The sequence below is a fragment of the Hemibagrus wyckioides genome, linkage group LG10, assembly GCF_019097595.1.
Source record: "Hemibagrus wyckioides isolate EC202008001 linkage group LG10, SWU_Hwy_1.0, whole genome shotgun sequence".
In the NCBI taxonomy this organism is placed as follows: domain Eukaryota; kingdom Metazoa; phylum Chordata; class Actinopteri; order Siluriformes; family Bagridae; genus Hemibagrus; species Hemibagrus wyckioides.
The window spans coordinates 9827578-9949440 of NC_080719.1; the positions used below are offsets into that span (position 1 = coordinate 9827578).

The window sequence follows — 121863 nt, forward strand, 5'->3', positions numbered from 1 at the left end:
CATTAACTGCTATGACATTAAATACTATACTATACTAATAATATACTATACTATACTGTACTATTCTATACTATACTATTCTATACTGTACTATACTGTACTGTACTATTCTATACTATACTATTCTATACTATACTATACTTTACTGTACTATTCTATACTATACTATTCTATACTATACTTTACTGTACTGTACTATTCTATACTGTACTATACTTTACTGTACTGTACTATTCTATACTATACTTTACTATTCTATACTTTACTGTACTGTACTATTCTATACTGTACTATACTTTACTGTACTGTACTATTCTATACTGTACTATACTTTACTGTACTGTACTATTCTATACTATACTGTACTATTCTATACTGTACTATACTGTACTATTCTATACTATACTTTACTATTCTATACTTTACTGTACTGTACTATTCTATACTATACTATTCTATACTGTACTATACTTTACTGTACTGTACTATTCTATACTGTACTATACTATTCTATACTGTACTATACTTTACTGTACTGTACTATTCTATACTGTACTATACTTTACTGTACTGTACTATTCTATACTATACTGTACTATTCTATACTGTACTATACTATACTGTACTATTCTATACTGTACTGCACTGTACTATTCTATACTATACTTTACTATACTGTATTATTCTATACTGTACTGTACTTTACTATTCTATACTATTCTATACTGTACTGTACTATTCTATACTATACTGTACTATTCTATACTGTACTGTACTATTCTATACTATACTTTACTATTCTATTCTATTCTATACTTTACTTTACTGTACTATTCTATACTATACTGTACTATTCTATACTATACTATACTATATTGTACTATTCTATACTATACTTTACTATACTATACTGTACTATTCTATACTATACTATACTGTACTATACTTTACTGTACTGTACTATTCTATACTATACTATTCTATACTGTACTATACTTTACTGTACTATTCTATACTATACTGTACTATTCTATACTGTACTGCACTGTACTATTCTATACTATACTTTACTATACTGTATTATTCTATACTGTACTGTACTTTACTATTCTATACTATTCTATACTGTACTGTACTATTCTATACTATACTGTACTATTCTATACTGTACTGTACTATTCTATACTATACTTTACTATTCTATTCTATTCTATACTTTACTTTACTGTACTATTCTATACTATACTGTACTATTCTATACTATACTATACTATATTGTACTATTCTATACTATACTTTACTATACTATACTGTACTATTCTATACTATACTATACTGTACTATTCTATACTATACTTTACTATACTGTACTATACTTTACTGTACTGTACTATTCTATACTATACTATTCTATACTGTACTATACTTTACTGTACTATTCTATACTATACTGTACTATTCTATACTGTACTGCACTGTACTATTCTATACTATACTATTCTATACTATACTTTACTGTACTGTACTATTCTATACTGTACTATACTTTACTGTACTGTACTATTCTATACTATACTGTACTATTCTATACTGTACTGCACTGTACTATTCTATACTATACTTTACTATTCTATACTATTCTATACTGTACTGTACTATTCTATACTATACTGTACTGTACTATTCTATACTATACTATTCTATTCTATACTTTACTGTACTGTACTATTCTATACTATACTGTACTATTCTATACTATACTATACTGTACTATTCTATACTGTACTGCACTGTACTATTCTATACTATACTTTACTATACTATACTGTATTATTCTATACTGTACTGTACTTTACTATACTATACTGTACTGTACTATTCTATACTATACTTTACTGTACTGTATGAAAAATCAAAAACCTTAGAAAAGAATGACTAAACCTTAAATTGGTCTATTTGCTGCATTGTACTCTTTAGGTAATAAAAATCTCTAGGTAGCAAGGTCTATTTCCTTCTGGTGCTAAAATCACTGGCAGCTGAACGGCATTTTGGCTAATATAGGAAACCATTCCCCAAAGCAAAAAAAAAAAAGCAATATGTTTATGAAAAAAAGATTAAGCTCACTTCCATCAGAATTGCTGACTATAACTGTACCACTATATGTATAACTGTTGCTGTACGATGCAAAATATCTCTCTGTCTGAGTTTTTAAGTAGAGCTTGATTAGAGGCTCTGTATAGGATATTTATTAATCTAATTTATAACTGAATTTGTCATTTTCATTTTCCAGTGCAAGCTGAGCCAGTTATAGCTCATCCATTTGGCAAGCATGGCTCCGACATATTACTTTTAAACATCATTTATGTTATATGAATGAAGAAATGAAGACATTTTAATGCTGTCACAGCAGATTAATATTTTTTTTTTACATTTTTAGAAATATATATTCATTGTCCTATGTTATTTACAGAAAACCCACGGGTAAAGACTTGTGTTAAAACTGTCCAAATATTTAAACCTCCTACTAATCACATCAGAGAAAGGAAACACCTAATAAGCCACAATTCTGGTTTGTATATAGGACACTCAGGTGGTGCTGCTTTCCTGAAACTATTGAAGAAGAAGAAAAAAAAAAAACTGGGGCAGAATAAATCTGCAGAACAGCAATAGTTCAAAACTGGACCATACAACTCCAGAGTTGAAAGTTTTTCTCTAGAGGACTGATTAATATCTGAATTTAATGAAAGTCTGACTGCGCTGTAAGAACCGTGACAAAGGGAATGGATGTGCTAATGAAAAACTTCTGAATACAAATGCTAATGCGGTTAAGAGTGAGTGAAGATTACTGTGTAGCAAAGAGCATGAGCTTTATTTCCATTGTGCTGACTTGCCACTAAAGAATATGACAGCAAGGGATTCAAAAAAATCCGAAATTGTGAATAACAAAAGGCTGTTATAATAAAAATAATAATAATAATAATAACAGAATAACAATAATAAGAAGAGGAAATTGTTATTTATATAGCAGCATTCATACATTAGGTCATGGTGTTTGAAAATGAAAATAGCAAATAAAAGCCAGCATAAAAAATTAATTAATAAATTAATTAATTTCTAAAGAAATAATAATAACCTAACAACTAAATACATTTTAATTAAATACACTTTACAGTTTTAATAGGTAAATAAGTTTGATCTTGAAATTAAGATAAAATTCTACTAATAAATTGGGTACAGCAGATTTAAAAATAAAATATTTTAAATGATATAACTATATAAATCTAGAAGAAAAATAGAGACGAAAACAAAAAGAGAAGGACATACACAGTATGGGAGCAAATAAAATTAAAAGCACTTCTTTTGTGCTTTGTTCTTGGATCAAAAAGTAATCCTGTTTATCATGATCATAGACATTGTACTGAAGTGTATTCAGTTAGAAAATCTGGCAAGAACGAGAAGATGCTAGTCCATTTATACCTTTAAAAACAAATAAAATGGCTTTAAATGTATTCTGTATTCAGCAGGAAGGCAGCAATGTTCTGCCAGCACTGCAGTAATGCACTCATTCCCCCATGTTCAAGCAGGGACATAGTATTTTGTGCAAACTCTAATTTTCCTATAGACTGTAATTTGTCTATAGCCTGTAAACAATGAACTACAATTTTCCAAACAAGACAAAACAAACATTCACTTTTTAGCATTATTGTGAGATGAGGCCTGACTGTCAGCAAAAATGCTGTCAGATCCTTAAACCAAGGATAACACCCAGATTTCACACTTGACCTATACACTGTGTGTGAATGTCAGTAGTATCTATTACCCCGATGTGAGCCTATTGCAGCAGCAGAGTGTGTTTCAGTCTAATGGGGTGTGTGTAATCCAATGAGCGATGCACTGAGCTGTGCCCCCTAAAACACCAACTGCAAAAAGCCAATAAAGGCTCCTACCTCATTCTGTGCACAATCAACCCTATAAAACCTCCCAAATAACATCACTAATATGTAACAGTTTTAATTTCGTTTGCACAGTTAATTCAGATTTGTTCAATTTGTTCAAAATTAATGAACACAGTAGTTTACCTGTAAACAATTCAAATTCTTTTAGAACGTTCTACTTATTGAGCACTGAAATTAGTCCAAGAGAAGTGGTAGAGAATGTTTTTGTGTCTGTACACAGTATTTCACTACATTTGCTTGATTATTTAAAGGTTAATTTAAGAGTATCATTTAGAGTTTCCAAGACTATTAATATTACTAGTCAAACAGGAATTAAAAAAAGTAGTAATCAAATAGTCATCTTTTCTATTCCACAGTTAAATAAACACTGAAAAAAAGGCTGTTTGGATTTACTTTGCAATTGCATACATCACCTCCACATGATTGAACTGAATAAGATTAAGACTATTCGTTTTCAGACATCCAACTTGATCTGAGCATGTATTTTCAAAACCCTGAATATAATCAAACACAGAGCTGAGACTCAAACCCACATCAGTGCTGTTTTGCAAGTTTTAAGTGCCTAAATGGAACACAGTGGTTATTGTTCCAATCAGTGCCAACATCCTCGGGAGATTTCACAATGCATTTGGTTTACTTTACTGCATGAATTGATCGCGCTTAATCTTTTGATTAAAACTTAAAAATCACTTTTTGTTGAAAAAGAATAACATTTTCACAAATGCCAGACATCCTTATCCAGTGCAACTTTATACAACTGAGCATTAAGGCCCATGCTAAGGGGCCTGGCAGTAGCAGCTTGGCGATCCTGGGATTCTAACTCAAAACCTTCCAAACTGTAGGCCCACACCTTAACCACTAAGCTTTTTATTTTTATGTAAACTATACATAATACTTTTCTTAAATCTGACTTGGCTTTTTTCGTTTAAGTGAAGTTTGAAGTTGAACTGCCATGTTCAACACTGGCCTTAGTAGAATCTATGATCAGGATTTAATTATTAGCGCATTACAGTGAACAGGTTTCATATTAGCTGAGTCTGGATCAAGACCTTGCTTTTGTAGGTTATTTTATTAATGCAAATAAACGCTAATCATATTGCAGTATTTAAGGACACACTAACTCAATACACTTATATGGGCTGAAATCTGAGAGCAAGCAGCATGAAGCTCATCTCTGTCAACAAAGTCCTGTTTATTGCTTAATGACCAGTCTTTCTTTGATAGAGGACTTGCAATTATGGCATTTGGTAGACACCCATATCCAGAAGGTCTTGCATAAGTTAAAAAAGCATTGTAGGACATCACAATTCTGGGAACTGAACTCACAACCTTTCCAGTGCGAGGCCAATGCCTTAACCACTAATCTACCACTGCCCTAAGATATACCCTCTAGAGCAGTATCTGAGAGGTTTTTCTAGGTTGCTAATGACACAGGAGTTGCACCACCATGTTCAAGTCTTAAATCCCTCTTTAAAGACACTCAGTGTTAAATAGGCCAAGTTGGCTGTTCTAGAGCTTATGGGCAGCTACAGAAAAAGCACAATCTCCCTTAGATTTACAGTGTAAATGAGGAATTGACAAAGAAGATGAAGATATAGTCTGGATACACTGTAGTCACATCTAAAAGCTAGTCTGGATCAGTCTTTAAATAGTGGTTCATGCCAGGTTTTACATTAGCTGAGTGAGATTGGATATAGAAAAACAACAGAAATAACAACCTGGAGGAATTTCTTTGGGATCAGACAGAAGTGGGATTAAATGGTCCCAGTTTAATCATTACACATCAACATGTAAACATTTCTTTAAAGCAAAAGAAAGTGGAGGGAAAACACTTTTTTCAGCATAGTATTAAATAAAATACAGTTGAGAATAGAATTGGTTCCATCTAATCTAAAATATTTTCTGAATAATTTACTTTTGCCTGCTTTCTTGACCAGTTATTTACCCTCATTTGCCTCATCATTTTTTTTGGTGATTAGTGAAACAACTATGCTCTATGCATGAATAGCTATACAGTTTTACTCAGATCTTAACTGAAGTTTGTTTCTTTTCTTTTGCACTAAAGTGACAACCCTACTATAGCTCACAAATACAGTTAACAACAATTCGATTCAATTCAATTTTATTTGTATAGAGCTTTTAAAGAACATAAGAACAGTACAAAAGTCCTAGATGTTAGAAAAAATCATCCTGTGGCAGGGAAAAACTCCCTTAGATGGTATGATGGTGAATGAAGCTTAAGAAGAAAACAGACTCAAAAGGGAACCCATCCTCATTTGGGTGACACCAGAGAGTGTGATTATAAATTATTATAAACAGCAGAGATTGTGATTATGAAAATGTCCTTCCTACAGTCATGTACAGTCAGTTGGAGTTGTGTGATGCAGATACAGCATATGTAGAATGTTATTGTGTGTATTAATTAGGAGGTTGTTGTCGTCTTCAAAGTGCACATAGGGTTACACTCTTCATTTAGAGTTTTATAGCAAAATAGCTAACAGTATAAGTATAACATTTAAGCATATTCCAAATTTTTTTGTCTGAATGCTCAGTGACTACATGGCTGCATTAGCAATAAAAGCATGTCCTGTTTCTTTCGTGCCATACTGCAGGACCGACTTACCAACAATAAGATAATTATAACTTTTATTTGGTGTGAAAAATGCAAAAGCCTAGGCTATCCTGCTATAAAACTCTAAATGAAGAGTGTCACCCAAAGGTCAGAATGAGAAATCTGATGTTTTTAGTTATTCCAGTTTAATGATCTTTCCGCAGCCCTGAAACAAACAGCTTTGTGTGTAATAAGCACACATTATTTGCTCTTTTGAGACCTGTTGCGGTAGATGGGTTGGTCAGAGAAACATTTCAACTATATGCATTCAGGGTTAGTTTGCCCGCAGAAACTTCTTTTTTTATTGATGTGGCCAACAAAAGATGTAGACGCTCTGTTAAACTTAACTAAAAACAGAGAGCCAGTAAGCCAGTGGATTCTAGATAATGACCTCAATAAGAGTCTATTTGTGGAATGCATTTGATTGGTTCATTCCAGCAGGTTAATGAGAATGGCTCAGTGGAAATACTTTTTAAATTAGCTTTGATTTTTTGTCCTTGGCCTTCTAACACCAGATCCTTTCCAGAATTTATTTAGGCCGTACAAACACCATGAATGCCATGAATGTTGTTATATTCTAGGATTATATTCTATGATTTGCACATGATGTTTAAGGACAGGCTCAGGGTTTTTCTTCCATCAGGTATTTCTAAAATGTAGTCATAACTGTAAATAATTTATGCAAGTATATCAGCTGATACCGATTTGGCCTTGAAATGATAATATTAGCCCTGGAGATTTTCTGATTGGTCGGTAAGCCCTGATTGTAGTTTCTGCTGCAAAGTTTATATTAATTAACTCATTGTAGGATACGATTGTGTTTATAATAAAAAATGATACAGAGATCTGTATAATGGACATACCATAGAAAATTATTTTCAAAAAATGTTGTCTTCTTTGAGTAGAAGCTTATTCATCATTTACAGGCATAGTCTCTAGTGTCTGCTTTGGGCAGCATCACAGCACCTTGTCCTTAGTTAGTTTTCTATAACGCATTCCCCATAGTGCTCCTAGTGTAAATGAACATATTTGACATGAACTTTTGGAGTGTTAAATTAGGTTAGGCTGTGATGTAAATAAAAGGAAAAGCCAAATATATAATTAATCAAAGGTTAATAAGTGCTGATAGGGTAATGCAATTTTAATAGGCTTATTAGAAAGTACTATATAGTGGACAACTACACAGAACACAGCCCCCGTTTCCCCCTCAGCTTTGTGCGTCACTCTGCACCTCTGCCCCTTTTTTAGGATTCACTTCACTGTGAGTCGATTCCTTTGGACCAGCCTACAAGATTCATTTGAATTGAACTATGTGGTGTTTCACTATTTTGATGTACCAGAATAATATTGCATAGGGTACAGCTGTAACCCATTCATGACTTTCATTCTACACTGATGGTTCTGTCACATCAAATTTTCAAAAATGTAAATGTGAAAACAAAGAAACAAATAAATAAATGTTTTGTTATAAACCATTAATGAATAACGGTAGTCATTGCTTAATTCATTTTAAATATATATATATGCCTGCTATTCCTTTTAGTTGTGGTCCTGTCACAGTGTTCTGCTTTCATGGATGGATTTGTCAAATACATTATTCAGACTGAGCAGATAACGTGCTCTAAAACAAATAAACAGACGGATACTAACAGGAAGTTGGTGTGCTTTGGGACTGGGACCCTGCAGGCCATAACAAAAACTCATGTGAGCAGGAAGCTTTTACTTTCATGCTGGTCATATATGAAGCTTGTGGACAAAGAACAACCGCTTTCACTAATATAGATAGACAGACTAGATAGATAGATAGATAGATAGATAGATAGATAGATAGATAGATAGATAGATAGATAGATAGATAGATAGATAGATAGATAGATAGATAGATAGATAGATAGATAGATAGATAGATAGATAGATAGATAGATGCAATTTAGTGTTGTGATGTATTTAGTGTTCATTCACTCATCTTTATTAACAGCCTGGTCAGAATCTTGGTGGTTTAAATTGGACTGCTATTTTGTTTATGTTTTAGGAAATAGAACCAACCAAATCTGACAGAAAATATTGTGAACAGGTACAAAAAGTTATCTGTTGAGGGATATAGCTGAGGTTGAGTAACTTTCAGATAATGCTGACAGGGCTTGTGGTTCTGCCTCTGGTTTTTTTTTTTTTTACCAGTGTTCTTCTAGTGGTAGAGTTAATATTTAATGTCATTTTATTTTAATTTCTTAGGGCTCAGGCGCTACACAGACTTTGGGTTAAAATCAAAATTCTGACATAAATAATTCTAGCACAAAACAGACACATATACAGATACAGATTAGAGGCATTGAATATACAACCCTAATCCAGAGAGAGAGAGATAAGAGTTACCTTGATCAGTTTTCTTACACCAGTCTAGATCATTTCATCCAGGAACATAATACAACACTTACTTACTTGTTGCTGGATTAGGATGAGTCTGTTAAGCATGGCCATGGGGGCTGTGATAATATAATTGTTATAATATCATTATACACATTTGAATAGTGAGTAAATAGTTGGAAACTGTTTGCAAAATAAATCTGTACTAAGGGGCCCCTTAGATTTTATTTCACAGGAAAGGGGGTTAAAGAAGGGCTTTGAGCACCTGTATTGTAAACATATGGACCAGCACATTTTAGATGGACAGATAGATAGATAGATAGATAGATAGATAGATAGATAGATAGATAGATAGATAGATAGATAGATAGATAGATTTAAAAAAATTAAAAAAAAAATTGTAACATTGATCATTTTAACTTAATATAACTGCATGACTAAACTGTATCTGATAAGCCAAAAATAGTGTCATGATGGGGGGGTGTATATTTATAATAGACAAGAGGCAACAAAGCTTTTGGTTCATTCGTGAGTGAGAATCGATTCCCTTGAATCGACTCGCATATGTGAGTCGTTCATAAGGAAAACGGTTCGTTCGCAATTCGCCCATCACTGGTGTCGTTTTTGTTTTTCCCATAGAGGCGATATGGCAACACCCGCCGCTGTTAATCCGTCCGGTAAGTCACAATTTCGGTGCGTTCTTGTGTCGAAAAAGGTTCGCGATTGAGGGGAACAGAGTTCGGTTCGCCATTTAAACGTGTTTAGAAACAAAAGGGAGCAAAGCTGCGGCGTTATTACGGCTCTGAGCGCCAGCATCCCCCTTCCCCCACGGAGCCTTTACAGCACTGTGCTGTATTTCAGCCTTCAAATGGATGTTATTTCTATCTTGTTTACTAATATGCCGTGGCAAAAACGTGATCCCTCTATTCTGGGTGTATGTAACACGCAGCAGGCTTCATTCATGCTTTGCTTTATTTTGGTAATGCAAATTAGATGCTGAATTGATTTGCACGCGAGGCGGTACGTGCTGTGATTTGATTCCGTCCTCTTTGTATCAATGCAGCCAAACTTACTGTTACATTCATGTGTTTTTCGCTCGTGTTGTTCTTAAAACTCAGTCTTGGACTTTTGCACGGGGGAGATTTAAAGGTTTGCCTCTTGTTTTGCCTGTTGATTGCATCTTGAACACAGAGAAGCTGCATGTAACGCACACCATGGCTGAACCGGAGGAACCCAGGGGTTGCCAGGTTGGAGAGGAGTGTTTTAAAATCCTACTTGACCAATTACACTTAAACCTAATCAGATTATGAATGAATATATATTTCAAACTAAATCTGTCTACCATTACAATGCTACTGACCTTCACATTGACCACGGTAACTCGCTGAAAGTCTGTAACTATCACCCCAACACTCCCAATCTGGCAACCCAACCAGAGAGAATGTCTTATGGCATCAGTTAACCTCTATATGAATTGTTTTATAATTATAAGATAGAAAGCTGATAAGTAAGTTTGCATATGTAATAAAGTATCGTTTAATCTAGGAACAAGTGTCAGTAAATTAGTAAAAAGTATTAGATAAATTATCACCACCAACAAAAAAGTTTTCCCTCATACCACAGCAATTTTCCAGTGATTACAGTTAAATAACAAGCTATTAAAGATCGCCACATCATTAACTAACCATTTACAGTTAAGTTTAATGTTGCATAATGTCCAAGAAAAAGGTTAGTTTCTGTTGTCACTTATTTAATAGAGACATAAACAGTCAATCCTTTCCATCAGCCATTGTGGAAAACTTCAGCATTACAATGCATTGACCTTGGACCGTTCTTCTAAAGAAGTAAATAAACACCCTCTTCACCATATTAATGTTTAAAAGTTTTCACGTTTTTAATCTGCTTATCATTAGACTTAGCTCATGTGAAATGATAATGAGAGCAAGTTCATATACGCTTGTTATTAAGATTATAGCCAGCAACTATTGTCTGACCTGCTGTTGTAAGAAATTAATCAACACCTTCTAACCTAACAGTTTGATTATTAAAACGATGCTGTGGCGTAACAGTTTATAAATATTGTGTTGAGTTCAAATCCCATTACATCAAGAGAACCACTGCTGGGCCTTTGAGCAAATCCTGCTCCAAAAAAAAGAAAAAGCCCTGCTCAGCTTCTGCTCTTGGCTTTGATTCTTCCTGAGTTGTACTTCTGCCAAATGAACAAATGTAAATATGTTCACAAAGAAGTTCTACGTTTGGATTGTAAAGCACCATATGTTGAGGAAAAGTTTCATTTGCTCAGAAGTACAGATTGGGTAAAACCTACATGTCACGCACATGCCTTTTTGTGAGTAGATCCTTGGATTTTTTTAGATAATTATCCAGCAGTAACAACTGTATATGTGACAACTTTCTGGGTTGATATGTGGTGGTGTGGCAAAGTGCCACGCGTCTGGATTTATAAAGAAAGGAGGCTCTGTTGGCTGCAGTTCAGCTAACACATTAACGCACCTGATTCAACTCACGGTGAATGAAACGAAGAGAACGTGTGAAAGCAGTGAAGAATCTGAAATAAGGTTTGCCTGCTAGACCGTAGTGTTGTCGGGTAAAATCCCAGGACTGCCAGAGAACCACTTTTGAATGGAAAGGAACAGAGAGATGAATGTGGTCTAATTAGATGAAAATTCCTCTTCTTTTATACACTGACTGTGCCTCTGATTATTCAGCTCTGACTTATTATCATTCTGTATGCCAGGATAGTCACGATGACGGAGGCGTCTGTGTAGGCCAGTCCTATTTTTGTCTAATACAGAGATCTGGCAGTGATATAACAACTGTAGAATCCAAAACAGATCAATACAGCCTTTTTTTTGTGTGATTTTGTGTGTTAGCTTTTATATATTACAAAAACTGGTTCCCATTTCCTTCCTGCACTTTCACATATCTAAAATCTATGGATAATAGCAAACATTACACAGATCAGTTACCAATTAAGGATAATATCCGCATACAGGGCAGATAAACGAGGTCTGATGGACTGAGGTGATAAACCACTAACTGAGGACATTTTAACTGTTCCATGTCTGTTGTCTAGACGGTGCACGACGGTAAATATTTACTAGTCAAACCGTAATTGAGAAATCTGTAGTCAGAAAGTCATCTTTTCCATATGCTAGAAATGGACAAAGTATTTAGAAAGTGTACTTTAGGGGGTAAAAGTCCAAATTTGAAGTATCCAGGGAAAATGTATTCAGGTGAAAGAATAAAAGTTACTAATAAAAGTAACTCTTAGAAGATATTTGTTCAACATCAGTTGTCATTTTGCCTGAAATACATTATTCAGTCTCTGTAATTCCACCATATTTACCATGAACTTCAATCTAATTCACTGCTTAGCCGGTTATGCTAGCTACTGGAATCAGTGCTAGTCTAACCTGAAATTAGCAGGCTATGTCAGTTATTGTTAGCAAAAGATGATTTAGATTAAATTCATGCCTTCAACAGAGGCAAAGCAGACACCACATATTTGCCCACTTTAGCATATTTTAACGAAGGAATGAATAGCCTCAAGTTCCACAATGGGGGATTAGCTATCTTCAAACACACACAGATAGCGATAGTGCTAACTACGTTGTGTAGCATGAGAAGGTCACAGCGAGTGATGAAATGATGTTGGAGCACTTTTTATTTTTATATTGTTCTACTTGATTGGATGCTAAGCTGAAATAAAGAAGCCCTATTCTATTGTTGTATAGCATACAGTTATTTACACCTTTGGCATTTGTAATGAGTACTTTTGAAATTCAAAATAAAAATGTAAACCATTAAAGTAAGGGTTTTATTATTATTTTATTTTAATTATAGCAACAAAGTACAGACCACAGACCAAAGTACAGACCACAGACCAAAGTCTATAGACCACAACATACCATCCTACACCACCATAAAACCTGGTACTCCTGCCCAATCCTTAAAACAAACCCCAAACCACCATTTTTATGAGCTTAGAGATTGGTTTCCAGGACTGCACTCGGATTTCAAACAGCTTTCACCCTTGATCAAGCTCTGGATGCTAATGAATTTTGAGTCTATAAAAAAGTGCAAAAGTGTTAGAACTTTCTAACTCGGGTTGTGGATTGTTTCAAGCATGAGTGCAATCCAACACAAATGCAGAAGTGCTGAGCATTCTGGAGCTGTCTGTTCAGCTTGTGGCAGCCAGGTTGATTGCAGTGCGTTCAGGCTAATCAGCATGAGCCGTGTGTTGACCCGGGACACTGACGAGGTTCACCGCCTGCTGCCTATTTTTGCTGAGGAGCATTTACTCCAGTTTTCTAAAATCAACACTGACACTGTTGCCCAATTCTGAATTCTAAGTAATTTATTTATTCTTTCTTTGGCATCTTGCTGTATGCATGTGAGGTCTTCTTTGCTGGTGCTCTTTAATCCAAATCCAAAAAAAAGACTTAAAAATGATGCAAGACTTCTTTCCATTTTAGTAATATGAAGCACATTCTAACATTGACAACAGTTTGGAAATATAACAGGTGGATGGATGAACAGAATCAAACTGCAGACGAGAGGATGAAAGGGTCCTTTATTTAGACTGGATTCATTTAAACTTAAAAAAGATTCTATGCCCAGTTTGCCCGAAACACTACTGATTCCTACTGATCGAAGAGCATATAAATATAAAAGACAGTTCAAAAAGTTTTTCATAAGACATATGTCGATAATTCTTCATACAATATGTATAGAATAAAACCAGACAGGACGTGCAGTTATAGGAAAATAATGACGCGGTGGTGTGTTGCATGTATTTGACCAGTTGTAGCTTACATCTGAACTTTTTAGCATTAAATATGCCTCATGCCACATTCATGCATACAGCGACTAGCAGCAACAAAGTGACCAGTGAATTTTCAATGAGAGCTGACGACTTCCTGTGACATGAGCGACAGCAGCCATTGCCGATGTAGTTGAGAAAAGTTTAACTCCTTGCATACATAGACGGACTTGGTTCAGCGACTCCCAGTGGGAATAAAGACTAGAGCGCATATGATCCATGACAAAAAGCACTTCTCCTTCATCTCGTATGACAAGGCAAGAAAACTGATTTGGAAAGCTAGCTGCATCACCCATTAATAAATGTTATTACTATGGTAACCATGGCATACTGACGCATAGCTATGGGCAACTTGCAGCGATACAATCTCTGTATGTGTGAACCTAGCATTATGTTATAAAACACACTGACACTGGAGACTCAAAAATGCCAAATACACACGTTTCTAAAATCGGTCTTCTATACTATCATAAAATATTAGAACGAGTGTTTTAATATAAAGCTTGCAGCCTGAGAAAAAAGAAATCGGGCCGATCATGATCGACTTCGCAGTGTCAGAAATTCACAGTTTTTTTTAATCACACTTTATCAAAACTGTAAATTGTCATGACTAAACTGCAAAAAATGCAAGTTAAAATTTCTTGAGTCTAGTCACATGTATCTACGAATACTTATTATCAGAATAAAGTAAAACAAATCTGAGATTATTAAACCTGTTTCTAAGCATATTTGACTATTCTTAAATTTTCTTTTTATATAGGCAGATTATTATAGAATGAAAAAATTGAAAGCTTAAAAATAGTGAAGGATGTCTAGATGTAGGATCAATAATCGTATATTTGATTTGGATTATTGTAATCTTGTAATAGAAAATAGTAGATAAATTGGACTAGATTGAAGATATTTTAAGTTGCTAAATATATGATCATATTTTTTGCAGTGTAAGCCTGCACTCTCTTCTCTTCCTGTTATATGATTCTCCTTACTGTATTAAAAAGTGAAAGCATGAAAAAGGTAATGAACCAGTGTAAGTAGTCACTTTTATTATTAACTTAACAGATATAGCTATTGGGCTGTTGTCATGTAGCAAACATCGCATTTCGCATTTTCTTTATTCTTGCCATCTGCCATTTGTGCTGCAGACCTTTATAGTACATGAGTCTTCAGAAGATCTAATCATTTATTAGAAGTGTTTTAGAGCACGAGAAGGCTGCATGTATCCTGGGGCTATGTCGATAAGTGTAGGCTGACTAGTAGGCATAAGGAACACATGAAGCAGAAAATGAAACACCCGCACATGGATTAAAGTTCTCCATCACCACGGGACATTTCTGTTATATCGATCTTTCGGAGGTCGTTTTCTTTTAGAGCGACACAGCCATATTTCCCAAAAAGAGTTTTACAGGGCGTGGAGAAGAAGTTGCTGAACACAAGTCCAGCCAGATATGAGATATTTCATGGTAAAGTAGCTTTCGTGTTAGATTTTTTTCTTTCTTTTTTTGTAAGGCAATCTTCCAACATCCCCTTCCAACAGAACATTTCTTTCGTTTTATATTTATACTTCGACATGGTTAGAGTGCAGTCGAATTCGTGAGCTCAAATTCTAATGATGCAATCTATAGCAATGTGTAGCCAGGGTACTTTAACATCTGTGGGTCTGGGTGCTAATCAAGTCCAAATCAGAGGAATAGCTGATACTTTCGGTTTGTTTTCTTACTACACGTGATTATGATTGAACCGAAAGAGATAAAGAAAAAGAAAAGAAGAAAAAAATTCTTTCGTTATTCGGCTGAAATGGGGACGTTTAAAAACTAAAAAAGTGTACCAAGGAATATCATAAAATCACTCAGGCACAAAGAACACAGTCACTCTGAATACATTATCAGTAACTAGTTGAAACCATTTTGTAGGTTTCATCCTCCTCTTTATTTTTGTCCAAATCTTTCGAACACAAGGCTTCTTTGCAGCATTTAGCCATGTCCTTGGCTCAGTTTGCAGGTGGTTAGTCGTAGTCAAGGGGTAGAAATTGGCCGTGTCCAAAACTGTGAGACAGATGAGGGTGAGAAAACATTAATTTTACCGTTCAGAGTAAAAGGAAAATCAGTAACAGAAGAAGAATCGTGTCTTTTTTTTCCCCCTACATTTTCTTATTACATAACATGTGTGATATTAAAACTTGGCAGATAATTGAAGGTCAGTGATGTGGATATAAATTTCACTTTTATATATGCAATAAACTATATGAAGTAAATTAGAAACACATACTCTTGGGTCAGGGAGAAAAAATATTTGCCTATTATTACAAAAACAGTTTAATAATCATAAAAATCATTATCGAAGGAGAAATGAATCTTGATTGATCGTAATGTGAGCTGTTATCCTGGATGACAGATTTGCATTTAATTTGTAATTTTCTCCTTTATGAGCAGCAAAGAAACGAGCATGGTTATCATAAACTATTTATATAATATATGCAAATGATCTTTGGACTAGAAAAATGGATTTGTGTCATACAGATGTGTATAGTATGAGACAGGAGAATATTTGCACTTTAACTCTGTCACCAGATGATATCAATGGGGGAAAAAGCAGAAAAAAACAAGGTTGGGGGAAGAAAAAAAAACGTGATTAGAAAGCATCCTCTGTTTTACCCATTTTGTTGAAACCATTAACGGGGTGGGTTTTTTTTCCCGCACCAGCTCATTGGAAATGCAAATGATGCAGGATGAATAAAGAATGCGAGTGTTATTAGCACCTGGCCGAGGCCCCCAGCCGGCGAGCACGATTAGGAATGCGCAGGAGCATTCTGGGAAGAGTCAGCCGTCGACAGGGGGACTGAAGGACACTGTGTTTAAAAGTCAGCCAGCTCGCGTCTGCCAGCTCGGCCCGAGCAACCCGGAGACCTCGGCACACACCATCTCAAACATTAAGCGCGTGCGGTCCTGTTGTGAACATTGCTCCAAGGCTGTGGCTTGAGATTCTAGATATTATTGATTAGCTACTGTTTGCTGACCGTCTGAAGCTTTCTTTCTGAAAGGCCCGGCAGCTTGTGTAACGTTATAAACAAAAGAGTTGGGATTTGCACTCTTTACCCAAAGGCCTGAGAGTGTTTGAAAAGAGCTCTTATCAGAATTCATTTGAACAAGTAACGTTAAGAAAATGTTAAGAAAAAATATTTAAAAAAAAAAGAAAAAGTATGGGACAGTATGGTAACATGTTCATTAATTCGCAATATGTCCGTTTGCTGTTTATGATGTATTTTACAGCAGCCTCATAAGTAAAGCATAAGTGCTAAAGGATGATTCTATGGTTCACGCCACGTGCCGGTAATTTTTAGCATGTGAGAGTTAAACGTAAATAACTGAGCTGAATTATTATTCGTATCTAAAAACAAAAATCATTAGAAAATGACTTAAAATGTCAACCATTTTGTAAAAGAAAATGTCAAGAGGAGAAGTATCCAAGTGCAAATAAGACAAAAAAGCTCATGATTTAAGCGCATGTCCAGCTACAAGGCCAAGTCCTGTCTCAAATGTGAGGTGTGTTTGAAGCAGCTTTCTAATGAACGTCTAGTGAGGCTAGCTTTTCTTAAATAAACTTTTAACATGAAAACCTGGTGAGCAAACAAGGTGAGCTTGTGTAGCTTTACAGAAGAACAGGCTTTACAGAAACTGTATAGGAGTAAAAGAAACCTGTTCAACATGTAAAGATTCACTTGACGTTTGGTATCTCCGGGGGTAGTTGAGGCAAAATAATTAGATAGAAGGGGGTCAGATGGTTAGAAACGTTGGAAAACTTTGCATTAAAGGAAAGGTTAATGAGAATAAAAAGATGCTGGTGTCTTTTTAGCAAACAAGCTACTTTAACAAACGGCTAGCAGACAAGCTACATGCAATGTTTTGAATATGTACATTTGGAGGCTGGTATATTAGCAAATATAGGCTTCTCCGAAACATTGATCAATGTTGCGCAAACGTAGTAAAGCAAGTATAATTAAGTAAATAATATACAAGTGCTAATAGATGACACTCTCCACCAGACAAGCTTGTAATTGATTCTGGACACTGTAATTGTGGCTAATGTGAAAACGCCTCGACACGGCATTGATCTGGATCACATATCCATCTCTTGCTCCGTCGCTAGACTGGTGCTTTTTTCCTGGAGAAAAATACTGTCAGTCAGCTCTGACACTCTATTCCCGAAGCAGTTTTTTTTATAATGAAGCTGTGATCATTAGCGATTCACAGAGGAGACAGAGAGAGAACCATGCATTTTGATTTCGTTGGGAATATCATCATGCGCTCCCACCGGAGTTCACGTTTCTCTCCGCATGAACAATGACCCTGATCTATGGGAGAAGACCTGAGGGAGCGCATGTGAGAGAGCGCTCCGTTCCGGCTCTGCTGAGGACAGGACAAGGCCTCGCGTTATTATAATTGCCAGAGGAATGGAAAGTGGAGGCGGGGAGCGGGGTTGGGGGGTCAGGGCAGAGGTGAATGAAAAGGAGACAGGAAGCCGTCCACACCTTTCAATCTCACAAGACGTATTAATGAGTTTGACCTGAGGATCTCGGGGAGGTCAGGAAGATGTGGAGCGCACTGAGAAATCAGAAAGCACAGGCAATGTGTTTGGTGTTTTGGTGTGTCTGTTTCAGATGATTACGATTATACAGCTAGTTTCACCTAATCAGTCTCTCCAGGAGTTTTTTTCTGGTTGTTGCTGCCAAAAGTCCTTGAATTTAATGAAGCTCTTTTTTCTGGAAAACTACTTAAATTGGCAAAATTGCAAGCACAGGCTTCTTCTTTTAAACTACTACCAGTGAAGACTTGTATACAATTACTTTCTATGATAACTGGACTCATGTTTGACGCACTTGAATTGAAGGCTTTGCTGAATGCGTGTTGTAATGACATCACATTGTCTTGTCATTGTCACAGCGTCTTGGCCAAAATCTGGTGAAAATTCTGTGGTAAGCTCCACTGTATACTGTGGGGCTTGATTTTGTGTTAATATATGCAATCGTGAAATCCTGAAATCCTGGAAGGACTGAATAAAAAAAACCATAGATGGTGGACAGTACAGTGAGATATGATGTTGGAGGGAATATTAGCAGTTTAGCAAATGGCTAGTGTTAGCTAATATTTGCTAGCTAGGCATCTAGCTCATAAGTTTAGTGTAGTGTTGCCAGGCAGATTCTACCTGTTGCTAGTAACACTGGGCAATATGATGGTTAAAATATTGATTTTACTAATGTAATATTATTATTATTATTATTATTATTATTATTATTATTATTATTTTATATAAAAAGGCATTTTAATATCTTAATTTTTAAGCTAAAATTGATTGATTAAAATTAGCTAGTCAGATATATTTTTTGTATCTCAGATCCTTTTTTTAAAAAAAAAAACTTGGACACAACTTGTTCTCCTTTTCCTTATTTGACTCATTCATTTTTAATAATGTTTTTAATTTATTATAATTTGAAAGTACTAAATGTTTGTAGACTCACAGGTTCTTTTAAATGCAAGGCTACTGTTTTGTCTGCAGCTTGGTAGCTAACGTTTACGTGCAGTGTATATCGCAATCTATAGCATGTTTATAACAGAAATCTTCACATTATGTCATATATTTCAGTCTTATTGTGTCATATATTGCCCAGCCATAAGTATTACAGTGTTTGATGCTTTCTGTCAATCCTTAGTGAAGGCTTATAACGAATCCTGGAAACTGAATTTGTTTAACATCCAGTGAATGCTTCTTCACGGCTCTGTGAATATTCTCAGCTCGGGTCTGTCTCTCTGTTACACACTGCAGAATGTTGAAGTCTGATAGTTGGCAGTCTGCACTGCTGTGCACCAGTTTCAGGCGGGTAAGACAATGAGCTTCTTAGAGCCTACTCTGTCTGGCATACTCTGTCTGAAAGTCTGAAACGGTTATTTAATGGTTGGAAACGGTTAGCAGCGGCTACATGAAATTCTTAGATGTTTGTCGTCATGCTCTGGAGAAGGTCTGTGGTTGCTTAATTTCTGTGTGCCTTCAATGACCTCTTTCTGTGAATGTAGGCGCATCTTGCCCACGTTTAGTGAAGAAACATACCAGACTAATACCAGATCAATAATTGCAAGTAGGCTGTAGTTGTTTATCACAACTTTAAGCAAATAAATTGTTTCCTTATGCCATGTAAAGGTGCACAATGTTTATTTAATTATTAGTCTAAACTGCTGTATAGTTTTGGCTGATTTTCCTTTTTCAGCCAAGGTGAGCAGATATGCATGGAAATTTGTCATTTTGAATCGAACCCTGGTGTGCTTTCCACTTCTGCAGTTGGAACTCGGCACTCACACTCGGGTGCGGACTGAAACAACGGGTCTGTGAGTGTCTGATTTATCGACATTCTGTCATTCTCTCTGTCTCTCTCTCTCTGTGTCTCTCTCTCTCTCTGTCTCTCTCTCTCTGTCTCTCTCTCTCTCTCTCAATCTGTCTCTCTCTCTCTGTCTCTCACACTCTCTCTCACTCTCTTTCCTTCTCTCTGAACTCCACTGCTGTTTGTTGCAATGAGAAAGTCATTCCTCAATGAGGATATTCTTTGGTTGGTTCTTTTAATTATGTGCCATGTGCAGCCAAGCCAAATGAACCGAGTGTATCAATTTCCCTCTAATTTAGACTTAAACTTGCAAACACACTGGCATGCAAGAGACCCAACACTGAACAACTGAAGTATCTGTGTGTTTGTAAGGGATTTTTTGTATTATTTGAGCTGATGAGGTGCAACGCGAACAAGTGCTCACATGAAACCTGAAATTTAAACCTGGAGAGTGAATATCGGTCTGCTCGTGCCTGTGTATATATTATGAGTCTGGAAAATTCAAATACACACCACATAAAATATTAATGGGGATTTTGTGCATTCGGAGGCAAGGGGTAGACTTGGATGGCCTCATTAGTTGCTTTTGACCTGAGGCAGTGCAGCAGTGTGAGCTGTTCTGTGACTCCTGCATGTGTATGTTACGTTAGAGCTGTCAATATTTTTCCCAGAACAGTAGTTTAGTCTGTGATCAGTGTGTCTGAGCATGCACTACATACATGCGAACAGTGGTGTTAACGCTGTTTCTTAGTGGGGGTATGGTGGGGGGTGTTTGGGGGGGGGGTCATGGAGAGGGGGTACAGTGCCTCCAGCTAGCATATGTAATTAGAGCACATGCTTGTTGCAGATATGTTTTAACTGTTGAATACTCTACCGCATGCTCTGTCGAGTATTCGTGCATCCTAATATTGTATTCCTGCTGCCTAATATTGTATTGGTCCCACTTTTGCTGCTAAAACAGCCCTTACTTGTCAAGGCATGGACTCCACTAGATCCCTGAAGGTGTGCAGTGGTATCTGGCACCAAGATTTTGGCAGCAGATCCCTAAAGTCCTTTAAGTTGTGAGGTGGTGCTTCCGGACTTGTTGGTCCAGCACATCCCACAGATGCTCGATTGGATTGAGATCTGGGGAATTTGGAAGCTAAGTCAAACTCGTTGTTGTGCTCATCAAACCATTCCTGAAACATTTTTGCCTTGTGCTATCCCACCCACTAACAGGTGCTATGATGGAGATAATCAGTGTTCTTCACTTCACCTGTCAGTGGTCATAATGTTATGGCTGATCAGTGTATGTTCTGTTTAAAGAATAACTGTTTCTCGGTCATTTATACGCACTTAGCTGTTTGTGCATTGAAACGATATTCATTTTAGCAGCATACCTGAAATTGTTTCTGTAGTGCTGCCATGTCCACCAGTCTCTATGGCATTAATGCAAGCCTGCAGGATTTCAGCCAGAAATCTGTCAAAGAGCTAAACACCAGGAGCAATAAGACTTTACCTACCTCTCATCACTAGCTAACATATTTTTATTTCCAGAGTAATGGAAATATGTTGTGAATATACTGTATGACTGTTTAATGCTGTGTCTTCATTATGTCTGCTTCAGAGATGGGCACAGATCTTCCTGGACCGGTGACCATGGCAGGTGCTGTTGTGGGTGCAGGGCAGGTGAGAATGGGGGGCAACATGCCAGGACGAGGGGGCAAGAGGAGATCGACAGGGTGAGTAACTTGTCTCTTAGTTTTTGAGCTCAGTGACAATGACTATGCCGCGATGTGTGTTGATCAGACAGCCATGATTTGGAACCAGTGTGCTGTAATTATATTAGACAGTCCCTCCAGAACTTTGTGTTTGTGCAGTTGCAGAAATTACCGTAATGCTGTATTTGTAGGAGTTTGCATTAAAGCAGATTTTTTGCAGATTTGGGACAAGTTGTGTCGTGTGAGGTCATCACAACACACATTCAGCCAAAGCCCTCTTCTGTTCATGTGCGTTTGACATAATAAAGTAAAATATGTGTCTTCCAAAAACCCTGTTCCTTCAATATTGCCAATTTAAGTGTGTTTTTACAAAAAAATATGCTTTTCCAATTTTGACAAACCACAACAAATTCAAGCACTTTTGGCAGTAATAACAAAAAAACTGAAAATACGAGAAGGACTGTATTATCTTGATTATTTATTTTCAAGCCAAATGATTGGCTCTTAGGTTTCGAACAGGGAGGCCATTTCAGTCAGCTGTCATATTGTATTGATCATGCCATCATTTAATATTTCATATATGTATAAAGAAAAGCTCCTGAGACTGCGTACAGGTCCACTGTCAAGCCAGCTATCGACCCCATGTGTGGTCTGTGTGTCCTCTGAGCTAAATCTGAGATGAAATTCTCCTGGCACTAATTTTATTTGAAGCTGTCTGTCCAGTGAATTTGCAGTAAATCTACATTGTTACAGCATGCAGCCATTCTCTCTAATTCTTCCAGCTCTGGACACCATAAAGCAACCGTCCACTTCATTTAACAACCTTAATTGAATCAGAGGGAGCTGCTTGCCGTTTGTTGGATCTCAGTGGCGGTAAATCTCATCAGCACCAGCTAGGGCTAAACGCCTGATACCTTTAACCTGATGAGCAGTTTGTCCTAAGCCTCAGCTATTTAGTCAAAGCCGATTTCTACCTGCTGTCCAAGCTTCCAAGCCAAGAGGTTGATGACATGCATGTGCTCGCTTTGACACACACACACACACACAGAGCATTACTTGAATTTTGTCCTCCTTGTTATATAAGCGAAGTAGTGCCTCTATAGTCATTGGATAGCATTCACTAGAGGTTGTTGGGCAATAAAACAAATTTGATTTGTATTTGCAGTAAAACTCAACTTAAGTAAAACTTTCTGTTTTAACACTTGACTTGCACTGAAATAGCCAACGGATGCAGCTTAATCATGCGTCACGTAAGCTTAACATGAATTCAGCCAATCACATGTCACACTGCTGAATTGCTGGCCCACTTGGAGGAATGGCAACAATGACAGTGACAGCTTGAGGGTGATATTTTTTGCGTGACCAAGCGAGTTTAGTTTGTAGGACATTAAAGCTTCCCCAATCTTTTTGTTGCTTTTAAAGTTTTACCAATAGCAGTGGTGACGTGTTGTGTACTTGTGAGGGAATTATTTAAACCAGGGGGCTTCCTCTAGCAGACCAAGGTCTAGATGCGGAAGTATTGGAATGAGCCGAAACCTGTAGCAGTCTGGATGAACATGTGAAAATGGCTTGTAGTTCAGTTGCTCTGTAGTTCTGCTTTCAAAACATGAATGAGCTCTGCTTCTGTGACAGATCCTCTGTTTGTGGCTTATCCAGTGACGTGTGTTTCTGTACATGATCATACCAGAGAGATGATACACAGTTAAGACAGAACATCTTGTGATGAACAGACAGAGAAGATCTTGTTTACATCCTACGTTAAATTTAAAACAGATTTGCGACATTCTTAAAAAATGGTGACCTTCTGACCAGTGAAAAGTTCCACTTTCGAATGACATTTTTAGATCCTATATGACAATTATATAACAGTAGACTGTAGTGAAATAATTCTTTGAATGAATATACAGTAAACTCACTGTGGCTGCATGGGTTATAAACAACAACATAAAAAGTGTGTGGATTCACAGGGCGTTGTGTTCTCCATGCATTTTTCTAATGAAGTAAGATCACCTAAGAATGTAGATGCACTAGAATAAAGTGAGACTGAAAGCAGACTAACGCTGTGAGGGACACCGGGAACAATCATATTCAGACTGCAGCAATCGTAGCAGGTCTAAAACCAGCTAAGTCACCGGAGTGTTGGGTGTCATAAGCACAGGTCATTACACCTGTTAGAAAATTTTTATTAAGGATGCATTTTCAGAAAGGAAATGAACAACATCCCAAGCACACGAAGGACGAAGATGTAACTCCAAGGACACCTCCATAATCCAGAAAAAAAAAAAGTTGCAAAAAATTTGTAAGTAAATGAATAATGTCTATAGTGTGAAGAGAAACTCTCGTGGTGCTGGTTGAAATGGCCACTCATTCTTCTGAGCCTTGACCCTTGAAATACATTTGTACTTAGGGGTCATAGAATTTATTTTATAGCTCCTCTAGTTGCAGAAAATCTTACAGCCCATCACTGGTGCAATGAAAATGTGTGATGTTGACTGATACAACACATAAACAGAGAAAACGTCGTCTTCAAGCAGATCATCAAAACACCCCTGATGTGATGGACAGCATGCACTGCTGTGTTACTGTATGGATGTCGGTATTGGTGTCAGATGATACATGGACCTGCAATTTGCCAATCCTTATCATATGTTTCATAATTATAATTATGATTTGATTCAATTATTTTCAAATAAAAAAAATCTAAGAATGAATCACATTGCATCCAGATGGTTGATTCAGTGGATTAATCAGTGTGTAGAGAATTACTCATACATAGTTTAATAGTTCAATAAGAAGCAAGCCGCACTAGGCCTGGGTTTTGAAGCCAACACACATTGAGACGCCACACACTGCAAGAGGTTGAGACTGTTGTTTTGCCACGCCATATGGCGTTCAGAACATCCTGTTCAATCTGAACAGTTGCTTTTATTCCTATTAATCGCATTAACTGTGAAAACACACTGGTATGCATGTTTCTGTTACTGTTTCCATGGATAAACCACTTCAGCCACCCACATGCTGGCGGCAGTGACACTATTAGTCATTGACGATGCTGCTGAACTTTCACTACAGCAACACGGCTATGGATCATATGTGTGTGTACATAAACAGAGCATGATCTAGAGGTTTAATTGTTTTATACACAAGCAAGTATAATGTTAATGCTGATGTACTACGCCCTGTTATAGTAATGTAGCTGTTATGTCCAGGTTGTTGTTGTTGTTGTCAATATTAGTTGCCTGGTAGACAAAGAATTTCAGCATTCAGAAGAAGATACTACTACTTTCTGAGTTTTGTTCTCTTTTTGGGCAAGTGTACTGAAATGTAGTGGAGGAGCAGCTAGTACAGCAGGCTAGGATAGCAAAAAAAAAAAAAGAAGCACACAGTGGTTTATTTGATGTACAGCCCTCTGTAATATTTCAAAACAGCAGCACAATGAATCAATCTGTGCAATCACGTCCTCATGGGACATTCATATTTTCAAGTTTGGAAGTTGTGATTACAGCAAAGAGTTGTTCTGATGAGCCAGATGAAAATACTTCATGTGCCGGATCCAAAGTTTGCACATGTCTGTAATAGAGGCATGACTTGTGTTTCAGCCAGTTCCAGTGATTCAAGCCTGGCTTAAAAAAACAAGTCTAAATCTAAAATGTGATTTTTTTTATTTTTATTTTAATGAGAAGTAGTAACACATCACAATAGTACACAGATTTTTTTGGTCCCGCATCTATTTACATTTGCAGCATTTGGCAGATGCCCTTATCCAGAGGAACTTACATTTATCTCATTTATACAACTACTCATTTATACAATTACTACTGCCCATTCATTCAGATTGTGTCGAATACACTTTTCTGAGATAATGAGGCAAAGTACACCAATCAGGCATAACATTCTGAGCACTGACAGGTGAAGTGAATAACACTGATTCTCTCCTCATCATGGCACCTGTTAGTGGGTGGGATATATTAGGCATCAAGTAAAAGTTTTGTCCTCAAAGTTGATGTGTTAGAAGCAGGAAAAATGGGCAAGCGTAAGGATTTGAGTGAGTTTGACAAGGGCCAAATTGTGATGGCTAGACCACTGGATCAGAGCATCTCCAAAACTGCAGCTCTTGTGGGATGTTCCCGGTCTGCAGTGGTCAGTATCTATCAAAAGTGGTCCAAGGAAGGAACAGTGGTGAACCGGTGACAGGGTCATGGACGGCCAAGGCTCATTGAGGCACGTGGGGAGTGAAGGCTGGCCCTTGTGATCCGATCCAACAGACGAGCTACTGTTGCTCAAATTGCTGAAGAAGTTAATGCTGGTTCTGATAGAATGGGGTCAGAATACACAGTGCGTGATGGGTCAGGGCTGTTTTGGTGGCAAAAGTGGGACCAACACAATATTAAGCAGGTGGTCATAATGTTATGCCTGGTCGGTGTATAATGTTTTTAATTACTTGTATAGATGAACCATTAAAACTGATAAATGTTCACAGTAAATTACAGAATTACCCCCTCTATGTTAGTGATCTTTGTTAACATTTAATAAAAAGTAGAAATGCAGACCAGATTTGTTTTGTACTTATAAAACATGTTCACACAGTTTCATTTCTTTCCTTGCAGGATGGACTTCGATGATGAAGATGGAGAAGGGCCGAGCAAATTTTCAAGGTTTGATTTACGACAGATTAATATGTTGTTTTAAACTTTACATTCGACTGACATTATTACAGTACATTTCGATTTTTCTCATCATAAATGCAACATTATGAAAACATATTTAAAGAAATCCTCAGCACTAGCATCACATACCATGAATCATGTCTTGTCTTTTATTATTTTGCATCCCTTCTGTTAAATCATATTTTATTTGAGTTTTTCCCCCAAGTCTCTCTCTCTCTCTCTCTCTCTCTCTCTCTCTGTCTCTCTCTCAGCTGTTCTGCAGATTGATTTTGTGTCATTTAAAACCATTTAATCATGTATTTTTTTTTCTGCCTCATCATGTTGTTTCTTTTCAGTCCCATGTTCTCTTTAAAGGATGTGTGTCTGTAATTCCCTGGAGTGGAGACACTGCCCTCTGCTGGACAGGCTACAGCTAATCTCAGCACTGTTCCTCTCTTCCAGTATCACTGCTATAACCCCAACCCAGTCATGCAGCCTCCAGCAGAACTATAGCAGACAAAATTAGCCAGGATTAAATACGCAAATTTTAATATTGCAATAATTGCCTTGTCACGGTAATCATGCTACTGCTCATGAAAGAAGAAAAGAACATTAAACAACTTCTTCAGGTTTCTTTTGACTGTTAACCAAATGCAATTGCTAATCAAAAAAACATAAACATTGCATTGTCCAATCCAAGAAAAGTGTATGGTGCTTCTTTAAATGTGTTAAGAGACAGCAAAAGACCACTGTTCTTATGCTACCTTCTTTAGCCCTTATGTAGTGTGACTAACATCACATTTGCCCAGTTTAATGCCTTCATCTTAGGGCTGCATCGTCTCGGATGGAATGCAGAGCTAGGGATGGAACATACCAAAATCATGTGGAATAGGAATACAGCCATTTTAAATCGATTTGTGTTTTTAGTTTTGTGTCATTGATTCTTTTGTGACCTCTTCAGTCCATTTTTTTCATACACACATACAGTACATACTATATATACACCGATACATACAAACTATTTTGTGTATGTATATATACCTACATACCAACATGCCTACATATATACAGAACGTATTTACATGCCTAAATACATACGTGCCTACATATAGTGCATATATACACACTCACACGTATACATACAGTGCATATTTTTACTACTTTAAGCATCTGCTATATCTAACTATGTCTTATTCCCTTTCTTTTCTTTCTGTTTGCAGGTATGATGATGATCAAATGCCTGCAGATAAGGAACGTTATGCCAGGTAGGGCAACGTGGCACTGCTAGAATTCTGTCACTGTGACAGAGGCTCTTCTGCTGAGCCCAGCCAACGCCTCTGTCCTGACAAGAAGTCATGAAAATGAGCGAGTGATGGAGAGCTTGGTTATTTATTTGGGCTTATACTTTCATGCAGTGAGGCAGAATTCCAGCTAAGATCCGGTACCACTAAGTTACCAGTTCACTGACAGGAGAAATGTTGGTGAACGAACTGAAGAGTAAATGATAGATCAACATATTAGTTGAGGAAATTGATAAAAGTACATTATTCATTGGCATTTGTGGGTAAAGATAAAGATGAATTGTTCTAAGCAGATGTAACTAAATATGCGATTGGGAGGCACACTAAAGTTTCCAAGAAAGCTTGCTTGAATAGTTCACAGGACTGGATCTCATTTAGACTGGAGGTGTGCATCAGGACTGGGATCCCACGGGATCCGATATACACCAGCAGGAGCTCTTTACTTACTTTGTTTACTGTTTTAGTATTCCTTTCTTTACTTTTCATGTGGCCGTGAGAGAGAGAAGCCAGATGTGATGCTTGTGGGACATCACATTTATTAGCAGGAACCTGAGCGATAAAGCTGAAAAACAGTGATGCCATTTCTATCATTTCTGTTTGTGGGCTCATAGTGGTTAGGATCCTGTTAAAAAATACTAATAAAGAAAGAAAGGATAGAACACTTACTTGTTGGCCATGCTTAGATGCATGAAATCCGAATCTAGATACAGATATTCTACACAAGATGTGGATATAAATACAGATAGTGGCATTGCTTCTCCACTCTTTCTAGTTTTCTTTGAAATTCTGCTGTGGACTGTTGTCTTGCCTAGTGAACTATAAGGTATCCTGAAGCAACTCTGAGTGCTAGAGATCAAATCCACTTCACTTGGATGTGGTACACAAAACAAAAGTAATTTCCATTTTTTTTGCTCCATGCCAAATGTTTTGTGTCATTATATTTTTTTGAAGCTTTTTGTCTTTATGCATTCGACTGTGTCCATCTAACTACAGTCTTTAAGACAGTCTTTAATTATCCCCCAGTGATGACTACATTTTTTTTCCCCGTGGAGCCATCACACTCAGATGATGAGTACAACAGATTTATAATACTGCTTGCTCTTCTTTATTTGAGTTCACTTTATGATTAGACTTTGAGGGATTTAAAAACGACTATGGGCTCGTTAATGAAAGACTGAGTTGAACAGTGAAGAGGGATAACGAGCATTGAGGGTAGGTACATGGTGATTGATCGTCTGACTTAATGAGGGGATTTTGTCTTCACATTTCTCAAAAAAATGGGATGAACCACAGTCTAGTGCCAAGGTCTAAGACGTGCACAGCATTTTCAGGACCCTAACACTAATCAGAGTGATGAGTGGGACTAATCAGCGGGTCAGCACTTACTTCCATAATCTAAGTAATGGGTATTATTCTTATTTATATTCTTGCTTTTAACAGTATGCAAATTTAGCTCTCTAATGAGCAAGAAAAAAAAATCTCAGATGACCGGAGGAAGAAACATTGAGAAGAACCAGACTCTAAAAGATACCTGTCCTGTGAATGACACCAGATAGTGATACATTACAGTATACAGTCGAACCGAAAATGCTTTGTTACATACATGTTAAATTTCTTTGTGATTAACTTAACTTAAGTAAGCCTGCCTGCTAATACAAGGTAATGCTAGTTAGCGACTGATTACGATAACTTTGTCTATTTTCTATCGCTTCAAACATTGTCGTTATTAGCTTGTACTGTAACCTGTATAGTCGTCCAGCACATTGCAAGCAATTGATATGATTGGTAAAACAAGTCAAAAAAATGGAGAGCTTATATCGCTTATACAAGTTGTGAGGTAACTAAAGCTCCAACTGGCAGAATAGCGCAGGTATCAAAACACATGAATGACATTAAAAATTCCAGAAGTGTGTTTGCAAGCTATTAGGATCTATAAATGGGTCTCTGACTCTAAAGCTCTTATTGGTGTTTGGTGTACTTTTATCCTGTAAGTTTTGATGTCCAGTGCATAATTATCTGATGCTCCTGGAGCAGAGAGAGCTACAGGTCCTGCTCAAGAACCTAACCAGGGCAGATTGGCAGTGCCAAAGGCTTGAACTCACTAGCTCAGAGCCGTAACCAATGAGCTGTATAGTTCTGTCAGGTAGCAACACTGCAAATGTGTTAGTCCTCATTTCTACCAGAGTGGCTATGGGATTTTTGTTATGTTAAGTTCAAGGCAGTGCTATTGTTTACTGTATCTGCTGTACGCATTACAAATCAGCTAAAGAAAAAAATATATAAAATGTCATGCTTTCCCTTTTTGCCGAACAGTTCCCATGGCAACAAGCGACATGTTGGTTTTTGTTTTGTTGTCTGTCTTGGTCCTGTCTCTGTCCCCTGTTCTGTCATTGCTTTGTTACCTGATAGAGGTACTCTATTGTTACTCTGCTCTTTCTTTGTTTCTTGCATCTTGCGTTCCTGATCTTCCTGACTTCTGTGCCTGATGGTAGATCCTTGTTTTGATCTTTGCCTGTTTTGAGTTATTTAACCCTGTCTGTCATGTGTCACAATACTGACAGTGACAGCTCCGATAGCTCTGAGTCTTTTTCGCTTTCTTAGGCGTAGAATAGCATTCAACACACAGTGTTTTTAGACTGAGCCATGACAGGAGAATGATTTTAAATGCAAACAGAATTAAGTCAAGGGACTAAGTGTAATCAACATGCACACAGTCATAGTTTTTCTTGTATTTCAGTTTGTTTTAAATAAATATGACATGATTTTGCCCTTTATTTAACAAGCTCAGGATAATCAGACTTTTCCCAGAACTTGTTTTCTGATAATATTTATTATTAGCATTATTAATTAATTTATTACATACGTATAAAGCACTAGCTTTTCCTCTTTCTTTATGCAGAGAAAACCACAGCGAGATCGAGCGACGCCGGCGTAATAAAATGACGCAGTACATCACCGAGCTGTCGGACATGGTGCCCACTTGCAGTGCGCTGGCCCGGAAACCTGACAAGCTCACCATCCTACGTATGGCTGTGTCGCACATGAAGTCCATGAGAGGAACTGGCAACACGTCTACTGATGGAGCTTACAAACCCTCCTTCCTCACCGAGCAGGTGGGCAGCAAGGCTTCACCACCACCACCACACAAATTAGACTTCATTTGTTTTACCTTTTTTTGTGGCAAAGAGAACTTTTAAAAGTATGCAAGTTTTCAAAATTCATGTTGAATATTTTAAAGCTTATCATATTCTCTGATGATATGATTTAAACAGCAGACAGAAAATATTAAACTTAAAGAGAGGTAAAAATGCTGTGGGCTGCTGTTAGGAGTTTCAGAAGAAGCAATAATAGAATTTTATATAGGGCTCTTTATGTCCCAATCATCACACGCAATGGCTTATATCAGCAGGGGTGGTAAATGTATTTAGAAATAGCTTCAAATTTATAATTCCAGTCTTCGTTAAGGTTGAAAACTGTAAATTTACAAAAGAAAAAGTTTCATGCCTCAAAGCACACACTGATTTTAGTTACTGATAGTAAATTAGTTTCTCTTTAGGGCCCTCTCTAGATTTCACCAAAAATATTAGCTAAAGCTGAATAATAGCAGCCTTGTCCCTAATCTCCAAAAAATAGTAGAAAATGGTAGAAGAGTAGAAAATCCAGAATATTCTAAAAGTCAGAAGTATTGGGTGGAAGATAAACTGAATTATAGATGCCTAAGGAGCAGTTTAGAAAATAACTAAATATTAAAAAAATATTCATATATAATATTCATTTTCATTTAGATTTGTTTTCACTCTATGGTTTCTCAGCCTAAATTACCCAAATTGGCTTAAATTGAGCTCTAAACTGACAATAAAGGCACATCTCTGGGACATTAATCATACTGACATTTGGAGTGAAATCAAAATTGGGCGAATGTAATTTTTTTGGTTGAACAGCTTTAGACATCGAAGACTCATAATGGATTCTGACAAACAGAAAAAGATGGCGTTCTTCAGCACCATTGTAGTCATCATCCTGAAATTTATTCCTTCTGAAAATGCTCTCCTCCAAAACAACTTGCAGTTGAGATTGAACAGTGGCAGCTTGAGTGCGCCAGAATGTGAATGAACAGCCTTCTAATCAGGAACAGTAACCAGTGAACTATCACTGCCAATGGAGCAATTCAGACAGAGCATTAGGCAATCATAGCATGCGTTTAATTCCTGCTCTGAATCCTAATGCGTGGTGGTGTGTGTTGTCCTGCAGGAGCTGAAGCACTTGATCCTGGAGGCGGCTGATGGCTTCCTGTTTGTGGTGGCAGCTGAGACGGGCCGCGTGATCTATGTGTCGGACTCGGTGACCCCCGTGCTGAACCAGCCACAGTCCGAGTGGTTTGGCAGCACCCTGTACGAGCAGGTCCATCCTGACGACGTGGACAAACTCCGCGAGCAGCTCAGCACCTCTGAGAACTCCATGACCGGTGAGGCACTTCAAAAGTACCTCAAAAAGACACACGCACTTCTTAAACATAGAATCCTTCGGAGGAACCAAGTTAGGACTAGCAAACATATCAGTGCCACAAACAAGTGCTTTACATTTGCTGCCAAGGTGCCAAGTACAGGATAGAAAAAACGTTATTACTGTTAGCACTCATTTATCCATGCTAGAGATTGTATTTTTCAGTAACTGAACTGATGGATTGTTATCTTCAGTAACTACTATGAGTTATTATAGAACTATGTGGTTATAAGATTGAGGAATGCAAGAATGGACCTGCTGATGGAGTTCAAGGGCCTTACATTTTGGTCTGTATTCCATTTATTTGAGCATGTTTTGAACTGGTTTATTCCCCATATTCCAGAGAAAAATTATAATATTTTGATCAAGATATGTATCAGGTTATCATTTACACATCCACAAATAATTTCCTGTTATCGCTTAATTATAGAATCTAAAAACAGCTCCCTCATTAGCCTGTTTTGTTACAGATATTAGATATTCCCTAACAGATATTATTATTGAACATTTTAACCAATGAGCTTCACGTTAATAACACCAACAATAATATTAAATATGTTACTAGTAATGGTTAGTTTTGTTATTTTTCCCCTAACAATGGATCTATTCCAAATACTCAACAGCTGCATTATTTGCCATTCCTCCAGTCATTAAGTAAAATAAAACTCGCAATGACCAGCATGAATATTATACCTTTGCAATGATTGTGGGTGTTAACTGACTAAATTTGGAGCTTAGGGTGAATAGCAGTTTTCATTATTTAACAGTAGAGATACCTTAAATCCTTTTACTTCTCAACATTTAGTAACTTAATAGTTATTTGCTTCCTTTATTACTTCTGGTACTCCAGCTCCTCCACTTTCCACCTCCAGGCCAGAGACGTGCATTGTAGGCTGATTGGCATCTCTAAAATTGTGTGAATGGGTGTGTCTATGTGTAATAGTGCTCTTAATGGCTTGGCACCCTGTTCATGATGTCCACTGCCTTATTCCCTGAGTTTCCTGGGATAGAATCCAGGCGACCAGCAGTATAGAAAAAGGATGAATGGAAAGTTTCTCTAACAATTTAACTTGTTTGAACAAAACTGCCACGAATACAAATGAAGGATGTGTTTTGGTTTCAGCATGCATCAAGATAAATTGACTAGACTGTCTGAGGAAGTGTCTTTCTTGGCACTTGTGGTCACCGTACAGTCCAGTCTAAATTGTTAATAATGATTTTTAGAGCTAGGCCTAATTTGACTAATAGCAGTCATTTAAGGCAAATAATACCTTGCACGGTAAGCTTTTCTCAATTAGCTGTATTTATGCTTTATGAAGTTGCTGCTTGTTCATGTTCTTTCCGAACTGCTTGGAACCTTAGCCTGCTGTTAGAGACTGTAGCCTGTAGCGTATTAGCAGGCAAGAATCATTCTGACACACTTCAGTGCCTGGAAACATAAATCCTGCTGACTGCTTCAAGCTTCAAATGTCTCTGACAGGAAAGCTCATATATTTCACACTTCTTCACCAGAGGGCACTCTAAACTCACACATCTCTCATCTCTCTCTCGCACTCACTCGCTCGCTCTCGATCCTGCTTGCGTCCTGCCTGCAGCATTCTCTCTCATTTTACCATTATAAAGAATAGATCAGCCTACTAACAAGCAAGATAAATTCCACTAGGGCTAACTTGCATTATGCAAATGTGATTGTTCTTATCGAGTCTGAAAAAGTTCATTCACTACTTTTAATGTAGAATATTTTTTCTAACCCTTTCTGTCCACAGCTGACACTTAGCCACACCCTCACCGCCACATAGTGATAATACCAGAAATCATGATGATACTTCCTTGAGTCCTTAAAAGCAAAGCTGGCTATGATCTGTGGGAGAAATGGGGCGAGATCGTCTCTTCCGTCACTATCAGAACAGCACTAACCAATCACGGACATCGCTGAGGTCCTGTATGCGTAAGAGGGCTGATCCCTCTCCCTTTTCCACTATCATGTGCCTCAGCATTAGCAGCAGTTTGAGAAGACGTGCTTGGCTGGCTTTATTTGTCTCGGAAGAAACGTGTTAGTCTTCACTCTCACAGGTTGCTACATGTGTGATAGGAGAGGGCTGGCTTGTGGGTGGGAGCTTGAAGACGGCTAATAGATTTGTAAGATCCACAACAACAGCAACAACAACAACATATTGCGATGTTCTTCACAATTCATCACAATGTTTATTTCATTAGATCGTCCAGCCTGAGTACTCTTATAATAAAAGGAGCTGTGTGTCTAGTGGCAGGCTTTACCGAGGGAGACGCCTGGATTCGTTCAGTCACTGTCATCTCTTAACTCTTGCACATTACACATGGTTTTGAATCACTGCAGCCTATCATAAATATTGAGATGAATTTCCGGCTATAAACCCATCTCTAAAACTATCCATCATGACTTACAGACAGAGCGGTAAATTTCACAAACATCCCAGCTGAAGTGGGTTACATTAGATGATGGACGTTAAAGAATTTCCTTTCATGTCTGAGGGGAGAAGAAATTAATTCTGCTCACCTCCATCTTCCTAATGTTCTTGTAGCCGGTCCAGCTAAAATATTGAAAAGTTCCTGATGAGGTTTTGATAAGCTCATATTTTTCAGTGATAAAGCAAGCAGCGAAAAGATTTTTCTCTCTTTCCTCTCCCTGGCTAATGTGCCTTTCAAAGCTGAACTGTTATATATTGGTCTTGCATGCATAATTGAATTGCGCAATCTGCTGGTTAACGCTTGATTTTGTCTGGAGTGAGAAATGATGGTGGAGCGTTCGGTGGAGGCTCAGCCATAATCAATCAGGATAAAACACCAGCACCTGATGATGTAACACACCTCACGTTCATTCCTGGTACGTCTGCTCCAGGCTGAGAATGGTACGAGAAGCCTGGTTGCAACACTGCATCGTTTTCAACACTTAAAATATAATTATCTAAAAAAAAAAAACAACCCACCAACCCCCTTAACTGATGTACACATTTCCATGACGTGTCAGTTTTAATCCAATTTGATTGTGCGATTGTTTGTTGAATTATGATATAATTAAATCACCCAGTAATTGCACTTGTGTTGCACAAGTATTAGATCCAAGTATCTATTAAGTTCATGTCTGGTTTAAATGCAATCAGGTTTATGCTCTTATTTATATGTAAGTAAGGGGGGGGGTGTAAGAGAGAGGGAGTGTGTGAGAGTGTGAGAGAGAGAGAGAGACGGGGAGAATGTGTGTTAGAGAGAGTGTGTGTATGTGTAGGAGTGAGAGAGAGAAAGACAGACAGAGAGAGACAGAATGTGTGTAAGAGAGAGTGTGTGTGTGTTTGTGAGAGAGTGTGAGAGAGACAGACAGACAGACAGACAGAGAGAGACAGAATGTGTGTAAGAGAGAGTGTGTGTGTGTATGTGAGAGAGTGTGAGAGAGACAGACAGAGAGAGACAGAATGTGTGTAAGAGAGAGTGTGTGTGTGTTTGTGAGAGAGAGAGACAGACAGACAGAGAGAGACAGAATGTGTGTAAGAGAGAGTGTGTGTGTGTTTGTGAGAGAGAGAGACAGACAGACAGAGAGAGACAGAATGTGTGTAAGAGAGAGTGTGTGTGTGTTTGTGTGTGAGAGAGAGATAGTGTGTGTGTGTGTATGTGTAAGAGTGAGAGAGAGAAAGACAGACAGAGAGAGAGTGACAGAGACAGACAGAGAGAGACAGAATGTGTGTAAGAGAGAGTGTGTGTGTGTTTGTGTGTGAGAGAGAGATAGTGTGTGTGTGTGTGTAAGAGTGAGAGAGAGAAAGACAGACAGAGAGAGAGTGACAGAGACAGACAGAGAGAGACAGAATGTGTGTAAGAGAGAGTGTGTGTGTGTATGTGAGAGAGTGTGAGAGAGACAGACAGACAGAGAGAGACAGAATGTGTGTAAGAGAGAGTGTGTGTGTGTTTGTGAGAGAGAGAGACAGACAGACAGAGAGAGACAGAATGTGTGTAAGAGAGAGTGTGTGTGTGTTTGTGAGAGAGAGAGACAGACAGACAGAGAGAGACAGAATGTGTGTAAGAGAGAGTGTGTGTGTGTTTGTGTGTGAGAGAGAGATAGTGTGTGTGTGTGTATGTGTAAGAGTGAGAGAGAGAAAGACAGACAGAGAGAGAGTGACAGAGACAGACAGAGAGAGACAGAATGTGTGTAAGAGAGAGTGTGTGTGTGTTTGTGTGTGAGAGAGAGATAGTGTGTGTGTGTGTGTAAGAGTGAGAGAGAGAAAGACAGACAGAGAGAGAGTGACAGAGACAGACAGAGAGAGACAGAATGTGTGTAAGAGAGAGTGTGTGTGTGTATGTGAGAGAGTGTGAGAGAGACAGACAGACAGAGAGAGACAGAATGTGTGTAAGAGAGAGTGTGTGTGTTTGTGAGAGAGAGAGACAGACAGACAGAGAGACAGAATGTGTGTGAGAGAGTGTGTGTGTGTTTGTGTGTGAGAGAGAGATAGTGTGTGTGTGTGTGTATGTGTAAGAGTGAGAGAGAGAAAGACAGACAGAGAGAGAGTGACAGAGACAGACAGAGAGAGACAGAATGTGTGTAAGAGAGAGTGTGTGTGTGTTTGTGTGTGAGAGAGAGATAGTGTGTGTGTGTGTGTAAGAGTGAGAGAGAGAAAGACAGACAGAGAGAGAGTGACAGAGACAGACAGAGAGAGACAGAATGTGTGTAAGAGAGAGTGTGTGTGTGTTTGTGAGAGAGTATGAGAGAGACAGACAGACAGAGAGAGACAGAATGTGTATGAGAGAGTGTGTGTGTTTGTGTGTGAGAGAGAGATAGTGTGTGTGTGTGTGTGTGAGAGAGAGAGGGGAAATGTTTGCGTGTGTGTGTGAGAGAGAGAGAGAGAGAGAGAGAGAGTGTGTGTGTGTGTGTGAGAGAGAGAGAGAGAGAGAGAGAGTGTGTGTGTGTGTGTGAGAGAGAGAGAGAGAGTGTGTGTGTGTGTGTGAGAGAGAGAGAGAGAGTGTGTGTGTGTGTGTGAGAGAGAGAGAGAGAGTGTGTGTGTGTGTGTGTGTGTGAGAGAGAGAGAGAGAGAGTGTGTGTGTGTGTGTGTGTGTGAGAGAGAGAGAGAGAGAGAGAGAGTGTGTGTGTGTGTGTGTGTGAGAGAGAGAGAGAGAGAGAGAGAGAGAGTGTGTGTGTGTGTGTGTGTGAGAGAGAGAGAGAGAGAGAGCGAGAGTGTGTGTGTGAGTGAGAGAGAGAGAGAGAGAGAGGGAGAGAGAGTGTGTGTGTGTGTGTGTGTGTGTGAGAGAGAGAGAGAGAGAGAGTGTGTGTGTGTGTGTGAGAGAGAGAGAGAGAGAGAGAGAGAGTGTGTGTGTGTGTGTGTGAGAGAGAGAGAGAGAGAGAGAGAGAGAGAGAGAGAATGTGTGTGTGGTGTGTGGTGTCTTGCCCTGTTCACAGGACCCCACAGACACCAGATACACAGTGATGCTGATCATAATGAAGCACTTACTGGAAGATGAATAGTTGAAAAAATAAAGCAAAAAACCTCCCAATATGATCAACAATGGATACTTTTTTCAGCAAAGTAGACATAATATGCATTCGGCCAAAGTCAGAAGGCTAACAGACATGGGTCAGCAACAAGGCTGAGAAATGCTTAATAACACAATCTTGCAAGGACAAGATAATCACCGGCCAAAACAAAACAGGTGAATACAAACAATTAATACGCCAATGACAGGTTGTGGGGCGGAGACAGGACCAAAACAAACATGAGTGTATTTTCCTCATCGCCATGGGAACCAAAACATTGTGCTGTGAATGAGCTTCCATTCAACTAATATCTCCTCACCACTGGTGCTGTGGTGGTGAACGGGGTACAATGCGGTGACGTGCCATTCACAAACGAGTCGCCTCTTCGAGTCAGCACTTTTTTTTAGGTGAAAGTTGAGAGCTTTTTTTTTTTTTTTTTTGTAAATGTAGGCAATTAGGATATTCCATTTATCAGGATAAGTGGAAATGAATCTTTTTAATGACGCTAAAACACAGCAGGGAAAACAACGTTAATGCAGAAATGCTTCCTCTATTTGTAATGCTTTGCTGATTTTGCAATTACTGAAATAGATTTTTTTTACAATGCGATGCAAAGTAGTGTTGTTTTGTTCATTTGAAGGTAGGAGAAGATCTTCAAGTATCTTGAAACAATTCCAACCATAATTAGGCGAAGAAGAACAATCAAAGATACGGTGGATATTGTGTTAGGTAGAAGAAAGAGCCATGCTTTATAGGTGAGCTGAGCCAAATATCTGTTGGTGTTTTCAATGTGTTAAATCCGGTCTACTACAGATGAAAATTTGAGTTTTTTACTCAATTTTTCTATTTATCTATGACTGAAATTGTTTCATGAAGCTGTACTCAACCTTCTAATCTAACAACTCAATACCATTAATGAACTGCACGTTACAAAAACTCAATAATTGCAATTGAAAAGAGCCCGAATCTCTTTAAATATGTGCAATTTTATTCTCATAATTATCTCCCATAATTAAACATGTGTAACGTTTCCCTACAGTCGTTTCCCAAACTAATTTAATTTAAGAATGTTATTCTATCTCAAAAGTCAATCTGGTGTTGCTTTCACCAAATATTAGTTTGGTGATGAAAAGAAACATTTTGTCCCATCGCTCGTTTTGCCCTCGAAGGACCCCATTACGCTATGCTGTACTTCTCACCCCTTTTTATCTGCTCCACACATGTAGAAGATGAGTGCTGCCTAAATATTTACCCTGGCTGTCTTTAATGCCATGGGATGTTTGCTGTTTGTTGCTTCGTACCTTTCTCTGGAAATAGAGATCAGCTCATCCGCGGAAGTGCACGGCAAAGCCGAGATGAGATCACGTAGGATGAGCGTCAGCTATTTACGCCGAACCTAAATGTCCCATGAAGCTAAACAAGTTGGCATGGTTATTAGAGGGAAATGCTTCCTCGAGTGGAAGGGATTTGACTCTTTTACTCCAAACGATTGCTGCTTTGCTTGGTCTTTTTCCCCGATGCCATCATCCGGGCCAATCTGGCACCCGTGGCCTTTCCCTTTGAGATTAAATCAAAGCCATTTAAATGATCTGAGCCTGTGACTAGAGGAGCTGAACCGGTCATGGGTTGCAGGAGGTCACACATTTCAGCCTGTGGTTTTTGCACTCTCTTTTTCCCCTCTGTTTTTTTCCTCTTCCTTTCCTGCCAGGATCTTCACTCCAAAGTAAACTTCACCTGCAGAGCCTCTTTGCTGGGAACAGTGGAAGCTTTTTGGACCCACACTGCACCATAAAACAACAACCGAGCATGTTAAACAAGAGTGCTGCTTACTCATCCCTCTCCAAACAGACACGGGTCACAAGTGACGTCCAGACAAACTTACCGTAACCACCATCGTCATGTTTTTATTGTGTGAAAGAGGAACAACTTGTAAATGATTAAAAGCTTTTATTTAAGTTAGTCAAGTTAACACAATAACAGTTTGTTTATGCTTGTCGTCTCATTCATTCGGAGAATTGATCTCAAACCTCAGATTTATATAAACCTCCTGGTTTCTTTTACAGTGAACCACACAACCTCTGTTCTGCCACAGCTCCTTTTCCAATATTTATCTCTTGTTTCTGTTGTCCAAAAATAACACATTTGTGTGTGATCTGGATGGAGGCTCTCTCTAGAGCGTCCCACAATGAGCTTACTTTATGATAAGCTCATATTTTTATGCCATTTGAACGCCGTAGCAAGTTCCCATCTGACTGCTGTAAGTCATTAAAGTCAAGTGCGTTTCCACGTAACCAGAGTTAGGAGGTCAGAGTTATTGGACAGGTTACACGTGGTATGTCTGAAATTCTGGGCAACAGATTTTGTGGAAAATTCCCTTTATGCCGTGAGCAGCAACCGCCTCCATGTGTATCTGTTGTATATCATTTAATGCCTGCACACACACACACACACACACACTTGGAGTCGAAATATGTATTCAGTGAAGATTGGGACATAGTAGCTGATATATTAGTTTTCAGAAATCTTTCCTTGTCATGGTGAACAAAATGGTCAGAATATTAACAGCAGAAAAAACCCCAAGATGATATCAGTACAAAAGATTGTGTTTTTCATTCTAAATATTATCTAATAAGGTGCACTGCTTCCCTGAGGGCATGGGCAGTCTCTGCTCATTATTGCTTGTTGGAATATTGTGTATTTATGTACATTTATTCATTCTTTCAGTATCACTTTATCCTGGTCAAAGTCGCAGTGGATCTGAAGCCTGTACTGGGAACTCTGGGTGCCAGACAGAAATAAGATATTAATAGAAAAAAAAAGGAAATTAGAACGTCTGCAGTTCCCTCTCTGATTGTGATATAAGTATTCTCTAATAATGCATCTTCATTAAATTTATCGCAACTTTTCGTCTCTGTATTTTAAGGAGCCGGGCTGATCTGTAAAACCCTTATCCTGTGATGTCTAACTGTAGAGAGCTGTATCTTTTAGCAAAGATATCAGTGGCTTACTTTATGCTTGTTGTAAAGGTAGACCTGGTGTTCTCTATTCTGATGAAATTGAAGAAAAATCTCCTAATTTTTACTAATTTTTTCTTCCTCATTACCACAATATGAAATAATTGTAAATTATTATTACATAAAGCGTTAGAAGCCGTTGATGATTTCTCTACAAAGATGTATATTTAGCTTTTTTGGAAGAAGTCTCCACTCCAGTGTCCGAGCTTCTAAACTCATTAAAAGGTTGACTTCTAAAGAGCCGTAGGTCTTTAGGACTGAGGGCTTTGTGCTTTCTCAGTAACATGACGAGCTCCTTTATATATCATTAACCTCAAGAGAGGAAACAAAGACCGGTAAGGGAATGACTACATGACTGTATCTCTTCTAATGTAACTACTGTGATGTAAGGAACATAAATGCAAGTATAAATGGATAAAATGCATGATGCAGCATGTTTAGTTCCTTACTTATTAAGCTATGAGTAATATTCATCTACAGAAATACTGATGAAATAACAGGAAATTTTACAGGATCATGTGCACATTGCTATTTATTGTTACTAAGGAATACATGGAAGCAATTAGCTGGAACTTTCTGCTATATATATATATCTTTATTTACCTCCGTTATTTATGGAGGAATGCTAATAGCTTTGGCACTTTCAGAGGATTTGGCGTCATCTCTTTAGTGTAGAAAGCTTGTCGGGGGTGTGGGATCTGCTTCGGAGGAGTTCTAACAGCTGACAGCTGCTTGTTTTTTAGTAACTTCTCTTTCTCTCTCTTTTTTTTTTTACTAGGTTTTCTTTAATTTGTTTATGGAAATGGCTTTAGGCTTAGATCATAGACGCTCTTCTATCCTGCAGCTATGACTTTGTTACTCAATAATAATAGCACATGATTCACCGACTGCTGTGTTTCACCAGGAGACATGTTTGTATGCTTTGGTTCTCAGTGGTGACGCTCTATTAGCTGTTCCAAAAAGAAAATGCGTTCACTGAGTTATTTGAGTGCAAAGCCTCCAGTAAAGAACTAAAATAGTAGATGCGTCAGACAATACTGTGATTTTAACATTATACAGATATAGTACTTCCTGTTTTTCGTTCAATGTGTGTATATGTGTGTGTTGCAGGCCGGATCCTGGACCTGAAGACAGGGACAGTGAAGAAGGAGGGACAGCAATCCTCAATGAGGATGTGTATGGGCTCCAGACGCTCCTTTATCTGCAGAATGAGGTATTAAAGTCAAAGCTGGGAGCTTTCAGATCCTCTTTTATAGGACCTTTCAGAACCACATCCGTAAGAGCCTTCAGAGTCATTTTATTAGGAACCGTATTAGGAGCACTACCATCAAAAGAACTTTAAAACCACTGTCACTGGAACTTTCTGACCCACTTCCTTGGGAACTTTGAGGGCCACTTTCATAGGAACTTTCAGAACCATTTTCCAAAACCATCAACTTTTAGAACCACATAGGAACTTTAAGAACTACTTAGGAACTTTGAGAATCATCAAAAGTACTTTGAAAACCACTGTCTTAAAACGTTCAGAGCCAATTTTTTAGGACCTTCAGGATCACTTTCTCAAGAACTTCCAGAACCACTTTTTGAGCAACTTGAGAGCTAGGAACTTTTAGAAACTTTCACAGCCACTTTCATAGGAACATTAAGAATCACCATCAAAAGAATTTTCAGAAACCCTTTCAGGGGAACTTTCAGAATCATTTAATTAGGATCTTGAGGTACAAGATATGTAGGTCAGTGTTCACTTTTAGGAAAACTATCACAGGTGACTGAATCTCGGTCATCTCTTTTTTTTTTTAGGACAATAAAATTAAGGCTACTGTGAGACCAGTTTGATGTTTCCCTCCTCCTTTTGCACACAGTCTAGTCCAGGCGTTCTTAAACCTTTTTAAAGGAAATCCTTTAATTGTAAAATAGATGACCTACTACTATTTCATGTATATATAAAAAATATTTTGTAACTTATTAGAGCTTATTAGAGTTTTTTGTAGTTTTTGTCAGTTCTGCTGGTAGAACACAATAGGTCCAAACGTACATCATTTAACAAGAGACTCCTTGTTTCTAAGCTACTGACGTTTGGATAAAACTCTTTCAATTCAAAGGACAAGCTAAAGTATTTTATAATTAGCCAAACGATGTTAATATAAGAACTTTTATAATGGTGGGTTGTAAAACCACTTGGAGAATATCACGCTGTTTTTGAACTGCCTTTGCCTCTGTCAGCTTTCTATAGGAAGGAATTAGTGCTAAGTTAATAATGAACTCAGGCACAATTTTTCATGACTGTAAACTGCTGAAAAAAGGACATTATCAACATTTACATTATTTACTCACCCAAATGAGGATGAGGATACCTTCTGAGCCTGGTTCTTCTTAAGGTTTCTTCCTCATAACATCTCAGGGAGTTTTTCCTTGCCACTGTCGCCTCATGCTTGCTTATTAGGGATAAATGTTAAGGATAAGTAGTAACTTTTAGTAAATAGTCATTTTTTTCTATACTTCTGTAAGGCAGACAGATGTTGAGACAATGTCCATTGTTAAAAGCACTAATTAATTGCCTAAATTTAAAACAAACTCTGGTATCTGAGAGAGAAATCACAGCCTTCTGCACAGTGCACTACTTGGCGATTCTGCCAACTGTACAGTTTAGTAGTTAGTACCTAAGAGCCATAACGCAGTGTGAGTGTGTCTGTTTAATGAACAGGGTGTGAGTTCTGACACGCTCATGAGGATTCTGATTCATAACACAGAGTAATCACATACTCTAAAGCCTTTTTCACAGGGGTGATTAATACATTCTGATAAGAAATGCTAGTAGCTGAAAAGGATTATGTCACCGTGTAATTTACAGATATCACAGTGTTTTAAATAGACATCATGCTTTTATTCGTGTATCTTCACACAGCACTGGCTATTCAAAAACTGTAGAGTTCTGAGGGGTAACATATAAATATGAGCCACAATTTGATTCTTTTTGCTAAAGCTTTGATGCTGACTGATGTTGTTCTTGATGTATGCCTGCATCTTCAGAGCTTAATATCAAGCTTATTAATTCCTGAGTGCTCGGAAAGTCAAAATGCTTTCTTAGAGGAGACAAAAAAAAGGTATAGTACGGTCATTAGCCACAGAATTTTTTGTTCTACACAAAATTTGGTGTCTGGCCTTATCATGCTTGTGACTTTATACCTTCTTGAGGTGTAAAGAAAAAATAATTTGTATTAGAATTAAATGTGCACACAACAGTTGTAAAGAGTGGTTATTTAAGACATCCTGTCAGTTTGATCCACACTAGCCACTCACCTCTGATTTTACTAATCAGGCTTTTGCCAAACTGTGAACCTTAGAGATTTTTGTCTGTCAGTGTTTCAACAGTTTGCACAATGGTGGGCACCAACGTACACTGATCAGGCATAACATTATGAGCAGTGACAGGTGAAGTGAATAACACTGATGATCTCCTCATCATGGCACCTGTTAGTGGGTGGGATATATTAGGCTGCAAGTGAACATTTTGTCCTCAAAGTTGATGTGTTAGAAGCAGGAAAAATGGGCAAGCGAGTTTGACAAGGGCCAAATTGTGATGGCTAGATGACTGGATCAGAGCATCTCCAAAACTGCAGCTATTGTGGGGTGTTCCCGGTCTGCAGTGGTCGCTATCTATCAAAAGTGGTCCAAGGAAGGAGCAGTGGTGAAAGGCTGGGTGAAGGGTGAAGTGAAGGCTGGCCCATGTGATCTGATCAGACAGACGAGCTACTGTTGGACAAATTGCTAAAGAAGGGCTTCAGGGCTGTTTTGGCAGCAAAAGGGGGACCAAAACAATATTAGGCAGGTGGTCATAATGTTATGCATGGTCAGTGTATAGCTGCTGTGTGCTCTGTAAGCAGTATGAAAACATATAAAAGGCTAGATTCATATGTCATGGTGGAAGCACATGTTCATCCTCATCCTCCTTCATCCTCCTAGGATGACCCCTTTTAGCCCTTTTAACAGGTGACCCCTTTTAGCCCCTTTTGTACCACAAGCTATAAAAAAACAAACAAACAAAGTACAGTTTAATTTTTATGTTGTATTCAGGGTTAAGAACCTGAAATAAAGGCAAATTAAATGCTAGCATAAATGAGTTAATTGAAATCAGACTTTCTGAACGTAGAAGCCTGGACTGTTTTCCTGTTTGCTTCCTTTAAACCTTGTTTGAACCTTCACGTTGTCCAAAAATGTGTTCTACTATACCAGTTTTGCACATATCTTAGGCATGACCTAGCAGTGCCTCAGTGTTTTTCCCCCCAAAACAACGCTTTGTTTTTCACTAGATGATACAGATCCTCAGGAAAATTCCTGTACTTCCCACAGAATAATTAAAAAGGTATTTTCTGATTACAGGACCTCTTTGTAGACAAAAACAGAGAGCTAGCCATTACTCAAAGACACGTTGTTTGAAATCAGCCATTGTCTCTGTTTACGCTGCCTGTGTGTTTTTACATACTTCAGCATGAACTAATAGCTGTCAGGAACGTCATCCAGGAATGTGCATGCGTTTCAGTTTTTCTATTTGGGTCTATGTTTGGAAATTGGAACAGTATGTCAGGGTTGCGACAGCACTGATGAGAAACATACGTCCATAACAGCATTCCTCCTCATGCCGGTAGACTGCAGAGCTGTAAAGAACAGAAGTGATTATGTAATGTTTAGCCTTACACCGTTTACTCATCCTGACTAGACGTGAGGGAAAGAATGATATGATCTGTTTGTTCTAGATTTGTGCATGAGGACTGCTGAATAACTTGTTTGGATCTGATGATGAAGGGAAACTCTTGTGTTATCTTGATGAGAGTGACCTTTTGGATGGGAAATTCCATGTGTGTGGTTTGAATTATTCCTGAAGGAAATGCATTCGTGGCTTAAGAAATATTCCCAACACTTCAGAGACCTCATGCTGATTCGGATTGTGAGACATTAGCAAAGATGTGTGACATAAGCGTGACTTGGTTATAACAGGATGTTGTTCGAGAAGATGTCCTTTCTCACATTGTGGTGCGTCGTAATAAACATTCCTGAGTGGGTGTCAGGAGTTGTTTGCTAGAGTGTGTATTACCTCAGATGTATTCAATCAACCAAGGCATGATGTTTGTGATTTATAGCACTATAGTTATTGTTATTCTGTCACAATTTCATTATTAGTCACGGTGTTAGTGTTTGATCAGACTTACCTCAACAGTGACTTTTAAAAATTACAATTTTTTCTAAATACAGATAAAAATCATTTCCTCTCTGTCCCTATTTATTCAGCCTATAATGACATGACAAATACAGGCACTGAATGAGATTTTATGGAAAAGTCATTCACAAGAATATACCATATAAGTTCTACCTTAATTTTTCTACAAGGGGATGTTAGGATAATGTAATTTTACATTTGTCTCTTTTTTCTGTTGAAGGTTAAGGGCCTTGTTCAGTGACAGCTTGGTGGTCCTGGGATTTGAACTGAATCCGTGATAGTCATTATTTATCTTACTTGCTTTGGTTAAAAGCATCTGTCACTGTCAGGTCAGGTGTCAATGTATATATTTACCCTCTCAGGGTTTCCTGAAGGAGTTTAAGGGCCATCACTCAAGAAAGCATACACGGAGTGTATACAGTATATTAGAAGTTCATTTGCATACACACTCCGGCCAAGATTTTGTGGACTCCTGACATCAGCCATGTCTGGGTGTTCTTCAAACTGTTGCCACAAAGTTGGAAGCTCAACAACAAGAACTATCTAGACCGAATGCTATAGCAATAAAATTTCCCTAAGTGGCTCAAACAGAGCACAGAGCCCTGGCCTCAACTCCAGTGAATACCTTTGGGATAAACTGGTACACTGACTGCTCACCTTTTCACTCCCAGACCTCACTAATGTTGTCATGGCTGAATTAGCACAGATCCACAGAATTGTTTCAAACTTTTGTGAAAAGCCTTCGTAGAAGACATTTGGAAGCTGTCCAAGCAGCAAAGGTGGGACCAAGTCTGTGTTAATGCCCATGGTATTGAAATGTGTGAAATATAGGTGTAATGGCTTGTGTCTACACACTTTTGACTATAGTGGATATATAGTGGCGGACACTGTCATCTAAAGTGGACAGTATGGTCCTGCTTGTTAAGGTGTCGATGTGTCGATCTTGGGTTTCTTGAGTGTTCTTTGGTTCCTCCGAAAACATATCTGTAAGTGGATATAGGTTTTCCAGCGGTCCTGGGGTATGCTCCAGATCCAATTGGACTCAGATAAAGATGTTACTAAAAATGAGTGAATGAATGCAGTTTATCAGCGGAGGGATAAAAAGGTCTTGCTCATAAACCCAGTGTGGATTTGATAGGATTTGAAATGGCAACCATTGGCACTGGTTATTCTCTTAAATTCCCTCAGGGGTCCACAGAGAGCCATCCATCCATCCATCATTCCATCTATAAGCTATAATAATATGGCAGTTATTCCAGTTGGTGTGTTTGTGGTGTGTGATTAGTAGCATTTTTATGCTTTCATGTTGTAATAGATTAAATAACAGTTCAGTTTATTTTAAGTTTTAAAAATATTTCGTGTCTCTGAGTTAGATATATTGAATTAATTTCCACATTCCTCAAAATGTCTTTGCTTGCTATTCCTCATGAGCAGGTAGATTCTTTCTCATGGGTTTTGTTCTGCTCTTTTCCCTGTGTTTTATAGTGTCTTTATCTTCCATATTCTCTGTGTTTTATATTGTTAAATAAAAAATAAGTACAATTTTTCTTTTCTATTATTTCCTGTGATTTCAGGTGTGGCAGCGCTCCTCTGGATCACATCTCTCTCAACCGTCTGTCGAGCATGAGGAAGAGATACAGGCAAGAATGCAAACATCCACCTCGCTCACTCCAACTTTGTATAGCTATAACAAGTTACTACAGTAATCGCTCTAATAATAGTTATTTTATGCTATGAATATACACTCTGACTGCAGACTAGGTAACAGCATAGGACACGGTAATGACATGTCTTGTCTAAAAATCTGTAATAAATGAGGTACTGATACTTTTCTCAGAGAGCGGATGACCCAGTTGCCTGGTGTTTTAAGTCAGAGCAGAGATTCCTAATGACTGACAAGGCTGGTGACTGTAGGGTTTATAATATATCATCATCATTTAACTCCATGTATAAAAGTTGGGTTTTTTTTAAGCAGTATGAGTAAAAATAGCTCCAAACAGTTTATATACAGAACATATGTAGTCTTTGTGCACTGTGCAGAATTTCTCTATAACAGATAGCACACAAGGAAGCAAGCCTCGCTCCTACTGCCTAGTTTTCTCTTTGCTTTGTTGATGCAAAGTTTAATCCAATGCCTGTGTTGTGTCCTTTGTAAATTTGCCCTTTTGACTCATCATGCTTAACTCTCATCTGTCACACACATTCCTGACAGAACCCTGACTCAAGGACATGCACATTTACAGCCCGCAAAGGCTTTGGAATGCGCTTCAATCTGAGCCAAAGATCTCAGCCTGCATTCCCTGAAACAAATGAACACCAGCACCGAAGCGGAGCTATAATCAGGAAACTTTTAAAGTGAACGTAAACTGAATTTCATGTATATACACATAATGTCAGATTAACATCCATCCAATCTAGGAATAATCCATCAATTATTCAGCCTGATCAAAATGTCCGGATGAATTATTGATGAACGGCGAACCGCGAAATCATTTCAGAGGAAATCAGATGATGTGTTTAAATAGCCATAGCATGAACTCTTTGAACGGGAATGTAGGTGATTACAAGCGGCTTCCAAAACTAACCTATATATAGTATAGGTTAATATAATATATGTAATATTTTAATATTAAAAACAGCAGAATATTCTTTGTGGTCTTGACTTTAGATTTTTCTCTGCTTTCGAAAAAAAAAATGCAGGCAGAGAACTGGAAAATGCAAGTTGATGGATTTTATTGTAGCTTCATGCAAACAGCGCAGAAACATTAACCACATGTAACCTTCTAGATTCTGTAAAACTCTCCCATCAGCCACCTATGTGTGGGTGCACAAGGTCAGATACAGTCTATGAGATTTAACGCATAGCAACCCATAGCAACAGGATTTTTCTGCACCCGCATTTACCTTTAAGGATGCTTTTTAATTTATAAAAATTGAGGGATGTAAATGAAAATGGAAATAAAAACCCAGAATATCTAGGTTTTAAAAAAAAAAAAAAAAAAAAAAATATTTTCAAGAACCCTTTTCAACACCCTTAGCTCTTCATAATTATTTGAATAATGTATTTATCTTTGTGCACTGCATTGGATTGTGTGCTCTATGTTCTGTGAGGTTTTATATATTTTATTCTAGCCAAATTACACTTGGGATGCTGCTACAGTTAAAATATTAGCAAAAACACAGAGGTTGATGAACACAGTACAATGCTACGGAAAACTACGTAACAGGATAATAAATAATAGTTTTATACCGGAATACTCCAAGTGTATTGTTGATCAGTTTAATAATTATCATGCGTATTGTCTCTGAAGAGCCACTGTGTTTAGTAGTTGTCACTGTTTTCAGTCAGATTAAAGCAAGAAGGACAGGACGTTTTGCAAGTGATCACCTCAGTGACTGCCTAACACACACACACACACACACACACACACACATGCACGCTTGCGTTTCAGCCGCATTATGAGAAAGAGTAATCCTTTTATTCCATGTATGGTGTCTCACGGTGCAGAAAATATGTGTCTCCGTGTCTCTCCTGTAGGAATGGACTCGGGCCGTCAAAGGAAGGCGAGGCTCAGTATTCAGTGGTGCATTGCACTGGCTACATCAAGGCTTGGCCCCCTGCAGGTATTTACTGTAGATACACACAGCAGTATCTACTCACAATTGGCAAATGAGGCAAACTAGTGTGTGTGAGAGAGTGTGTGTGTGTGTGTGTGTGAATGAGAGAGCGAGAAAGATAGGAAGTAGAGTTGTCAGATTCTATTTATTGTTTTCAATGCAGTCATGGGTTAAAACATCACAAACTGTGCCATATATAATATGTTTATATTTATATTATATTTATTTTATATATTTATATTTATCCGTACAAGGTTATTTGTTTCCAGAACATTCAGATTAAGAATATCCCAGTTTCTGAGATGGATAGTCTGGTAATGAATGTAGTGTTTAACAATATTTTAAACAAAGACTTTAAACTTCAGTTTTATTTTTATAGAGCTTTTAACAAAAGACATAAGCCAAGCAGCTTCATAGAAATTTATACATTTAGGACACTTGAGTGTATTCCTGTATAAAAGATCTATCTAATAGCAGATGTTCAGAGTAAGCTTAAATATTTGTTTTGATCCATCATCTGCCTCGAAATATATTCTAAACTGATTTATCGGTCATTTTATAAGCACGTCTGTAATATTACATTGTTGTAGATTTCCTTCTCTGCCCATTTAACTCGCATCAGGTTTTCACACAGACTGCCCACCCCACTGTTCATTAATATTTATAAGCAACAGACACACACACACACACACACACACCAGTTCATTAATATTCATTAATCCACACTGCCGTTGAATTCTAAACTCTGTCTGGTCAGATGGTGTAGATTAATTTTCTATAACAGCGGCTCTGACAATAGTGTCGAGTTAAAGAAAAATCACATCTTTATATTAATGCACTGGTTGTTATACGCTATTGTTTCTATAGTAACTGCAAATTCACAATGGTTTGTATGCCTGAAGTGCCATAAAAACCTGATTATAAATGCACAAGCCTTATAATAAAAATACATACGCCTGATAATAAGTACATAACACCTATATGAAGCACATATTCGTAATACTGTAATACTGATGTATACTCGTATGATATATAATACTAATCTTAAACACAGTCTTAATCTAAAACACATACACTGGATGGTAAACACACAAACCCAATTCTAAACACACAATAATATTACACTAATAGTAACATTATAACTAACTAATATAACTAATATTAGACATATGAACCTAATAATAAAAACACAGTCTAATAATAAAGTCTAATAATAAGCACATGAGCAGCAATACTCTTACTACTACTACTACTACTAATAATAATAATAATAATTATTATTATTATTATTATTATTATTATTATTATTATTATAGCTGTGTGTCACATATTAGGTTTGTGTTTTTATTACTGTCATTATTTGAACTCAGGACTGGTGTACCATTGCACATAACACTTTAATAATAATAATAGTAATAATAATGATAATAATAAAAACACAAACCTAATATTTGACATACAAGCTTAATAATATACAAACAAATCATAAATGGTTAAATAATAATTTATATAACAAAGAATAAAGTGATATTTTTTTAGGAGACATTTATTTAACATTTAGCAATATTTAACGATAGAATAGATCTATAATTTTTTAAAAACAGTGAAAGATGTTTAGCAGCTCACAAGAATTGGCAACATAAATAGAAAGAGCCATAAATATGAAACAAATCAAATACAAGAGAAACATAGTGAGAATAGAGTGCAAACAAGTAATCTAGTGCAAATAAGCAGTATAGTCTATTTGTTTAGGGTGGTGGGGGGTGGTGGGTTTAATTCTAGTTTAAAGGTAGTGTTGGGTAGGGAGGGTAGGAGGAGGGTTTATGCCTTTGACTGCCTGCAGGAAGAAGCTGTTTTATAATCTGTTTGGCTTTTGTTATTATTAATCTGTATCTCTTCCCAGAGGGCAGTGGGGGAGAACAGGTGATGTCCAGGGTTAGTGGGGTCTTTTATAAAACAGCTGGCTGTCTTTTGGAGTCGGCTTGTGTAGATGTCTGTAAGGGGGGGTAGTGTTGTACTGATGAAATACTCTGCTGCCCTCACCACCCGCTGCAGGTCCTTCCTGTTTTCCTCTATGCTATTGGGAAGGAGTCTCCAGTGTCAGGAAGTTTCCATGAGAAAGTCTTCAAGCTAAAAGCCCAGTTCCTCCATAGCACGAAAAGCAACCTTTTATAGTAATTACTTCAATAGAAAGGGGAAAAAAACAAGAGACCAGTAACAAAATGTATATATCTTCTGGCTGTAATATAAGTGACTAACTTCTTTTAAACTAATACAACAGTATACTGTAATATTCTTGTTCTTGCATTAGTAAAAGATAATGACAATTACTGTGGTATAAGGGGAATAGAACACTTTGGCTGACGTCAGGTTCAGGGTGTAAAAGTAACTGCACTTACCACTGGGTATGGAAAGTTTTGTCATTTAGGGACAAAGGGATTTATTTGGCACAATTTCCTTCTCTTGTAGATTAGGCTGAGGCTTATTTGTTATGGCTGTCTGTTAGTTAATGCAAACATGAAGCTCATACAGCTTCTTGTGAGTCTTATTAGCGCTCAGATGAGAAGTTATACCGTGATGTACAATTAGTGGCTAGGATTGACATATTGCCAAATTAAAGACTGCAAGAAATATCCAAGTACAGAGGATATATGAGATCCATCCACAGATCACATTTTGTCTTCCTCTTAGAGTCTAAACCATAAGGGGATAGACAGGAAAGAAAGACACCGTCCACAAACACTCCTTTTCAACCAGAGCACACGGAAAAGGCACTTTCCGTTGTAAAGCAGAGTTAATAGACACTCAAGCGATCTCGCATGTCTGAGATATCGCAAAGGAATTTGGTGTTAAATGACTGAAGCCTTTGGATGACTCCCGTATCCCAGAGTTCATTGAGACCTCCGAGGTCCCCTCTGGCCTGTGATTGTCATCAGCATTGTAGCAGCAGGTGTGGAGCGAGAACTGAGCAACATCTTAAAATCGAGTTCATTGCTTTGCATCTCGTTCCGGGTGTCACGTAAAACCGCTCATACGCATGTGCGCCTGCCTTTCATTACGTTAATCCCACATGTTTTTCCTGTTTATGATCAAATCTTAAAATAGCACATTCCTCCAACGCGCTGTCATGTCTGCAGGGAATCATTTTTGTTGCTCAGATGGTTTCCAATTTTTTTTCCAAGAAAAAAAAGACCTGTTTCTTTATGGCAGGAGACAGCTGTGTTGTGCAGCTTAATTGAGTGCAAATATTTACCTCCAGAGCAATTCGGACATCAGGATTTTGTAATCTGCACTTCCTGTGTAGCGTAATTTGGAAAGTAACTAATGATCGGAATGATTACTACAGCGCTAATGAGAGAGTTCCTGCACAATGCAATGCTTAGCACAGGTTATTGAGCACTTGAGACGCTCAGTGCACAACAGACAGCAGTGTCTCATTGCTATTCAGCCCTGCATCTGATGCAGAGTAGGAATAAAATACCAGTTTGATGTCGCCCTTCCAATTATAGTAGGATTGGTTTCCAGTCTGTTGGTGAACATCATTTTGTTGTTTATTTATAAAGAAAGAAAAAAGATTTGGGGGAAAAAAAGAGAATCTTTTTTTTTGTTAAAAAAATTTTTTTCTTTTTTTTTTTTGAGAGTCTCTTTTTCCGTCTCCTCCATTATGCTGAATGTGTTCCAAGTGAAGCATGTCCAAGTGCAATTTGTTTGCATTTTTCTAACATATTGTTCTGATCATTTTTTATTTCCTAGCTCCAGGCGTTTCGTCTTGAACGACTCTCCCAATTCAATACTTAATCTCTTCACCGTCAATTTCAGTAGATAGGGTTAAAGTCTCCCTCATGAGTAGTGCACATGATGTTCATTCAGATGTGCTCAAAATCAGACATTTTACAAGCTTTGGAAACTCCAACCCTGCCAGAAACTCACAATCACAATGGATGTTGAAGTGTTCACGGTAATAACATAGCGCATGACAGATTTTTTTCTTATCTGTACAAGAGCATTATTGACTGGTTTGACAGGCTGTAAGACAATTATGGTTGATGCTCCACTTAAATGGATTGAGATAAACATGCATTGTTGTTAATATGGTGATATTTTCTAGGAGGAGACATTTAGATTTTTACGTGGAAGCCTCCAGTGTCAGTGTCTTGTTTCAGTTTATTGACATCTAGTATTCGCGGCTCTGCGTTTTTTTTTTCAGTAAATTGATTAGCTGCGGTTTTTGTCTTGTCTTTTTAATTTCAGGAGAGAGAAAAAGGAGGCTAGTGATGGAATGATTTATTATTATTAATTTATTAATGTATTAATGCCTGCTAAGCTATAATGTTTAAAGTTTTATAGTTATAGAAATGTAACTGAAAGTAACTATCAGCAGGTCAAATGCCAATACCAAGGGTGGGTTGGGGGCCTTGCTCAAGGGCCTAACAGGGGCAGCTTGGCGGTGCTGGGGCTTGAACCCCGATTTTCCAGTCAATGACCCAGAGCCTCCCCTCTACTACTACTACTATTAATAATAATAATAGTAATAATAATAATAATAATGATGATGATGATGATGATAGTGTGGTCAGAGATTACAGCACCAGTGTTGCTTTTTCATTTTGTTTACTGTAAGTAAAGAACTTGCTTTACTTTTAGTAAGTAAACCTTTAAGTTTCACAAAAATTATGAAACGTAAGCTCTAGGCTCTACTCTGTTCTATGCTATGATCTCCTGGCTCCAGTTTAAAAGATCTTGTCCATGGAAATTTTTTTTTGTCTTTTGCCAGTGATTGTAAACAACAGTTTTAGTTGTGCTTAATGTTGCTGTGACTGTGAGTACTAGGCAAGAACTTCAAACTAGCTTTTACTAGCTTGAACATAAGCCAGATTCTAACTCAGTGGTTCAAGCCTGGTTTATGAAGAAATGTACACAACCTGTCATCCTGTTTGGTGGTTTTATCCCCAGTGTATTTCATCACTCTCTCATTTCTGCTCCATGTCGAATGGTTCAATCAAACTAAACCAAGATTTAAATAGAGATGTGTCCAGGTTTACACGGCCACAAGCTGTTGCAAACATTTTCTTCGGTATGTCGTCGGTGTTACATCCCCGCAAGTCGTTTGCCAGGAAGCTTATTTTCCGAATGGGGTTTGTTGTGTTTGTGTCCTGAAAACAGGCAGAATACAAAGCAGATGATTTTCGACAAAAACAAGAAGCACTGGTCCTCGTTTAATGAAAGTGAAAAGCAGGTCTGCAAGTGAAAGTTATTCAGAATCCATTTGGTTGTTTTTCATTAAGCATCTCCAGTATTATTTCTTGGCCAAGCAAAACACGAGCAATCATTCGATCGACAGTTTTCATAAAGCGGCATTAGAGCTCATTTTTTCGCCATATGCTTGTCAGCAACGGACCATTTACCTGAGACGTACGTGCGTGTGTGTGGGGGTGTGTGTTTTTGAAGGGCATAAATGAAGCATGCCCAATTTGTCTGAATTTCATTCTGTCTGACTTGCGTCTTTTTCAGGAATGACAATCCCGGAAGACGATTCAGAAGCAGGCCAGACAAGTAAATACTGCCTGGTGGCAATTGGAAGACTTCAGGTAAGTGAAGAGATCGTAGCGGCTGCTTTAATAGCCACATCTTTCAACGATCCCAGGATGATTGGGCATCGTTGAGACAGGAAAATGATCTTCGGCATCGGGACACTATTCAGTATCGTACATTGTTATTGTTAGTACGCTGCGCATAGATTTATTTATTCCCTTTCCCTTGTTAGTTTAGAATCTTACCCCAAGGATGAAGAGCAAATTAGTGCCAGATGTTGTTGTGGAGCTGAACTAACTAACTAGAACCTTATCTGTATAAGCTGTCCAGTATTTGCCAAATATTTAATGGAACATGACTCTAGTGAATAGAATCATAATCGGGATCTTTCCTGTTGAAATATATTTCTATTATTAATCTGGACAGATTATCCAGACCGCATGTGCAAATGTAGGTTAAATATGACTTTATGTAGTTCGTTTAGTTCATAATGAATGAGGAAGGGTTTTAAAACCAAAAACCAGTGATTTACATTTACCTTTATGGCATTTGGAAGACGCCGTTATCCAGAGCGACTTAGAGAATTGCTTTGAAGTCTATGTCAATAAATACATCCTGATACTGGTTCACTGGGTCATGGCTAGAGTACCATTAATCTGCTGGGAGGAAAGATATTGAGAGAAAAGTATACAGTCTTCAGACGTCGTTTGAAGACAGCCAGTGACTCAGCTGTTCAAACACCATGGGGAAGTTTATTTCACCACCTAGATGCCAGAACAGAGAAGAGTCTTGACGCTTGCCTTTCTTGATCTGTAAGAGACGGTGGGATCAATCGCGCAGTACCGGAGAAGTGGAGGAAGCCTGGTGCAGTGCATAGTCCAGGACATGAATCATATATGGCCAGAAGACGGTGGTACTGTTTGGGGAGATTTTGTGTGACTTGGAAGTGTGATGCAGAGTTACTGTCACCAGCCCAGATTTGAATACTTTCCTACATCACCATGTCCCAAAGTGTTTTATTCCTTTTACAATAAGCCAGTTTGTAGACAACGACCATTTTTTTGTTTATTAAAGATAACTTTTTATCTATTAATCTTGTGAAACGTCTGAAACGAGTTCTAACAGCTATAAATAGTCGCTACCTCAGCAGCCTAATTTTAATTTACTCTCTGTCAACGTCAGGAGAACTAAATAACCCAACTTGTCACGTAATCTAGAAACCAAGAAGCGTGAAGGAAAACTTGAAAGAACAACATTGCTTCTGGCTTTTACAAAACACCGGCGCTGGAAGCTCCTTCTAAAAATGTTAAATAAATGTCTCTTCATTGAAAACTTTATCATGTCAACAATTAGACATGTTTTAAATACATTCATGTGAGCACCCACTATTGTGAAGGAGATGTTGCTATAGAAACCTTTTAGGTGGAACTGCTGTTATGGAAAAATCATCAACAACATCTGACCAAGCAGAATTGAGAATTCAAAAACACTGCGGTCTTATAAAATAAAACAAAACAAAACACAAGGATTAGTAAGGAAGCAGAAATATGACATACTTGAAGTCACATGGTCCAGCGAGCGTGTGCATGTGTGCATGTATATAGGATTAGACTAATGGATGAACGTGAAGGATCTTCATCTGGTCCTTTCATCTCGTTTCATCTGTACATCTTTTATCTTCTGCTCCTTGCTCTGAATCAGCCAGGGATGATTAAAGCCAGAAATGCGCATGGCAAAACTATTTCCCAGACACGCATTCATATGGATTCAGTCGTGCAGAATAGTGTTTGTGATGGCCTTTGATAAATATCAGCAAACTAAGCAAAAAGGGAACATGTTCAAATCATTTCATTCTTTTCGTCAAAGGAAAGGAATTAAGTAGTTCATGAAACGTACGTGATTTGAGTGTGACATGACAAAATGGCCGTACAAAGGGCAAGGGATGTTAAACATTATCCAGTAAATAATAAAATTCGGCTATTGGGCTTAAAAACGATTCTAATATACAACATTCCTACATTTGAGGGACTGGTAGTATGTGTATCCTTACAGTCTAAAGAAGGATTAAAAGTGTGTAGCAAAATACAGTGTGTTGTGGTGGTGTTGTCAAAAAAGATTTCATTTAATATGGCTTGTGATAACATGATGGTCAGTTACTGTTAACCTCAGTTTGCTCAGCTATGTTAACTAGCTAACATACTACAGGGCTGCTGTTGGATTGTGGATTCTGATTGTAAGGAAGGATGATGATTAATTGATAATTGAATTTAATTAGTTGATTAAACAGCAGAAAAATGGTTTCTATAGCAACAGCTTATTCCTCAGGAACTACTGTATATGGCAGACCCACATAAATTACATCTGATAAAAATGGATTTTATAAAAAGTAATATAACAGCAAAAGTCATGTAAAGTCCTCTGTAGAGAGGGTGTCACACTTATTAATTTCAAAAGAGTGAGGCAGAGGAGATCCGCTGTGTTTTATTGCTGTTATAACAGGATCTAACTTGCTTTGTGAAATTTCCACAACACTGGATTTAAAAAAATATGTATACCTCTGAATGGATAAAATGTATGATGTGCTATACTTTTATAAAGATACATTAATCTTTGGCAAATTGCTCTGGATCAAGGGGAAGAAAAGATTTTGGAGCATGCTGTTATAATCCAAACCTATCAAGAGGTGAAAATCAGGATCATTAAACGTAACAAAAAGGTTCGGTAATGTCAGAAAACCAAGGAAAATGGATGTATACTTTGTGACACACAAAATACACACAGGATTTGATTGACGAACAGACTAATGAAAGGGTAAACTACCAATGACGAGACATGGGTGGAGATAAAGAAAAAGAAAACACATGGTGATGGTGATTAGCATAACTTAAATTGGCATTTAGCCTTGAAATGGAAGAAATTTAATTGTGCAATTGCGTGCATTTTATTTGGTACGTTAGCTAATTACTTTATCCATGACAAACCATAACCGTATTTTGTCCATGACAAACCATAACTGTAATGCTGATCATTTTGATCAGGCTAAGTTGTGAGGATATGCACTAAAAGTTACATCTGTTGCATTAATGTTGCCTTGTTGTGTAAAATGTATTACTTAAACGTTCAGTTAAAAGTTAATCACCAAATAATGGCTGTTAATAATCTGAACAACAAAAAAAGTCTTGTATGTTTTTCCCTCTTTTGTAGCTAAGCTAATTAATGGGAAATGGATTCCTCTACATTAGATGCAAAAGTCCTAAGACCTTGATGATGTTGCATTTTTAACCGGCTCAAGGCTTGTTGGTTAATGTTAATAGCCAAATAATAGCTGTTGTTTTGTTGTGCTGAAACCAAATTTATTCAGTAATAATGATAATGATGCTAATTAAAACTAAATGCCCCGAACATTCAGTTTATTGAGTGCGTCAGAGATTTTATGAAATGAAAATGGATTTTCTTTCTCCCCCTCAGGTGACGAGTTCTCCAGTCTCCATGGACATGAACGGGCTGTCTGTACCCACAGAGTTTCTGTCTCGTCACAACTCGGACGGCATCATCACCTTCGTGGATCCCCGCTGCATTAACGTGATTGGCTACCAGCCGCAGGTGAGTACTCTCCATTGGTCAGCAAGGTGAGGCTTAACGTGCAGTGCAGTCAAAGTTGAAATTGAGGATGCGGTTTTCATTTAATCTACAATCAGAAGCTAATCATTTATTGAACTGCAGATGAATTGACTCAGATCATATAGCTGTTTCATATCACTTCCTGTCAAAGCCTTTTTCTTAAATTAATATACCATGCTGATCCCTTGGGTAGCAGATCCGCCAGAGTCTTTAAATTATTACACTATTCACGTACTAATATTGCTATTACTAATGAAATTCAATATTAGATGATCACATATGAAAAAACAGAGCTAAAATCAAATGTTATTCAGTTTACACCAGCATGTTTATGAACCTCTTTTAATTATTTTAACTCCTCTTTCAGAGTATTTTTTAGGTAGGGAAAATCTGAGGGGAAAAAGACATTATGGCTATCGCAGACCATTTTTTCAGTCCTGAAAAATGAATTAATATTCTTCAAAACAATCATTAGATAACAGAGCAAAGGCAATGAAGCCATTCAACTTTAACCCTCAAAGTTCATCCAAATTCTATAATTATTCAAATTGGAAACAATCCACTTGAACCCTGTCCAGAGTGTTCACTTGTCTTGTGCTCCAGGCTAAAGGCTCCCTACGCTCATGAGAAACACTCCCAGTCTTATATGCCTCATCCCTTCATTTGCTAAACCAGTGTAATAAGGTCATAAATTCCATCTACTTGATTCATCCATGCATCCTTCAATTATTCTTCATAGCCTACAAGCCTTATTTCCTGTTCCATGTTTATTTTGCGTCATTGGTTTTGGATTATCGGAATTAGCCATAGCAGGTATTAATACAAATGTGGCCTTCACCTTCAATTTGTGAATTTGCCCAAATAAAGACTATGCTTTGCATACACAGTAGCATCCTGTTCGTGTGGTATTTAGAAGACAAAATAGTATAATATAAATAATATAAAATCATTTTGAAGGCATTTGGTCAAACTTCAGCAGTTTGACCAAATGCCTTCAAAATGATTTTATATGATTCACGTTTAAATTCAGGGGGATGTTAATACATTATGGCTCTGAAGGTTTGCATGTGGTAAAACGTGTGTAAACTTGATAGCACCCACAGAAGCATGCAATCTGATTTACTAACAGATTGCACTGACAATCTACTGACCTTTTGTGTCTTTCAGTCAAGTGCAAAACACAGTGTGGCAGCAGCTCGTATAGATTAATTAAAACCCGCAGTGGATTTTACTAAGCTTGAAAAGTAATTCAGGAATAGTGGTTGCACAAATCAATGCAACCGAAGGGCAGGTATTAAATAAAAACTGAATTAAAATAGCAAAATTGATTCTTAATAAGGAAAAGATTTATCAGAATTTTGCCTTATTATATCAATATATTTTGGTTTTTATTTTACTAACTACACACCCTATAAAATGTATCTACTTTATTGTGGTTCTTGTCAAATCAGGGCCTCTGTATCTTTTTGTCTTCTAGAAAATAACTCTTTAAAACTTGAGATATATATTCATATATTGCTTATATAAATTGTTGGATGACTCTGACTCTGCTGTTTACTGCTGTGTTTCAGGACTTGCTTGGTAAAGATATTCTAGAGTTTTGTCATCCTGAGGATCAGAGCCACCTAAGGGAGAGCTTCCAACAGGTACAGCAGCTTTTTTTTTCTGTAAAATGACAACTTTTATTCAAAGGATGTGAAGAACTGTGGCTCATACTCATGTTATGGCTGGTCCATTTGTCTGTCATTTATTGTTTGGTGTCCATGGGAAGGGGGATGAGTTTGCTTTTGATTCCTCTGAAAAATAGATTCATGCTCCTGACTTCACAGGAAGTTTCTTCTTGCTGTTTTTGTGACGGTTGTCAGCTTAGGTTAGTGTTGTAGTTAGTGTAATTTAGCTAACTTACACAGAATTCAATTTGCTTTTATTTATATAGCACTTTTAACAAGATGCATCTTTACGCCCTGGAGTGCCTCCCTAGTAAAGTCTTTGGCTCTAACCTGGCCACCCCTCTGTAAAAGGTCTGGCTGTGTAACTGATTTTACCGCCCTACTGAAAACCGTAATTCATAGCACACGACCTCTATTGTGACTCGGCAGAGCTCACACATTTCTGCTATCATGACCCACTTTGATTTGACTTATGTTCAGAAACCTTCAAAGTGACATTCACTGTATGATCTGATATCTCTCTCCTCTGGAGTGCATCAGCTCTTGGTGGATTTGGATTTGTCGCATTCGCCTATTTGATGTTTTAAAGCGCAGACTGAGAGGGGGGCGAACAGTAGCCGTTTGTGCTTTTGAGAGGCTGATCATTATGCAGCTCAGAGACGTTCCAGCTCAGGAAGAGAAGCCCGACATGGCTTGAGTGGGGGAAAAAGAATAATCGTGATTAAATATGCTGGCTCTTTTTTTTTTAATATATATATTTCCTTCATTATCTCTATTCAATTCATTCTTTCTCACTCTCCAGTTGCTAATTATACCATTGAGATTTTTCGCATACTCTGCTTGACCCTTCTGTCTTCTGTCTCTTTTCACTGACTACACCTTTTTGGCTTTTCTCTCTGTGTAACCTTGTGGGGTTTTCTCAGTGATCCCAGCTCCTTAGCTGCATGTTCTGTTAGATCTCTGTTCCCTGCTGTGTTGCTTTTCTCTGGAACTTCGCAAGAAATCCTGACAGCTTGTAGCTTGATGAAAAATAGAGTTTATTTGCAGACACACTGGGCCAACAAAGGAACAAGTAAAGTGGCTTACGGTGCTGCAGAGTTTCTGCTGACGTCTAATAGGCAGGTGTGAAATAGTACTCAAAAAACAGTTTATATCTAGTCTCACACTTAAGGGCTTTTCAAACTTCAGAAAGCTAAAACTGAGACATTGTAAACCCCAGCCAAAGGAATCTTGGGTGTTATTGTTTCACAATGCCCATACTTTATTCTGGGTTAACTGTTAATCCTAGATATTCATAATCTGACATTTCACACTGTACGGCACAAGACATCTTTAAATAATGGCTTGTCTTGTGCTTTCACATCAGTGAGGGAAAAAGGACGGGTCTAAGTTCTGTGTCAGAGCAGGTATTGTTATCTTCCTCATCTTTTTTGACCTTTTTAATTTTGTTGTATAGTTCATTAGGCATTTGTTGATAACTTCTGCAACTTTTTCAGTGTCCCACTGACTACGGCACACACTCCCATTATGTCCAGTGTTTTGCTGCCTGATGCTACCGAGCCGTTTTTGTAAAGTGTTTCCATGTCCTGGTTTTCACATGATATGAGAGGCTCATGCTAACCCTAACCCAGTTTCTCATTGGATTTCTATGCTTCCTCTTTAGGTTCTTCCTCAGGTTTTCATTCCAATCTAGCAGAAGCCACACCTGATTCCACCTGTTTAATCAGTTGATCTTGGCTTTCAGTAGACAGGCGGAGTGAAAACCTGCACCCACGTGGCCACTTTCCAGATAAGATTGGACACCCCTTGAATAGAGGAATCAACATGGTGCATGTGAAACCTTCTGAATCGAATAACATGATCCTAACTATACAGTTCACAGTAGCAAGAGATAAGGCAAGACTACAGTGTACAACTCAGAGCTGCAAGATGATAATGAGTTGTAATTTTCTCAATTTTATGTAGATTAGTTAACGTTCAGTGAAGCAACAAATTATACTGATTGACTTCCTCAGACTGATCAAATGATGCAAGCTTTTTCATGTCGCCAGTTCTCTGCTCTCTACTATTAGTCTGATTCCAACTATCCTTAGCAGGATTGGCTTAGATTGTGAATGTTATGTTATAATGGCCATTTGGACTCCATGGAAATCTCAGATAAAGCCACCAGTCTAATAAACTTCGGTTTCAGTAATCACTACATTAAAGCCATGTGAACCTGCTAGCTGTGTGGGACTGCATTTGGCTACCGACTTGCAACATTAGCAGGATTACCAGCAGTGGGCCTTATTTTTCAATCTGGTTAGGAATGGATTTATTCATAAATCATTCAGTCGAAAATTTACACAGGAAATTTGGTATTCCTGAAAATCCTCTAAACTCATAAAAACCTTCATATTCTGCTGCTGAGTGTGTGCAAATTTGTTCTTGTCGAATCAAGTTCAATTCATATCATTTGCATGGATGCTGCACTTTTATATGAATTCTATAGAGTTTAAGTTGTACCTTTTAATTAAAACTAAAACACATTTAAATATTTGAGGAGCCTTAATATTTGAACGATCAAATATTTTATGTCATTCATTTTAGCTCTTTTTATTAAAGGGACATACTTTGTTTCAGGCAGTTTAATCTTTTATTCACTGCAGACGGTTTCCGTCTTTAAGCATCGGCTATAACTTTTTATTCATTTTTGGAGAAGAATGTTGACGGATCTATAAAGGTTGACCCTCAAATATAGTTAAACACCAGAAATCTGCTTCTTGATTGATGAGCAATACACTGCTGCCGCTCGTAATTACATTTAGAAAAACAGCAGATGTTTTTTTTTTTCCCAGGCCATTAATCAGTTTCTCTGCACTTGCTCTTCCACTGCATATTTATGCGTTTATTTAATACTATTCCTTTAAAATAAACAGACGCAACATGTTTCATTCAGAGTGTGTATACATTTATTGAGGCTACAGATGCTGAGAGTTGTGGAAAAATGCTTTTTTTCTATTTCTCAGTTTTTTTTCCACTCACTGTTTGCATTTTAAAGACCTCAACATCCAAAAGTTCCCAATTTTCCAAGTTTTCAAACATGCGAGTTTTCAAACTGCTATCCACACGATGACAGAATGAAAACTTTAGACCGCACACTTGTACACAAACCACATTCTTACATTTGCTATCCTTCACAATCACGTACATCAAGTCCAGAGTTTTAGTACAAGCTTCCACCTACAGCATGAAAGTAACTTCCACATGAGCTGGCAATTAAAGACTTTATCAGAAGCGATTATGTGTTTTTCTTGGCATCGAGTCCCAAAATCTCTCATAATCGTTGGCAGAGATTTTCCATGTACTTGGACGGAACTGAAGTTGGAGACTCCTCAAAGTTGTGTGCTTCTCACAGCGCATTTCAGATACAGAAAGAGAATCAAGGGGCCATTATTTTCATTTCCCAAAAGTGTCATGCTTGCTGTTAACATCCTGTTTTCCACTTCCTGGATTTCTTTAGTTGGTAAAGCCAGGTTTACACTATTTTGTTGTGGTTTGTTGTCATTTCACGCAAGAAATATTTGGCCGCTAGTTGAGATCAGTGGCCTTGAACACAGTTCCATTGCGACCAAAGAGAGCCAGTGACTATTTTGTCAGTGTCAAAAATGATGATGGAGACGTTGTACATGTTCATCATGTTAATTAACATAGCGTTACTAGGCTACATACTTGGCCCCTTGTATAGTGAGTTGCAAAGCTACAACACAGGCTAATGCACAGACATTATATTCTTGTTATTATCCCTGTTAATACAAATCATATTCTACATTGTCCTCTTTAACCCAGCCACATACTGCATCGGAGTCCTCTTTTTCACATTTGAAAGTGTTTCTTTCTCCAGGTATAACATTGCAACAATTATACAAGTGGCTTGCTTCTGTTTACGCCACCCCCTTTCTGTACAAGTGTTGGATTGCTCTATTTGATGACTTAAGATAGATAGATAGATACTTTATTCATCCCAAAGGGAAATTCACAGTTTCCAGCAGTATCCACAAACACAGGTAATAGATAAAATAGGAAGGAATATAACAAAATACCCAAATTAGGGTACAGAAAAATAACAAAAAAATATATCAAATAACAAAAAATATAAAATATTACCTAATATAACAGAATATAACAATATAACAAAATATAGCAAAAAAATACTAAAATACCCAAATTAGGGTACAAAAATATAACAAAAAAATATATCAAATAACAAAATATAAAATATAACAAAAATATATCAAATAACAAAATATAAAATATTACAAAATATAGAAGAATATAACAATATAAGAAAATATAGCAGAAAAATATTAAATACAGAGATTTTGGAATAAATATGGAGAATGAGATGAAAAACAAGATAAGTAATGTGCAAAACAAGTGTTTAATGTTAAAGACCTATTCGATGTGCAAAAACTGTTATGTGCAAAAACTGCGTGTTTATGAGTCCTGTGCAAATCTCAGTTTACTGAGAGTTCTGTATAAGCAAAACAATGATTTGCTTTAATCTGATAGATTGTGACAGGTAATAATCTTAAACCACTGTTGAAAACACACAGTGTAATACAGGCTTAATTTGACAATAATGAGAATAATAATGAGGGACACATCCAAAATGGGATTAGAGGTATTACTTTTGGAGCCGGAGCAGAAGTAGGGAAGAACTGTGAAATGAGTTTTAATGGGTAAGAGCCGCGGGAAAAACTAGGGCACGAAAAGGAAGTAAACTTTTGTGAGAAACAGAAAGGCTTTGGTCCATTGATCAGTGATGAAAGGCCTTTATGGGCCTTCAAATGGATGTTTTTGATGGGGACACCTGATAGGAAATTTCTTCCCCTGAGGTTCTTTGCACTGTTTTATACAGAATTGAAAAATGAGGTGAGTTCACATATAAATGTAGGTCAAGTTCAAATACAAAAAAATAAAGATTTGCTAGAGCAAATAAGCTCTTGATGTAGGTTATGAGCTTAGCCTGTGTTTGGATTTGTTTGTATCCAGAATTGTACAAACTGTGGAAGTGCTGAAGTGAACTGCGACTGTTAACTGAATTTGGTGGAAGCGTGAGTAAGTTTTCGCTGCTTGGGCAGTTATTAAATTGAGATACTTGTTCTTGTTTACAGTGTCAGCACTTGTGCGACAATAAAACACTGACTTCAGTCTTAATAAATGACTTGTGATGGGAGGAGGGCATAGTCATTATGACTTCAGATGGACAACACGCAAAAAGATTTTGTAGATGACTTTTTTAAGACTTTTTTTCCATACATCTTTGTTGGTGTTAGTGTTTTTTACTTTTCTTAAAAAATGGGAGCTAACATATTGTACTAGAGTATTCAAGCTTGTTACGTGCTTTAATACACTAAGGGTGACTCAGTGATGGTCATTTTCCTTTTTTAAGGAAGTATCTCATTGTGTTTGGTGAACACAATCATGGAAACAATCATGCCACAGTCAATGTCAATGAGATCATTCTAATGTTTGGTGTTGGACTGAAGCTCTTGAACTGCCTCTGCCTGATTTCATGCCATGTGCAATGGCCACAAGGTTGCCTGATTGGACAATGACATGAATGAGCAGGTGTACAGGTGTTTCAGTAATAATGTGGCTGGTGAGAGAATCCTCTCATCGGATGCCTTCCAGTGACAAGGAGTGGTACTTTTTGTGTCTATAGGCTTCGAATTACTCTATACACATTTTTTCACAGCGCTTAACCTTTCACCTTATGTGTGCTTTCTGACTATCTTAGTTCACCAATTCCTTCGTCACCATGTTGCACCTTGATATATCTGTAGTGTTATCTGATTTTGCCCTTTGGCTGACTTTATACTGGTAATGGACCTCCCTGTGATAATTCTGCCAGCTATCTGACTCCTGCTCTGGATTATGGTGATGATGGATGATTATGGCAGCCTGGGCTATTGCAGTTCATTGGTTAAGGTCTTGTTCTTGTGACCACAAGGTTGGGAGGTCAAACCTCAAGGATCCTGGGTTAGGCCCTACATTCTTAACTGCTCTTGTGTTTCAACTGGATTCTGCGTCAGTCCAGTTGCTACCACATGAATAAATAGAAATGTACTAAATAAACCCATATAAAGAACAAATATGTCTTAATGACTTTGGCTTAGAATTAGAACTGTTAGAAATGACAGTTTGATCCTTTTTAAAAGACTTATTTGAAAAAGATCAGAATTTTTTATTTTTGTCTCTTACATTCCACCTTTGGCCAAGAATAGCACATGGCATGCACTCTCTACTCTCTGTGGTGTTTTCTCGTCTTGCGGCCTGGGGTGTGGTGAGCCGTTTGATTTGTTTAAGCAAGGCATTCCTCGAAATGCAAATGAGCTTTGTTTTGACAAAGAGACGCTGTTTTGCTTTCTTGTAAATAAAATCTAATCATTTTTTTCCTCTTTATTTATAGCAGTAGGAAACCTAAGCTGCTTTTGCTGATGTTTGTGGTCTCAGCATGGAAAGAATGCAGACATTAAATAGTGCTCTGAAGTTGAATAGGAGGTTACTAAGATGAGGTCTTGGATCAAAGCCATGTAGTTGACATGGATTATTTCAGCATCAAATTTAAGTGACATTTGTATGAAGAACAAACATAAAGCACAGCCATTAAATTATTGCATGGTTCTTTCTGTGTTTGTTTAATATTTTTTGTTAAGCTGAAATATTTGTTTTGTGGTCTCAGTAGTTATACTGGTAAAAAAGTGTGCCATCAATCAAGATGTTAGTTAATGGCAACTGAGAAGATCATATGACTTTATGACTTCTGTACCTGTCTCAGAGAAGGTGGTGTGGCTTCTATACCTGTCTCAGAGAAGGTGGTGTGGCTTCTATACCTGTCTCAGGGAAGGTGTGGCTTCTGTACCAGTCTCAGGGAAGGTGTGGCTTCTGTACCTGTCTCAGAGAAGGTGGTGTGGCTTCTGTACCTGTCTCAGAGAAGGTGGTGTGGCTTCTATACCTGTCTCAGAGAAGGTGGTGTGGCTTCTATACCTGTCTCAGGGAAGGTGTGGCTTCTGTACCAGTCTCAGGGAAGGTGTGGCTTCTGTACCTGTCTCAGAGAAGGTGGTGTGGCTTCTATACCTGTCTCAGAGAAGGTGGTGTGGCTTCTGTACCTGTCTCAGAGAAGGTGGTGTGGCTTCTGTACCTGTCTCAGAGAAGGTGGTGTGGCTTCTATACCTGTCTCAGAGAAGGTGGTGTGGCTTCTATACCTGTCTCAGGGAAGGTGTGGCTTCTGTACCTGTCACAGAGAGGGGGTGTGGCTTCTATATCTGTCACAGAGAGGAGGTGTGGCTTCTGTATCTGTCTCAGGGAAGGAGGTGTGGCTTCTGTACCTGTCTCAGGGAAGGAGGTGTGGCTTCTGTACCTGTCTCAGAGAGGAGGTATGGCTTCTGTATCTGTCTCAGGGAAGGAGGTGTGGCTTCTGTACCTGTCTCAGAGAGGAGGTGTGGCTTCTATATCTGTCTCAGGGAAGGTGGTGTGGCTTCTGTACCTGTCTCAGTGAAGGAGGTATGGCTTCTGTACCTGTCTCAGGGAAGGTGGTGTGGCTTCTGTACCTGTCTCAGTGAAGGAGGTATGGCTTCTGTACCTGTCTCAGGGAAGGTGGTGTGGCTTCTGTACCTGTCTCAGAGAGGAGGTATGACTTCTGTACCTGTCTCAGGGAAGGTGGTGTGGCTTCTGTACCTGTCTCAGAGAGGAGGTGTGGCTTCTATATCTGTCTCAGGGAAGGTGGTGTGGCTTCTGTACCTGTCTCAGAGAGGAGGTGTGGCTTCTATATCTGTCTCAGAGAAGGTGGTGTGGCTTCTGTACCTGTCTCAGTGAAGGAGGTATGGCTTCTGTACCTGTCTCAGGGAAGGTGGTGTGGCTTCTGTACCTGTCTCAGGGAAGGTGGTGTGGCTTCTGTACCTGTCTCAGAGAAGGTGGTGTGGCTTCTGTACCTGTCTCAGTGAAGGAGGTATGGCTTCTGTACCTGTCTCAGGGAAGGTGGTGTGGCTTCTGTACCTGTCTCAGAGAGGAGGTATGACTTCTGTACCTGTCTCAGGGAAGGTGGTGTGGCTTCTGTACCTGTCTCAGGGAAGGTGGTGTGGCTTCTGTACCTGTCTCAGAGAGGAGGTATGACTTCTGTACCTGTCTCAGTGAAGGAGGCTTCTATACCTGTCTCAGGGAAGGTGGTGTGGCCCCACTGCTTGTCAGTCCCAGTGAAGGAGGCATGACCTCTGCATCTGAAACTCTGTATCGGTCAGTTCCAGGTCCTCCAGGTCCTTCCAGTCCTCACAGCAACACTCCAAAAAAAACACTGATTATATTGAAGCTTTTTGCAAGAAATAGAAACAAGTTGCATTGTGTGGCCATCATGTCACTGTAAACAGCTTTAAATCATGCCATAGAATATGTATCTTTCCAAACAGCTGCTTTAACTGTATCTTTTGTTGAACATTAGTAATGGGATGATAATGGCCTGATCTCTTGGTACAATATTTTCTGATGCATCCCAGTAACACCTTCAGAACATTAACACAGGTCCTGCAGATAATCACAAGATGTACTCCATCATTCCTATCATGTTTCATTTAACATAAATGTAGAATCTTGCATAGAGTCAGTTCTTTTATTTAGACGCAGAGTGGGATCTTGCGTTTTTGTTGCGGTTCAAAGGAACAATAGGATCATATTATAGATCACAATGGATTGTGGATTCTAAATGTTATGAGTATTTTTTTTCCCAGTTTTCACATAAACCTGGTCTAAACCTGGGTGGTTGTTCTCATGCATGTTTTTCTGAAATATTTATTCTTTTGTTACTCTACAGGTCGTAAAGCTGAAAGGTCAGGTCTTATCGGTCATGTATCGTTTCCGGATGAAGAATCGCGAGTGGATGCTGATCAGAACCAGCAGCTTCACCTTCCAGAATCCATACTCAGATGAGATTGAGTACATCATCTGCACCAACACAAACGTCAAGTATGTGGGCTTTTTTGGTTGTTGTTTTTTTTTTTCCACATTGTCTTGGTGTGGAACAGCTAGGGCTTTTAGTTTGATGGGTGTGCAACAAATTGTGGGTCTCATCCAAGTGGACTATGGTTCACTATATTGTTGGTGCTGCCATTTCTATAAAGGTCTGGACCAAAAGCTCTATTTGTATACTGTAAGTAGGTCATTCCAAACAGAAGGCAACTAGAAAGATAGTATTTTTGGACAGCATTTGTGGAGTCACCGGCGCTTTCAACTTTTCACAGTTGATAAACTAGTGTGTGGTTAATCCCTTAAAGATATGTGGTGCCCAGTGAGACCGGGAGCTTATGAAGGAAGTGTCTAACTGAGACATCTGTCTCTCTAATGTCAGAAGAATTGTGCCTTAGTGCCCTTGTCCTTTAGCAATTGAAACATCACAAGATTGCAAGATTCTGTTTTTTCTTTCTTTCTTTCTTTCTTTCTTTCTTTCTTTCTTTCTTTCTTTCTTTCTTTCTTTCTTTCTTTCTTTCTTTCTTTCTTTCTTTCTTTCTTTCTTTCTTTCTTCCTTCCTTCCTTCCTTCCTTCCTTCCTTCCTTCCTTCCTTCCCTCCTTCCCTCCCTCCCTCCCTCCCTCCCTCCCTCTCTTTCAAGCATCCCCAAATGAAATTCTCTCTCTGCTGTCAACAACTTAAGTACACTAGATTTCGAGCCAGATTCCAGAAGTTTGTTTTCCTTCCACTGTGCCGTGCATTGAAACCAAATCTGCATGGTTTCTCCCAAGCTGAATAACACAGGCTGTTTTGAACAGTGAGTCCATCCAGACATCCTCATCCTCCATAATGGACATTTAGGAGGAGCTTTCCGTAATCATTGCCAGTAGTCTGGAGCTTGGAGAAAAACAGTCCAGTGCGTGCTTCGGGGTGGAAGCCCTTGCATAATGTCAGGTAATATTTAGTTGAAATTGACTTATGTGGGCGAGCTAAACACACCCCCTCATTTTTCTTCACGCTGGGTCATGTTTACTTTGGTCCCTGTGGAGCACACTTCTCTCTGTTACATAAACAAAATAATCTTGCTTTGACCCCTTTACCTGTTAGTTTCCTTCTCCCGTAATATACCTCGGAAAGTATGGCACATCATTAAACTACAGTATTTTGTAATTCTTCTCTATGTGCAAGGGAAAGACATGACATTTAGACAACTTGCCCATTTTCTTTTCTGTATTGTGGTTAGTGTGTCGGGTCTTAAACTGGACGTTTTAAAGACTAATGGAATAATGTAGCTTGTTTTTTTGACAGTCCAGTAACAGTGAGTCTGCTGTAGCCACAGTCTTGTTCTTAGCTGAGAGAAATGGAAACTGGTGTAGTTTTCTGCTGATGTAGCCCTCGGGTTTCAATGTCCTTCTGAGATGCTTTTCTGCTCATCATGGTTGTAATGAGTGCTTCTTAGAGTTATCAGCAGCTATCCTTCAGACATCAGATGATATGATATGAAGATTAACTAAAGCTCCCCTGCACCCATGTCACATGACTGGCTGATTGAATAATTGCTTGACTAAACGTTCATCCAGTCAACAGATGTTCCCAATGGGCAGTGATTGATTTTAATGTGTTTCAGGGCGGACTTTTCCGTGAAGGTGTTATATATACGAGTGGAAACAGTAGCACTTACCCCACCACTAAATAAGTTAGGGTTGTAACATTATAATATGCTGAAGTAGTGTCTGAGAAAGCATGCATGGAATACCCACTGTAGAGATAGGGGATATGGAAAAAATGACAGGTTCAGGCTAGGTGGTGTGACTCACCAAGCCAACCAAGAAATAACATCAAGTAATGATAACTGATATTTACCCTCATTGTCTCACCAACGTTTCAGGAAATTTTAATTTTTAATCCCATTTAAAATGGGGGGAAAAAATCTGAAAAATGCAATATAGCAGACTAAACAATTCCAGGTTCTCAAATGTTTTAGCCTTTTTTACATTTATTAATTTAATTGTATCTTTTATAATAATAACAATAATAATAATTTCTATGAACAATACAAAGCACAAAAACTCAGCTTTCAGCTAAATGGTTGTTAATGTAGTAAATCAGAACCATTATGATCCAGTGTCATAAATTGAAGTGTCCCATTATCACGCTTGATGATTTGACATTTATCTCACTGTCTGCTGTCTCACAATACCATTAAAATGCATTTCCCTTAATCACCATATACTCATTAAATGAAATTATAATTAATCATTTCCCATAGCTTCTTAAACACTGGAATGAACACACACACGCACACACACATGATTCCAACATATTGCTCTGTTGCAGCCTCGGAAAACCCTTTCTTTCATTTTCCGCCATGTAAAGATGTATAGACAGGTACCACCTACCTAAATACAGTATTACTGACATGTTTAAAAGAATTTTAAGTTTACTCATTTTGCTCATCAACATCATCTCCATCCATCTGTCTCTCATCAGCTGAAATCAAGCTCACTTGCAGCATTTTAACACAAACCTAATCACTGTGCCTTCACTCAAATGATCTCTACCCATGGGTGGGGAAATAATGGCTGATTAATTCAGTGACTTGTGTTAGCTAATTTTCTTTTATTAATCTCTTTATTTGAAAAAAAAAGTATATAAAGTGTGTTGCCTTGCTTCCCTTCTCTGTTTTGATAACAACAGTGCAGGAGCATCATAAACATATTGTACACATGTAATGTTATATAAATAATATGGCTGGTGGTCCAGCGGCAGGATCCTGTGCTCTCTTTGCCACCGCCTGGGTTCGATTCTCGGGCAGGGCACTAACCCAGCCACTGAAGAGTTTACTCTCAGTGTCGGACCCAAGCCCGGATTAAATGGGAGCTTTGCGTCAGGAAGTGCATCCGTCATAAAACCTAAAATCAAAACATGTGGACCAAATGATCCGCTGTGGCGACCCCAAACAGGGGGAAGCCGAAAGAAGAAGAACAACACTATTATATAAATAATATACATAATATATGTTGTTGTTATATAAACTCAATTTTAGTCAAAACCAGATTTTGTTTTCCCCAGAATTAAGTCATGGCGATATTAGGCTAGTTTACCCACTCCATCATATATTTCGTATGCATGTATACTAGGAATTCTAGCATACATCACAACAGCCTATCATCACATCATTATAGCCGCGTGTTTGTCGTAGCCTCTGTCTCTTTACATTTCATTCACAGTACAAGGCTTTGTAGGTTCTGATTTCTGGCCCTTTTCTTTCTTTTCTTTTGTTATTCAACACCAGCCCGTCTAGTGTTCCCGTGATAATATCACTAGCGTAATATATTAGTAGCAAAAATGGCTGCTGCCATGAAAATCTGAATCTTCCTGCAATCAGATCAAATCAGCTGTGTTGGGAGTATTTTATTACCTTAAAGAAGCCAGAGCTAAAATTAAAGTTGATAGCAATCCTTCCATCTGGTCTCTCAGTGTTGGTTCTTTTTTTCTTTTTCTTTTTTTTCCGTGCTGAATAAGCACAGGAAATCTCTGGCTCATGTTTCCGTACCATGAGGTACGGAAGGATTCAATCTTTTGGCTTTCTTTTCACTTTTTGTTCATTTTCATAACCAGGACCTCCATCCTAAGATCATAAGCATAAAATGGATATACAAATTGTTTCAAACTATTGCAGCTGTTATAATAGCCTCTGGGAAGGCTTTCCATTAGATTTTGGAGCATAGTTGTAAGGATATGTGCTCTTGCCACCCCAAGAGCATTACTGAGGCCACGCACTGATGTTATATGAGGAGGCCTGGGGTTCAGGCAGTGTTCCAGTTTAACTCAAAGGTGTTCAGTGAGGTTGAGGTCAGGGATCTGTGCAGGACATTCTACTCCAGCCTTGGCAAACCATGTGTTCATGGAGCTTGCTTTGAGCACAAGTGCATTGTCATGCTGGAACAGGTTTGGGATTCTTTTTGAAGGGAAATTATAATGCTTCAGCTGACAGCGATGTTCTATAAGAATCACTTATTTTCAGGTGTCTGCATACTTTTGACTGTATAGTGTGATTGAGTTCTCTTTTGGTAAGTGGTGGTGTTTGCTTGCGGTGCTCACATCAGTTTGTTTCGCTTCTGCACCGATATGCTCAGCTGAACAACCAACCAAAAGAACTCAAATTCAGCTCTCTCTCTCACTATTTCCTATATAAGAACACAGTAGGAAGCTCATGAGCTCACACTGAGTGTGAATCGTAGCAGATCCATTTGCGGTGATGTCCAACTGATACGCTGATATACCAAAGCCATTCCTTTACTTAACTCTTTCAAACCAGAAGTGTAATCTCCATATGATCCTGCAAGGTTTCGACATAAACATTTACATTATATTGAATTACTTACGTTTCTTTGGCAGAGGTTTTTGTTAACGACTTGCAGCCATACAGGTATGCAGTCTAGGGTTAAAGGTCATGCTCAAAGACATAGCAGTGGCTTTCTGAGTAAGATTTAAGTTATTTTACTGCACAGTTTTTGAATGCAGAATCCTAACTCATATATTCATATTATGTATTTATGAAAACCAAAGGAAATCAATTTTTCTATATCGCTCCAGCATTGCCCTACCAAATATCACCTACACAGAAAAAGATGCTTAACAGGTCAAGAACTTCAGGTCAAGAGCCTCTGTTAATGTTTACATCAAGCATGAGAATGCACATAATGTATGATCTCAATAGCCTTGACGGTGCCCTGTGGTTGTTGTTGCTAGATGGGCTGATTTGAATTATTTCAGCAACCGCTGATTTCTTGGCATTTTCATGTTTAATATTCTCTAGAATTTGTACAGAATAGTGCAAAAGACAAAAAAAAAAACAGCGAAAGTATCACAGTGCAGCCAGTATCACTAAAGAACAGAGAGGGCACCAGAGAATGCCCAGGAAGGCTAGGGTATCTAAAATAACCACTCTTTCCAGCTGTGGTAAGCTCTGGGTCGTTGACCGGAAGATCAGGGGTTCAAGCCCCAGCACTGCCAAGTTGCCAATGTTGGGCCCTTGAGCAAGGCCCTCCCTTCTCCAGGGGCGCTGTATCATGGCTGACCCTGCGCTCTGACCCTAACCTCCAAGGCTGGGATATGTGAAGAAAGAATTTCACTGTGCTGTAATGTATATGTGACAATAAAGGATATTTCTAAAAAAACTTGTGCTCTGAAATGCTAGCACATTTATATTTAGCTTCTCCTGTTAAAATTGTTTGTGTGTAAACTAAAACTAGTATAACCTAGTTCACCCCCCCCCCCCCCATTTATTTTTCTTTCTTTATTTATTTTTAATTTTTACATTAGACTTGCACCTAAAAGTCTGCAGATATTTTATTTACCACTCTTGTGGATGCAGTTAACGGTTTTAGGCGCTATGACTCACTCTGTTTGATATATTGTGTATGTGTACTGGCAAAGACCAACACAGTCCTAGACTTGTGCAGTCAGGGGGAAAAATATGAACAATATTCACATTATTTATCCTCTCCTACCTCAGGCTTACTCTCTGATAATGAGAAATGGCTATAGCTCAGTGTCACGGAGCGAGAGGGCGTATGCACTCAGGTTTATACAGCTGCTGAGACTGCTTGCCAAGGTTTACAGGTTTAGCAGATATCCTGTAGAATTGCACCAAACTAGAGAAATTGCTAGTTAGGTGCTAATGGAGATTAATATAACACTTGTGTATATTCATTTGGCAGAGAGGTATATTGAATTAAAATAAAATTGTAATTGAGACATAATGTGATCCAAGCTGTGGGTTTTTGGGAAATGGTAGTTAAAAGGAATATAGAGAGCATTATTTCCCAAAACTAGCCTTGATTTAGATAGCCTTGATTAGCCAAGCCATATTTGGTTTCCGTTGTTTACGTTCTAGCGCTGGATTTATGAGCTCTTGAAACTTCTAACAGGTAATTGATGTTTTTGGATGATATCATCTGAAATCTTTCTTTATTTTTTTTTTTAAATATTTTAACCATATACAGTTATTCAGTAATGTCAGACAGACTGGATGATGTCATTTAGGACACTGTATGAATTGTAATTTATAAACATGAACAAATCTTCACCTTGTAGCTGATTAATGTGGGTTGTTTTCATTGCCTGTGACATACTTCAAAAGATTTGTGAGTATTTACATTGGGCGGTCGTCTAGATTTATAGCCGAGTTACGCAGGTGTGCTTGTAGATTTTCTGGCTGGTCTCTTCAGATTATTAAAACCACCTATGTGGTGTTCATACGTTTGAGGTTTCCAGATTTTCTTCAGGTGGAGGTATCAGAGTCAAGGTTTTTCAATCACAAGACTGCATCTCTCATAGTTTGACTGAGTTCTTGAAGGTCAGCTCTAGGCGATGCTATGGAATCTAACCCCTCTGATTTTAGGTGGGAGGTGGTAGCTCAGTGGTAAAGATATTGGTCAAAAGGTCATGAGTTCAAATTCCAGGATCACCAAGGTGCTACTATTCCGCCCTTGAGCAAGGCCCTTTACCCTCAACTGCTCAGCTGAACAAATGAGATTGATGCAAGTTGCTGTGGATAAGAGAGTCTAGAAACACAAAGCTCTCTATAGAGCGAAGAAGCGGATTTGTTTCATTTTGTTTTTTGAATGATATACACTATATGGCCAAATGTTTGTGGACACCTGACCATCACAATCATTTGTAGGCTTTCCTCAAACTGCTGCCACAAAAATAGAAACACACAATTGTATATAATATCTTTATATGATGTTCTTAAATGTGATATTTCAGTTTTTTTCACTGAAACAAAGGGGCCCAAACCTGTTCCAGCATCACAGTACCTCTATGCATAAAGCAAGTGGGCTCCATGAGCACATGGTTTGCCATAGTTGGAGTGAAAGAACTCACAGCCCTGACATCAACTCCACTGAACACCTTTGGGATAAACGGGAACCACCGACTATGTTCCAGGCCTCCATGCCTAACATCACACCTGACAACACTAATGATCTTGATCAGCAAAAATCCCTAGAGCCATGCTGCAGAATCTCAGGAAAGTGGAGGTTAGAAAAACCAAAGTTTTCATAGTGCCCCTTAGAGCCAACCTTCAAGATCTGAAACAGATGCAGTCTTGTGAGCCAGAGGATGGCTAAGGAGGCACCATTTTCAGCACACTATCAATACCTGAACTCTGGGGATTGTCTTCTAGAAAGTATTCATCTGATATTTGTGTCTCAGGCTCTAATGCTCTGCAAGATTCTGTTACCAAGTTTGACAGATACGCCATAAAATAAATCAGTAAACCAAATCATTATATAAACATATCACATCTGATTTCATACCGTCCTGCACTTCAGGCCAGTATTATCTGTGATGCATCACGGTCAATAATCACTGCAGCATAAAGCTCTTTTGTAGGACAGAAGATCAGTTTGCTGTGTTGCAGCTGACACTGCAGAGAGGAATGTGAAAAGAGATAGGGTCCTGCCATGGAATTCTCAGCTAACATGAGAACTTGGTGTTTTTCCTAATGCCTTTTTATTTGTTTTGGGTTCATTTTTAGGTATGCGTATTATGGGAGGGGTGATATTGAATTTGATTAGAGGAATTTCCTGGACTGGAATAGCAGAGAGACAATAAATTAATATGGGAAAATATGTACAGGTCTATAAACAGTATCCACAATAGTCATTTTAGCTGTACACCAGATATGATTCTTGATGATTGTTGTAAATAGAAAGTGTGTGTAAGTGTGTAGCTCTGGCTAAATTAAGTTTAGAAAAAAAGCAATGAAATCATGCACTGTTGAGAAACATAATATTTTTAAGTAAACTATACATAATAATTTTTTTTTTAAAATCAGATTGACCACATATTCCTTTTTTCCATTGCTGGTATTTATATACATGTGCAATATCTTTGGAATGGCGGTTAACTGTTGAGTGTGTGTGTTTGTGAGAGTACAGTGGAGTAGGGGGTACTGGGTACTGTTTCATTGTGGAATCTGATGGTTGATGGAACGAATGATCCTCCCAGATGCCTCGAGGCATGTGACTGGATGAATCTGAATCTGAGCTCAGCATAGAGTGGAGGATTATCTATGAAAGCTTTCATCACCACATCACTGATTATTTTCTTATAACACCACTGCCCACTGTAGCTTTTTATTCTTTACATAACATTTTTGCAAGCCTTGCCAGAAAGAATCGGTATAACAAATGGGCGGGAGGTAGAATTTCCTAGCCACATTTGAGTGGCACATACACTCTAAGAAGGATTATGTCCAAGAGTGTTTTTTTTTTTCTTTGCACTTGTTGAACCCACAGAGAATGATGCAACTGCTTTATAATAAGCACAAAAGTTTATTACATAAAGTATGTGACTTGAAAATAATGATGAATCCACATAATTTGCTTTGAAAATATTTGAAAATCCCTTCGGTCAAATTATCTTGAGCATTTGTTCTACCTTCCTGATGTTCAGAAAGAGGATATGTCTCAAAGCACTGCATACTTTGATACTTTGTACTTTGATCTGGTTGGAAAGGGGAAAAAAAACCCCAACAAAACGAAAGAAGCCAGAATGCATAGCTCTCAGCCAGCAGCATGAAGGGCTTCTTAAATGGCTTTTGGTTTTGTGGTGGGCGTAAGAGATGAAATGGAAGTGTGTAAGAGATGATGTTTCAGCTGTATGTGGGCAGGAAGGCGTCTTGGCGGCTCAGTATAACAGCGGAGACGCCGCTGTTTCGGTTTAGGCCGTGCAAAAGATGGAGCTGCGATCCTGCTGAGCGTCTTAGCGTTACAGCAGCATCACACTGAGACCTGCTTACTGTCTCCCAGCGTGGCACTGATGCTCCCACACACACATACAGGTGTACACACTGTTCTCCACTTGGCTCTTTGTCTCCGAGGTCCATTCAGATCAGTTTCAATTGGAGTCAGCTTTGTCAATGAGATGTATTAGTTGTCGTACTGTCAGAGAGTAGCAAGTAAAGCTTGGAAGTTTGGCATGATTTTAGACGCAATTGCAAAGCAAATCCATTTGAATTTTAATCCCATTTCTGTACATGTAGAGAGTGTACTCTCCTCTAGCATCGTGATGCAGCAAATGGTGTAAGGAGTGCATCTTGGAGATATGCAGATGCTCCTGGGGAATATGGTAATCAACACCCACGAGTGATTGATGTAGTGCAACATGATTGACATGGTGCTGAAAGACAGGTTCTTGCAGCAACTTTATGAACTAAAACTTATCGAGGACTTCCCTTGCCGAAAGTTCACACCAGCATGCTAACACATTTCAGATATTTGCCGCATCGTCGCCTAAACTTCACAGACGAGTACGAAATAACAACAGGGTGATGCAGCCTAACAGGAAGTGGAATACTTTCCAATAACAGAACACCCCCAGAATGTTTTATAGCTCATATACCATAGCAATTTGTCATGTCATTCAGTATGTGTTGTATATTTATAGTTATGTTTAATGCTTTTTGGCCTTCTCTTAAGGCTTAACAAGACTTATGCAGTTTGTCATGCTACCGGAAAACCAGAACTCTCACATTCAGACTTTAACTGTTATACAAAGCACTGACACTGGAGACCCCTTCAGAATAATGGTAAGTGAAGAAAATGTGTCCCTGTGTACATTGTTACTACAGAAACAACCATGTATTCTAACATGCACTGATATAAACCTGTGATTTCCCTTCCTGCACATCTACTCTCCAAGCCATGCTATTTTAAAAAATTGAATCAGGAGTTCACCAGGGATATGAAAATGTTCTTTACGTTTGGCTAGCATCATTATTTTTTCTAGGAATGTGTGTAGTAATAGTGGCCAGCGGTGGTCAGGCAGTTAAAGTCTGAGCTGCTGAGTGGAAGATTAAAAGCTCTCTAGATGAAGGCAGCGATCTGCTCTGCTCTGTAGTTAGATCCAGTTTTGCTTCAGCTGTGCATCAGTTGGATAAAAAGCATTACAAAGAGTCGAGTTATATGACAGCTTTGCAGTGCACTGTACTGTATTTTGACTCATTTGTCAGTGTTTCCACCTCACTGTGCATCTCAATGCCATCGTTAGCTAGCTCAGGATACAGCTTTGATCTGAAATAAAGGGGCACCAGCTCTGCAGTTTCTGACTAAAATGATCCCCCGTCATCTGTGAAGTTTATCCAGACCAGAAGGCTCTACCACCAGTGTCACTGTAACTGATCAGAACATGTCCAATGAAAAACATTTAGTCACTACTATCAAGAAGAAGAAGTAAACAACGTCTGGTGAACTCTTTCCATGTGTTCGGGGCTGATGGGGTCATTAGGGTCAGAGGGCCATGTTTTTCCTCACTCTCTTCTTCTTTTCTTCATACATACCAATCATAAACACATATGGAACATTTTTAGGACATTCTATCAGGATATTGTGTCCTGCTCTCAGCTCAAGTCATTCCTCTCATGCAATCTTTTCTCACAGCATTGGTTAACTAGCATGACTGCATCAAGTGCAACATCCTTCAAAGCACAAAATAACATGATGTTAGCAAAGGTCTACACAACCTGCTGCTAATCAATCAGTCAAGAACTAAATAAATAAATAAATATAACAGCATCGACTACTACTGCTAATAATAATAATAATTGTTGTCAGTGTTGGTGACTAGTTGCTAATGCTTTAAATCTTTAACGGCAGGCTGAAATGAGTTTATTATGACAAACAAATCCAAATAGTAATGCAAAATCTTTATTAATTCAACACTAACACATGGCTGCAGATGCAGAACTCACAATCTGAGTACAATGTGTTGATCCATAGATTACAGTGGGAAGAGCAATAGCCCGGTATCTCAGAGCAAACAAAGTCTGTCACGCTGAGAGATACATTTTGAACACTTGAAAACAAGAGAGAGGTTGTGGGGATATGTGTCTCGTCAAACAAAGGAACTGTCATATGTTGCTTCTGCCCCCATCTGTTTCCATGACAATCCACTACTTCCCATCATGTGGTGGAATGTAGCACCGTATGATATTTGGGTCTGGCGTCATGCCAATCACCGTTCTTCGTCTCTCATCTCCAGAGCCCCTGTCCATCCAGACACCCACACACACACAGCGTTTTATGAGCTTCTATTTTCACGCTGAGATGAAAGCAGCCGCGCCTTATCCAAGTGATTTTTCATACCGTGAGATCACAGCAAGTTTTTTTTTTTGGACGTGAGGCTGCTCAGAGCTTGGGCTTCCTCTGGAAACTTGGATGTGCTTGTGTTTTTGCTCTCTCTGATTCATCCTTTCTTTCTCTCCCTGAGGTTCAAGTGGGGTTCAGTATGTTGGGTGCTATCCATGGCGGTCCACTTTCGTTCCAGGTGACCCAATGTCCTCTGCTTTTTTTTTTTTTTTTTCCCTCCCCTCCTGGCAAGTATCGCCTGTCCTCAGGGGTTCATGTTGGGTCCATGTCTGTCTTCGGGAGGAAATTTAAAAAGAGCACTTGCCATTATGTGGTTTTGGAAGTGCACCACTTTTTCCATCAATTCGGATACTTGAGTTTGTCATCAGGTGTTTAGATGTTCAGAGTTTCTGTACGTGGATTACAGATGTACTTTAAGAATTCATAGGCAGTCAATACGGCGTATCCAAATCTGTTCAAGCTGAAAAGCCATTAAAATTTTTTTTCATCCACTTGGACTTTTTCCGGATGAGCTTCCAGAATGTTCACGAGGAGACAGAGAGAGCGTTGTGGTGTTATGACTGGTTTATTGTTTTTGGATCATGTGCTGCACAAATGAAGTTTTTGGCTTAAGATAAAAAAGTCTTCTAATGCAGTTATATTTGTACACTTACTAATACAGAGATTTATTATATGCGTTTATGAGTAGATTTATGTAAATACATTGCTATAATTGACCTGGAAAATCAAAAGTTATTTCCATACTGAATTTATACTTTTCAGTGTTTTCTGTACTTTTGCTCCACAACAAACCACCATTTGTTTGTCTCTATGAATAAAATCATGCAGATAGCCACATTTATGTATTTGTTACCAGATTGTGTACAGAATTTTTCATTGAAGCCCGATCGATCGTGTGTGTGCCTGCCCTGGTGTGTAGTTACCATGATGAGGGGTTCTTCTGCAGGGTGTCTAGCATCAGTCAGTCTGAGATGACCGGGATCTCATATTCTTCTATGTAAGGCTGTTATGCACATTGTTTTATTGAAAGTTTGCCTCTGGCTGAGGTCATCAAAGGCCATAAAAACACTTACAGATTAAGTTTCAGTCACAATTCTGAGCAATTCCACCCAAATTTCTCCAGAACCAACGTGACCTTGGATCAAAACAAACATAGCAGACAAAACTTTCCTTGCTATTTGCGTGTGTTTTGCAGAGCTAAAATGAAAAGTTGTATATGGCTGAGCTGACAGTTCAGCATGGTTTATGAGTCAGATAACATACCAAGCACCATGTTGATGACTTCCATCAGTATTAATGACTTCCATTGAGCTTTCTGGTTATCTTTTTTCACTTTGGGCACCTAGATAGAAAAGATTACAGGATAGTGGATATAAAGCTTTTGGTTGGGATTAGAACAGATTAGGACAGGGGTTAAGACTTTTCAGCACTTTCGAACATGGGAAAATGTTTTGCTTTCCAGTTTCTCAGTAACATGGCAAGCATTTTCTTTGTCACGTTAACTTAGTGAGTGAGGGTGCTGCTACTGTTTAGCTGCTATAACATAAGCAATAACACAGACTTGTTTCACAGATGCATCCATAGTATTAAAGTGTGTTTTATTGCTAGATTTTTTTTTATTTTATTTTTTTTGTAGTGTTTGTAGATTAGCATTGCTGTGGAGTAAGCAACAACTGACTGCTATGGAAAATTAATCAACACCATTTAACCAAGATTTGAGAATGTGCCATGGTATAAGATTGGATTATACATATCCTGTATCACATGATAATCTAGAAAGATAATTCTTCATTTAGCAGATTACAGCAACTTACATTCGACACAGTGTTTGACTGAGCAGTTGATGGCTGGGCTCAACAATGGTATCTTGACAATTTTGGACACCAGCTTGGATTTGCTTGAATATTTGGAACTTTCACTCAACAGTCCAATAACATCACCACTGAGCCACCGAGTTGGTTTCTCTCCCTTGTCATCACAAGAGTTAGAATATATCCTGAAGCCATTTATTTTACGTCACTCTTGGACCATTGATGTGTTTCACACATAAACACACTGTTTGTTACACAATTTTTAGTCTGCAACCCTGCTGAGCAAAGCACAATCCGTATCCTACAGGGAGATTAACACTGAACCAGATTCACCTCTGGCACACTTACCTCCCTTTGGGCCACGTCCTATCACTGCTACTGTTAGCTGGACTGGGAGCCAGCACAATCCTGCCAACTGCAGATGATTTATTGTTATTAGACAGCTGAGGTTATAGATAAAACTGAGCCCCATGCTGGGTCTGCATAAGGAATCGGTATTCTGGCTCCTGCCCCAGTGTCATGGAAATCATAGCTAGCAGGAGAAAGCAGTCAGAAATCAGATTTGGGATACAGCTGGTCTGTTGCCTCCACGTGTCTGGCAACTATATTATCTGGACATATTAATTCAGAATCCAGAATGGATTATTGGAAAGGGATAATCAGATAGCGTAGGGAGTGCAAAAAATGCTGCTAACTTTTTGTTTGTTTGTTTTATTGAATTATTTCTATTTTAGAAATCTAATTTAATTGGAATGTCATCTGCAAAATGTGCAATTTTTGACGCACCTTTTAATTTTCTTTCTATTATGTATAGAAAGGGGATTGAAATTCGGGTTAATGAGAAACTTCATTTAAACTGCTATTGATAGGCTAGTTTGGAAGAAAGCAAGATATTTTTGTCGAATGCGTGTTGTTTCTGGTTGTGACCCTGTCCGAACAATGTAACATATGACCTACCTCCAAATTGGAAAGATAGTGCCACACCATTTTTAGTTCTCATGTGGAAAGGTGTTTGTTGGTTGAATCTGTGGAGGTTCTTGCCTGTGGATCAGATATATGAGTTGTGCTACAGTGGTCATGAGCCTGTTGTTTTGACGAAGAAAAGCAAGGAGGTGCTTGTGCTTGTGGAATCAATCATTATTATCGAGAGATGTGTCCATTTACCCCCTCATGTGGACTGTTATAGGATTTTTTTCCCTCCACAGTCACTATGATTAAAGTCCAGAGTTTTGTCACCTCTTCTGTGTTTGAAGAGCTGCAGGGGTCCCACAGAGCAGGTCTGATTCTCACTCTGTTTCCCCTTTCTCCAAAGACACACTGCTACAAAGAACCAGCTTGCACTTCCACCAATGGTAAGCATTCATTCTCAAAGATAAATTCCCATAGCTCCCATTCAGTTCATTGAGAGAGCCAGTTTGATGGATATTTCTTCCTAAGGCCAATGAGTGAGCAGAATGAGGTGAAATCTACACATGCTGAAATAAAGACAGTCAAGTAAATGGTTTCAGATGCTCAAGATAGAGTTCTGATGTTCATGGTGACAGAATGACAGAGCGATGTCTGCTTCTGCTGGGACCTTTCCACACTTTCTTCTGTGAATGATCCAGATTACCCGGATTCCTGAAAAAGACCTTCTCTTACTTCAGTGGATAATCTCACCTCAGTAATATAGGCTTGACAACAGCGACTATAATCCTAAAGACATTCCTGTTTTCATCCCAGGACTCTTATTTACAACAGGTTCATAGCGGACATCCTTTCAACATTCTTAGTAGTGTTTGACTTTATAATATACAGCTGTAGAAGAGTAATGGTTTATTATTGCTCTATCCATGTAACCCAAAAAAAGATGCATTCCCTTTTGAGTCTGTTTCCTCTCAAGGTTTCTTCCACATGTTGTCACTGGGAGATTTCACTTGCCATTACAGCTATACAAAAAAAAAAAAAACTGAAATGACGTCAGGGTGACCTCAAGACCCAGATTTCACCAGTTCTTGGTTTTTACAAAACTGCTGTTGGAACTGAAACGGTTTTGCCGGTCATGAACCAACTCTTTCTCAGAGAAAAATGTGGAATAGCTTCAAATCCAGCCCCTGCATTTTGTCAGTGGAAAAATTTGTCAGCTCACTGGTTCTGTGATTGGTAACTTGAAGGACCTGCTAACTGTATTTGATGGTCAGATTAACACAGGCCCTGATTTTAGAATCAGAACATCATCTTTATTGACTTTGAGCAGAATGGTTTTGAGGAAGTCCCAAGTTCAAGATCAAGTCATATTTATGGATGAAGCACTTTTCCTGTTTCGTGCACTCCAGAGTCACGTTAATGTCCGAAACATTTACGTTTATCATATAAAGGACTTACAATTGAAGCAGAACGCAGTTCAGATGTTGATCGGAACAGATCAGGGTTTACAGATCTTGCTTGAGGCTCAGTCGAAGTGCATTGGCAAGTTGCCAGTCTTCGAGAACAGGAGATGCATGCTTATACCACAGTGCTGTTGATTTCTCTGTGTAACAAGATGGCTTGGACAATACTTTGGCTTCAATACAAAAAACATGTGTGATTGTTTACACAGTGAAGTTTTTTTGTGAGGAGATTTTTTAATTTTCAGTGGCAACGCTTGATAGCAGTCACGGTTAAGACTCTTTCTTTAGGTTTGTGACCCTGAGGGCCGTGTGGATTCTCTGTAACGTGACTAGCTGCATTTTGTTTCCTTATTAATTAAGGGAAAAATTAGTTTCCTTTGAGCATTTATTTACTACTGCTGGTGTCAGCAGAGGGCATGCACTGTCCATCCAGGCATTCAGTTTTAATGAGAAAAGGTAATTGCCAAAAATTTTACAGATGATTTACTACATTATACATTTAACATTTTTCAGCATATATTCTAATATTTTTAAAGAGGAAAAAGTGTGGAAAATTTGGATGTTTGAAATATGTTAGGTGCTAGACTTTATTAGCAGGTTATCAGCACAAGCTAAGTGTACTATTGAAGTGCATACACCAGAGACATCACCTTTCAGTATATATCTCTAGTATATATCCCAAGACTAGTTGTCGTACATGTTAGTTTATTTACACTCACCAAGCACTTTATTAGGAACAGTACTGGGTAAGGCTTCCCTTTGCTCTCAAAACAGCCCAAATTCTTCATGCCATGGTTTCCACAAGATGTTGGAAACCATCTTCTGAGATTCTGGTCCATGTCGACATGATGCCTCAAGCAATTCCTGCCTATTTTTCAGGAGCACTTTTGTGCTGTGAATCTCCTTGTTCTACCACATCCCATATATTTTCTATTAGATTCAGACTGGTGACTGGGAAGCCCACTGAAGAACATTAAATGCTCGGTTCATGAAACCAGTTTCGAAATTTTGCTTTGTATCATGCTGGAAGTAGCCATTAGAAGATGGCAAATTTGTATCCATGAAGAGATGCACATGATCAGCATCAATACTCCGATGTATTTGAAATAAGAAAAATTCCACCTCCACCAGCCTGGATTGTTGACACAAGGCAGGTTGGGTCCACGGACTCATGTATTTGAACAATGTAACAACAATGCAAGATATTACAAGACCATCTTTGTTTAATGAGGAAATGTGCTTTGTTGGTAGACGTTGTGGAGGTTCTTGGCTGCTGATCCACTTAACAGAGTTGTGCTACAGTGGTCATGACCGTGTTGTATTGACAGAAAAAACAAGGCAATGCTTGTGCTTGTGGAATCAATCATTATTAGTGAGAGATGTGCCCATTTACCCCCTCATGTGGACTGTTATAGGATTTTTTTTCACTCACAGTCAGTATGATGAAAGTCCAGAGTTTTGTCACCTCTTCTGAGTTTGGAGAGCTACAGGGGTCCCACAGAGCAGGTCTAACTCTCACTCACATGTTGCCCCTTTCTATAAAGACACACTGCCAGTGGACTGCATTGGTGCTCAGTGATACAGTTTGTTAGCATTTGGAATATAGCGCCCATTCCGTATACTGAGATTGCTGGTCTTATGGATAATTAATTCCACACATGCTGTAATGATGATGGTCATGTAAATGATTTCAGGATGCTCAAGAGTTCAAATTGTTTATTTGATGTACAGTAAGTGCTAGGTTTTGTTTGCAGGTTATTAGTGCAAGTTAAGTGTACAGAGGCATCAATATACAGTATATACACAGATCAGGCATAACATTATGACCACCTGCTTAATATTGTGTTGTTCCCCCTTTTGCTGCTAAAACAGCCCTGACCCGTTGAGGCATGGACTCCACTAGATCCCTGAAGGTGTGCTGTGGTATCTGGCACCAAGATGTTAGCAGCAGATGGAGGCCCCACCGCAACTTACAGGACTTAAAGGATACACCCCACAAGAGCTGCGATTTTGGAGATGCTCTGATCAAATCGTCTAGCCATCACAATCTGGCCCTTGTCAAACTCGCTCAGATCCTTACGCTTGCCCTGCTTCTAACACATCAACTTTGAGGACAAAATGTTCCCTTGCTCCCTAATATATCCCATCCACTAACAGGTGCCATGACGAGGAGATAATCAATGTTATTCACGTCACCTGTCAGTGGTCATAATGTTATGCCGGTGTACCTCTATATTTATATATTATCTAACTAGTGAAACATAAATTACATAATGCACTGATAAGTGTGAAAATTGGCTACAAGAGGAATAAAACCCTGTCATTTGTGTCATATGTCTTATTTTATTACTTATTTATTGCATGTTTTGTCTAGTTTTGGCAAGTATTTGTGTTCTAGCGTTTACAAAGTAAACATATGTCTGTGTTTGGGTAAGAGTTTATTTATATAAAGCATGTGTTTTGTTGTTTTTTACATTGTTTTTGTACAAGTTCACAGTTCTTACGGTTGCTTATATCAGGTAATCCAGTGAGAATTGGAGTAGATTTTAATGAATACTATATATCAGAAGCTGACTGAAGCATTCTTTTCCTTTACCATAGAATGACACTTCAATCCAGAGTAGGTAAATTGTAGGGGAGGATACACTGGAACGGCGCTCTAGTACTATAATTTGACAAATGATCCCATAGTAAACGGTACCATGGAATAAAGGTGGTGATGATAATGATGGTTATATAATAGTTTCATACTTATTTATGGAGAAATGCTTTCATTTCAGAAGTGTAGAATATATTTATTGAGTCGAGGCTTTTGTGAACTGTGGGTCAAAGATCATTTAACTAATTCGTATTAAGGCAAAAAGCAGCAGAAGATCATGTTGAGGCTAAGAATAGGAGGAAAACTTGTTTCCTCAATAATTACAGTTTATATAATCAGATTTGACATTTTGAGTAGAAGTAGGATGTTATGTAAAGTATTTATTTTCTTTAACTTTGTCTTTTGTCATTTGTCAGCATGTATATACAGCACTGTGATGTCACATGGCATATTTAACAAACACTTCCACATGTTTTTATATATATTATTATGACCACCTGTTTAATATTATGTTGGTCCCCCTTTTGCTGCACTGACCCATCGAGGCATGGACTCCACTAGATCCCTGTAGGTGTACTGTGGTATCTGGCACCTTCTCTCCCCACGCGTGCATTACTGAGCCTTGGTCGCCCATGACCCTGTCACCGGTTCACCACTGTTCCTTCCTTGGACCACTTTTGATAGATACTGACCACTGCAGACTGGGAACACCCCACAAGGGCTGCAGTTTTGGAGATGCTCTGATCCAGTCGTCTAGCCATCACAATGACCTTGTTAAACTCGAATCCTTACGCTTGCCCATTTTTTCAGCTCAACTTTGAGGACAAAACGTTTACTTGATGCCTGATATATCCCACCCACTAACAGGTGCCATGATGAGGAGATAGTGTTATTCTCCTTGTTATTGATCAGTGTTATTCACTTCACCTGTCAGTGCTCATAATGTTATGCCTGATCGGTGTATGTATTTATTTTGTGTTGTGTGTAGAAACAACTTAGGATGCTGATGTTGTGGTGCAGCTGGATTTGTTTTGACTTTGTTGTGTGTGTGTGTGTGTGTGTGTGTGTGCGTGCGTGCATGTGCTTACTATCTTACTATAGGCAACTCCAGCAACAGCAGCAGGCGGAGCTGGAAGTTCACCAGAGAGACGGCCTGACAGCGTATGATCTCTCACAGGTACTCATGCACTTGTACACACACACACACACAACTCTTTACTCACAGTTTGATTAAATACATCACACATTAAATACACATTTTTTAACACGTACAAATTTTATTGCTCCAACAATATGGCAGGCAATAATTTGAAGGTTATGGGGCATGATAGACATGGCAGTAGGGTTTTTTTATTTCTCATACCAGCTTTACTTAGGTGATGTTTGTCTTTAAAATCTGTAAACCTCAGTCACAGCAGAATATATATTATTTTGGAGCCATCGCATTAATTGACTTATGATTTTTGTGCGTGTGTGTGTGTGTAGATTTATCTGCCTGGAAATTCTTGCATTATTCTGAAGCAAGATTAACCTCTGATGTTTGTAGGCCAGTCAAGAAAAGCTAATACAATGCTGCAGAATAATTAATCTCTTATATCTTAACATCATAACATTATAAGTTCCAGAAATATTTCCAGTTTCTCTGAGCCAAACCTCCTTGTGGAAGCCACCCACATGCTCTGTGCGTTCAGAGCGTGCTACTAAAGTTGCACGAGACACACGCTATGGAAGATCTGGTCTAATTTGAAACACACCGCTAGGATATAGCACTGAAATTGGGGCATAGCCGTGTAGTGAAGTAATGTGGCAGTAATCCGTTTTCGACATACGCGGCCTCCGGCATCTGTTTGATGCACGCTCCTAAGCGTTTGTACGTATTTCAAATTGTTTCAGGGCTCTCCCGGAGCTGTGTTTTTGCGCCGTAACCAGGTAACACTATCAGAAGGATTGTGCATGTTATGGCTTGCGGTGTGCCAATGCTAATTTTCAGCCCCTGATGCTACTTTGGATTATCAAAACCAGACTTTGTAAAAGCTGTAAATCCATACAGCTTTGTAATTCCTTGAGAAGCAACACCGTGTATAGTGACCCTGCTCTGTGTTTTAGCCACGCAAATCCTAGAAAGGATGTCGTGTCGTGTTGTTACAAGTTTGGAAGAAAATAAGCTCATACCTGTAGAGAATTCTTGTGCAGCATTTAAGGATTTACTATATTTTTTCCAGTGATTTTGCTTGGTCACACACATACACTTTGAAAAAGGAGAAGACTGTAAAACACATTCATCGTAGTTCATACACTGAGGTATTTCCAAAACTAATCCAATCCAGGTGATTTCCAGGTGTACAGGTGTATCTGAGTTTGCCTGCGGTCATGGAAGCTGCACTGTAAACACTTTCGAGAAACAACTCAACTATGCCATCTCTATCTGCCTCATTTCTCCCTGGGTTTGATAGGATTTCCATGCCTACTTAGAGGGGAAAAAAAGGACACTTATACACAGCTTCTTAAAGTCTAACAACATGGCTGCTATTGCTGAGCACTTTGTGATATTTAAAAGCTTATGTTGTAATTGTACGGCGTAATAGGTTTTACTCGAATTAAAGTTTACAACTAAACAGACAGATTGCAGACACAAAAACTGGCACATAAGCATGACTAAAACATGGCTAATAATGGCAAACTTTAATAGGAAGAGAGTGGTCAAACTGACCAACCATGTTAGCACGAGACGGTGTTTACATTTTTCAGTTCAGTGACTAGCCCATGTCTTACAAAGACTTATACTTTAAAAGGTTAATTTCTCACACACAACACCAGTATACAGAAGTTTAACAGATTGCTAGCTACAAGGTTCAGAATCTAAAGTAATGCTGCAAAGTGTACAAAAGGTCACATACACGCTGAAGCTGAGACTAGGGTCCAAAAGTCTTGAGATATTTTAAGCAGTTATTGAAATGCAGTGCAAATGAGCTGTTTGAGAAATCCTGGTGTGAAGCCAAAATCTAGATATCCTGTTCGTTCATTTTTTATTTCTTTTTTTTAAATATAGGTAAGGAGAAACAGGGCACATTGTCGGGCTGGTGTGATGAGACCTGATGATGAATTTGAAGAGTTTTATTGGGTTTATACCACAGCAATTTGTAACGCTAACAGCATAATACATTTATAATTTGTCGTTTTTATACATACAGCAAATATAGTTGTATTTAATGTCACTTATAAGAGCTGTACCTTTTATAACAGCTATTCACTCTGAGGCCTAGATAACAAGACAATCAATACATTTAATAAACAAAATAGATAGATAGAAAAACATAGCTTGTCCTGTATCCACAGAACCATAAATTGCGTAGTGTACATGTACACAGGTAACATGCTATACAGTTGTGCTTTTGTTTGGCTGTGTATGAGGTTTGTGTTTGTGTTTTCTTTGCTTGTACGTAGGTGCCAGTGGGCAATGTGTCGGGCAGCGTACACGAAGCAGGAAAGAGCATTGACAAAACGGAGACGCTCTTCTCTCAGGAGAGAGATCCACGTTTCAGTGACATGTACACAGGCATCTCTGGCTGTACGTACCAAAAATCTACTGTTTTTCTTCCTACACATGCTGTTTGTAATTCTGGTAAAGCAAAGTGCCCTAGGGTGTGTTACAAAACGTGGCCCGAGCGTCGTTTCTACCGTCTCAGACATTGGGAGGTTCTTAAAGTGGTCTCATAATGAGGAGTCTTTCTCTGTATGTATTTTCTCTCCCCTGTGCTGCAAGGTCTTTCTCCTCCATTGTTCTGATCTTTACACTTTTGAAGTTTTACTGAGGATCCAAGAACGAGCCATGCAGGTTATTTGAATCCTTACGTAGCATCTGAGAGAGCAAGAATGCACAAGAACAGATTTATGCAATATAAGAAAGACATGTAACAGAGAGAAGTGTAAAACTCTGTGTCTTTTCTTCAACCATAGACAAGGTCATTATTTTGCATAGTAAATATGGTGAGTCCTGCTAGGAAGTACTTTAGAGAACTACCTTTTTTTTCCCCTCAAAACAAATAAATTCAATACAGATCATGAGCACCCCAAAACAGGCATAAATTCTATTCTATTTTTTTGGCTTCTGGTACTAAGAACCTTGTGACAGCTTCCCGATCCAGCCATGTGAATGATTTCAGTATGTTGTTCCTTTGTCAAATGCATTCTCGCAGGCTGTGAAAAATTTTGGAAGAATTTTACTAAAAAAGTGTTAATTTCCCCTGTGTACAAAGACTGTATTTGGAAATTCTTCTACGTGACTAGATATTTTACAATTTTTTTTCCAGTTCTGTAAACTTTCTTTGCCCTGACCTTACTTAAGTTCACGCATTTAATCTAATTTTCTTTATCGTTCAAAATAATTTTCCATTTTTTGATGCTGTCAAGTAATGAGTGAGTCATCAGGAGTAAAGAGTGTTGTAATATCTCTCATGGTGCGATGTGAACACTAGGGTTTATAATAAGTTCATGTTATGCATGAATTGTGGTACAGTAATCCCCTGTTTACCGCAGGGGTTACGTTCCAAACCCACCCGCGATAAACAAAAAACCACGATACCCCCAAATGCTTTTTTTATTATTGTTTAAGCCGTAAATGACCCTCCCACACTCTTTAAACACAGACAGAAAACATTTGCAAGCATATAGCGAGATGAATTTGGGGTAAATTCATCGAAATATCACATTTATAGCGAGTACTGTATGTATGTATGTTCCTTGCCAGAAGCTTTTGAAAGTGCAGAGCGTTTGGGTGACATAATAGGGCTTGCAGAAAAAAACTTAAAAATACAGCGTACACAGAACAAAACCAAACACTCGGGACAGTGACATGCAAGGCACTGGGATGCTGGAGAATTCTGCTTCCCTTTCCCTAACTGTACGCATAGCCAGCAGCCAATCCAACCGTGATTAAATGAATGGGGCATTCCGATTGGCCAGAATCGTTCCTCCAGCTGTACTGTATTTAGATTTTCAGCATCCCCGCACCGCACTTTCCTAAACAACACTACATGTTCTTTATCTCTTGAGTAAATACGCTGAACGGAATTTTATATATTATTAACATTTTACTTCATTTTAATTAATGTTTGTAATTAATAATTATATTTTTATTAATAAATTACCTTATTCCAACATGAAAACAATTCACCTTAATGTTTGTGGATACCACGATATACCGGGAAAATCCGCAAAAAAATTAGTCATGTTCCAAATAAAAATCTGCGATATATCGGGACCGCGATATAGCGTGGGAATTACTGTATTACAAGTTGTCAAATCTGACATGTTAAACAAACACACAGGGGGTTTTAATGTGATTTAACTCTTAGCAAAGCATCGGGTAAGCTATAATACTGCATTTAGGTTCAAGGGTTCAACAGTGACAGAACCCCTAACCTTCTGATCATTAACCCAGAGCCTTAACCGTTGAACCAACGCTCCCGTAAATTGCTAACAAATACACATAAGAACATGGCATTGCTGGTCAGTTTTTGGCTAAGCAGTGCTGCATAATGCCAGCCTGCTTATCCAGATTGTCATCCTGGTTGTCTTTTTATCTCCTCCTCCTCCAGTGTGCCATCTTTCCTCCTTTAGTTTATAACGTGATCATTACTGTCTATGTAAAGTCATTCTCACTCATATCTTTCTAATAAATAAGACAGTTAAGGGATTTGGCCTTGGTTTCATTTTGGTTTTTCTCTGTATGCAAGAATGTAGAATTTTTTTTTTATGCAAAGGCTTTTAAACAGTAATTAATACAGTGATGCTGTGAAGCTGTGACGTTTTTTGAACTAGGCTATCATATCAGCTATTGAGATTCTTCTTTCTTCCTTAATTGTGTTGATGTCATGTGCTAGAATTAAGAGAAATGAGCTTCCAAGAAATCTCATTCACGTACACAGTCACGTAATCCACTTTTATTTAATAAAATCCCAAGCAATAACTCAATCCCTGCCCTTAACTGATCATCGCAAGGGAGTTTATAAAAAAAAAAAAAAGCCAGTGGGGAATGCTGTATTATTTCCTCTGTAAAATGAGCCGCTGTGTATCTGATCTCTGGGCTTCCTGTCGGTGTGATATATCTCTGCTCCTGATGCAGATCGTCCTTGATTGTGCTGCATGGACCATAATGCAAAGCCTGTTTTATGAGCTATGATCTGTCCTCTGTGGAGCTGATAAGCTGTTGGTGTATTGCATTAGGCTGCAGGATCATTTACTTGCTCTGTGTTTGTGTGTGGGTGCCTGGGTGTGTGTGTGTGTCTGTGTGTAGCGGATAAGAAGATGATGGTGCCCTCGTCCACTGCAGGAGGACAACAGCTATATTCCCAAGGCAGTCCTTTCCAGCCAGGACATTCTGCTAAGAACTTCAGGTAGTCTCTGTGTGTGTGTGTGTGTGTGTGTGTGCATGCTTTCAGCTAGTGTGTTTGTATTTCCATGAGCTCCTTTTGATGGGGTATTATCATTTAACTCACACACCCTACTGTTGTTTGTTCTGTGTTAGACGTAAATGAAGGGATTATGGATTTTATTATTTTAGCGCATACCATCCACTGTGCACATTCTGTAATTAGTCACTAACTAATGACAGGATTTATTCTCGAGTCAGGGCCTCTACAGGGAAACAGATGCTCAGTGGAAATCCCTGTAGATGAATGATTCTCATGCAGAGTGCATAAAAACCCAAATTGACTACCACATATAGGATTTTCAGGGGATTCTTTTTTAAACAGCTTTTTATGTAAATGTGTAATGTAGAGCTGTGCTCAGGACTATTTTCCTCCTTCTAAATCTCACACACACAAGTCTGCTCCTGCAGCTATTTCTGCTTGTGTTCATTCACAGTATTATCATTTAAAATCTGTTGGTTCAATTCCTCTGAAATATAAACAAACCAGATCTTTAAACATTAATAAGCATGGGGGAAATCGAAAATATTAAATATTGTTTACGGCTGCTGTGTACTGTAGTATCGCTCCATAGCTCGATTTTCATTTCTGACTCTCTCCTGCCTGAAAATGATAAATTTGTAAACCCTCTCTGTATTGCGAAAACAGTACATTATGGAACTTCCTCAACCACACAGACTACAGAATATGAACAACTTGTGATCCTCCCTGTATGTAATGTGTGTGTTTCAGCTCCTCAGTGATCCATGTTCCCGGAGTAAATGACATCCAATCATCTGCCGGTTCAGCCGGGCAAAATTTGGCTCAAATTTCCCGTCAGATTAACTCCAGTCAGGTGCAGTGGTCAGGCAGCAGGCCACCGTTCTCCGGTCAGGTGAGAGTCACACTTCAAAGTGCCCCTGTTGTACATTAACCATCCCTGTCTTTCATTTTCACACTTCCATGCTATTCACTATTAACTAATGTACTTTCCTCTCACACTTCCCTCCCATTCCTCTCTGCACCATTCCGTTCCACACTTTCACAGGTCTTAAGATTTCTTGCCACCCTTTCATACTCACACACTCCCATGCTATTTCCTGCTGTGATATTCTATATGACCTTCCATATTTCCGTGCCATCACATCCTATATTTGCTTCCAAACTTTAATTCCTGCTACATTAAACTGCCACATGTCCAATAACATGCTTAACATGTCTAACATGCTTCAGAATTCCCGTCACACATTGGGTTTCATTTACCAATATATTTTAGTAAAGCTGTAAGTGTTATTGTAGACCAAATGAAACTAGAAATGTCAATCACCCAAAACTTACCAAACACACAGCCAAATAAAAGCCAAATCTCACAGAGCGTTGAGAACAACAAAACAGTGAAAGATCACCTCATAAACACAATGTGCTCTAAATCTTCCAATAATGCAGCTCAGTCATTGCAGCACAGCACCAACCGTAGACGCACAACTCCTCCATCTTTATTTTGCAGTAATTATATGGCTAGGTGGCTCTGGATTGGGTTCTTTCAAATCATTAACATGAAATAATTGAATTTCACTAAAGTTTCCTTAAATTGATGTGTGCAATTAAAATAAATAACCAATTTAAACTTTAAACAACATATCCATAACTTCCTCCAGTTATATTTGAAGGCAGTCAATCAAGGCTCTCACTAGTAAAAACTCATAAGAAAAGAATGTTTTTCCAATCTTATTGGATTTTCGTGATTTTTCTTGAATACCACATTTCTGTGGTGGTTCTTTATTTAAATCTATTTGATTAATGTCCGTTGACACTACCATGCCTTTTCCCATCCACAACATTTCCCTTCACACGTCCCTCCATCCTGGCATATTCTGCCGCACTTCCATCTTCCTCTCCACACTTCCAGCTGAAGACCAATCAGTCGCGACCGAATAGCGGAACATTGCATTAATCGCTTGGCGTGACAGTTTCATTCCTCATTCCTCATGCGGGCAGAGAGTGATGGTTGATCAAGTGGTTTTCCTTGCACGAAAAGCTTGCATGCGAGCTATTTTCACTCACCTGTGTGTGTACACATAAGAACACAGTTTCACATTCAGTCATTCTGTAACTTATTGGAGAAGTTCACTTCCAGAACAGAAATCTACAAATAATTTATTTGTAAATTATTCATCCACCCATCCCCCCGATTGTCATCCAAGATTTTCATGTCTTTCTTTCTTCAGTCATAAAGAAATTATGTTTTTTGAGAAAAACATTTCAGGATTTTTCTCCATATAGTGGACTTCTATGGTTTCCAAAATGCAGTTTAAATGCAGCTTCAAAAGGGCTCTAAACGATCCCAGAGGAAGAAGGGTCTCACCTAGCTCTGGGATGTGCATCCTACATACTACGTAATCATGTCGGAAGGTCACTCGTGACGTAGGCGTAAATACAGACCCAGTGTTTACTAGTGTGGAGAAGGAGGACCGCTCTAAAGTTGTCGTGTGTCGAATGACACAAAGTTATATGTCTTTGCATCAGTTTTTTGTTTAAAGTGCACTTCCTTGGTCTTTGCACATTCACTTTGTAAACACTGGGTCTGTAGTCCCGCCTACATCACGCGTGACCTTCCGACGTGATCGCGTACTACGTAGTGTCACTGACTAGAAGTGAACTTAAACTCCTTTAATGGAGTTTTAAGGGAAGCTCTAGGAAGTGATGGTAATGAACTGCAGCCACAGTTTTAGAGCCCTGTTAATCACTTAATGCTGAGCCAGACTGGCTTTTTTGTAACATGTATTATGTCACAGCTGGTTAATTGTGGTGCAGTATGTAAAAAAAAAAAAAAGGTCAATATCTCATCAAAGATTATTGCTTCACAGCTTCTAGCCATTACTTCTAGAAGCTTCCAGTGATTGCTCTACTCCCACAACAGATGGGAAACCAAGTGCTTTGTGCACTTCAGATCTGAATCTAGTTTAGTGTAATTCCTGCTGATATTCAAGCCAGGCATGGTAAATATGAAACGCTGAAGTGAGTGAGTGTGATAAACGCATGCTAAATGTCTCCCTGCTCACTTTCAACAGCAGCAGCTCCCGGCTCAGTCCAGCAAAGCTCAGTCTTCTCCATTCGCCATCGGCTCAAGCCACAGCTACCAGGCCGACCCGTCCTCTTACAGCCCGCTGTCCAGCCCAGCCACTTCCTCTCCAAGTGGGAACGCCTACTCCAGTCTGACCAATCGCAGCACTGCATTCGGTAAGACCTTGTCTTTAATCCATTATGAACAACAGTTAAATCTAATTCAAAAATGTAATCTAATTTTCCCCTTCCTAAATGGGGTCAGTCAGCCAAGTCATGTTCGGTGACCAATAGGTATTTTTGCAATTGTTTGTTTGTTTGTTTTACACTTCAGCTACCAGGCTAATGTTGTTAAGTAATGGAAGTCTTACACTCAAACTGTTATCCAAAAATTCATCCATCCATCCAATTCCTGTACCGCGTATCCTACATAGAGTACTCAAAAACAAGGGAAATATTGTGGTGTTATGCTGTGTACCAAAGCTTCAGCATGCGTGTTAGGAACATTAGGGCAGCTTCAGGTGTTAATTTCCTGTAATGACCTAACCAATGATGACTTAAAGCCCTCTGATGAACGAGACCGATTTTCAGTGGCTGTTTTGCATATTCTATACTCAGTGTACAATCAATCTGAAAGCCCCTTTCACAGGAAATCAACACCATCAGTGTTCAGTGGATACACACTATTCTTTCGTAGATTTTAATATTTCAGATATTATAACATCAATTATTTGGAACAGCAACATGTCTAGACTATAATAATAACATAGTACACAAGATTTCCTAGCTCTTTGATTTATTCGAATGATTAGTTTTTTGACACACACATTGCTGTCTTCTAAAAACAGTTTTGACTACAAGAAGCCTCTAGTGGGCACTTGAAACCTCGAGAAGTATACCATTTTAGAAAACAGTTGGCTTAAAAATGTCAACATCTCATGAATCATTATCCTGCCATCACTACCAGAAAAACAAAGCAAAGGTTAAAAAACAGAGGAGAGATAAATAAAACTGTCTAAAAGTGCTTAGTAACGTAGATAAGCAGGTAAGACTTAGTGATGAGTAGTGTGTATATTTATGTGGATGAGGTAAATGAGCAACAGATGCAGGCAAGAGTGGGCAGCTTGGACAAATAGGTGCGTGGCACACAACTCCATTCTTTCTGGTATAATTGAGGCTTAAACTTTGGAAAGTGGGGCCTAGCAAGCTGTGTGATATTACTGAAAAACTGAAGGAAAATTGGCCTGGAAGATATTTTAGGTAAGAGGCCTCCATTATTTGCTAGCTACATTAACAAACAAAAACAAATGCTGGACACCAAGCATGGCTTGGATAAAGCGTAAAATGATCCAAGTGTAATTTTTTACTTAACTCTTATTACATGTTACCTATGATGCAGTCCATCATGAAGTCGAGCTTCTACCACTTTGACGTTTAGTTCCCTAACACATCTAATCATCTTATACTACAACATGTATGTTCGTTAATAGTTATTATCTCATCTCCCTCTCTTTATTATTCACTTTATTAAGCACTTCTCATGTTAAACCAGAACTAGAAGAGTTCTCTGTCCTAAAAACTCCGCCATGGTGGAAAATTTGCTGATGCTGACACTGGAGACTCCTTCCCTAAATGTTACATGAATGTCTCTGTAACACTGAACTGAATGGACAGTTATATAGTGTTTGTTAAATAATAGCACATTTTTAAAATCATCCATCAGACCAGTCTGTAGTAACCACTGAAACAATAAAATATTTGAATGAGCATGTTGAAAATAGAAAATTAATCAACACCTTCTTACCAGTCAGAGCTCAGTGGTACATATTCATCTGATAAATGTGTTAATTATTTCTCCACCTATAGATAATACTAATCATTAGAAACTAAATCTCTTAGGATTTTCTGTTATCACATTAGAAGTGTTACTAAAGGAACGCTATAAAACTAATGAACAGGATCCTACTCAGAGTGAAACAGGAGCTCAGGTCATATTTTCTCTCTTCATAGCCTAAAATGTGCACTTGGATAGACTACACTGAACTAATCCCAGATCAAGACTCTTAACTCAGAGCAGATTTCCACATACGGTCACCGTTCTCGTGCCGAGTGCAAGTCTAGCAGATGTGTACCGCACGTGTGTGTGTGGAAAAGCCGATTAAGGATTACTGCACCGCTGGGAGACGAACACTCTCTCAAAACCTGCTCTCAAGCTATCAGAGCTATCAAACTGTCTGTCACACGCAGGCTCATTTACAAGCTGGAATCACGAGCGCACTTTCCGTATTATCCGAGCAGCGGCTAGCCATGCTGCATGTTAAAAGCTAAACCCGAGATATTTCTGAAATGAATCATTCTGTTGTCCAAAATGTTGACGTTGGCAGTTTATTTGTATATTTCAATGCTTGAAACGTCTGGAGGTGTTTATATTCCACATGCTGCATCTGGTAAATTACTCAAAACATGGCAGTTGGTGATCATAAGCGCTCAAGGATTTATTTCAAGGATGTTTGTATGTGCTCAAAATTTCATAGTAGGAAATTCCCTTTGGTGGCAGATATTATTGAGTATACCATAGAAGCATGCTGAAATTAAAAGGGGATTATGGTGTGATGGACTATATCGCCAAAAGTATGTGGACACCTGACGAAAAGCCCTTCCAGAAGAATGGATCTTAATCTAGATTTTAATCTTTATCTATCTGTCTATCCATCCATCCACCCACCCATCTATCTATCAAAACAACGGATCATGCTTTTTTGTTAGTGCCTGTCATAATTTACTTTAGCTTGAAATTAATATGACAGAAATGTAGCTTATTAGTGAGATATTAAGAAGCACATTGTTATCTTTCCTGAAGATTTTCCTCATTATGGAAAACTTCAGCTCTCGCTTTTAAAAATGCTTAAAAAGCATATAGTGACTGAAAGCTTCACCCTGTATTAAGGATTAGATTTTTTCGTTGTTCGTTGACTTCCTCAGCTGCAACATGCAAAGAAAAGAATTCCACCGTGCTGTAATGTATGTGTGGAGATAATAAAGGCTTCTTGCCCTCAGTTCTTCTTAAATAACAACTCATTTGTTCATTCTGCTTATTATTAGACTTTTTATTTATATTTATGATTGTGACGCACATTCCTTGCTAATCCATGTCAATTAGTTGTTGCTATAGAAGCGATAACATCTTAGCTGTCACTAGAATATTAATCGACACCTTCTGACCGAACAGATTTGAGACTTCAGCATTGCTGAGGTGGACACAATTATAAGCGGTGTTGATGCAGTGTAGTGCAAAACAGTGTGACAGTGTGAAGGCTACACCTCGTTCATCAAGACTGATGGACAGCCTGGCATTCAAACTTTCCAAACTTGCTTCCCAAAGCCTCGACAGATTGAATAAGAAAACAATGTTAGTGAGGAGTTAGCCTTATCAGATCCGGTGCCGAGCCGGCAGGATGAAATTCCACTTTAGAGCATTGCTGCTTCTCAGTGCTTTGAGTGAAAGAGACAGTTTGTTTCCTCTGAAAGAGGAAAGAGATATGGAGCTTCAGCTTCAACCGTTTCCCCCTGTTATCTAACTGCCACGGAAATTGAAAGGACAGATAGTACGCCTGCTGATGGGTGCATTGCTCCTTCTGTTGTATTGTGTACAGATCAGAGAGCTGCCATCTTCGTCAAGGACGTAAAGAGTGATAGGTTTTTCAATTTTTTAGCCTTGGTAGGTTGCACCAGCTAATCAGAAAACTGAAGGTGTGTTTTATCAGCTGTAGCCTCTGCATCATGGTTAACGTTCTGAAGGAACTTTAGCTGGCAGTGTGGTTTGTCTGAAAATTACACAACACTTTAATATACACTTTATAGCCAAACGTATGTACACTCCAGACAGTCGTACCTATGAGTTATTTCAAAACCATGGGCATTAATGTAGACTTGATCCATGTTTGCAGCTATAATATCTCCTTGTATTCACCAAACCAGTCCATCATACTGCTAAAACATGGCAGTGCATCATGATTCATGGCTCCAGAGAACAGAAACTTTACCAAGATAAACTTCATGTAATAACTAGAATGAATCTCCTGGCTATGCACTCTGTTGACTATATAGTGTAAAGGTATAGAAGTGAAATGATTTATAATGCCACTATCCAGTGTCACCCAAGTGAGGATGGCTTCTGGGTCCTCTGACATTTTCTTTGCCACTCTCGCCATCTGACTTTTTTATTTGCGATAAATTTAAAACGTATAATATATACCCTAATTGATATACGTCCACTGTAAGCTGATTTGCATCATTGTCCATTGTTATAAGCACTATGCGAATAAAATTGAATCAAATTGAATGTTTCCGCTGCTCCAGAGTCCAGCGGTTGTTTGCTTTACACCACAGTGGCTGACAATTGGCTGGTGTGATCTTGCCGATTTTAGGCTTGTGTACAGATGCCCAGCCATGGAAACCTATTTCACAGTGTTCTGATGTAATGGAGGATAAGAGATTTTTACGTACTATGTGCTTCAGCACTGGGCCTCTCCCACTCTTCTATTTCACAATAACAGCACTCACTATTGACCATAAAAGAACTAAATGTCTAAATCTATACTGGAATCAACTAAACGCAATAATTAGGAGGGGTGTCCACATACTTTTGGCTATGATCTAAGGAGACGTGTTTTTCTGATTGAGCAGCATTTCTTTTCTCCTCTGCACTTGTTGCCTGTGGCCGAAAACACTCCACCTTTCAGCCATTAATTAGCGCATCCATTTAATAATATACGATCAAGGGTGGTATTTATATTCAGCTTTGATTCGGAGAGAGTGTCTGACTCCTTGAACGCCCGGAGCGCCCTCACCCACTCCGCGGAAATGAGCCTAGCCATGTCCAGATAATTCCCTTTTAATGTGTTTGTCATAAAAAGAAATGGAGCATTGCTCGCACTCTCCACACGCAGCAGGGCTCCGAACACACAGCGGGAGAGCGAGGCGATGCAGGGAAAAGGAGGACCAAATTGAAACGTTACCCTTTTCTCTGATGGGATTAACTGAAGGGATTTTGTTCTGCCCAGCTGAGATATTAATTTGCATTGTTTAAATTTTTTTCCATTTCTTTTGCTCTTGTTGCACAAATACAAGTATTATAATAATGTCTCTGGTGTTTGTACTATTCTGTCAGGGCCAGAGAGGAAATACAGAGGAAATGCTCATTTCAAAGTGAGTTAGTACCCCTGTGAGTGAACGTGAATAGAGGAAAAATCTCCGCATAGATAAATAGAGCAGCTGTACAGTTTAAAAATGCATTCGAATTTTAATTACTTAAGAGATTTAATATTCCGGTGCTTTGGAATATTAATCTGCTTTTCATTTGATGCTTACGCAAACACAATGAACATCAGTAGCGCTGCAATTTGTAATGCATAAAAACCACAAAGTGAATACTGTGTCAATTTTTTTCAAGCAAATCGGGATGCAAAGCCCTCATAAACTTTAATGTTGCACATTCAATTTACAATAATCTCTTTATAGTTTTCTCTGATATTTGGCTCGGTTTTAGATTTACGTTGGGTCCATATAACAATCCACAACAAATCCAATTTTCATCTCATTTCCACTCGTGGAATATTTGCTTTATTTATAAATAAATATCAGTGCTTTGTTTTCTTTTGACACAAAGTTAAACCAACCCCAAAATGTTTTTTTCCTAGGCTTCACTACATAAGGTAGTGGCATTGCAGATGCTACAGAGGCGCCATTAGCTATAGTATTTACTATATGGGAGACGTCTAGCAAGAAAGCTAGTTTTTTTGTTTTTTGTTTTTTTTTCTTAAGCAACTGTCTGATCAAAATTCACTCAGCTCAAAAGCCATTTGATTAAAAGGGAAAGGACGCGGAACGTGAACGACACACATTTGTGTCTGGTGGCTGGTAATTTCAGGGTAGCTTTATCTGGGTATATTCGCAATCCTCGGTCTTGTGAGCCAAGAGAAAACAAATGAGTGGGACTTTTAACTCTTTAGATGCACTAGCTGCTTGGTATTAAGTAGCAGCACCACCTGATTTCTGCCTTGTTATTTTCTTACTGTTGATTAGAGCACATCTGGAAGAAAAAGAAATTAACAGCCATCTTCTCCACTGACGTGTTGGATTTTTTCCTTTTTACTCTCTCTCTCTCTCCTGTTTTTTTCTCCCTGCTTACTGGGATTTTGTTAGCAATGTTGGCTCCTAGGCAGTGTTCAAATCTAATAGATCCATCTGATAGAAAGATAGATCTACAAATACACTTTTGATCATTCATAACTACTTGCATGTTAATTTTTTAGATATAATTATCTACAGTGCTGTTAAACCTGATGCTGATTAATTTCCCAAAACACAAACAGCTCATACGGTCTGTGCTTGCTCTGAAGTTATTGTTTCTTTAGTAAAAACTCTCACTGGGACAAACAGAGGATGGTGAGGGAACATCTGGTGCTACAACTAACTAACTTTGTATATGTCTGTCTTTAATTAATAAATAAAGTAAATGGCTGAGGAACACTTTGGTATATGCTGGAGCAAGAAAATAATCAGCTACAGAATGGTGATAGTAACTCCACTTTGTGTTCTGGCTGCATTGTAATGTTGGTTAGTTTCCTTTAACTACATACCCTGTTGAGTTTTATCCCTTATACAGATATTTTGTGTAATTCGGTAATTAAAATGTGAATATGGAGTATTGATGTGTGTTTATTCCGAGCCGTCTTCTTACATGCAGTGCCAAGAGTCATTTAGCCCAAAGATCAATTTCCATTAAACAACAAAAAGCAGATTGTTTTGTTTTTTTTCCTTCTTCTTCTTCTTTTTTTTTCTTCTACAAATGCAAATGTAATAAAAGTTTTAATAGCATGTGAACATTGAAATTTGTTCTGACAGCCGTTACACACTTTCATGCCTTTGAAATGAGAGTGGACAGATTTTGGCCATATGGGTGATTTTCCACTTTCTATCTTCTTGCTCTCTCACACATACACACATTCACACACACACACACACACACACACACACGTACACAAACACTTATCTCCGTGAGTGGAAGTGAAAGATGGAGATAGATGGTCGAGGCGGATGGGGAGTGAAGAGAGGCACGGAGAGTGAGCTGCTGAATGATAAACGAGAAGAACAAGAGAGAGATTTACGACAGGGCACATCAGCGAGCCTTCAATGAGTGTTACCGCTGTAAGGAAATGAGGAGCTTGACCTCACATCAGTCTGTCATCAGTGGGGACCATGGGAAGTGGCCTACAGGCTGGCGCCCACACTGAGCCTGGGTCTTCACGCTCCATCACTTTTCCTCTGTCACGCAGCAGCCTCGGGCCTCAAACATGAAGTAGGAGATAATGTACGTGATTAAATGATCATGTCAGCTTGAGACAAATGGCCTTGACTAGTGAGGAAAAAGAAAAAAAAGAATGTGTTCATTACATTTTACCAAGGAAGAAGAAGAAGACATTTGAGATGTCATGAATTTTAAAAAAGTAATGAGAAAGTTTAGCAGCTAAATAGATTTTTGGCACTATGTTTCTCTCTCTCACTTACCTTCAGGCTTAGTGAAGGAGGTGTGGCTTCTGTGTCTGTCAGAAAGGAGGCGTGGTCTGTGTATGTCAGTCTCAGTAAATGAAGGAGGCATGGCCTATATTGTCTGTAAATTGCTGTGGTATTAGACGAATGAGAGAAATTATTGAGAAAGTTGGATCAGCAATTGAATGGATTTTAGGCACAATGGTTTTTCTCTTACTTGCTGTCAGTCCTAGTGAAGGAGGTGTGGCTTCTATCTTTGTTAGAAAGGAGGCATGGTCTCTGTGTCTGCATTTTAGTAAAGGAAAGAGGTGTGCTCTCTGTGTCTATGAATTGTAGTAAAGGAAGGAGGCGTGGTCTCTGTGTCTATGAATTTTAGTAAAGGAGGTGTGGTCTTTGTCTATGGATTTTAGTAAAGGAAGGAGGCGTGGTCTCTGTGTCTATGAATTTTAGTAAAGGAGGTGTGGTCTTTGTCTATGGATATTAGTAAAGGAAGGAGGCGTGGTCTCTGTGTCTATGAATTTTAGTAAAGGAAGGAGGCGTGGTCTCTGTGTCTATGAATTTTAGTAAAGGAAGGAGGCGTGCTCTCTGTGTCTATGAATTTTAGTAAAGAAAGGAGGTGTGGTCTCTGTGTCTATGAATTTTATTAAAGGAAGGAGGTGTGGTCTCTGTGTCTATGAATTGTAGTAAAGGAAGGAGGCGTGGTCTCTGTGTCTATGAATTTTAGTAAAGGAGGTGTGGTCTTTGTCTATGGATTTTAGTAAAGGAAGGAGGCGTGGTCTCTGTGTCTATGAATTTTAGTAAAGGAAGGAGGCGTGGTCTCTGTGTCTATGGATTTTTAGTAAAGGAAGGATGTGTGGTCTCTGTGTCTATGAATTGTACTAAAGGAAGGAGGCGTGGTCTCTGTGTCTATGAATTTTAGTAAAGGAAGGAGGTGTGGTCTTTGTGTCTTTGTATTCCCATGAAGAAAGGAGGTGTGGTCTCTGTTTCTGTAAAGGAATTTGTAATTTGTAACTCGAAGCTAACACTTTTGTTTCTTAAATTTGAATTCAATTGCTGTAAACACTAAATCAGACTGTATCACATCACAAACAGCTCTACAACCTACTGCATTGAATCTTAAACCTGCTTTATACCTGCATTGCTCATACAGCAGATTGTTGCTCACACATCATTGCACATTGTATTGTCTTGAACGGAGACACAGTAGAAAATTTACAAGGCTCTTATCAGCTGGATCAGGTGTTAGAGCAGGAAAATCACCCGGACTGAGAGTGTGAGGCTGGAGATAAAGTACACAATTAAACATCATGTCATTTGAAGGTGAATGTCTTTCCTGTTAAAGAAGAAAAGAAAGAAAAGAGGTGTTTCCAGTACATTGCTTTGGTTAAGCAGAGACAGGAAAGACCGTATATTATCTGGACTGATAATATTATCTGCTGAGGGGTAAGAGGCCTGGAATCACTGAGATCTAGCCTGATGTACATGATTAAGAGTAAGATTAAGGATAGATGGTGATCTCAGTAGCAGATGTCGGCTCGGGCGTCATTTGTGCACTCGCCTCCTCTTGCACAGTGCTAACTCCTAGGGCAATTATCAAGCCTGTCATCATCTGAGTCAGATCTGTTTGGAAGAAAATATTCTGTTGGAGATGTAAAAGTTGGCATATGGATTAAAGTAGGTGTGAGAACGTGATGGAAATGTATTTTTAAATAAATCATCACCGGGCAAGTACATTCCAGTCTGGCCTGGATGTGTTTGGCTGGACTCGTTTTGTGACTTCATCTTCTATTGAGTCATCAGAGTGATGCATAATGGAAAGATGAGTTTCACTTGCATTTTGTTTAGACTAATTGCTTTCAAAGGATTTTCTTAAAATGTTCTATTATGCTTATGTACAGCTGACCCAAGTGTGTATGTGTGTGTTATGTAGATGTTGCAGGTGAAGGCAGCCAGAGTGGCGCTCAGTTCCAGGGTCGGCCGTCTGAGGTTTGGTCTCAGTGGCAGAGTCAGCATCACAGCCAGCAGAGCGGAGAGCAACACACGCACACCCAACCCAGCCAGTCTGAGGTGTTCCAGGTACTCTCTCTCTCTCTCTCTCTCTCTCTCTTTCTCTCTGTCTCTCTCTCTCTCTCTATATATATATATATATCTTTCTCTTTCTCTCTCTCTCTGTCTCTGACACATACAACACAAATACACAGCAATTCCAAACTGGACACATCACCATAATTCTGCTCTTTCTAACTTTCCTCGATCTTTGTGGTTCTCCTCGAGGCTGTAGTTAGTCTTTTGTTTGATTATTTTGTGTTACACTAGAACTACGAGCAGGTACTCCTCAGTGTAGCATAAAAAGTCCATGGAGTGTTCAGGGTCAGATCTAGCTCTTTCTACCTGAGAGGTTAAGACACACTGTGCAGGTTAGGATTGGCTTATTGAAGGAGCACCATGTCCAGCTCCACCCATTACATTTTGACACATCTTGCTAGAGTTTTTACAGTTTATCCATTTTATTTACAATTTTTGAATCTTATTGGTATTGGAATATGGGAGACATCTGAAAACTATACCTTCACAGATAAAGCAGCAAATAAAATTAGACCCTATTAATAGGCATTTCACTGAAAGGAAAGGACACAGGATGCAAATTTGCTTCTGATAATGTTTACTTTTTTCCAAGGTGAACTTTGACCTATGAATTCAGACCAAATTTATGACTCGAGGAGCCGCTTATTATTTAAGTCGAAGGCAGACTGCAGTTCAACTGTTCAGTATCTCAGAATTGGACAACAGTGTCAGAAAGAGTTTTTTTTGTCACATTTTTAGATACTGAACAGTTGCACACTGATGGAAGAGGCACGTGCGATGATTTCAACCTGTAATTTGCACAATGCTTAATTGGAGACTGTGAGCTTTACTTACTTGTTAGCTTCATTAACCTTGCAGCTCCAGTGCAAATCCAAATAAGCAAACAGTTTTTTGGCTAATTGATAACTAATTTGGGTTAAGCAGGGAATTATGTGCATTTTCTTTGTTTTTCCGGATGAGAATAAAAGAAGTGTATTCAGACTTTCTTTGTCTTTTTTTCTTTTTTTTTTCTTTTGCCTTTTCCCTTTAGGACATGTTGCCTATGACTGGAGACCCAACACAAGGAACCGCCAACTACAACATCGAAGATTTTGCCGATTTGGGCATGTTCCCTCCGTTTTCTGAGTAACAGCAGACTAAATTGCTCTCTGGGTCATTTTTATTTTCTCTAGTTTTTATCATCATCATCATCATCATCTCAATCATCAGCATTAAGATCAGTGAAACTCGCACTTGCATATACACTGCCATATTGTGCATCTCTGATCCTGGGTCATGAAACAAAACTTCCTGTATAGGTACACAAAGAAAATGTTCTGTTTCTTTTTCGGTCAATGTGTAAGCAGTCTATCTTGCGACCGATTTATCTGGTACACACTAGACATGTGCCGATATATTCTTTACGAATGACAAATCCATAAATATACTCAAAAGCTTCGCAGCTTTACAGTGTTCACATTCGTGGGTCAGGATCAAGTGATGGCTGGAGATAGCTTTAGAGGCCAAGCTGAGTGGATGCTGCAGATAGCCGAGATGATGAAACTAAGCATTCTGTGAGCTATAGCCAGTGTTCAGTAAAATCGAATGAATTACCTTAAACACTAAATTAATCTTACATACGATAAATAATTGTTATGGTTTTTAATGTTATCTTTTCTTTTTTTGGAGCAGGAAAAAACAATGTGTATTTGTTTCATTGGATGAATAAAAAAAAAGAAGCCTAACACTCATGATTTTGTGCTTTTGAAACAGGAAGTTACACACAGGCTGCACATGCCAATCAGGTGCTCACTACTCAGGTGAGAAGATTGTTGCTAGGAAACCAGTAAACATGGACACCAGTTAATGGCTGAGGTTAACAGTTTAGGAAGCAAGTCAACACCACTGGAAGTATTAACACTTTTATTAGATGTTAATTACTGGAAGGAAACACATCAGTTTAGTCAGATATTAGGAGTGCTAACTGACCCCCTGGCATCAATGGGTGAAAGATTTCATTTCCTACACAAACACATCAGCCCAGTGTGTTGGAATGCATCGCTATAAAAAGAAGCAAAAAAAAGAGTACACTGTTTCCTGGTACTCTGTGATACTGATGATAAATGATGACGAAGCTTAAGGATTCATTTAGCACTTCCTTGGTTTATATAGCATCCATAAAAAGCACACGTGTATGTTCATGCACTTGGGCTACTGGGCTCATTCTTTATAAAGTTTGCCAAGTTGATTTTAAATGAAGGGAGCTAGCTCGCTGCAGTGTTTAATGGGGATGCGGTGGAGAAGAACGGGTTTTGCTTTACTTTGGAAAAGCACTTTTGTATAGCTGTGTGTAAAGAACTTTGTTTTATCATTGCCTTGAATACTTCGTCGTCAGTGACGATGAAGATCAATTGTCAAGAACAACATACTGGGCAAGAGCAGTTATACTGCCTTCATGTTTGTCTTTTGTTCGTAACAAGCCACCGAGCTAACTGTGATGATTCTAACCCTAACTCTCTCCTCCTCAAACAGCGACTGTATAATCAGTGTTATTGATTTAACAAGCAAATATGTCTGTATGTTGATCGATGTGAGGGAAACACTTGAATAGGCAGCACAACTCGTAATCAAAAGGTATACTTTGTGCAGCCATGTTGATTTGCCATCATTCCAGAAAACTGGGAAAGAACTCGGGAGTTAAAAAATGGAAATTTCAAGTTATGGGACTGTTTCCTTGGTTGGAATTTAGGAATTTCAAGTTGTGTCCACCATTTTCATTCATCTAGCTTTGTCTGTAGGATTTCTCTCTCACTTAGTCAGCATTTGCCGCAGCAATGAATTCCTCATGCCGGGATGTATTTTGAAGATGTTTTATCATCGGAGGAAAATGCCAGTGGTAGAACATTGATATTTTCACAGAGTACATTTCGCAGGCCAGTTTCATATCGCGTCTTCCTTACTAAGCTTACGTCGCATGGTGTCTAACTTCTAAGAGTATGAGTAAGAATCAGACTGATACCAGGATCACTGTTGATGCAGCCCTAGTCTAGTGGTTTTCAAATCTTTCTATTTGTTGAATGCAAAGAAGAACATCCAAAGCTACCATCAAACATGGGCAAAAAAACATGGGCTGTACTCTTACCACCTTCTAGATTAGACAGTATTAATCCCTATAGTGCAAGCTCTGCCAAAAACAACCTCCTCCTGCACGAGCAGAGGAAGAGACACTGTGTAACAGAATAGTATTAACCCTAAAGATCGCAATTCATCACCAGGTGAATTATCGGCACATGCCTAGTATACATATTTAAACACTCCTCAAGACGGAGGGCTTAAACAAGCTGGTTTGAGTCAGCAGGAGAGTCTCTGCTGTAATGATATCATGTATGATAAAGTATTTTCAGTGTTTCCTGTGATTTCTACACTGCACCAGCATTCTGCTTAGTGTGGCATATATAGTCTATATGTAGTGATGTCCATAATATAGATGATCTAATAATAGTCGTAGATGGTTATGTAAACAAAACGTGTTCCATTTCTTAGCATCAAATGTGATGCCTTTTTTATTTTTTCCATTGAACATTCAAGTGCTCTTCATCAGCAGCCTCAGCGCAGGATCTCAGCATTGCGTGTACAGCGTGTATCATAGGCTCCGTGGCTGCAGCGATTCTTCGTGACCTTTCCTTTTTAAACTAACAGATATTTTATGGTTTCGATCTTTTACACAAAGAGTGTAACACGGATGAATGAAGGACTGAAAGGGGGAAAAAAAAAAACTTTTTGCTAAATGAAAATGGGTGTTTTTATGTAAATACTGTGATTTTTAAGTCTGTTCACATATACACAGCTCCATGTGTGCTTGTGTAGGTTTAATATCATTATGTGCAATGTCCGTGCGTATTTAACTCTCGGTATTTAGTTAGCCTGGTTATTGTACAATGAGTTTAGACTTGTATACACTGTGTAAATGTGCCCTGTTCATTTTTTGTGACAAATTGTGCTTGTGACAATAAATTCTCATTGAATATGTGGATTTCAAAAGAGTGTGTTCCGTGGGCAGATTTATTCATTTCATCTTGTTACTCTTATGCTGGAGTAAAATGTCTCAGTGATGGATCTTATGTTTCTCAACAAAAAAGCAAAACTTTTATCCGAAGCAACCTACAAATCAGACAGAATCCAAGCTACTTAAAATACTCCTAAAATCAAAATAGGTCTTTCAGAGCTTTTTGTACCTTGGTGTCTTTTAGTGTCATGGATGCCAAAGAATAAATATATAGAATATAGAATAAATATATATTTTATACACAGCTCTGGAAATAAATAAAAGACTAAATCTCCAAATTTGAACCCTATTGAAAACCTCTGGAATGTCATCAAGAGGAAGATGGATGGTCACAAACCATCAAGCAAAGCTGAGCTGTTTGCTTTTTTTTTGCAAAAAGCGTGGAATATAGTTCCCCAACAGCAATGTGAAAAACTGGTGGAGAGCATGGAGCCAAAACGCATGCAAATCGGGGTTATTCCACCAAATACTGATTTATGTTATTTAGCCAAAGCATTAACACAATTTGTTTACAAATTATTTGCATTTTGTTTTATTTGAGTTATTAAAGCTCTGCAGATACTGCATGATCCTGGGTTATTTTGATGTGTTGTCATTTCCTTTAAATATACACTCTAAATAACAATAGTTATATTTTGAATTTAGGAGAAATATTGTCAGCAGTTCACAAAAAATGAGAAAAAAGAAAGAAAAAACGTAAGAAACTGATTATTTTGTAGTGGTCTCTTATTTTTTTCCAGAGATGTACTGTATATACTTCTCCAAAGAAAATATATTATTGAATAAATTTAGATATTTGCATTTTAACTTAACAGTTATTCAAGATTTTCATGACAAAATTCTGTATTAGCCTTGTGTTTTTCTAAGGAAATGTTCTCTAAAATATTCTGGCCCAATATCAGCAGTAAACATCGTTTGTTGGGGTTTGTACAAATTCCAATCATTTATTTAATGGAAAAACATTTACATTTCTGAAATTTGGCCGACCCTTATCCAGAGTGGCTTACAATTTATCTTATTTTATACAATTGAGGGTTAAGGGCTCAAGGGCTCAGCAGAGGCAGCATGGTGGACCTGGGATTAAAACCTTCCAATCAGTAGTCCATCACCTTAACCACTATGCTACCACATGCCTGGAAAAAGGAACAAGTGCAAGAAAACCCACAAGCAGAAAGTTTCAGTGGCTCTCCTGCCATCCTGGGATTTAAACACACAACTTCCTGGTCTCTCCAGACAGAGGAATAGCTGAAGGGGAGCAGATTTGGGTTTTAAGTCCCACTTAAACTGTTTATGTTTCATATGTTTATTTGAAAGAGGTTAGTGTAACACACATGCAGCAGAGCTGATTGTCTGTATGTCAGATAACTGTTTTGTGCAGTAATGTCTTTACTTTTAAAGGGATTGGTTCTATATAGAACCTAAAATTGTTCCATCACTTGTTTTATCTATGGAACCTCAAGATAGAGGAATGATAAAATCATTTTGAAGGATCTTTGAAATCAAGTTAAATGGATCTTTTTAGAATAATCTACAGGCTCTTCTTCTTTTTCTTCTATAGAAATGTAGACAAGAAAACTGAAATTCAGCTACTTGTTAGCTAGCTACTCTGGGACAATCCGGATATTGAGGTGACAGCTGGTGTAATGCAGAAGGAGAAAAAAAAGAAAGATAGATACATTTTTCTCCTGTTACTAAAACATAATTTAAATCATTTTAAGTGGGATGGTTATATGGGGTATTTTTATTATTACACCTATATTACTGTTTTTAATGTGGCAAGATTTGTTGGAAAAACAGAAATAAATTCCTGACTACGCACCAGTCTCCTGATAGTAGTCATGATATGGAGAAGACCTGGATAATTGGGTTGGAATAGGGAACAACTAAAGTGGGAGAAAATATCATTTCCTTTACTAACCTATCATTATCTAGGTTGTGGATCCTCTCAGGAACCCTGGCTGGATCAGAATCACACATTTACTGACAAGTTGGAGGTATGTTTCGGTAACTAATCTACATACAAGCTTGTTTTGAAGGTTGGAAGAAAACCGGAGAACCTGGAGCTCAGAAACTAACCCAGGACCACGGGGCTGTGGAGGTACCGACTCTACCTGCTGACTCTTCTGAAAATTTCCATGAAAGTCTCAGCACTGCCATATCTTCCTGACACTTTTGGAAGGGAAACGATATTTGAGTTGCTCCTTTTGGCCTCAAAAGGAGTATGGCTGAATCATCGTATCCTGAAGGAAGCAGGATGTGTTACAGCTTCGTCACACCAGCCAAGACATTTTGTCAGAAGGATGTATGAACGCTTGTGAGAACGTTGAAACACATCCCAGATCCCCATCCTGCTTCCTTTGATCAATTGTGTGGTCCATGAGTAGTTAAAAAGAGAACAAAAATATTCAATGTTTCCACTGAGGTTTCCGAACCTTGCCATGGAAGACTTCCTTGCTTCCTTCCTTCCATCACTTTTTTAAAACACTGATGCTTGCTTACAAAGTTACAAACAGACCATCACCCAGTTACCTCAGAGCACTTCTTACACCCTGGACTGCACCACGCTCCCTCCGATCCTCCAGCACTGCCCCACTGATCTCACCATCTCTCAGGGTACACAAAAGGTATATATCAAGACTCTTCTCTGTCCTGACACCTAGGTGGTGGAACGAACTTCCCCTAGATGTTCAAACAGCAAAGTCACTTGGGGGTCTTCATAACTGTGTCTGAAGACCTACCTCTACCTGATGTACTTAAATTAGCACTTGCATTATTTTCTTTTGCTATATTACCTTCCAAAAGAGGTTTTAGACTGATGGTTCATTTAGTCTGCGACCTTCTGTAAGTCTAAGGGCAGAAGGTCAAGGATAAGGCCATATGCCAAATGCCGTAAATGTAAATGAAGCCAAAGACAGACCAAAGAAATCTGTTTTGCACTTATACTGAAAAGGTTCCTCTAACTGTGGTGTGTACACAGTTCATTGTATCCTGGATCATCTCATGGGGCCATATTTAGAGTTGGAGAATTTAAACTTGGCCATTTAAGTCCAAATGTTCCACAGAAGCATAGGAGACATTTAGACTGCTGACTTAAACCTCCATCAGAAAAAATCAGGGAAATAAAATACAGACTGAAGAAGGATATATTGCTGTTATTCTTTGCTATTAAGTGTATTAAAATGCATGAGACCATTTAAAAATAATAATAATAAAAAAGACTAATGGGTTATATGAATGCAAAAAAAATCAAATAGGAGTCTTGTATATTATAAATGTATTGCTGCAGGAATAGTCTTGAATTAGCTGAAGGAACATTTAAGAAAACACTTTGCTTCCAGTTTGATCAAGTCTTAAATCCATCCTGGTTTGAAATAGCACATTTTCTATAGAAATTCAGGTTCATGCAGACAAAGAAGCGATATCAGTTCTGTTTTTTCCCCTCTCATCGTCCTGGTTGTTGTGCACACCTGAAAGGATTTGTTATAATTGCGTTTTCATGGAGCATCAAGTACTTTCCTCCATTTGTTCCATTGCAGTGAAGGACGGCATGCCGTGGCTCGCTCCCACCATTAACTGGAGGTCAGTGGAATCAGCTTGGATGCGTGACTTCCCTTAATTTCATAGTGAGTTCATTTCAGATTGCATCCACATTCCAGCGTGGGTTGATGGCGTCTTGGATCGAGCTCCTTGAATTTGCGCTTGACATTTGCCAAGTGCTTCTGCAATGCTGCTGATGGACTGTTCTTGAAGGTAGAGAGGAAGAAGTACACTCTGCAGCTGCTTTTGCAATTCATTTCTTTCACATGTCATGCTTGATTTCCTATGACTGTTTTTACTCAATAAATTCCCCTCCACCTCGCTACTCCAACCCTCTTATGCATTATAAATGTATTTATGTCTAACAGTTCAAGCTGTAAGGTTGTAAAGAGCGTGGTAAAAATGGAGGACCCTTGCAGCTGTGTTTTCTGATTTAGAGGGCACAGGGAGGGCACCGAATGTCTGCACTCTCTTCTGACAGCATTTTAGTCGTGCCCACTTGGGCTTCATGCATTTCTGCCAAGGCCGTTTCTAAACAAATCAAATTGCACTGGCAGCCTGTCATCAAGTTCTCGGTTGGTGCAAACAAGCCATAATCATTTTTTTTTGTTCCTGAATGTTTTGTTTTGGTAAGATAGGGCATTCAGAGGACAAAGGCTAGAGAGGCACTCTCCCAGCTAACAATATCATCCAAACATTCAGTAATTATTGAATTAGACAAGTTAGTTAGGCTTCAATTTCACAAACAGAATATTCTTGCATTATTCTGGGAACAGGTACTTATAACAGTTTGCTTCTCTCACTTCTTTAGAAGTTAACTTTAGAAATTAGTGTCGACTTTAGTGCAGCTACAAACTGTTTAAAAAAATGCTGCAGAAGCTTATATAGGCCACATAAATCTTAAATCTGTTAAAAACCCAGAACACTCACCAAAAAGATTTAAAGGTTCATTGATCTTCATTTGGGAGAAAATGTTCTGGAAATGTAAAATTATTAGCCACATCGGTTTATTAACATGGATTTCACAGTATATTGGGAAACAAGTATCTTAACCTTTAAACTTCCAACTGGATTTTTATTTATGAGGAAAACTGATGGGAAAGGAGCCCCAAAATTCAAATAGCATCATAATATGATTCAAAATGAATCATTCTTGTTCATATTTACAATAAATGCAAAAAAAACAGTATTGTTTCATTCCTTCCTTCATTCTTTTAAACATTCAATCATCTTCAGGATCTGGTTTATCCCGGTCAGTGTTGTGGTGAATCCTGAGTCTGTCCTAGGACGCAAAAAACGGAATACACCCTGACCCTGGAAGACACCATCCATAAAGTCACTGACACCTCAGGGTATTTTAAGAGTAGCCACTGACCTACTGAACATTAGTTTAAAACCTGAGACCCCAGAAGAAACACATGGATATGGGGAGAACATGGGGAAACTCCACACAGACCGTAACCTGAGCTCAGGGTGAAACTAGGGAGCTGTGAGGTGCTATCACTGTGGCTCATGCCATGTGCTATTGTTTCACTTTTGTTAAAATGTATAATTTGACCTGAACAGAACACAAGGGTTAAGCATTATTCACGTATAGCAGTCATGGCTTGTTTATCATGCCGAGTCATTCTTCTTTAAGCCCATTTTTCCCAGTATTCTTCCCTCTGGGACTGATTACAGGTCAGGTTAAAAGAGCCAGTCATCAGGGAGCCTGAGATCGATCTTCAGCAAAAAGTCTGCATTGGCTACAGAGTGACCTGAAGCATGATATGGCATAAATGAACATTTCACAAAGAGTTTCACTGCAGTGATTTCTTTGTCTCCAAAGTTATAACAGAGTTAACGTATCATTATCCTGTTTTATGTATTGAGATGTTTGACATGGTGTGTAACTTATTTCGCCATTAAATCCTGTAGTAGAGGTTTGCAGAGCAGAGCCGCAGGAGCAGGAAGTTAACATGAGATGAAGAAAAGATACATAATGTATATTCATTAAGATGGGAGTGTCCTGACTGCTCACAAGGCATTGAGCATGTGCATTCATTCATCTCCAGTAACTACTGAAGGGTCACGGGGATTTAAACTGCTAGTGTGTTTGCATTTGGGGGAAAAGACTCATCTATGTTCATTAGGTAAAAATCGCAGACATGGACAAGAAAAGAACTGCAGAGGCGGGTTAGAGCGGTCAGACATTCTGTGGCAGGATTAGGCAGAATTCCTTCAGAGTGAGTGGGAGTGCAATTAAATTAAACAGTCCTATACACACCTCTGTCTTATATCATAATAATCTTTAGGCAGTCTTTGTTGAGTCATGCTGCTACAGTGCTATTATAAACATTTTTCTTTTTTATTAGCAGCATTCGGGTTTAAAGAGAAACTACAGAAGCCATACATACAGCTTAGAAAGAGTTTTTTTTAATAAATACATATAAATAAACAATTAATTATATTTAAAATATATTAATATATATAATAAAAATATATTAATATATATAATATAATAAAAATATATTAATATATATAATATAATAAAAATATATTAATATATATAATATATTATTATTATAATAATAATAATTATTATTATTATTATTATTATTATTATTATTATTATTATTATTATTATTATTATTATTATTATTTAATAGTAATTAAAGTATTAATTAATAATAATTAATAGCCTTTTTGACTAAATACAGTTCAGTTTCATTCCACATTGTACCAGTAACACTACTAGCACCATAAAACTCTAACTGTATTGTGTTATTTTTTTTCCATTGTCCACTCATACAGTGTCGAAAGCTCTAGCAGAATGAGTTTTGCTCGAGACAGGCACCAATAAAAACAGAATTTGCTGGAGAAGCGAGCAGCACTTGTCTTTGCTGATAGGTTTATATAGTACATCTGTGATCCTTTATCCTGCATCTGCAATGGACTTGAAATGGTGTGATCTTACCAAGTTATAAAAGATTAAAAAGTCACAATATTAGCTTGCAGTTGCAAGATATGAAGTTTTATATTTACAGACTGTGTGAAACAAAAGTGTAATATTGTCTTATGTGGTGCAACTGTGCCACTATCTCACTATGTGTTGTAACTATGGGAGCTGTGAACTTGTATCCAAACCACTGACTGGACCTCATTATTAAACTGTTTCAAAAGTATTTCTTCATGAAGAACTGAATACATGCAGAAGTGTGTGCACACAGACATCCGGCAGGCCAATCAGATTGCAAACTTATTGTTTCTGAATGTTGTTTTCAGAAAAGTGCATAAAAGCTTACGGCTAGTGGAAAATGGACAAGAAACCATCATTTCTGGGTCTGTTCTTAAATGTGAAATAGAAACTGGCAGTTCCACTTTTGAACCAAAACCTGAACATTGAGGATAAACTTAGTAGAATACAACACATTTATTTATCTGGCATGCTTATATCTAAAATCTAAATCCAATCCAAGTATACACCTGAGCAACTCAGAGCTAAGAGCCAGTATTATCTCTGTTTCAATTCTGGGATTTAATCTGAGAAAAGCAAGCCAAAAGAAGAGAAATATCATGATTTAAAGCCTGCCTTAAGCTCATGTATCTGCCCGAGACTCCATAAATGTATGCTTACAACAACCCCAAAAAAGTGATTATGAAGCTCATTCATGCTAATCGCTAGGATTTATGAAAAGGTTTATGAAGAATAACAGTTTGAACAACATAATACTCAATGTCTTAAGAGGCTATTCTCTAGGAAATGATCACTGATCACATAAAAGGTCTTTATCCACTTCAAAGATTTACATCCACTTTAAAATTTACATGTTTGCCTCACACCTCTGGGTTTAGTGGTTCTTCCTGTGTATACTTTAGTTTCCTCCACAAGTTTAACACATGCATTGTAGACTAAATAGTAGACTGTGATGGATTACCACACCCTATCCAGCATGTCCCCTACCTTGTGCCCCGAATCCTTCCCATGACCCTATGTAGTATAAGCTGTACAGAAAATGGATGGAAGGATTTACATGCATGATTTAGAGCATGCGAGTAAATCCCTTCATCTGTATCCAATTCCACCATTCTCCACAAGTTGTACAAAACATCTCTAGCCTTTAGCCTAAGGTCTCTGAACTGCAAACATGAGCTAAGCATTCCCGGTGTTCAATTGCAATTTGCTTGATTAGATTTCTACTAAAGCAATGAGTCAAATGTGTTATATTCTATAGCTTCTGGGAGGAAGGCCACTTTTTTTCTCTTAGTGCAGTTTGGTATCTGTTGGTACTCCTGGGTACCACCTCTAAAAGATAGAAAATGGAAGTTATAAGGAAGCCAGTAGCCAGTAGAATTTTATATAGCTTCAGTACACAACTAAGGAAGTCAATTTTGGACACCAAAAATGTCTTAGATAATTGATTACATTTGCAAATTGAATCCATTTTGATTGTCAAATTATCCCCCACTTTCTTGGAAAACATTCTAGATTCATCAAATTGTAAGGGCATCTGCTGTGCACAGCCTGCTTCAAGACACCCCACAGATTTCAGCTGGATTCAGGTCTGGGCTCTGGCTAGCTCATTCACAAACATTGATCTACTTTTGTTAAACCATTCCTTTGTTGATTTGGATGTATGCTTTAGCTCATTGTCATGTTGCAAGGTGAAATTCATTTTATCTTCAGCTTAAAACTGACTGGTATTTGTAGCAAGGGTATCATGATTCCCCCAACTTTCATAAAAAACCCCAGTTCAGAAACCAAAAACCTCATGCGGCTGCACCATGGGTATGGTGTTCTTGGGTATGATGGGCAGTGTTATGGTTTTTGTTTTTTTTTTTGCAACCAAATTGGTCTCATTAAACCATAACACAGTTTGCCCTAGGTTTGGGGTAATTTAGTTGAGCTTGGATGTTCTGTACATCTAGCCACACCACCCAATAGTTTACATGACATCAATCATATACATGTGAAGTATATGATTGTTGTCATGTGCAGATAGTAATCAGATGCAGAGAGTAAAGTTTAGTCCTTAACTCTATGTTGTTTTATGTTGTTCTATGTTGTTTTATGTAGCACCATGGTTCTACAGAGACATTGTTTCATTTCACTGTGTACTGCGTCAGCTACACTATATTGCCAAAAGTTTTGAGACACCCCTCCAATCATTGAATTCAGGTGTTGTTTTTAAGAGGGTTGGACTTGGCCCCTTAGTTCCGGTGAAAGGAACTCTTTGGACAATTTCATGCTCCCAACTTTGTGGGAACAGTTTGGGGATGACCCCTTCCTAAACAAGGTTTAGGAGTCTGTTTATGGGAATTTTTGACTATTCCACTAGAAGCGCATTTGTGAGGTCAGGCACTGATGATGGACGTGAAGGTCTGGCTTGCAGTCTCAGCTTTAATTCATCCCAAAGATGTTCTATTGGGTTGACATCAGGAAGTTCCTCCACACCAAACTCCCTCACTCATGTCTTTATGGACCTTGCTTTGTGCACTGGTGTGCAGTCATGTTGGAACAGGAAGGGGTCATCCCTAAACTGTTCCCACAAAGTTGGGAGCATGAAATTGTCCAAAATGTCTTGGTATGCTGAAGCATTAAGAGTTCCTTTCACTTGAACTAAGGGGCCAAGACCAACCCCTGAAAAACAACCCCTGAATTCAATTATTTGGAGGGGTGTCCCAAAACTTTTGCCAATATAGTGTATTTATGGTTGAAATTACAATAAAAGCTTCTTGACTTGACTTGGCAGACATTCATGCAACTCCTAATGTTATTTTAGGTCTGTTGAAAGCTTTCTGTTAAATTTTTTCCCTGTATTTTACTTTTCTTGTAATTTTGGTAAGATGTCCTGATCTTATCTGTCACTATGTTGCTCCATTTTCTCTGTTTGTTGATAAAGCATTTATAGTGTTCCATGGTACAGCCAATGTTTTAGAAATTCTTTTATCCCCCTCTCCTATTTGATACCTTTCAAGAAATGAGATACCATGAATGCTTTGTAAACTCATTCTAGACTATGGCTTCAGCAGTCGGATGAAGAAGAAAATTCTACAGAAACAGCTAAACTTTATTTTAGGGTTAATCAGAATAATTTCTCTGATAACAGCTGTATGATAATTACTATTGAACATGAGGCTGAATGTGATTGCTTCATACTGAACACAGCCCCCTCTCTGATTATAAAAGGATGTGCAAACTTATGCAACCAGGTTATTGTATTTTTTTAATCACAAAACTGTCATTTTAACATGAACGTTTAGACTTTTTATAACCGTTGTAGCACCGATTCCTTCATGAATAATTATTTTACCCATTTGCACATTCCGTAGCCTAATTTTTTCGTCACTCTAAAATATATTCAGAAACTTGTTTATAGTCGTTGCCTGTAGCATTTGGAGCTCTATCTGACCCAGATAGATCGTACTGCAGTATAGCATAAATATCATCTCCAGCGACGTGTCAGAGCTATATATCACATGAGCTATTTGGAAACTTCTAAAAGCAAAATAATAAAAAATCAGTGATAGTGTTCTTGCCAGTACTACATATCCTCACCCCAGCAGGTCCTCATCCTAACTTGCAAAACAAAGGTGCCTTTGACAATTTTATGTGCCCTAGTTTTTCTGGACAGTGCTATTTGTCTTAAGCAGCCATACTGAGAGTGGACTTCAGCTGGCGAGGTGTAGGATCTCTCCTAAATCAGCCTAAAGTGGATTTTTAATATAGAAACAGAATACAGATCAATAAATTCCATCTCTTGTATAAGTGGTAGCTCAGCAGTTCTGCTGTGACAATCAGCACAATCAGGGTCTGACTGGGAGCTTGTGTTCAAATCTCAGGAGATACTTTCAGGCCCTTATGCAAGACCTTTAACCCTCAGCTGCTCAGCTCTGTGCTGATTCTGTGATCTTCCATAATTGGGACATTGCCTTACTGACTTGTTTAGGAAATAAGCATCTGGTGAATGTATTGATGTAAATCTTAATGCATTTACCGTGAGAAATATGTCCACCCTTGGAAAAAAACCTCTTCCATAGCAAGCTTAGGGATTCTTTAGTTTAACCCCCTCAGAAAACCTGTACTTGAGACACAGTAGTCCCTCTTTTCTTTCCTAGAATTTATATTAATTAATATACAGAACCTCTATTTTAGAAAAATATTTAATGTTGTTCAATGTCTAAAATATCCAAAGAACCCTTAAGGAATAAGTTGATTTTTTTATTTATATTTATCATCAGGTTTACAAAAAGTAAAAACAGATAAAAGCTTCAGTGATATAAAGTGCTTAAAAAATGTGTTTTTCTGCAATGTGGTAAGTAAGTTCATAACCAGAGACATAAGCTGTTTGTGGAGCCAGAATGGAGTGCATAAGCAATAAATGCCAATACAGGGAAATACAAAGAAGTGATTTATTTTACAGGCTTTTTTGGAAGGATTGGTTACAACTGGCCATTTGGATTGGAAGAGAAAGATTATTGCACCACTGAGGAAACAGGACACTAAACGTAGTGTGATCTTGCCTTACTGAGCATATTCAGTCTAAAAGAAAGACATTCAAACAAGTGCTTTGTTCCGAAGATTTGCAGTTAATGTGCCATAGAGCACTTTGGGCTACTGAAATGCAAGAAGAGGAATTTTTTTATTTGGTTTTTGATTCTTGAAGGTCAGGAAGCAGGTGAGCAGCAATATTCTGATGCTCTGTGAGCATGTGAGGGGTAACCAGTATGTAGACTAGTAGTCTGGAAATAGATAACGATTGTATGAGCATTTAATCAGGGTTTGAGCACTAAACCCTGGTGTTTAATGAGATCAAGAA

The 121863-nt window shown here is 38.4% G+C and overlaps 1 protein-coding gene across 4 annotated transcripts; it reads left to right on the forward strand.

Moving 5' to 3' along the window:
- The first annotated feature begins 9494 nt into the window (after positions 1–9494).
- Positions 9495–110502, forward strand: arnt2 (aryl-hydrocarbon receptor nuclear translocator 2). Of its 4 annotated transcripts, none has more exons than XM_058400844.1 (20): positions 9495–9608; positions 21748–21862; positions 26449–26496; positions 27708–27752; positions 30688–30901; positions 32040–32253; positions 41907–42009; positions 47586–47651; positions 49550–49635; positions 55141–55217; positions 58630–58764; positions 60354–60428; positions 69301–69452; positions 88475–88550; positions 90818–90941; positions 93669–93768; positions 94537–94678; positions 96855–97023; positions 106328–106473; positions 107513–110502. In XM_058400844.1, the coding sequence occupies exons 1-20, from the start codon at positions 9578–9580 to the stop codon at positions 107609–107611; spliced, it is 2217 nt and encodes a 738-aa protein (XP_058256827.1). In that variant the 5' UTR covers positions 9495–9577; the 3' UTR covers positions 107612–110502. The 4 variants fall into 4 exon arrangements, with proteins under 4 accessions (XP_058256827.1, XP_058256828.1, XP_058256830.1 ...); XM_058400845.1 differs by having other exon boundaries at positions 96858–97023; XM_058400847.1 differs by lacking the exon at positions 27708–27752.
- The last annotated feature ends 11361 nt before the right edge of the window (positions 110503–121863 follow it).

Coding starts and splice junctions, on each gene's coding strand:
- arnt2 (XM_058400844.1), top strand. CDS start 9,578: ATGGCAACACCCGCCGCTGTTAATCCGTCCG. Junction 32,254..41,906: donor CTCTGAGAACTCCATGACCG/GTGAGGCACTTC, acceptor TGTGTGTTGCAG/GCCGGATCCTGGACCTGAAG. Junction 58,765..60,353: donor TGATTGGCTACCAGCCGCAG/GTGAGTACTCTC, acceptor GCTGTGTTTCAG/GACTTGCTTGGTAAAGATAT.